This window comes from Salvia splendens, chromosome 5 (assembly GCF_004379255.2).
Source record: "Salvia splendens isolate huo1 chromosome 5, SspV2, whole genome shotgun sequence".
Classification (NCBI taxonomy): Eukaryota; Viridiplantae; Streptophyta; class Magnoliopsida; order Lamiales; family Lamiaceae; genus Salvia; species Salvia splendens.
Window position 1 is genome coordinate 36560606 of NC_056036.1, and position 143078 is coordinate 36703683.

The 143078-nt window shown below is 40.3% G+C and overlaps 11 protein-coding genes, 1 non-coding gene and 1 pseudogene across 17 annotated transcripts; 8 read left to right on the forward strand and 5 right to left on the reverse strand.

Moving 5' to 3' along the window:
- Positions 1 to 20371: 20371 nt before the first annotated feature.
- Positions 20372 to 22538, reverse strand: LOC121803346 (2-oxoglutarate-dependent dioxygenase 19-like). Its single transcript, XM_042203027.1, has 5 exons — positions 22196 to 22538; positions 21883 to 22124; positions 21179 to 21384; positions 20985 to 21106; positions 20372 to 20746 (listed from the first exon to the last, which is right to left on the reverse strand). The coding sequence occupies exons 1-5, from the start codon at positions 22433 to 22435 to the stop codon at positions 20489 to 20491; spliced, it is 1068 nt and encodes a 355-aa protein (XP_042058961.1). The 5' UTR covers positions 22436 to 22538; the 3' UTR covers positions 20372 to 20488.
- A 1818-nt stretch (positions 22539 to 24356) lies between these two features.
- On the reverse strand, positions 24357 to 27426 carry LOC121805680 (dicarboxylate transporter 2.1, chloroplastic-like). Its single transcript, XM_042205629.1, has 4 exons — positions 26425 to 27426; positions 25728 to 26041; positions 24959 to 25407; positions 24357 to 24781 (listed from the first exon to the last, which is right to left on the reverse strand). Exons 1-4 carry the CDS (start codon positions 27214 to 27216, stop codon positions 24666 to 24668), a joined length of 1671 nt encoding a protein of 556 aa, XP_042061563.1. The 5' UTR covers positions 27217 to 27426; the 3' UTR covers positions 24357 to 24665.
- A 2064-nt stretch (positions 27427 to 29490) lies between these two features.
- On the forward strand, positions 29491 to 30112 carry LOC121802192 (40S ribosomal protein S16-like). Its single transcript, XM_042201789.1, has one exon. The coding sequence runs from the start codon at positions 29551 to 29553 to the stop codon at positions 29989 to 29991; it is 441 nt and encodes a 146-aa protein (XP_042057723.1). The 5' UTR covers positions 29491 to 29550; the 3' UTR covers positions 29992 to 30112.
- Positions 30113 to 31951: 1839 nt separating this feature from the next.
- LOC121804224 lies at positions 31952 to 34568 on the forward strand (annotated as a pseudogene).
- An 11650-nt stretch (positions 34569 to 46218) lies between these two features.
- TRNAM-CAU lies at positions 46219 to 46303 on the forward strand. Its single transcript is given in 2 exon segments — positions 46219 to 46256; positions 46268 to 46303. It is a non-coding gene; the product is annotated as a tRNA-Met (tRNA).
- A 7160-nt stretch (positions 46304 to 53463) lies between these two features.
- On the forward strand, positions 53464 to 61787 carry LOC121805702 (metacaspase-3-like). Of its 4 annotated transcripts, XM_042205657.1 has the most exons (7): positions 56883 to 57091; positions 57181 to 57284; positions 59941 to 60322; positions 60554 to 60884; positions 60974 to 61094; positions 61174 to 61338; positions 61601 to 61787. In XM_042205657.1, exons 1-7 carry the CDS (start codon positions 57085 to 57087, stop codon positions 61658 to 61660), a joined length of 1170 nt encoding a protein of 389 aa, XP_042061591.1. In that variant the 5' UTR covers positions 56883 to 57084; the 3' UTR covers positions 61661 to 61787. The 4 variants fall into 4 exon arrangements, with proteins under 4 accessions (XP_042061590.1, XP_042061588.1, XP_042061589.1 ...); XM_042205656.1 differs by lacking the exons at positions 56883 to 57091; positions 57181 to 57284; positions 59941 to 60322; ... (2 more) ...; positions 61174 to 61338; positions 61601 to 61787 and adding exons at positions 53464 to 54428; positions 54680 to 54818; positions 54910 to 55890; positions 56214 to 56271; positions 56439 to 56579; XM_042205654.1 differs by lacking the exons at positions 56883 to 57091; positions 59941 to 60322; positions 60554 to 60884; ... (1 more) ...; positions 61174 to 61338; positions 61601 to 61787 and adding exons at positions 53471 to 54428; positions 54680 to 54818; positions 54910 to 55890; positions 56439 to 56862 and having other exon boundaries at positions 57181 to 57563.
- A 5178-nt stretch (positions 61788 to 66965) lies between these two features.
- Positions 66966 to 67871, forward strand: LOC121804225. Its single transcript, XM_042203747.1, has one exon. The coding sequence runs from the start codon at positions 66966 to 66968 to the stop codon at positions 67869 to 67871; it is 906 nt and encodes a 301-aa protein (XP_042059681.1).
- Positions 67872 to 82436: 14565 nt separating this feature from the next.
- Positions 82437 to 86882, forward strand: LOC121805527 (metacaspase-1-like). Its single transcript, XM_042205415.1, has 5 exons — positions 82437 to 82755; positions 82829 to 83162; positions 83317 to 83440; positions 86128 to 86292; positions 86588 to 86882. The coding sequence occupies exons 1-5, from the start codon at positions 82437 to 82439 to the stop codon at positions 86645 to 86647; spliced, it is 1002 nt and encodes a 333-aa protein (XP_042061349.1). The 3' UTR covers positions 86648 to 86882.
- Positions 86883 to 106006: 19124 nt separating this feature from the next.
- Positions 106007 to 108028, forward strand: LOC121805997 (metacaspase-1-like). 2 transcript variants are annotated; one of them, XM_042206059.1, is made up of 5 exons: positions 106007 to 106538; positions 106697 to 107027; positions 107117 to 107237; positions 107321 to 107490; positions 107794 to 108028. In XM_042206059.1, exons 1-5 carry the CDS (start codon positions 106229 to 106231, stop codon positions 107888 to 107890), a joined length of 1029 nt encoding a protein of 342 aa, XP_042061993.1. In that variant the 5' UTR covers positions 106007 to 106228; the 3' UTR covers positions 107891 to 108028. The 2 variants fall into 2 exon arrangements, with proteins under 2 accessions (XP_042061993.1, XP_042061994.1); XM_042206060.1 differs by having other exon boundaries at positions 107321 to 107485.
- A 90-nt stretch (positions 108029 to 108118) lies between these two features.
- On the forward strand, positions 108119 to 109314 carry LOC121805998 (steroid 5-alpha-reductase DET2-like). The gene has a single exon (XM_042206061.1). It carries the CDS (start codon positions 108256 to 108258, stop codon positions 109036 to 109038), a length of 783 nt encoding a protein of 260 aa, XP_042061995.1. The 5' UTR covers positions 108119 to 108255; the 3' UTR covers positions 109039 to 109314.
- Positions 109315 to 112522: 3208 nt separating this feature from the next.
- On the reverse strand, positions 112523 to 116785 carry LOC121803282 (uncharacterized hydrolase YugF-like). Its single transcript, XM_042202962.1, has 4 exons — positions 114886 to 116785; positions 114472 to 114564; positions 114294 to 114361; positions 112523 to 112773 (listed from the first exon to the last, which is right to left on the reverse strand). The coding sequence occupies exons 1-4, from the start codon at positions 115507 to 115509 to the stop codon at positions 112626 to 112628; spliced, it is 933 nt and encodes a 310-aa protein (XP_042058896.1). The 5' UTR covers positions 115510 to 116785; the 3' UTR covers positions 112523 to 112625.
- A 1225-nt stretch (positions 116786 to 118010) lies between these two features.
- LOC121802927 (outer envelope protein 64, mitochondrial-like) lies at positions 118011 to 129735 on the reverse strand. Its single transcript, XM_042202624.1, has 13 exons — positions 129159 to 129735; positions 128568 to 128720; positions 128204 to 128328; positions 127530 to 127655; positions 126984 to 127166; positions 126712 to 126853; positions 126234 to 126402; positions 125748 to 125882; positions 125402 to 125602; positions 119352 to 119479; positions 119211 to 119262; positions 118454 to 118523; positions 118011 to 118318 (listed from the first exon to the last, which is right to left on the reverse strand). The coding sequence occupies exons 1-13, from the start codon at positions 129395 to 129397 to the stop codon at positions 118236 to 118238; spliced, it is 1806 nt and encodes a 601-aa protein (XP_042058558.1). The 5' UTR covers positions 129398 to 129735; the 3' UTR covers positions 118011 to 118235.
- A 1124-nt stretch (positions 129736 to 130859) lies between these two features.
- Positions 130860 to 133775, reverse strand: LOC121805706 (probable protein phosphatase 2C 9). 2 transcript variants are annotated; one of them, XM_042205663.1, is made up of 6 exons: positions 133558 to 133775; positions 133200 to 133313; positions 132414 to 132641; positions 131700 to 131976; positions 131415 to 131569; positions 130860 to 131336 (listed from the first exon to the last, which is right to left on the reverse strand). In XM_042205663.1, the coding sequence occupies exons 2-6, from the start codon at positions 133230 to 133232 to the stop codon at positions 131202 to 131204; spliced, it is 828 nt and encodes a 275-aa protein (XP_042061597.1). In that variant the 5' UTR covers positions 133233 to 133313; positions 133558 to 133775; the 3' UTR covers positions 130860 to 131201. The 2 variants fall into 2 exon arrangements, with proteins under 2 accessions (XP_042061597.1, XP_042061596.1); XM_042205662.1 differs by having other exon boundaries at positions 133457 to 133775.
- Between the last annotated feature and the right edge of the window lie 9303 nt (positions 133776 to 143078).

The window sequence follows — 143078 nt, forward strand, 5'->3', positions numbered from 1 at the left end:
CCGAATATAAATTCTTGGATCCGCCACTGATCCCACCCAAGTCTCACATTACTCAAACTCAACTTCTTCAATGTTGGAGGAAAAGCACAACTCATTATCTTTTGCTGTTCCACAAAAGACCAATCCATTTCTATCTGGAGAATTTCAAGTTTCTGCAGATATATAAGATTGTGGAGCTCATAATCTTTCCACCTCTTGGTATACAACAGAGCTAGCTTTTTCAAGTTTGGGATAATTTTGAGGTTCTCTCTTAGACATACAAAATCTACTACTCTAGAAAGTGTTTGCAGATCTTCAAGAGCTCCTTTCGGAGTGGATAGATGTCTTAGCTGTGGCATCCTCCAAATCCCCTCTGCCAAATTGCCTATGATCATAAAGTCACTTTCCCTTGGATAAACGATCAAGGTTTGAAGATTCACAAGGCTTGAAATGGCTTCCCAAATACTGAACCCATAGTGGAAAGCAAGGTATCTAAGATGAAACAGCTCAAACACTTCCTCAGGAAAGTCATAGTGGTAAGCATTTGACAAATCCAGTATTCTCAGCAGTCTAACATTTCCTATCGACAATCTAAAATCTCTTCGACTGTCGGACGTGTATAACATTATAGTTCGAATAGTAGAGCCATTTACACCTTCAAGGAAATCATCATCAATACGGGCACTTACATGGCGGTGGCTGCACGAATTCAGTTCCAAGGGAAAACTGCCTATACGAAGAATGAAACCATCAACATGGCCTTGCTTTAGGCAAAAATCCCACAACATGTCATAACCTATTATTGTTGGATATTTGACACACAAAATATAGGAGCACTCAATAAAGATGAAATACGGAGAATAGTATTGATAGGCTTCTCACAAAAGGATTACAAAATGCAAAAACAAAAGTGCTTCAGCACTACACAAATCTTTTCTCTCTTTCTAACTATGAGATGCGAGTTACGGCTCTTTCTCTCTAACTCACTCAATTCTCTTCTTTTCTTTCTTGATTGTGTACATATTTAGCTACAAAGGCCTAGTGCCTATTTATAAGTAGTATAGGTCGGTTAGTTTGCCGACATTACAATGCTAGAGAATTCTAGTTAACTAAACTCTAGCCTATTCTAATAATATAATAATGCTAATATATAGCTTAAGTCGGTTAGTGATGATGCTAGGCAATTCTAGATAATTCTTCCTTAATTGTGAAGTAATTGAGTTTAATAAACTCAACATCTTCCCTTAAACTCAATTCTTTAAGGTCTTCATGCCGAGCATAAATTTCAATCTTCTAAAGACATCCTGCTTTAGTGGCTTCGTAAATATATCTGCAGCTTGGTCTTGTGACTTGCAATAAACCAACTCCACATCATTTTGGTTCACGTGTTCTCGAATAAAATGATAACGAGTATCAATATGCTTACTTCTTTCGTGGAACACCGGATTCTTCGCAAGTGCTATTGCAGACTTATTATCAACACATATTTATGTCGGGCCTTGTTGCGCGAATCCCAGAAAACTTAGTAAATTTCTCAACCATATGCAATGGCACGCTGTTGAACTTGCTGCAACATACTCGGCTTCACATGTTGAGAGTGTCACTATAGCTTGCTTCTTTGACGACCAAGTAAAGACAGCATCACCAATATAAAAACAGTAGCCAGTAGTGCTCTTTCTTTCATCCAAGTCTCTTCCCCAATCGCTATCCGAATAACCAACGAGCTTAACTTCTTGATTAGAGGGATAAAGTATACCTTCATTCAGCGTACCTTTAATATAGCGCAAAATCCTCTTGGCCGCATTCAAATGAGATTGCGACGGCTTTTCCATGTATCTGCTGATTAATCCAACTCCGTAGAGAATATCAGGCCTAGTGCATGTTAGATATCGTAGACTTCCAACGAGGCTTTTGAAGTAAGTTGGATCCACCTCTGCTTCACCATCATGCTTCCTCAATTCTTGACTAATCTCCACGGGAGTGTTAACAGGATTGCAGGACTCCATTTTAAATTTCTCCAAGATTTGTTTTGCAAATGAGCTTTGAGAGATAAATATCCCTTCTTCATTTTGCACTACCTCAATTCCCAAAAAATGTGCCATCAAGCCGATGTCTGTCATCTCGAACTCCTTGATCATGCTCTTCTTGAAGGTATGAAACATTGTTTCACAATTTCCAGTAAAAATAAGATCATCGACATATAGGCAAACGAATAACATGCTACCTTTAGCATCTTTCTTCAAGTATAGAGCATGTTCATAGGGACACTTCACGAAACCATTCTTCAGAAAATACTCATTAATTCTGGAATTCCATGCACGAGGTGCTTGCTTGAGCCCGTACAAAGCTTTCTTCAATCTGTAAACTTTATTCTCAGCTCCTCGTTTCACATAACCTTCAGGTTGCTCCACATAAATTTCTTCTTCAAGAAAACCATTTAGAAAAGCCGACTTCACGTCGAGCTGATAAATCTTCCAATTGTGTTGGGCTGCCAGTGAGATAAATAATCTGATCGTCTCAAGACAAGCAACAGGAGCGTAGACTTCACTATAATCAATTCCGGCCTTCTGCTTTTATCCTTTCGCCACTAACCTCGCTTTGTACCTTTGCACTTCACCATTGGCATTTTTCTTTGTTTTGAACACCCATTTCACACCAATTGCTTTTCGGCCTTCTGGCAGTGTTGTCAACGACCAAGTATCATTTTTCTCAATCGCATTGATTTCTTCATCCATTGCAATCTTCCATTTCATTTCTTGTGCAGCATATGTATAAGCAATATGATCAGCATCCATATAAAAACAAATAAGATTCACATTTTCCTCCACAGCTTCATCAACTTCTTCGGTAACTTCATATATATCGTTCAGATTGCGCATCCTTCTTGGCCTTCCGACTGGACCTTGAGATGATGTTGGTGAATCAGGTTCTTCAACTTCACGTGCATCTTCTTGCTGATCAGGTACAATTTCTGACGAGCTTGCAACTTTTTTATCCTCCCAGCTCCATGTTTGAGCTTCTTCAAACACCACATCGCGGCTTATGATCATCTTCTTTGTGAGTGGGTTATACAATTTGTAACCCATTACTCGATCTCCATATCCCACGAAGATACACTTTTCGCCTTTATCATCAAGCTTGATTCTTCGAGCTTCGGGGATTTTGGCATAGGCAATGCAGCCAAAAACTCTCAGGTGCGCAACACTGGGCTTGAACGAGCTCCATGCTTCTTCGGGCATCATGTTGCGAACACTTTTGGTGGGACACCGGTTCAGGAGATATACTGCTGTTGCGACAGCTTCAACCTAGAATTCTCGAGGTAAGTCCTTCCCTTTGATCATACTCCTCGCCATATCAAGAATTGTTCGGTTCTTCCTTTCAGTAACACCATTTAGTTGAGGAGTATATGCAGGTGTAAGTTGGTGAACGATTCCATGATCTTTGCAAAACTTTTCGAACACATCGGATGTGAACTCGCCTCCTTGGTCGGATCTGAGAACTTTAATATAGTTCCCACTCTGCCTTTCAACAAGAATTTTGAATTCTTTGAAAATATCAAACACCTCAGATTTCCTTTTCAAGAAATACACCCAAGTCTTTCTGGAATAATCATCAATGAAAGTTAGAAAATACTGATTACCTCCAGTAGAAATAGGCTTTAGGGGACCACAAACGTCTGTATGAACGATCTCCAACGGGCGTGATGCTCTCCATCTCATTTCTTTTGAGAAACTTGGCCTGTGATGTTTTCCCAGTATGCATCCTTCACAAACTTCTTCAGGATGATCGATATGTGGCAAGCCTTTCACCATATTCTTTGAGGACAGAAGCTTCAAACCACCAAAATTCAGATGTCCAAGACGCAAATGCCATAACCACGATTCATCTTTAACAATAGCATTCATGCACTTCAACATATCATGTTTCATGTTCAATGCAAATAATCTATTTTTGGACATCTTCACACAGACAACCAAACTACCTCGAGCATCATTGATAGACGGATAAGAATTCTTGATATTAACATCAAATCCTTTCTCCAGCAATTGACCAAGACTCAAAATATTGCTCTTCATGGCAGGCACATAATAGACGTCATATATAAAACCATGACTTCCATTCTTCAACTTAATCAAGATATTACCTTTTCCTTGCACCGCTACTTTGGAGGAATCTCCAAAAGTAACTTCCACATAAGATATCTCCTTTAGCTCCACGAAGAGTTCCTTGTTCCCACACATGTGGTTACTAGCTTCAGTATCCAAGTACCACGTGCTGCACTGATCACCCTCAAGTCCTTTATGAGAAAAAAGAGAGGTTGAAATTACCTGCTCATTATTGTCTCCTCCATCGGCATAATGGACTTGTTGGTTGGACCTGGTATTTCCGGCTGTTGGACATCCATAGCTGTAATGCCCGAATTCGTGACAAGTATAGCACTCAACATTTGCTTTATCAAACCCTGGTTGATTATAGGTTTGAGAATAACCGCCTCTGTATTGTCCCCTTCCTCGTCCTCGTTGTCCATAAGAATTTCGACCCCTGCCTCGATAGGTGGAATTTTGACGTCCTCCATCGTTTTGATAATTCTGGCCTCGTCCTCCTTGATTTTGGTAATTCTGACTGCGTCCTCCTTCATGGTAATTCTGGCTGCGTCTTCCTCGGCCACGATAGCCTCGGCCTCGACCTCGACCTCGGTTGTATCCACCAAGTGATGTCCCAGGCTCAAACTTTTTGTCTTCTTGTATCGACATCTTTGCTTGTAGCATATGCTCAAGTGACGGAGCGGTCTTTTTCTTCATTCGTTGCTTGTGGACTTCCAAGCTGCTATGCAACTGGTCGATGGACATAGTGCTGAGATCTTTTGATTCTTCGATAGCCGCAACGACGTGCTCAAATTTTGACGTCAAGGAACGAAGAATTTTCTCAATGACACGAACATCTTCAATTATCTCTCCTTGACGTTTCATTTGATTCACAATAACTAATGTTCTTGCGAAATAGTCTGAAATGCTCTCTGTTTCAGACATGGTCAAACTTTCGAACTCGCCACGTAGGATCTGCAGTCGAACTCGTATCGCCTTATCAATACCAGTGAAAGAATTCTTCAAAATCTCCCAGGCTTGTTTTGACGTGGTGGCTGCACTTACTTTCTCGAACGTGGTTTCATCAATACCTTGATAGATATTGAACAATGCCTTCTTGTCTCGTTTCCTTGCATCTTTGAGGGCGTTCTTCTGGTTGTTTGTCAGGGCATCTTCGGCTTCTTGGGAGACAGGTTCGGTGTAGCCGTCTTGAACAATATCCCACAACTCTTGTGATTGCAACAAGACTCGCATCTGAATACTCCAATTCCCATAATTGTGTTTCTCTAATTTGGGAATCTGGGGTTGAACCATATTCAACGTTGCCGCCATAGGTAGGATCGAGTGGCTCTAGATACCATATTTGTTGGATATTTGACACACAAAATATAGGAGTACTCAATAAAGATGAAATACAGAGAATAGTATTGATAGGCTTCTTACAAAAGGATTACAAAATGCAAAAACAAAAGTGCTTCAGCACTACACAAATCTTTTCTCTCTTTCTAACTATGAGATGCGAGTTACGGCTCTTTCTCTCTAACTCACTCAATTCTCTTCTTTTCTTTCTTGATTGTGTACATATTTAGCTACAAAGGCCTAGTGCCTATTTATAAGTAGTATAGGTCGGTTAGTTTGCCGACATTACAATGCTAGAGAATTCTAGTTAACTAAACTCTAGCCTATTCTAATAATATAATAATGCTAATATATAGCTTAAGTCGGTTAGTGATGATGCTAGGCAATTCTAGATAATTCTTCCTTAATTGTGAAGTAATTGAGTTTAATAAACTCAACAATTATAACACTCTTGATTCTGCCATTGGACTTCCTTTCTCTTACCGAAACTAGATTTCTCCAGACAAGTTCCTCCACATAATCTTCTCCTGTCTCTTCAAAACTTTTACATTCACTTTCATTAATAAACCCCTCGGCCACCCACAGTTTGATGAGTTTGGAGACATGTACACCAACACCATACTTGTTAAACATAAGCAGATACAAGAAACACGGCCTAAAATGGTGAGGCAAGTATGTGTAACCAAGGGATTGTATACGAGATTCTTTGTTATCATAGTCAGAAGAAGCAGCAAACTTGATTTTATCTGAAATATCTTCCCACGCAGCTTCAGTCTGGCCGGCAGCAGCGAGTAATCCAGAAATCACCTGAATACAATGTCGAACCCATTCGCAGCTTCTGGCAATCATCTTTTCTGCAGATACCAAGTGACTAGGACAAGGATCCCCTTTGAATATGTTTTTACGAAGCAGATTCCAAGGGTAAATTCTGCGAATGTACGTCATGGGAGATGATATCCGTCATTTGTACCCGGAAAAAAAACATTTCCAGTGATGGGAAAGACGCGTGAGCCTCTCGCGTCTTTGATAAACACGCATGACGCTCTCGCGTCTTTGATTAAACACGTGTGACGCTCTTGCGTGTTTGCCTTGGATACATGTTCCAGTCCAGGCAGCAGAAACTTCACTTCCACCTCGCTCACTCTCTCACTCTCAGCGACGCCCAACGTCTCTAGCCGGCGGAAATCGAAGTGAATCCGATATTTTGATGCTCTAATTCCTATTTTAAGTGGTGTTAGGTAATTTTTGACCATTAATTTCAATTATCATTGCTATATGTTAGTTAGGTATAGATTTAGGGTTCATGGTTTGACATTGTGTGACAAGAAAAACATTGAATTTAGGCCATTGATGTAGTTATATGTATGCATTGTAAACTAAATATATAATCGAAGCATTGAACTTGGTATTGAATTTTCGTATTTAATTTTGTGCAATATTTATTTAAGTATGTTGAATTTAGAGTATATGATGTTTTGTCGTACTTATTTTGCAGGTTTGATGGTGTTTGTGAGTTTATATTGGGATGAGAAAATTATTCAGTTCCCAGGTTTGGGTGTTGCTTATGATCCCCTCGTGCAAAATCATTTATCATATTGAATGAAAAGATATCTTATTATCAGCTAGTTTCAATGATATGTGAAAAAATTGGAATTGATTTGGATGCACATACGATTGATTTAACATGGAGGCATCCTGTGGTTTTTAGTGGAGTGGTGAATTATATAGCTACACCAGTGGTTGATAATTTGTTGGAGTATATGTTTGCTGAAAATCCACGTCAAATTGAACGTTTTATTGAATATACTCCGGTTACTACTGCGTTGCAATTTGAACCACCTATCACTCATCATGATGTTGGAACGTCTAGGAGAGATGATTATCATAGTTTTGATGTCGAGACATCTAAGAGGGATGATGAATATCATAGCTTTGAATTCAACACATTTGGGAGGGAGGTTGATGAACAACTAGATGTACCAAATGTGACATGTGGTGGTTATGATGGTTCAGATGGTTCTGATAATTGTGATGGTTCAGATGGTTCTGATAACTGTGATGGTTCAGATGGTTCTGATTGTGATGGTTCCGATGGTTCTCAACCAAGTGATCTTGATTATAGTGCAGAATCATGTGAAGATTCTACAGACGATGAGACACTTGCTATGATGGTTGAGAATTATGTACAACCATCTGTTCGTGGGGAGCAACCGTTCCCGACTATGTGCCTGAAGTTACCATTTTTTTATCATTACCATTGAAGGCAGCCGAGGTTACTTTTCAGAAGACCATGGAGTGGGTGAAGAAGATATGTGGTATTGGAATGAGGATAATCCGAGACATATAATGTGGGAACGAAATTTGATAGCAAATTGCATTGTGAAAACTGTTGTAACATTATGGCATGTGGGAACAGGTCGGATGTATGAGGTTATGGATAGTAAATCAAGAAGATGTCATGCAGTTTGTAGGGACCCATTTGGTCCGAAAAGAAAAAGGCAAGGACCTTGGGCAACGATACCCATGTAATTGGGAGGTTAAAGCAACGTTTAAGAAACACGATGGTAGCTAGTCTATCAACTCATGGGTTGATCGTCATTGTTGTATGGGAGATCACTATCCAAGTGAACTGTTAATCTTACATATCATCCATGATTGCTCTCTGTATTCGAAGTCAAATTGAAAACGATGCTGAATTCAAGCCTTCTGCGTAGGTAATATATCAAAGATAAATTTCACGTGAAAATCGACTACAAGAAAGCATGGTATGCTCAGCAAAGATATTGAGTGTATTATGTGGGGTGGAGATCATTCAGACAACTCCCCAGCTACCTGACTGAGTTGCAAAGTCAAAATCCTGGGACAATCGTTGAGTGGTTGCATGACCTTACATTGAGTCAAGGTAATTTAAAGGTGTTCCGCTACGTATTTTGGGCATTTGGGCCAGCAATAGAGGCGTTCCAACTAGCAAAGCCGGTCTTATCAGTTGATGGGACTCACCTGCGTGGAAGACTGAAAGGTAAACTACTTGCTGCAGTAGGTTACGATGCAAATAATAACTATTTGCATGTTGCTTTTGCTATTGTTGATGAAGAAACAAATGAGAGTTGGAGTTGGTTTCCGAATCTTGTCAGAGTGCATATTATAAAGCATGAACATGAAGTGTGCATAATATCAGACAGACATCAAGGCATTATAAATGCCATGCAGTCTGATGTGTGGAAAGAGGTACCAGTTGGTTATCGTCGATACTGTTTAGTTCATGTTAGATCGAATGTGTTACAAAGACACAAAGGCCACGGAGTGAAGAAATGGGTATGGATAATCGGTGAAGTAATTGAGGAGCGGAGATATTGGACTGCAAGGCGTGAATTAGAAAATGTGAGTCCAGAAGCTCTGAGGTACCTCGAAACCACCATAGATAGATCGCAGTGGACTATGGCACACGATGAATTTCGTCGATGGGGTGAGACATCTACTAACATGGCCGAGTGTTATAACAATGTGTTGTTATCTACGGGGGAACTCCCAATTAGAGCTATCATTGATATTACATTCTGGCGGACCATCAACTGGTTTGTTAACCGAACGACTCTAGCCAAACAATGTCAGACGCCCTTTGACACCGTGGGCTTGGGAGTTATTTCAGAAGAATGACCGTCGAGGGAGACGTCATCATGTTAGGACTACAAGCATAGCACGTGGAACTTATGAGGTGCTAACCTATCACAGAGGTCCGGGAAGAGGCCATAATATACATGTTGTAGATTATCGTGAAAAGAGATGCTCATGTGGAAAGTGGCAGACCTGGAGAATGCCTTGCTCTCACGCTGTTGCGGTGCTGAGAGAACGCAGTGATGACATCTTTAGTCATGTTGATTCCCGATACCATACAGATGTTTGGATTCACCAGTACGCATGTATGTTATTTAGATACTTCTTATTCTTACATTATTATCATGTCTTACGGTTGCAATTTTATGCAGCTGCGTTCCGTCCATTGAGACACCAAGATTATTGGTATGAACCTGAATGGACGTTGGAATGTTCACCAGCACGGCTACTTCCTCGTTCACGTGGGCGGTACAACAGAGGCAGGATACACAACCAAATGGATGAGCGCGAAGAAGATGCGCCAAGAGCTCCTCCTTGATGCCGCCTTTGTGGAGAGACCGGCCACAATAGAAGAAAGTGCACTTTAGGACGTGTTGTGTATTCATATTATATTTGAGAATCGTGTTTGAGGCTTGAATTTTATTATGTTTACGAACAGTATTTTAGATTTTCTAACCATGTTTAAGTCTGAAATGACATTCTTAAGTAATATTGTTACGTAAAAATCATCTTGTTACGAAAAATTTCGATAGAGTTTACCTTATTTATTGATCAATCCACCTGTAATAAGTAGACAGTACATCTCATGATCCAAATGAACTACTTAAAGAACGATGGTGTATATTTACTTGGGCCTTTTCCTCTGTTGTCACGGCTAGACCTTCTACGTGGGAACATGCCCATAATTGTCTGATACAAACTTGGCCTGGAGCGTTACTTGTCGGGTCGGGACGTGTGTGCACTACTACTAGGGCGATCAAGTTGTACACTACTCCTAGGAGGGTCTATATGTTCTCTCCTCGTGGGGCGCTCTATGTAGGCACTACTTCTGGGACGCTCAATTGTGCAGACCTCTCAAGAGCATCATCAGCATCGGCATCATCATCATCATCAGCAGCATCATCATCCAATTCCTCATTTGTTGGAGAGTGCATGATATGGACATCTGAGAAGAATGAATCCTGTGTAGTAGGCTTCAATGGTAGCCCAACTCTATCAAAGGGAGTCACCCAACTAGACTGTGGCGCGTCTGACCAGGTAAGAAACCAACTAGAGCGATCTGATGCTGGTGGATTTTGCATTTCAGGCTCAGCATCAAAATTTTCGATGAATGTATCCAAATCTATGTTGTCATTTGAATTAATATTTTCTTCATTTGCGGCTTGTGATGACCCTGGCATGTCTTGGGACATTCTGAAATGACGTGAATAACCATGCCCGCCTGTTCGGACACCTCTTTGACCAATACCGTGAGCTCTTCGGATAAAACCCCGGGACATATCCACATCAGTGCGCTGTGTGGAAGGTATGACCGTGCGTTCACTCTCACCGCAATCGTTAAGGCAGCTAATAACAAGATTGTTAATCTCATGCAACAATCCTACGATGTTTGCTGGGTCAAAACCGCTCGACAATTGAAATACATGGGCCAATGTCTCAGCCTGTAACAAATAAAACGTGAATAGTTAATAACATAAATACTTTAAATGAAACAACAACTATAAAAATACAATACTTACTTGGAGTGTTGATGATGATGCACCAGTGTTCATCCCTATTTCTGGAAGTCTACCCGGCAGTGTGATTTATGTAATAGTTATTTTAAAATACCACCCCATGAACCCTAAATCTATAACCAACTAAAATCGAAATTAAGGGTAAAAAGTTACCTAACAACACTTAAAAGAGGAATGGGAGCAGCTAGATGTCGGATTCACTTCGATTTTCATCGGCTAGATGACGAATTCGCCGTCTCGTCGCTGGGCGTGCAGAGGGAGCTGCTAGGAGTGAAGGAAGAGAGGAGAAACATTGATTTTTCATTCATTCAAACACGCATGAGCTTGATGCGTGTCTAATTAAAACACGCATGAGAGTAACGCGTGTTTTGTATACACGCAAGAGACTATCGCGTGTTTTAACCAAACACACAAGAGGCTGACGCGTCTTTCCCATCACTGGGAATGTTTTTTTTTTCGGGTACAAATGGCTGATATTATCTCCCATTACGTACATTCGTGGAATTTAGCCCAGATTCCAAGCACAATCCTCATACTCATACATAAAACCCACCCAAACAAAACAGTCTGAGAATTTAAGAAACATAAAAGATGTCGTGGTTACGATTATTCGACTTCCATTGTTTTCGTTGGGAAACATCTGATATCTTAGCTTATGAAAATCAATAAAATTGAAATCCTTAACATCACCAAGCACAATAAGATACCTAATCCCCTTCAGTTTTCCAAATAAAGTCTGAATCAGTTCATTCTCGCTATTTGAAGAACTCTCGACATTCATGGAACGCAGAAGGTCTCAAATCACTTTCGGCAGATGATATTTGCCAGATACTGTGGCCCAAGCACGGATGTCAAAATGCTCCACAACTGATGGATCAGTGTAAGCCTTTCTGGCTAGGAATGTATTCCCCAAACCTTCCTTTTCATATAATGCGATAAATCTTATCTTCGATGGCTCTTCACGAAGTATAGAAATTACTTCGATTAACTCGTCGCCGGGACCATCCATGTTCTTAATGCCCTTGACTTCTCCAATGATCGACTGGATTTCCTCTGTGACTCTATTCAGCTCATCAAAACCGTAAGGGAGTTGATATTTCCCCTGTTCAGGCTTAGATCTTGACGATCCAACAGTCGATTCCAGCAAGGAATCCGCCAATAAAAGCTCGATAATCCTTTCAGCCATATATGTGGCCTCACTGATTATTTCTTCCCATCGATTGGTTTCGTGCTGAATGTCATCGAAAAAGTTTTGCAAGAAAACGGTGTGTATGAAGGGATGTAATTGCATCTTTGAGTTGAGGGGAAATGGAATGTTGATGATAACTGAGGACGAGAATTATGGTGTGTGAAAGTGAAGCAACAACAACATACGCCATTTCTTTGTAAATTTGGAAGGAGATAAAGTGAAAATGAAGTCCTGTACTATAAAACCGAGAGAGATTTTGGAACGAAATTTAGTGTGTGGTGGAGACCAAGAGTTAATTGTTCCGGGTGGCTATCGGCCTTACCCGGTCGACGACCAAGATGCCCTCGAAGGGAAATACGGGTGGACACCCGAGCCATCTGTGCCTAGAGCGGGAGGGAGCGACCCTCTCAAACTCCTCATATTCCTACTCGCGGTGTCCGCACCATGTACACTCCGGGGGAGATGGAGCAATTATTCAAAGCGTTCTTGTCAATCTCCGAAGATCCGGAGGTTGGCACGAACCAATCCGGTGACCATTATTGGTGGCGCATCTGGTGCCGGTACAATCAAAACCGGCCGGTCGGAACAATCGAGCGCCATATACAGAGCCAACGAAGAAATTCAAAAGTTCAAGGGGTATTACCTCCAGGAAGAGCGGTCGGCGGGGAGCGGCCGGAGCGAGCTTGACATCATCAGTTCCACCTTGGCGACCTACCAACCCATGAACTACAAGCCGTTCAAGTACCTCAACATTTGGCAGGAAGCGCGGTCGCATCCGAAGTATAGGGGAGGCGTAACATCCTCCTCTAACTCCTCCTCCAAACGGTCGAGGTCGGTATCCCTATCCGACGCCGGCTCTGAAAATGTGGCTAGTCAACTTGCCGGAGCTAACTTGGGTAGCCCCGATGCCGGCCCGAGCGGTGCCCAACGCCGGCCGCAAGGAAGGAAGAATGCGGCAGCCAACCGCCATCACGCCGCGACTCCATCCGCCCCCGCTCCCTATGTGCCACCTTAACCCCCCACCAACTCGTTGTGGGGATTTTGGCCCAACTCAATTTGGCCGATAGGTCAAATATGAGTCCCGAGCAACTTCGATCGCATGTGGCGATGATACGGGGTCTCCAAAGAACATTGGGGGTAGAGCCGGATGAATAGTCATCCACGGGGGTAATTTTTATTTTTTAAGTGTTTAATTATGTAATTTTTAATTTTTAGGATTTTAATTATGTAATTTTTAATTTTTAGTATTTTAATTATGTAAATTTTAATTTTTAGTATTTTAATTATGTAATTTTTAATTTTTTTGTAATTTGTAATATTATTCCGGGTATTTTTAATGCATTTTAATTTTGTGGAAATGTTTTTATTTAAATTGAATAATAGAATGGTGGGACCTTTGAGCTTGTCCTTGCAGAAGAGCACGGATGTGAGTGTTTTGCTTTTGCCTAAAAGCAGAGAGTAAAAATGGGACCGGGCCCACATGCGTGTGGCATTGGCATTGAATTTAGTTTAGCGTTTGTCAATCAAGAAAAGTCTCATATTATTGTTGCTACTACTACTTCTGTTCATGATTAATTTGGAACCAAATTTAGTGTGGTGGAAACTAGAGAGTTAACGACATAAATTTACCAAGTTAGGTGGCTTTTAATTTATTTTTGCGTTTGTCAGTCGAGAAAAGTCTCACATTATTAGGGCATGAATAACCCCGTCCCCATTTCCGGCCCCAAGTCCCCTTCACGTCATCATTCCTCTACACTTGCGGCCCAGGCCCCAACTGCTCTAACCCTGCAGGCCGTAACTCGGGCCGCAACTAATAAATGACACTATTCACAACTTCAACATATTTAATTCGTAAACGCAATTCGTTGAACAATTGAAACCGGAAAAATGCATTGTTCATTAGAAATTAACATTACATTACTAGACGAAGCAAATTTAAAATACTAGAAACCCGGGCCACGACTACTACTTCTTCATTTGGGCGCTAAGGTAGGTGATCATGTCACGGTGCAACTCGAGCTCGTCGTCCGACATCTTCGATGTATCTCTCGATGTCAACTCCGTCAGCTGGCTCATCCGCCATGTAATACTCATCTCCGACAAAGTGTCAGACATCTTATCCAGAGACGGATTGGTCGGCGGTGGCACCATAGCGGAGTTGCTCGCAGTTGCCTTCCCCTTTGCTTTCCTCTTGGCCACCTTTGTTCCCGTCGGGCGGCTCTGAATGCTAGGAGAGGAGCCGAAGACGTCGTCATCCGTCACGTTGAGGTCGATCGTCGGACCTCCTTCGCTCGAAGAGTAGTTTCCGGAGGCGGAAACTTTGGTTCTCTTCGCCGCCCCAGTTGCTGCCGGCTCGGCACCGCTGGTGTACTTTGGGCTCTTCCCGACGAGCTTCCAAACCTCGAAGTACTTGAAGGCCTTCTTCTCGTCAGTGAAGAACGCATCCTTCGCCTTCTCGACGAGGTCCGCCTCGCTGTGCCCGCTCGGCCACATCCAGACTACGTTGGCCCACTTTCCGTTCCACTTGCTCATATCCGCCTGGACCCGACCCCAATGCTTGCGCAGCTTCACGTAGTTACGCTCGATCGACCCTTTAGGACGACCAGCGTTATACTTCTGAGCAATCCGCTCCCAGAAAGCCTTGCCGGTCTGCTGGTTACCGATGATAGGATCCTTGGCGACGTCGATGTAGTTCCTCGCAAGCCACATTGTCTCTTGCGGATCGTACTTCTTCGGCCCATCCTGCTCGCCGACCTTCTCCTTGCCCTGCTCTTGAGCGGGCTCCATCTCACTGAGCTCGAACTTCTCGGTGTTGATCGGCGATGTTACGTCGACGTTGCTACCGACTCCCGGACTAGGCTGTGGCTGCGATGGTTGCGACCCCGGTATGTACCAATTGTTCGAGTTAACGAACTCCTCCATCTCACGTTCATCGCTGTTAAACCAATCCATTGACGCTGAAATAAAGGGTATAGTAGAGATTGAAATGGAATGCACGTAAGATTGATGCACAAATGGAATGCTCGTATTTATAGACACAAAATAATAAAAAAAAATTGGACGTACGGCCCGGCCCGAGAAGCGTGAAACGTTGGGCCGGGACTCGCGGATGTTGCCCGTCCCCCGAATAACGCCGTCCCAGGCCGGGCCACGGGATTGGCCCAGGCCGTGCCGCCTCCTCCTCCAATGCGCGGGACGGGCTGGGACTCGCGATTTGCGGCCTGGCCCTCCGCGTTATTCATGCTCTTAGTACTCCTTCCCATCCGTCCCATAAAGATATCAAAACCGTGGATGACACACGATTTTAAGAGGTTTTATTTTATGTATTAGTGGAAAGAGAATATATATTATATAATATTTTATATTATTATGAGAGGACACTTTTTCTAAAATGAAAATGTCAACGGTCCCAACAGGTAGATTCCGGCTAGGGGCGTAGGGTTGCAGGCGAGGGTTGCAAAAAAACAGGCGGTTTCTAACGAAAACTGCCAGTTTTCGTCAGAAACCGCCGGTTCCGGTGCTTTTTCAGGTGGCAGAGCGTAGGGTGCAGTGTATAGGCCTGAAAACCGATCAGAAACCGCCGGTTTTCAGTCAGAAACCGGCGGTTTCCGACATAAACCGTGGACTGAACCGCCGGTTTTGGTCCGAACCGCCGGTTCAGGCGGTAAACCGGCTGAATTTGAAATTTGAATTTTTTTTATTTCTTCCAATTTTACACCTATAAATACCCCACTTCCCCCTCATTTTTACTCACCCCATTTCTGTGTTAACAAGGATTTCATTCTCAATCTCCTTTTCTCTATTCTGTCCTCATTCTCTCTAATTGCTCAAGTTGTTTACTAGTTACTACTTACTACTATATTTGTTGTTGTGTTCGTAATTTACCATTTATTCCATACTCCATACATATTACATCCATGCTACTTTCATTTATCACTATGTCTTCTTCTCGTGGTGAACCAGGACGTGGTGATCGGGGCAAAGGAAATGCCCAAGATCAAAGTAGTCGTCCTTCAAAATTAAGGCGACCTAGTTGTCGAGAAGTTATGGAAGAGGTTTCCCGAGTGGCGGCTGAACGCCTGCAAGTAAGTTTCAAAAAATAAAATTATTTTTACAATTCATAATTTCATAAGATTGAGTTTTTTAATTTTTTTGTGTTCCTAATTAAATATCAACTTATATTATATTTATAGATAGAAGAAGATCATAGGATGACCATGCTACTCGATAAAATGCATCAAGGTGGGGGCGGGGGCGGTGGTTCCCAACAAAATGACGAGTACGACGTGTCTATATCGTCGGACTCGGACAACAATGATGATAGATCTCATTCTCGTATTCCGTCTAGCACCGGCGGAAATGAGGAGATGTCTCCCCCCCTCCACCCACTAACACTACAAAAGCTTTGAAATCTGATATTTTTGTTAAACACTACAAGATGGTCCATGTGGTGATTCCAAGTCGTCATGATCAGCACTCTCAAGAAGAGACATCAGCGTTTCATGCGTATTGTAACTATTGTGATAAAGTCTATAAATTTGCGAGTGGTGGGGGATATGGTACCCTCCGTCGTCATTTGGTGACAAAGCATCCGGTAGAATGTGGCACTACCTCTACCCAAACCCAACTAAACTTCCAACCCGGTGGCTCAGGTTTGTCAGGTACACCTCTTTTTAAATATGATCAATTTTTTTTCTAACGTTATGACTAGATGGGCTGCAATGAAGCATTTTCCTTTTAATGTTTATGATGACAAAAAATTTGAGGTTACTATGCAAAGTGGTTTAAAAGAATAGGTCGAATGACCGTTCAACGATCTACCATTAGACAATGTTTAGAGAAAAATGTTGAATTATCACGTTACTTAGTTAACTTGGGCCACAAGTGAACATTTGCTCAGATGTATGGACTGATTGTTTTAACCGGCATTCATACATGGGCATTACGGTTCACTTTGTGGACAATAGTTGGACTTTGAACAAGTGTTTAATTGGTTTTAGAGAATTTGAGACATCACACACTGCACCTGAAAATGCTTCTTTAATTATTCAAGTTTTGAATGAGTTTCAATTATACAATAAGATATTTTCTATTGGTTTTGATAATGCAACTGCCAACACCGCAAGTATTAGTGATTTGATTGCGGCTTGTGCTTCGGTTATTGGAGGTAAGTATTTTCATCAAAGATGCATATGCCATATTTTAAATTTATGTGTACAAGATGCGCTTGAATTATGGCAAAAGCATGTTAGTCCTATTAGTACTGCAATTAGATTAATCCATCAAAACCAGCTATTGGCAAAACTTGGAAGAAATATTGCCATCAAAAGAATGTAAGATATACGAATTTTACTATGGATGTGTCTCATAGATGGAATTCAACATATGATTGTCTGAATTCTACTTTGACGCATAAAGATTCTTTATGTGATTTTTATAGAACCTATCCCGTTCATGATTTATATCTTTCGCATAGTTGTTGGGAACATAGCGTGACTTTATTTAAATTGTTCGAATATTTAAAAAATGCAACTGTTGAATTATCGGGTGTTTATTATTGCACTGTTGTTCGTGTTTTAGAGCATTCATGTATATATCACTTGGCTTTAAAACTGCAATGAAAAATTCTTCATCTTCACCTGAATTGATGTGTGTTTTATATTATATGATTGAAAAATGGATTAAGTATTTCAGTGAGATTCAAAATGGAAATTAGTCGGTACCTCCAAGATTTTAGATTTTTATTATAACAATTTGAGTTATATTGATCTTGGTCCACTTCAAGCAATCCAATCGGATACCAGTGACGAATTTGGAGTATACCTCTCCGAAACATTTCAAATAAACCACCCGGACCGGTCAATTATCCAACAAACATTTGAGTTTAATTTGCGTGCTCTCTATACCGAATATGAAACCAAGTATAACAATACCCACCAAGTCAGAAGACCCCTCCCCCTCCTCCACAACATAACTACGGCTTCGCATTTCAAGCTGATTATGATGACCCCGACGCGCAATCCCAATTAGCCGACCTATACAGCTACAGCACCGGCGGAAGGTCCTCAGGTATGGTAAGTGAATTAGATTTATATTTCGATTCGCTCTTTTCCTTTGGTGATGAAGGTCCTACTCCTCCCGCCCAAATCGACGTCCTCGATTGGTGGGGAACCCACGAGAAAGATTTTCTCATACTTGCTTCAATGGCCAAGCAGATCTTTTCTGTTCCGGCTTCCACTGTCGCCGTCGAGTCGCTTTTAGTGTTAGCTCGCGTGTGTTGGATGAATCAAGAAGTAAGCTCTCCGCGAAAAATATGGAAGCCGTGATGTAGACGTTAGAGAACAAGAAAATGATTGGGATGATCGTCAGGAGGGATCACAAGATGAATTCACCGGGGATGAATTGTAGGCCAACCGTCAACCGCCGCCGGCCAAGCCAAATAGGTAAGTAAGGTAAGAGAACTATGTGAGCTTTGATTCCCTAATGCAAATGAGCATTGTGGATACGTAGACACCTCAACTTAAATTTTAAATTTAAGTTAAGCTCAAGTCCTTTTTCCTTTATTTCTTTTTTTTCCATTGGTTCCTACTTTAAAAATATGCAAATACAATTAAATAATTGTATTTGTATATACTCTAGTCGATGAAGTAGATTTCTCTATAAGGCTAAATCCGGGAACTTTTGACAATTCTACTATAATTGTTGATTGTTAGACTAAACTCAACATTTAAAGTTGAATTGCTAAATGTGTCCTCAATTTAGTTATGTAGAAAGATCTCCTTCGCCGATTAAGAGTATATATACTTATAAGTTTTTTTTATAAGAACTTCTAAGTCTGTTTTGTAATTTGTAATTCGCTTCCTTGTTGACTAGTAGTCTCGTTTGTATTTAAATTTTTGTTTAAGACTTCAAGACCTCAAGAATTTTGTGATTTGTAATTGTTGTAATGTGTAACCTCAATAAAATTGCAACTGTCATCTTGATTTTTTTAATTTTATTTACGCACATTTCATACATAAACAAATAAAAAATGTAAAAAAAAAAAAATTGGACGAACCGCCGAACCGGAACCGGAACCGCCAGGACCCTTGGCAGGCCAGTTTCCGGTTCATGGGAAATGTGAACCGTGTACCGCCGGTTCATGAACCGGAACCGGCGGTTCCTGAACCGTGTGTAAGCCTAACTCCCTCCATCCCTAGAAAATAGACAATATTTGTAAAGACACGGATTTTAACGCACAATTGATAAAGTAAGAGAGATGTATAAAGAAAAGGTGACGGAGTATTATTGGTGTTAGAGAAAAAAAATTTCTTAAATAGAGTTGGTCTATTTTTAAGGGACAATCCAAAATGACAAATATGATATTATTTTTAAGCGACAGATGGAGTATAATGTACTCATGACTCATTTTAAATCCATGAAAAAAGAATGGAAAAATAAAAAATGAAATACACTATGTATGCTATCTGAGTTGGAAAAACAGAAAATAAAAGAAATAAAACAGAAAAATGAAATATCAGTAGAATAGAATAATAAAAAGATGTATGCTGTCGGATCGGGATGAGAATTACTCCCCGCTACCAGTTTTAACACCCTTAGTTGTATTACAAGATAAATTTAGTAAGAATTAATTGAGGTTTTGTATATAGCTTTTAAACAAGCTATTCCAATACAAGTATGACCTCTTGTGATGAAGATGAAGATGAAAACTTGTATTAAGGACTTTATTTTTAATTTTTTTTATAATTGTAGATTTGTTTCAATTATTATGTGTGTCAGACTCTATTCCCTTTAGGGATCAAATTTATTTGCAGTTGTTTTCAATTAAAATTAAAAGTTGAATTTCGATATAATTTTATTTCATTTAGGAATTGAATTTAACTTTTCGTTTCCAAATTTATTTGTAGTTGTTTTCAATTAAAATTAAACGTTGAATTTCGGTATAATTTTATCTCATTAATTGAATTTAACTTTTCGTTTCCAATTAGTAATAGAATTTTTTGTTGCCTATATATAGGCTTTATTTGTTAGTTTGAATGATAGATAGAGAATAATTTGATAAATGAAATTTAGAAACTTGAGTTTGTATATGGGTTGTTATTTGCTTCTCTCATATGATTGAATACCAATTGGTGCCGAATCGCTCTAGAGAAAGACCGAAAATATGAGAGATTGCAGAGATACAATGACGACCGAATGAAAACATCCGTCGATATATGAATTTTTAGAGGAATTCACGAGAATGCCAACAAGGGTGTCACTCGTGTTTGAAAATGAGGAAATGGGTGATAACGAGTTTGAGAGAGAACATGAAACTAGGTTTTTCAGATTTTTATTTTCTTTTAGTAGACATTATCTTTATCTAAAACCTATTCTATCTTATTACGATCCAGGAAAGAACCGACAAAGAAAACCCGAACATTCACTCGATTACGTAAATTAAACAAATAAAACAAGGGAAAGCACTAGGTTAAACCTAGTTTTGAATCTTATTGGCGAACAAAGGAGGCTCCTATACGGGCTCACTAGATGTCTTGGATTATGAGTTGTTGCTCGAAAAAGGATTTGCCACCGAGACGGCTTTGAGCGATGCTTGTCTCCAAGTATTGTTTATACTCCATAGAATGGTATAATGCTGAGCCATCCTTGTCGACCAGTGGCGCAGCCGGCCCAACAATGGCGTCCCATGCCGGAGTATTCAATACCACGAGTGAAATTCTCTCTCTCTCCTTATTCACCACAGCTCTATGCTTTAGAGACTTAAACCTTCCATTCGTTAATATCTGTCCAATTTACATACAAATTATCAATATGAATTAATATTTATATAAAGAGAGAGTCATATTAGATCGTAAACCCCTCCCTCCCCCCTTCTTTCTCCTTGAAAATAATTAAAATGGTACCATTTTTATAAATGTAATTGAACAAAATATGCACTTCATTCTATGAGTTATTATTCATTGGATATTCCCTTCTTTGTTTATTTTTAATAGAAATAATAGTGATAATGAATTACTCTACCTCAAAGTGGTCATCTACATTAACCAAAATGGAATTAGGAGGAGATTGAACGTTGAACCATTTGCCATCATGCTCAATTTGTAGACCCTCAACTCCATTATTTATCAGAAATGTCAGCAAACCTGATTTTTGTGTTGGTTAGTTTAATAAAAGGGAGAGAATGAAACCAGAAGAAGAAGAGGAGGAGGAGAAACCTGGATCGGTATGCGGCGGGAGGCCAATGGCTTTATCAGGTTGAGGACATGCAGGATAACAATTTCCGACAACCATTTGTGCCATGGAATCCATCTTTAAAAGTTGATCCACATAATGTTTATCCAATTCCAGATATTCAACTGCGGCTTCCATTATCTTCATATACAATTCTCGGATTTTTTTACTGTAATCCATCACAATTTCCCTACCATTCATCACAATATATAAGGATGTGTTTAGTATAATGAAATTCAATTGGTATTGTAATTGCAATTTTATGAAATTGAATTTAAGTCAATTCTAATTCTTTATTATTTAGTAAAGTTAAGGAGTATAAAATTATTTTAATTTCAAATTCTTTGTTTGATAAATTTAAAAAATAATCGATATTTACATTAATTTTTAACTTAATAAATTTTTAATTCATTTTATTTTTGTAATGTAACAATATTTTCTATATATTTTGAGTTGTATGTGCAAGTGTATATATTATGTGTGTATAGCGTAGGCAATGTAGCGATGTAGGGCATTGTGTGTATATTGTAGGTAGTGTTGTGTGGCATGTGCAGTGTGTTTTCTCTTGTATTAGTGTGTGTTTTTATAGTACTAAACCCACCAATATAATGGTAACATCTCTATAATATTATTGTTGAATTCATTATACCATATTCCATATAGAGAGAGGAGTAGATGAAGATTTAACCTGAGATGTTGAGGGTGGTGAGGGCAGTGGAAGTCGGGATGGACACGCAGCCTAAGATACTCTCTCCAAAATGTGAAGCTTTGGTTTGAAGTATTTGCAAGTGTCAAATTGCCACATTGAATCGAATCTAACACTGACTTCGATTCGTACTGCTTCTTCTCAGATTCTGGCAAATTGAAGAAGTCTCTCACAGCTGCAATCGCGTCCTTCATCAAGCTCTCAGGTATCCCATGATTCACAAGCTGCAATTTAATTATAATTATTATTAATCACATAATTAGAGGAATTGATAATGTAGTACGTATGTTCTTACGATGAAAAAGCCCCAAACTCGAGATGCTTCCGCGAGATCTTGGACGGCTTTGGTGCGTTGGTGAGGATCGGCGGAGATAAGGGAGGAGAAATCGAGGAGAGGGATTGAATCAGATGGTAGAGCAGTGTAGTCATTAGCAATATTGAATTTGGAAGGGACTGCTTCCAGATTTGAAGAATCTGCTATAGCTTTTATGCTTCTTTCAAATTCTAACGGCTGATCAACTGAATTTGATGCCATTTTTGGAAGACTAGGCTGTTCACAGATCAAATATGGCTGTTCACTGATCAAATATTTAAAATATGTATTACAGCTCAAATGTAGCCATCTCTATCCATATATTTGACCTGGAAGCAACCACGGATGTAGGTCAAATATTTAAAATATGTATGACAGATCAAATGTAGCGATCTCTATCCATACATTTGACCTGGAAGCAACCACGGATGTAGGTCAAATATGGTTGTTCACAGATCAAATATTTAAAATATGTATGACAGATCAAATGTAGCGATCTCTATCCATACATTTGACCTGGAAGCAACCACGGATGTAGGTGGGGTCCATCTGCTGAGAAACTTTATTTTTTTTAGCTCCGACCCCACACGACTGACCTCCACCCAGTAACACATCCTCACTTTTGAATAATTTTACATATTTATTATTTTTTCATTCTAGCAATGGATGGTGTAGATGTTCCACACCATCTCTTAGTAGAATGGAAAAAAATAATACAAAGCATGTAAAATTATTCAAAAGTGGGGATGTGCACGGCATCCCTCGCAACACAGCAGGGGATCCCAACTCGAGGATGAATCAGTCGGAAACTTGAATAATAAGGATAGATTGGGGATGGAGGAGAGAGACGGTAAAAATAGAACCGAAATAGAGGAACGATTCCACTTCTTTTATTTTCAATTATTTTAATAATTAAATTAGATGAAAGGGAATCACGACCAGTTATTAAAATAAAATTAGTCGGTCATATTGATGGCTAATTAATTTAATTACTTATTTTATAGATTAAGTCAACATAATCATTACAGAATATATATGTTATCAACCATACTTTTATTGTTTTTATTTCATTTATTGAGTTTTAAAATTAGTGATAAATTTATAAAATGATTATCATTTTTATAATATTTAAATATAACTTTTAAGGAAGCGTATAACATCGACTTAAAATGTATTTTCTGATTTTTTTTTTGAATAAGCTGCAAAAATACGATGGGAGGTGTATGATTGAAAAATATCTTAATACATATTGAGAGGAAACATTCAATTAATACTATTACAAGTGAAAGAATTTTTGAGTACATTTTGTTTATATATATCATTTCATAACAGAAGATATGACTACATAATTTAAATTTTTTAAAAATAACTATTTATTATATTTATTAGTAATTAAATTAATTTAAAAAACTCTTTAAATATTATTGTTATTAATTATATCTTGTATCTGACCCATGAGTTATATTTTCTGGGTCCGTCATCATCTGGAAAGGGAGTAATAAAGAAGATTATCTCTAATTACTGTTTATTAGAAATTGATCACTCACTCCCTTAAAAGGCCTTGTAAGAGGGAGGATTATCTATACTTATATAGATGAGTCTACAATCATCACCAAGTCGATGTGAGACAAGATTTAAGAGTTTTAAACATTGTTCGATATTAAGTACAGAGTTTCATTTATCTAAATAGATAATATTCTTACAATTCAATTTTATGTAATTTAGAATTACTAGTTTGCGATGCATCGTGCATATCTTTATTGTAGATTGTAGTAGTATAAGATGCGATAGAATTTAGAAGTAGCCAAAAGTCACAAATCCCATTTAACTTTAGAAGTAGTATAAGATGCAGTAGAGCTTTATGTAATTTAGAATTTAGATTATATAATTATAGTTAAAATGATTTCAAGTTGTTTTATTTTGAATTGATAAGCTATGATCGGTAATGGTAATAGTAATAGCGATAATTTCTATTTTCGCATACATTCAGGTACAAAAAATGAATCATTTGAATTAATTGGGTAACAATAATGTTAAAGTATTATTCCAATGCCTTCATCTATCTCCGTAATAATGATTAATGAATGAACGAACATATTCTTTTCTCCCACCTTTTTATGATAAATTTGGCAACGAAAGAGAATGGACCCTAATTCACTATTCCATTTCCTTCTAGGTCGAAAACCGCAAATTGTGAGACCTTGCAATGATAGTACTTTACATTGACAAAACAAAAAAAGAAAAAGGAAACCAGAAGAGCTCTTTTTTCTCTTCTTTTTTGCTCATCAACTCCATGCATTTCATGTTTGTTCGAAGAAATAAATATTTCCTTTTTGAGTTTAGACAAAGCCTAAGAAAGAGATCAAACCTAAGTTGTCAGCTGAACTTTCTCAGGTTCCATCAGAGCATGGATCAGATACCAAAAACTTGCTTACACCAATGTCTGATCAAATCAATAGAGCCCCAAGAACTTCCACCAAAATCCCCCGACGACTCCCCAGATCACCGCGTTAACAAGGGCCATGATGAACCCGTACTTGAACACATCCGGAAGATCCACATAACCGGCTGTTTACACAAGGTGCAGAAACGCTAGTCAAGTCAAAATATCTAAGAACAAGCAACACCACTCCAGAATGAGAGCTACAAGCAATTATCTCATCTGTGCATAAAATTTAGAAAGGGGAAAAGGTAGAATTCTGAGTGAGACGACGCAAAACTCGTGAAAGAGAAGAGTAGCTGTACCTCCGAAATAAACAGCAGCTTGACCACTGCTGTAATGTGTCAAAGCACCAAATAGATTGGTATTGTAAGCTAGAGCCAGTGCTGCTAGAACGCCTGGAACTCCGGATGCCAAATGCATGGCAAGAAATGCAGAGTACAGCGCTCCAACATGGCCAGTTTGACTTGCAAACAAGTAATGGATACAGAAGTACGCAGCTTGAAGCACGCCAAAAGCAGCCGGCCAACTCAACGACAATGACTGCAGTGCTTTGGCTACGCAAGTAGACATCCAGCTCACGATGCCAAGATTTGTCAATTGGCCAGCCATGCCCACCAGAACTGCAAACCATGCCAAAGTGTCCCATGCTGATTTCTCACTTAAGCAGTCATTCCAATCAAGCACTCCCAGTAACAAGAGGATCGAAAGACCAAGCATTGCAGCAACAACACTTGCAATGCCAAGTGCGTCTCTGCATGAATATCATAATCTCATATCACAATCTATGGTTAACAGGGAACGAAACCACAAAATTCAGTCTAAGGAACACATTAAAGTACGTGTACTGAGTAATCAGTTTCAAACAATGCAAATACAGAAAATTGGCACTCTCGAAGGAGGCCACGGTAATTGAAGCATATATTATGTTATGGGACTCAACTCTGGCATGGAATCAATGAAAAGTTTATACAGTCTAGTGACATACAGATTTCATATTCCAACAGAAGATGTCTCTATAACAGTAATGAATCAGTATTGTACCAATCATGACTAAAAGAAAGTAATACATACCCGAAAATCCACAAAGAAACTGCAAGAAGCATTGTACCGATCATGACCAATTCATTTTTCGTGACAGGTCCCATAAGCTCCAATCTCTTTGCAGCCATTGCAGGGGCGTCAGGTGTATCCTTGATTTCAGGAGGATAAAGCTTATACAAGATGAACGGTGTAGCCAAAAGAGAGATAAATGCAGGCAAACTTGCTGCCTTGAACCAAGAAACCCATGGACTCGAAATTACAACCCCTAGCTCCTCAGCGAGTTTGAGACACAGCAGATTTTGAGCTGCAGCAGTTAGGAAAAGACCACTAGAGTTACCAGCAGACTGTCACACAACAAAAGAGGAATGCATGAGTAACTGGGACACAAGTAAGGGACACTATCAAAAATAATATTTCCGGTGTGGAACACAGATACTCATATCTTACACAAGATTATATGATTTATTTTCACTAATTGGGCAGAAGTATAACTACCATTTTCTCACTCGGTTCGAATATAATTCAGTAGTTTCATTAGCAAATAGCCAAAATGAGGAAATGCAGTAATACAATAAGCAGCATTCTTATAGGACTAATGACAGAATCACAAACAATTGATTAAATGCAGTTACAATATGAACATGGTTCTTATCCACCCAAATGAGGAATTCCAATTCTTAAACAAAACATAAAACAATAACTAATGATGAAAATGGCAGAAACAAACCTGAAGCTGTGATTGCACTAAATATGATCCAAGCTTCTTCTTGGAGGGGTCTCCGGGATTACTCCCGGCCGACAAGGAGAGCGACTTAATGATGGGCAAGAACACGCCTCCGGCTCTGGCGGTGGTGCTAGGCATTGCCGGCGCAATCAGCGCTTCACTAAGCGTCAAGCCGTAAGACAATCCGAGAGTACTCTTCCCCAACCATTTCACGAAATAAGTGGCAATCCGGTCGCCCAATCCGGTCTTGACGAAGCCGCGGGCGAAGAAGAAGGAGATGACAATGAGCCAAATGACCTCATTAGTGAAGGCGGAGAAGGCGGAGGTGAAGGTGAGTGTTTTGGTGAGAATTGAGGCGGTGAGGCCGATGAAGGCCCAAGCGCCGACGGGTAGGGGGCTGAGGACGAGGCCGGCGATGGTGGAGAGGAAAATTGAGAGCAGTTGCCATGCCTGAGGGGTCACTTCGGGGGGTTTGGGGACGAAGAAGCGGACGACGACACCGATTGCGACTGAGATTATTAAGGGGATGAGTTTGGCGCCTTGTAGAGGAGGAGATGCGGGTGTCGATTCGGCGGCGGCGGCGGCGGAGCCGGAGAAGATGGAGAGTCTTCTGGGAATGGTTTTGTGAATGGGGTGGAAAAGGGGGGAATGGGTGGGGGTGTGGATGAAGGGGAGTTTGGGGGTAGATTTGAGGGGGCGGAGATGGGCGGAGGGGCGGAGGCGGGGGAGGGAGAAGCGGGAGAAGGAAGTGGCGGTTGTGGTGGAGGATGAAGAGTAGATGGCCATGCTCTCCATCGCGAGAGGGAGAGAGAGAGAGAATTGAGATGAAGATGGGTGAGTGCTGAGATTGCGTCTCTCTCTGTGTGTGATGGAGAGAAGGAAGGAGGGAGAGAGTGGCGGAATCTACGAAGGCAGAAGACCACAGAGTGCGAGGGAATTGATGAAGCAGCTGCTTTATGTGTCTGTTATTCTATGAGATGAAATCTAACAACACTGAAATTGCTAAATCTGCCATATTTCTCGGTAACATTTGATTTTTAATAACATAGTAAAAATATTTTAACATTATGTAATTGTAAGAAAAATAACTAAGGCGATCTACACTCAAACCCACCCCTTGTCAATCTAATCCGAAATCCGTAAGTCAGTACGAATAGCCTCATAAAGATTAGTGGGTTAGGACTCTAATTTAACAACCCGAATACAAAAACGGGCTAGCTAAATGGGTTAGCTCATTAGGGTTGGCGTATTAAGCGGGTTGGCCCGGCAGATTGTAATTTTTAATTAAAATAGTACATTTTAGATTTTTTTTATTTCAACCCCACATTTCATTAATCTTCTCTAATTTTCATTCCATACCTTTGTATATGGTTCCCTAATACCAGCTTCTAAGTTCCACTTTGCTCATTCTTCCGTCATCTGTCATTAATGGCTTACCACTGCCAAAGACAATCAAGACAAAATTGAGAATTAATCTATCAAAATTCCAATATATTTATTGTTATAACAATGAATATGAGGAATGCCTAAAATAATGATACAAATATCAGCTTTAATTCAAATTAATTACTCAAATTTTAATATATCTTTGTTTATAGGAGTATTATAATAGATCAAGATGAATAATTCATCTCCAACTTTTATCAATGAAAGTCGAAGATTTGAAGGTATTATGAAAGATTTGAAAGATTCTTAGTTCGAAGTTACATTCTTGCATTTTTAGCAAGACCTTATTCAATGCAAAATTAGTTACTATTTGATTATCAATTTATTGTAACAACTTCCTTCCACACGTAATCAGACAACTCCATGTTCGATTATGTAAATATGATCATAGAATTCACAAGGTCATGAACTTCTATTGAAGAAAAAGCAATGATGATACATAGGCAATGATAATCAACCAACTATGTATATGCATATAATATGGGCTCTCTAACTTTTCTAGCTATGTGCTGTGCGGCTCCACGAACTAAATGAAGGAACCTTGAAGAGCTTAATGGTGAACTTACCCTTGTTCAAATGTAAAGAAGAAGCAGTATTACATAAAATTAGTCTTAAATTATGAATTTTGGTCTTTGTTATAAGCTAAATTAATCTAAATAATAGTGTAGGGGTACAGCGGAAGCATGATAAATTCAACCAAAGAATTTTTTTTAATAACGATAGTAAAAATGATACCAAAATATTTAGGTGGAAAAATCCTCCGTAAATAGAGGTAAAAAACCATCGGTGAGAGAGGCAAAAATTCCACTATAATATTGACGGGAGTACAAAATATTATCTCCGGACTAACAAGATAAGTAGCCTTATGACAAATTCTCTACGAGGATAATAAAACTCAAAATAAGAAGTAGAGAATGGAGAGAAAATATAAGTGGACGATGAGCTATTAATTTGATTGGGAGTGTGGCCCTTGGTGTGTCAAAATGGAAAGTTGATGTCTATTTATAAGCAAATTTAGCCAACCACTTGAAGACTTTAGAGTAGACTTCTGAACACATTTAAGGGTTGCAACTATTATAGTTGATGGTTGATTGCAATATTTGAAGTCACTTGATTGATTTAACTGTTGCAGCCCTTAAATGTATTCCTTAAATGTATTCGTACTGAGTCTATATAAAGTTTAAATGGTACTCCATCCGTCCCATGATAGATGTCACACTTTCTTTTTTAGTTTGTCCTATAAAAGATGTCACATTTTTATTTTTGGAAAAAGTTCTCTCACATGAATATAAAAATTATATTTTTTTTCTCAATTTAACACACGAATCAAAACCTCCTAAAATCTTGTGCCGTCCCACAAGTGTGACATCTTTTGTAGGATGGAGGGAGTATTTGCTTATAAATAGGCATTAACTCTTCATTTTGTTGAAGCAAACCACACCCCACGGCTTGACTCATAGAGGAGAGCAGCACTACAAGTATTTTAAATTCAATTCTGTACCTACCAAACGCTGCTTCGTTCGATAAATCGTTACTACGGCCGTGAGGCCCAATCCAAACTGCAAAGGCCCAATCCAAATAATAACATAGTTTTCCCTTTTTTTATTAAAAACTCATCTAGGGTTCATTTGTTTAGCCATTCAGTAGCAGCCGCAGAGAGACGAAGAGAGAACTACAGCAGTCATGGCGGCACCCATCGCAAAGGAATCAGTTCAGTGCTTTGGTCGCAAGAAAACCGCAGTGGCGGTGACTCACTGCAAGCGTGGCCGTGGTTTGATCAAAATCAACGGCAAACCGATCGAGCTGGTAGAGCCGGAGATCCTCCGATACAAGGCGTTCGAGCCGATACTCCTCCTCGGCCGCCACCGCTTCGCCGGAGTGGACATGCGCATCCGCGTGAAAGGAGGAGGTCACACCTCGCAGATCTACGCCATCCGTCAGTCCATCGCCAAGGCGCTCGTTGCCTTCTACCAGAAGTACGTTGATGAGCAGTCGAAGAAGGAGATTAAGGACATCCTTGGTAGGTACGACAGGACGCTTCTCGTCGCCGATCCCAGGCGCTGCGAGCCAAAGAAATTCGGTGGTCGTGGTGCTCGTGCTAGGTTCCAGAAATCGTACCGTTAAATTCCTGGTAGTAGTTACTGCCTTTTAATATCGTTGTTTTTGGACTAAATTCAAGTTGAGCTACTGATGGTACTTGGTTTATTTTAGTCTTTATCAATGAATTCTGTTTTTTTTATGTCTATTGCTGTTGTTACTTCATCTCTTTTGTTGCATTGTCTAGTTTTGAGCTTGATACTGGTTCGGATAATATCCAATATTGTCCTGTCTTCCATACAAGTAGGAGTGTATTATATTTGAATTGTTGTCTCACTGTAAATTTTGTTCACAATTCGGTGCGATATAACTGATTGGAATTGAATTGAAATTATAATTAAAATTAGAATTCTACAATATTGAATTTAAAAGAATTTAATTATAATACAATTCCGAATCCTTTCTTTTCTTTGTTAAACAAAGAAATTTAATTATGATTCAAAGTGTGTGGATGTTTGTGTGTGTCTAGTGTGTGCGTTTAGTATGTGTAGTCCTTGTGTGCAATGTGTAGTGTGTGAAAATGTCCAATTATATACTCCCTCTCCCTGCAAAATATTGTCCATGTTTGACTAGGCACTAGTTTTTAGAAATGTGAAGAAAAGTGAGTGGAAAAAGTTAGTACAATGTATATATTAGTTTTATAGTAGTAATAGTTAGTGAGTGTAATGAGTTAGTGGAAAGTGAAGTCCATTTACCAAAAATGAAAGGAAAAAAAAAGCAAAATGGACAACCTTTCACGGACGGACCACAAAGACAAAATTGGATGACATTTCACGGACAGAGGGGGTAACTATTTGGAATTCTAATTATCTATTTTTGATATGAAATTCAAATGATTGAATTGGGAGGAATTGGAATTGTAATTCATTCCCAATTCCAAATCCAAAGATTTTGTGATGTCGAACAGATTTTGAATTGAAGGCTCAAATTTCAATTTGGCATACCCAATTCCATGATACCGAACAAAGCTTTATTGGAAATAAGTCATGCTATGAGATGAACTATTCCAACTGGTAGTGGTGTTTTTTGTACTATGTGTTGTTTTAGGGTTGACTTCAACTCTACAAGGCAAGATCATCACCCTTACGCTTTCAAACTTGTTTTAGATTCTTTGTTTAGGTAATTGAGAGGTGCATTTTGGTTTTATCATCTCTGTTTTATTCTGCTAGATTGATTATGTTAATGAAGATAGGTTGCCAATTGCTCAATCTGGCGATGTTCGGTATTATGGATTAGAGTATATTTTTTGGCCTAATACTTAATTGGTTTGATGATTTAGAGTTTAGACAAGATTGAGCCTTAGCAGTATTTTCGATTCGTGGTGTTCGGTTTCCCCAGCTGTATATTTGTAGTTTCATTTGATTGTGTTTGGATTATTCAGTCTCTTGATTATCTAATATTCTATAATAAGGGTCTACTCGGTTTGCAAAATTATATCTCGGGATTAGATATATATTGTGTTTTGTATATGAGATTCAATCTCACAACTCCATCCTAAATATATATCATTTAATAATTAATCATAGCACGTAGCCACATCCTCCGACTCAATAGTATACTACATTTCACACATGCATCAATATCGTTTGCAATCTCTAGTTTTTCGTAGCTTTCATTAAAAATGAGTAGAATAAATAGGAAAAACATAGGTGAGATAAAGAATGGTGTATAAATTATTAAATTAACTTAACTATAAAAAGTAGTATGAGGCATCTTATTTATCATGCGGAATAAAATAATTAAAAATCTAAATTGAATATATAACAATATAAAATACTCCTATAGAGTTTAGTACTCATTATAAAATAAAGTAAAATTTAGTAATTAATTTGATATAAACAGCATAACTTAATACTCCTAAAACAAAATTAATTTACGTCGATCCACGTGCACTGTAATATCGATTCATTTTTTTAAGAAAAATAAACATTACTTAGTGTCAATCCCTTGCACTGTAATTACATCGATCTGCTATTTATTAAGAAAAATGGAGAGGTTGGTGAGTGTCCAATATGGTGCAAGATTATAATAATTGCAATACTATAATTCCTCCCTGTATATTTATCTACTAAATCATGAATCATAACGCATTCATCATACAAAATTAACTAAACAATAGAAAAAAAGATGAAGCCACATGCAGTTTGCATTCCATTTCCAGCGACGGCCTCATAAACGGCCTCAACGGATCCCCTAACTGCCCCGACGTCAGCTGCATCGTCTCCGACGGCGTCATGAGCTTCACTCTCGACGCAGCGGAGCAGCTCCGGATCCCTGAGGTCGTCTTCTTCACGAGCAGCGCCTGCGGATTCATGGGCTATTGTCACTTCCCGGAGCTGGTGGCGCGTGGACTCTTCCCCCTTGCGGGTATATTATATATCTTGATTCTTCATGATATAGAGTATTGATGTTTTGATTTTATGTTTGTGGATTAGATGAGGAGCAGCTGAGTAATGGGTTTCTTGAAAAGGAGGTGGATTGGGTTGCCGGAATGAAGAACATCAGGTTGCGGGATTTTCCTAGCTTCATCCGTACCACCGATCCCAACGACATCATGGTAATGTTTGATATTTTTGTCATCATTGACGAGATAATGAAAATTACGAACAAAAATATACTAACTCGTCCCTGAAAATTTGTCCCATTTTTCCATTTCCGTCCGTCCCACAAAGTTTTTCTCATTTCACTTTTTACCATTTTTGGTAGTGGACCTCATATTCCACTAACTCCTTCCTACTCGCATTTTATTATAAAACTAATATATAAAAGTAGGACCCACAATCCACTAACTTTTTCAACTCACTTTCCATTACATTTCTTAAAACTCGTGCCGGGTCAAAGTGGGACAATATTTGAGGGACGGAGGTAGTATGAGTTTGAAGAAATTGAAGGGATTTCATAGTACTCCCCTCTGTCCCCCAAGCTTTTTGCCACATTTTTGGCACGGAATTTGAGAAATTGATGTTTAAAGATTAAATGAAAAAGAGAATAAAGGAAGAGAGAGGCTAAATTTCTTTTCTTGTAAATCAGGTTTAAATTGTGTAAAATGGTTTCTGATAGTGTAAATTAGGTTTAAAATGAGGTTTAATTGTGTAATATTAGGTTTTAGTAATGCAATATTGTTATATTAGGTTCGGGTTGTTATTGTGTCATGTCAACCTATATATATCGTGTCGTGTTGCGTAATATTAGGTTTTAGTCATATTAGATTCGGAGGAATTATGTAGTACTCCATACTTCTAGAAATGTAGTTTGTCTTGAATGAATTTTGTCATTGAATTTGGTGTGGCTTATATACATCTCTACCGATGGTTCTAGAATCAAGCATGCTATACTAAACCTAAAGGTATTTGTAACAAACTGTGCCATCTAACACTGGAGTATAATTATGGTGATTCCCGCATGTGGTCCCTCTAGATCAATTCCCGCGTTAGCATGATCAACTAACAACTTGTTCGTTTCATCCGCGCTACATACTTTAAGCTAATTTGCATCTGCTAATCAATTCGATGCACATCTTCTTCACTCAGCTTCCTAACAATATAGATCTGTATTAGTAAGTCTAACATATATTTTGCTTCTTCAACAATTAAACAATGTGGATAGAAAAACACTTAAAATTAAAAACATTATGTTTTAAGAAACTTTTTCTCTCTAACGAGACGAGAGCCACTCTCCGCTAACAATATTCAATCACTTTTTCTTTCTATATAATAGTATCTTACTTTATTAGTTGTACATTATATCGTTTCAAAATTAGCTTCTACTTTTAAAGGACGGGTGTAGTATTTTTTTATGTGAAATTAATTTATGTTCTAATATCATACTTATTTTCGTATATCTTTCAGGTAAACTATGACATCTTGCAGACGAGGAATGCAGCGAAGGCTAATGCAGTAATACTGAACACGTTCGATGATTTAGAGAGAGAAGTTCTTGATGCGATCAGAGAGAAATTCGAGACGGTAGTGACGATAGAGCCCCGAGCTCCGGGCACTCGGGTCAAGCCTGTGGAAGGAAGACGATGCTTCGATAGCCTGGCTCGAAGGCCGGGCCCGAACTCCATTCTGTACGTTAACTTCGGCAGCATAACGGTGCTGTCGCCAGAACAATTGCTGGAGTTCGCGGGGGGTCTGGCGAACAGCAACCAACATTTCCTATGGATCATCCGGCCGGATTTGGTCTCCAGCGAGGAGGCGGTGCTTCCGGAGGAGGTGAAGGTGCGGGGGGAGATGGTGTGGTGGTGCTCGCAGGAGCGGGTGCTGGCGCATCCTGCAGTTGGGGGGTTTCTGACGCACTGTGGGTGGAACTCGACTCTGGAGGCACTGTCGGAGGGGGTGCCGATGATCTGCTGGCCGTTTTTCGCGGAGCAGCGTACGAATTGTAGGTATGCTTGTAGAGAATGGGGGTGGGGATGGAGATTGAGGGGGAGGTGACGAGAGAGAAAATGGCGGAGGTGGTGAAGGTTTTGATGGAGGGGGAGAAGGGGATGAGGAAGAAGGCGTTGGAGTGGAAGAGCAAGGCGCATGCTGCCGCGGAGGCTGGCGGCTCCTCCCGCCGCAATTTGGACTTTGTTGATCAATCAGATTTCGCTGAAACACTAGATTGGAAATTTAAAAAGTTGATTTTGTGCTTGAAATTATTGTGAACGGATGTGGATTGCGATGAATATGGATTGTGTTTTTGATAGGATTTAGTTATCCTATCTAACAGAGAGCACACGAAAATTGCACAGAATTTGTATGAATTTGTATAGCGAGAACCCCAGTAGGAAACTGGAGTTTGGAACGAGAGTATTTGAGAGAAAAGATTTTTATTTATCAATTCTCAATGACTCGATCTAATGGGAATTCTATAATTTATAGAATTCCCCCTACTTGATTCGACTTACGACTTGTGAAAGAATCAAGAAGAAAACCCAAGAAGATTGACTAAAAAAACTAGGTAAATTGTTCAAAAATAAGGAAATTAAGAATAAGGCAACAAATTAAAAATAAAGAAACAATTCCAAAAGGTATCTCTTAATGAGATACGTAATCTGCATATTTGGCCGGTATATTCGAGGTCCGTTTCGGGCGGCCCAGCTCGCCCAGTCCTCTTGCATGATCGCCCTTTTCTCTTCCGGCATTGCTATCACACTAATCCGTCTTTGTACTCTATCTTGCATTGTTCCCTCCGCTGTGTCGTTGATCGTGTTGCTAGATAGGGTCTGTTGAAGGTCGGAGTACCTATCAACTCCCCCCCATAGCAGCCACCTTGTCCTCGAGGTGGATATTCGGGAAATGCTTGCGTATGTCCTCCGTTGGTTCCCAAGTCAGATCATTTGCATCATCCGAACCCCAAGACACCAGCCATTGTTCCTGCGGAATGCTGTCAACCAGCACAATTCTCACGGCTGTGGCTCTGACCGGGGTTTCCACAGGACTGCCCCTCCTGAATCGATGAGGTAACTGTGCGATCGGATTCAGGGAAAATGGTGGAACAAACGGTTTCAACAAGGACACATGAAAAACATCATGGATACGGCTGTCCAATGGGAGGTTCAAGCGATATGCTACCTTTCCAATGCGTTCCAACACCTCAAAAGGCCCAAAATAACGACGTCCCAGTTTCGTGGAGAGCGGTCTAGCGACCGAATGTTGGGAACGTGCAATTCAAGACTTTAACAATTTCAACACCTCTTCGCGTTCAACTAAAATATCGTTTACAGTTTGATTGTGGGATGGTTTGGAGTATGTGTCAAACAGGTTGGGTGGATCGCGCCCATATAGAGCCTTGAACGGTGACATTCCAATGCTGACATTAAGGCTGCTGTTTAAAGCTAACTCTGCCCACAGTTAGAGATGCCCACGGTTCGAAAACCGGCGGTTCCGGTTCGGAACCGCCGGTTCCGGTTTTGGCGGAAGCGGAACCGGAACCGGACCGTGAGGCTATTTCACGGTTCCGGTTCCGGTTCGAAAACCGGGCGGTTCCGGTTCCGGTTCGGAACCGCCGGTTTTCCGGCGGTTTTGGCGGTTCCGGTTTTTGAACCGGCGGTTTCGCCGGTTCAATTATTTATTTATTTATTTTTTTTTAAATTTGAAATTTGGCTTTATACAACAAATCGGAACAAGACAATGCATAATTCAAGCACAAATAAGACGAATAAGGAGAAAATGAAATAAATTTTATTGATTTTGAGTTGTAACGGACAACGATACATTACAATTTACAATACATAAGTATACAATACAACAACATACAACAATGTAATATAATTTACAAGTGTCGTCGGGCGTCGGCTCGTCGCCTCGTCGGACTCGGAAGGTAAATAAAAAAAACATGAAATGGGGGGGAAAAAGGAAAAATTGAAAAGGGCTTGAGATCAACTTAAACTTTCAAAGTTAAACTTTTCAAATTTAAGTTGAGTTGCCTACGTATCCACAATTTTATTGAGGAATCAAAACCCACGTAGTTCTCTTACCTTGGGATCAACCCTTTTTTCTTGCAAAATGTTGCCCATTTTCTAAGCAAACACATATCAACACGCTATATACACATTGCTGCATTTCTAATAGGGGCAATTTGATCTTCCAAAGCAATCAATGCATCTCGAACACACATAGTCAGAATATTATTCAAGCATCTAGCATGGAAAAAATTAGTACTAATAGATAGTTTGTTCTGATTTTTTCCATGCTAGATGCTTGAATAATGTTCTGACTATGTGTGTTCGAGATGCATTGATTGCTTTGGAAGATCAAATTGCCCCTATTAGAAATGCAGCAATGTGTATATAGCGTGTTGATATGTGTTTGCTTAGAAAATGGGCAACATTTTGCAAGAAAAAAAGGTTGATTCCAAGGTAAGATTTCATAGATCATTCAGGATGCGGCTAAGTTGTACTTGAAGATCATTAAAATATATTCCGCATTTGATATTTATCAAATGGGGAATATATTTTAATGATCTTCAAGTACAACATAGCCGCATCCTGAATGATCTATGAAATAGGGGGGAAAAAAAAAATTGAAAAGGGCTTGAGCTCAACTTAAACTTTCGAAGTTAAACTTTTCAAATTTAAGTTGAGGTGCCTACGTATCCACAATTTTATTGAGGAATCAAAGCCCACGTAGTTCTCTTACCTTGCTTACCTTTTTGGTCGGCAGTGCTCGCCGTTCACCGCCCCCGTCGACTCATTGCTAATGTTGAGTGCTATCGCTTCTGACCTCGTCATCGCCATCGGAAAAAATTCTTCACCATCACTCTCTACACGGAAGTCGAAATCCGGCTCTTGTGCTCTCATGTCCGCCTTTGCCCAATCGTCAAGTAACATAGTGGCTTCCATGTTCTTGGCGGAGAGATTGCTCCTTTTGTCGTCTAGGACACAACCGCCGACACTAAAAGCTTGTTCAACGGCGACGGTGGAAGCGGGAACGGCGAATATCTCCTTAGCCATGATGGAGAGTATCGGAAACTCTTTGTCATGTGTTCCCCACCAATTAAGGACGTCAATTTGTTGAGTAGGAGGACCTGCATCTTGAAAAATAGAGCGCGATTCCAAATATATATCTAATTCACTAGTCGCTCTAGTCCTATTGGTTGTAGTACCGTATAGATCTTGCAATTGTGATACTACGTCGGGATCGATCATGACATTGGAAAAATCCCCTCCACCAAAATCAAATGTAGAAGGACTAGGAGGAGCACGTACCTGGTGAGCGGTGTTATACCGCATTTCATATTCCGCGTAGAGAGAACGAAGTGCACTATCTAACCTATGTTTGATTTCATCAACATCCGGAATACTTAGTTCGAAGCATTCTCCTCTTGTCAAGCCCATTTCGCGGAGTTGAGAAAAATCCAAAGCGTGCAAACAACCATAGTACATGTCTAAAATTTTATAAACACCATGCAACTTCCACTTTGGATCCAAGCATTTTGCAATCAAAAACACATTTGGAATACGTGAAAAATATTTTAACCATTTTTCAACCATGTAAAACAAAATAGCCTTCAACTCAACGAATTGAGTATTTTTCACACAAGTTTTAAAACCAATTGCCACATACATGCAATGCTCCAAAACGCGCACAGAAGTAGGATAATAAACACCGGATAACTCAACAGTGGCATTTTTGAAAGCGCGGAATAATCGAAATAAATCCATGCTGTGGTCCCAACAAGCGGGTATCAAAATCAAATCAGAAGGAACATGAGGACAACTTCTAAAAAAATCACATAAATACTCAATGTGGTTCAAAGTCGACTCCAACATATCATATGTCGAGTTCCACCGAGTTGAAACATCCAAACGAAAGTTGGTGTACCTGCATTGCTTACCATGACAATATCTCTTCCAAGCTCTACCAATAGGAGCTTTGTTATGAATCAACTTCACAGCAGTTCTAATAGGATCAACATACTTTTGCCACAAATCGATGGCATCTTGAACACACAAATTCAAAATATGGGCAATACATCGCACATGGAAATATTTACCATCAATAACAGGAGAACATGCACTGATTAAATCATCTATGCTAGCAGTGTTAGCGCTAGCATTGTCAAAACCAATAGAAAAAATTTTATTGATCAATTGAAATTCATTCAAAACTTGAATGATCAATTGAGCAATTGCTTGTGCAGTGTGTGGTGCGGGAAATTCCCGAAATGCAATCAAACGTTTGTTTAAAGTCCAACTGTGATCAACGAAATGCACCGTGATGCCCATATACGAATTTTTACAAAAACAATCAGTCCACACATCAGAACAAATAGAAACTTTATGCCCTAAGTTAATAATAAACGTACCTAATTGCGCCTTCTTTTCCATGCATTGTCGAACAACGGCTCGCGTCATTGAAGTTCGACTCAATTTTCTTGCAGCGGCATTATATACTTGCCGCATACTCGACTCAAAAGCATCGTTATCAAAAGCATTGAATGGAAAATGTTTCATAACGGCAAATCTAGACATCACATTAAGAGCATTTTTGTGATCATATTTCAAAAGAGTATTGCTACACATACCTGATGTTTGGGATGAACCCGTCGTCCCACTTCCGACTCCATGTTGAAAGTTGAGTTGAGTTTGGGTTGGAGCGATACCAAACTCGACCGGATGCGCTTTCTCCAGGTGACGGGTAAATGTACCGTACCCTCCACCCTTTCGGAATGTGTATACGTTTTCGCAATAGTTGCAATACACATTATAAGTGTTTGGATCGTTACTATCTTGTACCCTCTTGAAATGTTTCACGAAGATGTTTGAGGTTAAAGACCTTTCAGCTGGTCTAGGAGGTTGAGGAGGTTGTCCACGTCCACGACCACGACCACGCCGACTCCTTGGTGGTGGTGGGGGTGGCATTTCTTGAACCTCTTCTACCTCCTCCCCCTCCTCCTCGTCGTCATCATCATCATCATCATCGTCTTCATCAACATTCACGGGGGTTGGACTTTGTTGGGAATAGGCACCGCGACCGGGAGCACCACTACCGGTACCAACATAAGCATCGCCTTGGTATTGAGAGCGAGAGAGAACAATAGCATGTGCCACATCTTGCTCTTCTCGAGCCTACAAAATAATATTTGTATTGTAAATACAAAATAAAATTATGAACAATAATGAAATGTAATTCAAAATTAATGAAATTAGTAGATAATAAATATTAACCTGCCACTCATCCATGTTCATTTGAGAAATTTCATCAATAACGGATCTCCGAGATGGCCTCTTGGCCTTTCCCTTTCCCTTATCAACACGACCTTCTCGGGATGAAGACATATTGGAATGGTATGTAGAAATGTAGAAATATGGAATAATATATTTTTTTTTGTTTTAGTAATTGAGAAAGAAAGACAACTTATAGAACTACGGGAACAAGTATAACTGTATAAGTGTATAACAATGCGTAATAAGAGTAGCAATTGCGTAATTAAATGGAAGCACAATAGCACAAATGAGAAATTGGAGACAAAGAGAGAGAATTGGGAGATTGAAGAGAGAAACTCTTATTAACACAAGAGTGGGGTGAATGTAAATGAGGATAGAGGGGGGTATTTATAGAAAAAAATGAGGGGGAAAATGGAAGAATTCGAATTTGAAATTTAAAAAAAAAAAAAAAATTTGAATTTTCACAAAACCGGCGGTTTTGGCGGAAAACCGGCGGAACCGCCGGTTTCCGGGCCAAAACCGCCGGTTTCCGAAATAAAACCGCCGGTTCGGTCAACGAACCGTCTGCAAAAGCTGCTCCATTGTCGCCTCGTGCTCCGCGCCGCCTCGAAAGCCACTAAACCGGCGGTTAACCGCCGGTTAACCGCCGAAAAAACCGGCGGTTTCGACCGTTTTTGAAGATCACCACCGGCCCCCATCCCCCTGCCTCGATTTAAGCGCCGGAACCGGCGGTTCCAAGGTTAACCGCCGGTTCCGAACCGTCCCGAACCGCCGGTTCGGTGACGGTTCCGGTTCGAAATATCTTGAACCTGAACCGGACCGCGAACCGAATTGCGCCGGTTCCGGTTCGGGAATATTGCGCCGGTTCCGGTTCCGGTTCCGGAACCGCCGGTTCCGGTTCGGCGGTTAACCGCCGGAACCGGAACCGGTGGGCATGTCTGCCCACAGTAATAGATGAAACCAACGATTGGGGGGATCGTAAGTAAATTCCCGTAAGTATTGCTCCAAGGCTCTATTCGTCACCTCGGACTGACCGTCCGTTTGGGGGTGGTAAACTGCAATTTGGTCCCACTAAGAGATATGAGCTCCTTCCAAAAATCACTTAAGAAAATTGCATCCCTATCTGACAATAGTTTCTTCGGGAACCCATGTAACTTGACGACGGTGTCTATAAACAAGAGAGCGACGCGCGGGGCGTCAAAGCCAGGTTTAAGCGCACCAAAATATGCATATTTCGAGAGACGATCCACCACGACTATTACTACCGTGTAGCCATTAGATGGTGGCAAGCCCACTATGAAATCCAAAGAAGCCACATCCCAGACCATCTCGGGGATTGGCAGAGATTGTATGAGCCCATTTGGTTTGTCACGGACATATTTGGTGGCTTGACAAGGTAAGCAAGCTGCTACGAAATTGGCCGCAAATCGAGCAAATGTCCGGTGTTCACCTGGGTGTCCGGCGGTCGGAGTCGAGTGAAATTCAGTTAGTATAAGTTCCCGAACCATTGACTCTCGCCCGACATAAATACGGTGTTTAAAATAAATAAGCTCATTGGCTGCTGTAATGTTTCCTGGTGGAGTGGATACTTCGACAGCCTTGTATAGGTCCACTAATTCTAGGAGTGTGATGTTCTCGTGACGGATAGACTCTACGAGTGTGGGGGTTGGACGAACAAAAATAGCAAGGTACTCCCCGTCAGACGAAAGATCAGCGTCTCAACGCGAAAGTGCATCAGCCACACGATTAGATACCCCGGTCTTATACTCGATTTTGAACTTAAAACCCATCAATTTTCGAATGTAAAACTGCTGGTCCGGGGTTTGCACGATTTAGGAAAGCAAGTTTTTCAAACTGCGTTGGTCACTGCGAATTATGAACTCGCATCCTTGAAGATACTGTCGCCATTTTTGCACTGATTCCACGATGGCGTAAAGCACCTTGTGATATGTTGAGGCGAGACGACGCTTAGGTCTGAGTTTCTTACTAAAGAATGCCAAGGGGTGGCCATTTTGTAGTAGCACCGCACCTACTCCAAAGTCCGACGCGTCAGTTTTGATAATGAATAGCTCCTCAAAGTTCGGTAATCGAAGGACATGAGCCGAGCACATGGCGGCTTTGAGTGCATCGAAAGCCTTAGAAGCGCCCTCAGACCACTTAAAAGAATCTTTCTTTAGTAAGTCAGTAAGGGGTGCGGCTACGAGGGAATAATCCTTCACAACTCGGCGGTAATATCCCGTGAGGCCTAGAAAGCCCCACAATTGCTTGATCAATTTAGGTAGCGGCCATAGGTTCATCGCCACAATCTTGGCGGGGTCTGCCCTCAATTCCCCATCCGAAATAATGTGACCCAAGTAATCAATCGTTGAGACACCGAATGAGCATTTTGAGAGTTTGACAAAGAATGTGTTATCGGCGAAAATCTTCAAAATTGTGCACAGATGGCCAAGATGATCCTCGAGGAAGTTGCTGTAGACTAAAATATCATTGAAGAAAACGATGACAAATTTTCACAGGAAAGGCTGAAATATGCTATTCATAGCCGCCTAGAAGGTGGACGGGGCGTTCGTCAGACCGAAAGGCATCACCAAAAATTCAAAGTGTCCATCGTGCGTTCGGAATGCAGCTTTATGGATGTCATCGATATGCATCCGAATCTGGTGGTAGCCTGATCTCAAATCCAGTTTGGAGAATACTCTAGGTGCGAATAATTCATCGAATAGCTCGTCCGCGGTGGGGTTAGGAAAATGATCTGGGGTGGTTGCCTCGTTTAACGCCCGATAATCCATGCAGAAATGAAAACTGTCATCCTTCTTTCCGACCAACAATACAGGGGATGAGAACGAGCTAGTGCTGCGTTGAATAATACCATGCTCCAACATGTCGCGCACCTGCGATTTGATTTTCGTCTCCTGAAAATAGGGATAACGGTAGGGTCTCACATTAACTGGTTTGGTTGATGCAGGGAGATGGATCCGGTGGTCCCATTCCCGGGCTGAGGGGAGACCCGTTGGGTTAGCAAACACAAGTGTGAAAGAATCCACTAACTCTGCAATCTTCGGATCAGAAGGGGGGCTGCACTCTGTTGTTGGTTGGACTACTGTCGGTGAGAGCGGAATAATCTCAAATATTTCCGACTCCGTCTCGTGGGCAATGAGCGAAAACAGATTGGTGTAGGAGATCGACCGGGGAGTTGTTGTTTCCCCCTGCAATAAAACTGATGTATCCCCCCAATCAAACTTCATCGTCAAGGTGCGATAATTATTGGTCACATCACCCAATTCCTGAAGCCATTGGATACCTAAAATCACCTCTGGTCCTTCAACTTGTAGTAAAAATAAGTCAATATGAAACAAGTGCCCCTGCAAATCAATAGGCGTCCTAAGACATGCATAAGAACATTTTAGAGACGCACGGTTCCCCACAAAAACACGAAAGGGTGTTACACACTGAACATGTAAACTTAGCTTTTTTGCGACGGTCGGCTTGATGAAGTTGTGTGTACTTCCGCCGTCCACCAACACAGATATGTCCTTGCCGTTTATCGTGCCTGTCAAACAGATAGAGCGAGGGCATAGCTTTGGTCCGATAACATGCACGCTCGACACGTCTCCTGTGATCACCATGTTCTCGTCATCATCCTCGGGATGATCCTCCCCATCGAACACTGGAAGTCCATCATCATCCTCGTCATCCGGGCCCATTAGGACATAGAATCTGTTTGCACAAACATGGTCCGGGCCATATTTCTCGGGGCAGTAATAGTAGAGGCCCTTGCGAGTTCGTTCGGCCCGTTCAACCACTGATATTTTGACCACCGGGAATCTGGGCTTTCTCTAGTCTGGATGAGGCGGTCGATTTTTCGGGTTTGGGCTTGTGCGGAGTGCTTGCTACTGTGGTCGCTGACGGTTGTCGCGGGAGGGCCAAGATGGCTGGGAAAACACTATCGGTGAGCCGGAAAGGGATTGGCATGCTGTCAATCGTTGTGATAGGGCAAAGGCCGCCGAGAGTAAAGGTGGTCGGCGTGTTAGCAACTCTGTTTTAATCGGGTCATTCAATCCTGCGATGAACAGAGAAATTAGTGTGTCGTCGCCCACATTAGGGGCTCGTTGCATGATATCTTCGAATTCTGACTGATAGGCGGCGACCGATGATGTCTGACGCAAAATCGCGAGGCGTGCAACATGATCGACGTAGAGGTCTGGATCAAAGCGGTGTTTAACTACGACTAGGAAGTTGTCTCAATTCTTAGTTGGGCAATTTTCCTCCCAGTAGACCAGCCAGCTAGATGCCACGGGGTCGAACAGGTATGACGTCAAAAAGAGACGATCATGGAGCGGGGTAAGGTGATAATTATAATACTTTTGAATGTTCCGAATCCAATCCACGGCGTTTTTGCCGTTGAACCGAGGGGCCTCCGGTTTGATTAGGGCTGGCAAAATATACCGTAATACCGAAATACCGCACTTATCGTACCAAAAAAATACCGAAAATACCGAATTTGCGGTATACCGCAAGTTGCGGTACCGATAGATATCGGTACGGTAAAGGTATAGATTTTCCTATACCGCGGTATACCGCAATATACCGCATTTACGATATTTGCCAAAAATTTTGATATATATGTTGTATTTAAAATTTATATAAAAAATAGTTAATATGTTAAAATCCCTAACCATACTTTCATATTTTAGTTCAACCGCCCCCAACCCCAAACATACGTATGCAAAGATGCAAATCAAGTCCACTGTATAGATTTGATTGTGGTGTAGTTTTAATCTTTTGGAAATTATTTAAATAAGTGAAATTTTATTTTAAATATTTGGCTATAATAGAATTTTTTTGGTATGAAACACAAGTATTACGGTATGTCATACCTTATTTTAGTATACCGTACTCGATATGCCATACCTTATTTCGGTATAATGTAAAAGTACGGTATACCACAATACGGTATGGTATACCGCATGGACGGTATGGTAACTGTATCGAAAATAATCATACCGAATTTTGAGGTATATCGCAATGAGGACCGAAAAATTTGGTAAGGTACAGGTATGATATTTTCTCATACCGCAATTTGCGGTACGGTATGCAGTATGATATTTTGAGTGTGGTATACCGTACCGTACCACCCCTAGGTTTGATGCGTTGCACCGTTTCTGCCGCGACGCCCTTAGGTGGGTGTACCTGCGAGGGGGGAATACACCAGCCCCTCGCTGCCGGAGCAGTTCCCGTTGGTTCCGGCTGACTGCCGTTGCGATAAAGACTGGACTCGACCTGAAGGGCGATACAGTCCTCGATTCTCTTGATGTTCACATCCTAGTGGCGTGTGAAGGCTTCAAATTCAAATTCTTGGAGATTTAGTTTCTTATCGAGGCCGGCAAAACGGATCCCCATGTCGAACACAGATTTTCCGACCTCCTCCAGGGTGTACGCCGACGGAGGAATCTCTTGCCCCGAAGTGGGTTGCGATGAAGACGACATCGGACTGGTGGGAGAAGAGTAATCAATTTGAGCACCACTTGATAGGATTTAGTTATCCTATCCAACAGAGAGCACACGAAAATTAGACAGAATTTGTATAGCAAGAACCACAGAAGGAAACTGGAGTTTGGAACAAGAGTATTTGAGAGAAAAGATTTTTATTTATCAGTTCTCAATGACTAGATCTAATGAGAATTCTATAATTTATAGAATTCCCCCTACTTGATTCGACTTACGACTTGGGAAAGAATCAAGAAGAAAACCCAAGAAGATTGACTAAAAAAACTAGGTAAATTGTTAAAAAATAAGGAAATTAAGAATAAGGCAACAAATTAAAAATAAAGAAACAATTCCAAAAGGTATCTCATAATGAGATACGTCATCTGCATATTTGGCCGGTATCTTCGAGGTCCGTTTCGGGGTGCCCAGCTAGCCCAGTCCGCTTGCATGATCTTTCTCGCTGCTGCCCTGACTTGGTGTGGTCGTCCCTTCCTCTTTCGACATCGCTATCTCACTAATCCGTCTCTGTACTCTATCTTGCATTGTTCCCTCCGTTGTGTCGTTGATCGTGTTGCTAGATAGGGTCTGTTGAAGGTCGGAGTCCCTATTAGTTTTATTTTATGTTTTATGAAAAAAGTTGTCCAATTTCTTGATGTCTAAATTAGTGATTATTTTGACCATTATGTACTGTGTCAATTTGACCAATTGTACTGAAGAATAAAGATAAACTATTAATATTCAATTCAGGTTTACAACTTATTATTTGAAGAAAAATATAATCTTCCAACACGCTATGTCACTATTCTACCGTTGAATTGAAATTCTGATGATAGAAATTGAAGACTGTAATATAAATTAAAGTAAATGATTTAATTATTATTGAAGAGAAATTGCAAAAGAATTGCGATAAAACTAATAAAATTACATGATATATTTCGCCATTAACCATTAATTAATGAGTATATTAGATGTTATTCCACTATTATAATATCTCTAATTTATCTTCACTTGAGAATAAATTAATTTAGAAACATTAAATTCTACTAATTCAGCATTAGAAGAAAAGTATACCTACAACATCTCATTAAATACACTAAACAAAAGGGCAATAAGGGGTGGTGGCGCAGTTGGCTAGCGCGTAGGTCTCATAGCTTCTGAGTAATCCTGAGGTCGAGAGTTTGAGCCTCTCTCACCCCAAATTAAATTTTTCTTATTTTTCATCATTTAATCCTCCGAGATCGAGAGTTTAATCTCTCTCACCCCAAAGTAGGTAATTACTTTTCCTAACTTAATTATATTTTTATTATTTTTCATCATTTAATCCTTCGAGATCGAGAGTCTAATCTCTCTCACCCCAAAGTAGGTAATTACTTTCCCTAAGAGCATCTCCAATGCACGGATGTCCCACTCAGACATGCACTATGACTTTCCAAAAACACCTACTGCCACGTCACTAGGACTTCCCATCTTACTGCCACGTCACTAGGACTTCCCCTGCACAATCTGCCCTTCCCATCGCCCTTCCCACTAGGACATCCCGCAATTAAAAAAAATCACAATTATTTAATTACGTAACGGAATTGTAATTTTGACACGGAATATATAGAGTTTAAAAAAAATTAAATACCGGACGTCCGACCCATGCCACAATGGCGGACGTCCGCCCGCCCGTCGCCCGGACGTCCGAGGACATGCGACGTCCATACGGGACATCCGTATCCGAGTGCCTTCGTTACAATGGCGGACGTCCCGGTCGCCCATCGCGGATGTCCGACCGGACGTCCGCCATTGGAGATGCTCTAATTTCGACTTTGACTGTTTCTTGGAATTGAATTCCAATTCCAAATCCTCCAATTCCACAATTTGAATTCAATATCAAAAGTAGTGGATTTCAAAATATTCACACACACACTACACACATACTTCACATACTACACACATTTCACACACTACTCACATTTCAATATTTCACGCACTACACACATTTCACACACTACACAAAATACACACGGTTCACACACTACACAATTTCACACACTACACAAACTTCATACACTACACACATTTCACATATTTCACACACTACACACACTTCAACACTATACACACATTTCACACACTACACACTACTCACATTTCACATATTTCACACACTACACACATTTCACACAATATACATTTCACACACTACACAATTTCACACACTACACAAAATACACATTTCACACACTACACAATTTCACACATTTCACACACTACACAATTTCACACATTTCACACACTTCATACACTACACACATTTCATATATTTCACACACTACACACACTACACATATTTCACACATTTCACACACTACACATATTTCGCACACTACACACAATACATACACTACACATATTTCACACACTTCACACACTACACAATCTCACACATTTCACACACTTCACACATTTCACATACTACACACATTACACACACTACATACACTACACATGTTTCACACATTTCATACACTACACACACTACACATATTTCACGTATTTCACACACTACACACAATACACATTAAACACACACCATACACTTCACACACTTCACTCACTAGACAATTTCACACACTACACAAATTACACACGTTCACACACTACACACATGTCATACACTACACACATGTCATACACTACACATATTTCATACATTTCATACACTACACACACAACACATATTTCACGTATTTCACATACTACACACAATACACACATTAAACACACACCACACTATACAATTTCACACACTACACACGTTCACACACTACACACATTCACACACTATACACATTCACACATTTCACATATTTCACATTTTTCACACACTACACATATTTCACACATTAAACACACATCACACATTTCACACTGATACGATTATTATTATTATTATTATTTAGTTAGTTAATTATGGATTTGCATATCTTTTGTTTGCTCATTAAGTTAGTATCCACTATTATAAATAGTGGACACTTTTAGTCATTTGATCATTCAATAAATATCAATTATCCTTCTATTTTATTTTCTCTTACTCTCTTTCCTTTCAAACGTGCAAAACGCACAAAACCCTAATTTTGACGCCGGATTGATCGACGGGCAAAAGCTCCCGCGACGTTCGACGCAAAATCTACGAGTTAAGGAACTTCTTCCTTAACAATTGGTGCTTTCATCGTGATCTCTTCCTCAGAAATCGTTGTCTACATGTCGTACAGTTACACCGGATATCAACTCCGGCAGGCGGATTACCACCCATGGCAGCAGCCCATATCTCAACCCCTACTCCATCCGATCTGAGCGTTAGATAAACAACCATCATATCCATATCCACAGGATGGGTGACTCCACCCACAACACCAGCCTTACCAAGCCCGTCAGCCCACTTCTTGGGACCCGCCATGGCTGCGCCAAACCACCGTATATTCGACTTCAGCACATCCGGAGCCGCTGTCGGGCAGAGCACACCAGTTTCCGGTCTATACGCAGATGACTAGCGTATCGCACTCGGCGATGTCCCGTCCTCTGATTAGGGATTCAACAACGGGTATCAGTCAGGGTTTCACACAACTGCCTCTACAAACGTGGGGAGATTCTTATTATGACCCTTCTAGGGCGTTGCAACAAAACCCTAACACCAACGTGGGTTTTTCATCATGGATTGGCCCAGCGGCTGGGCGTTCCTCGACGTGGGACTTGCCTAGGGCGAGAGCTGATGGGAATTTTGCTCGCCAACCAACGAGTTGGGATAATCCTGCGTCACGACAAGGCTATGGTCAGCAGTTTGAACATCTGAGGTAGTTTAAAATGCAACCGGAAGAGAATAGAATAAACGAGAAGTTGGATGTGATGGACGTACAACAACGCTTTTTCACCTACACGGCTTCATCTGCGCCGCTGAAATATTCGGAGCCAGCCTACGTCACGCCGATGCAAACAACGGCTGAGCACTACTTCCACAATCTGTCGACGCCGTCAAAAGACTACCACCACCAGCTTCCTCCTCCTAAAACCTATCAGTCGCCCCCACCGTCGGCGTTGATTCCTGGTCGTGATCGAGTTGAGGAAGGGTTTGCTGATTCTGCCAAGAAGATTCTTGTTTCTTCTGTTGTTTTTGGTGGAGTTGAAAAGGTTGAGAAGATAGAGAAGTCCAGTCCAGATTCCGCACATAAAGAGAAACCGGTTCACGGTTGCATCGAGATTCAGTGCGCGCGACAATTGAATGCTTCTCGATTCAAGATTCCCCAAGTCCAGATTGGTTTGGGTAGTTCCATTGTGGACAACGCATCGCTGAAATTATTGAGTGATGCATCTCATGTCAGGGTTGTCGCAAGTATGAATCATCGATCAACATCATTCGGCGCCGATGCCCGGTTGATTCCTCCGCAAAATGACACTCTATGCTTGAGCATTCATGGAAGCATTGATGCAGGGAGACGCTCAACTATTCGGTGTATGTTTGACCCAGGAGGATTCCTCGACACTCATCGTTGCTTCATGGTGCCCACCTTGAGGACAATGTGGATTTCAACCGTGGGGGAGTTGATTATCTAGTTAGTTAATTATGGATTTGCATATCTTTTGTTTGCTCATTAAGTTAGTATCCACTATTATAAATAGTGGACACTGTTAGTCATTTTGATCATTCAATAAATATCAATTATCCTTCTATTTTATTTTCTCTTACTCTCTTTCCTTTCAAACGTGCAAAACGCACAAAACCTTAATTTTGACGCCGGATTGATCGACGGGCAAAAGCTCCCGCGACGTTCGACACAAAATCTATGAGTTAAGGAACTTCTTCCTTAACACACACGCTACACAATTTCACACACTACACACACTACACAATTTCACACACTTCACATACTACACAATTTCACACACTTCACACATTTCACACACCACACATTTGAACTGTGTGTAGTGTGTGAAATGTGAGAACTGTGTGTAGTGTGTGAAATGTGTGAAATTGTGTAGTGTGTGAAATGTGTGTAGTGTGAAATGTATGTAGTGTATGAAATGTGCGTAGTGTGTGTGAAATGTGTGTAGTGTGTGAAATGTGTGAAATTGTGTAGTGTGTGAAATGTTTGTATTGTGTGAAGTGTGTGTAGTGTGAAATGTGTGTAGTGTGTGAAATGTGTGAAGTGTGTGTAGTGTGTGAAATGTGTATAGTGTGTGAAATGTGTGTAGTGTGTGAAGTGTGTGTAGTGTGTGAAATGTGCGTAGTGTGTGTGAAATGGGTGTAGTGTGTGAAATGTGTAAAGTGTGTGAAATGTGTGTAGTGTGTGAAATGTGTGAAGTGTGTGTAGTGTATGAAATGTGTGAAGTGTGTAATGTGTGTGTAGTGTGTGAAATATGTGAAATGTGTGTAGTGTGTGCATTGTGTGTACACACACTACACAATTTCACACACTTCACATACTACACAATTTCACACACTTCACACATTTCACACACCACACATTTGAACTGTGTGTAGTGTGTGAAATGTGAGAACTGTGTGTAGTGTGTGAAATGTGTGAAATTGTGTAGTGTGTGAAATGTGTGTAGTGTGAAATGTATGTAGTGTATGAAATGTGCGTAGTGTGTGTGAAATGTGTGAAATTGTGTAGTGTGTGAAATGTTTGTATTGTGTGAAGTGTGTGTAGTGTGAAATGTGTGTAGTGTGTGAAATGTGTGAAGTGTGTGTAGTGTGTGAAATGTGTATAGTGTGTGAAATGTGTGTAGTGTGTGAAGTGTGTGTAGTGTGTGAAATGTGCGTAGTGTGTGTGAAATGGGTGTAGTGTGTGAAATGTGTAAAGTGTGTGAAATGTGTGTAGTGTGTGTAGTGTGTGAAATGTGTGAAGTGTGTGTAGTGTATGAAATGTGTGAAGTGTGTAATGCGTGTGTAGTGTGTGAAATATGTGAAATGTGTGTAGTGTGTGCATTGTGTGTATATTTATCTAACATGTCAATTAAATTTCATATCAATTCTCATTTTACCAAACATAGAATTTGGAATTGAATTTCCTTCCAATTCAATTCCATAGAATTCCAATTCCAATTCAATTTCAATTCCGTGTACCAAATGGAGCCATAGACTTTTTTCTTGTTTCTTATTTTGTCTTTCTTATTTGGCTACATTGGACTATTTAGTGAATCTGTCACTTAAGTGCTAAGTGCAACCTAAGTTAACCAAGATAGCAAGATGGTTGTAGTGTGTTATCATTGTCTGTTTTATGGAGTATTAGGGCATCAGCAGTGGGGCGCCCTAAGGCGCGCCACGTCATCAGTTTTATCCTCATACCTCCCCACCTGCAGTGGGGCGCCCTAGGGCGTGCCACATCATCATTTTTTTAATATTTACAAAATCCATACGAATTTAAAAAACTAATAAATTATAATACGAATTTCAAAAACTTCATTTCATTTAATAAAAATTAATACATTACAATGCGAATTAAAAAAAGCGCAAACTCAGCGACGGCGGTTACGAGCCCACACTTCTTCAATCATGTCGCCCATGAGCTGCGCATGATCCTGTTGGTTGCGCATTGAGGCCTGTCTAGATAGAACCTCATTGAAGCCTAACGGTAACCCTCTATCGGGTGTCTCGATCGACGTGCCGGACGAGCTAGATGCACGGTCATTTTCATTCCAATCGGTGATGCTTCCGCCTTCATTCTCGACTATCATGTTGTGCATGATTATGCACGCATATATGACATCGGCGATGACTTCCTTGTACCAGGAACGAGCCGGCCCTTTCACAATTGTCCACCGTGATTGGAGCACACCAAATGCCCGTTCGACATCCTTCCGCGCCGACTCCTGCTTTTGCGCAAATAAAACCCTCTTCTCACCAATTGGGCAGCTGATCGTCTTTAGGAAAACTGGCCACCGTGGGTAGATGCCATCGGCCAAGTAGTACCACATATGGTATTGGCGTCTGTTGGCAGTGAACTCGATGGCCGGGCCGTTGCCGTTACATTGCTCGGTGAAGAGGGTGGACGAGTTGAGGACGTTAATGTCGTTGTTCGACCCGGCTACGCCGAAGCAAGCATGCCAGATCCAGAGTCGATGGTCAGCGACGGCTTCGAGGATCATCGTCGGGTGGCCTCTCCACGCCGTCGGACAATTCTTCCACTGCCAGTGCATACAGTCGATGCTCCCGAGCATCCCAGGAAACCCGTGCGTCGTCTCGTGCATCTGCATCAGACCCTGGCAATCAGTGGCAGTCAGCTTGCGCAAATATGTGTCGCCATAGGCCTTTACTATCCCCCGACAAAAGCGCTTCAGACACTCGCGGCCTGTAGAATCCCCGCAGTGGAGGTACTCGTCAAAAAGGTCCGCCGTGGTGTTGTATGCCAACTGACGAATAGCAGTCGTGCACTTTTGCAATGGTGTAAGGCCGGGTTTGCCGATGCCGTCCTCCCGAAACGTGAAGTATTCATCACGTGAAGACAATGTCCGAACAATGTTGAGAAAAAGGTACCGCGACATTCTAAACCGGCGGCGGAAAACAGTCGGGCCCCATCGTGGTTGATCGGCAAAATAGTCTTCAACCAGACGTCTGTGAGCTTCCGGGTGGTCGCGTCGGACATAGTCCTATGTTGAATAGGCCTATGGACTTGCTCAGCCGCCGCTGCCGCCGCCTCCTCCTCGCGCTGCATTGCCGCATTGCATGCCGCCATGGCCTCTTCAACGGCTGCATCTAATGCTTCTGACGTCGAACTACCGGACTCAGACGAACTAGAACTATTGGTGTCGTCGCCGAGATTCATTTTGGTTGGATGTTGAGAGAGAATATGTAAAGAGATAGTCGATATGTTTGTATGTACAAATGAATGAGAAACGAGATTTAAATAGAAAATAAAAAACGCGTGTCATCGTCCGCGTAGTCCACAGTGGGGCGGACAATGGTCTATCGTCCGCGGCCATCGTCCGCGTAGGCCGCAATGGGGCGGACAATGGCGTGGACATCGTCCGCGCTATACTCCGCGCCCTTAGTATAGGGCGCGACGATCGTCTGCGGCCTATGTCACGCACCCGTAATGGGGCGGACGATGGCTGGCGCGGACGATGCGCACCATCGGGCGTGCCATCGTCCGCCCCATTGCGGATGGCCTTACCTAAAAATTTATCATATATCTTAATATTTTATAAAGTTAGTGTAGGTGATATTAAGTAAATAATCCGAAAATGTTGTGTTTAATGCACTGCTTAGAGCGTAATTACCAGTATGGATTCGAGAATTCAGTAGTGTAGTGTTACACAATGTAAGCAGATTCCAAACGTACCCCTCCAACGTAAACCTGTAAGAAAAGGAAAGCATGTCCACTTCGGGCAATCCGCCTTTCCATATGTATACAGTCGCAACATATTTCACTTCTTATCCATACCAACCTTCAACGGGCCACCTCACTGTACCGGTCATCACCTCCACTCCGTTTAACACACTTTCACCTCCACTGTGTGTGCTCCGAATGTAAATGGCGAGCGTCGTTCCTCCGCCGCCTCTTTCCTCCCATGCCCCCGCCGGAATCAACGCGGAAGACTTGACTCGTATCGACATCAACCACCTGTCGCAATCGGAATTGCAAGCCCTTTCTCTCTGCTCCATCTCCGCATGCCTCAGCGACGACGTCGTTTCACCGCAGCTCGACCGATCGGTGTTCAACGAGTCCGCCGGCAACCGCCGCCAGACCTACTCCCGCCTCCACCACCGCTCCCATTCGCGGCTCCCTCGCCTCCACCCCTCCCCTCAGCCCCACAGCTTTCCCCTGCCTTCCTCCGATCCCGTCAGTAACTCAATTGTCCACTTTCTCAAACACTTTCTCAAGGGCGACCACAATCCCCCGCCCCCGCCGCAGGATTCGCCCAAAGCCGCGGCGGCAGAGCTAGGGTTTCTAGGGTTACAGGAGAATGTGAAATTTAAGCGAAAAAGGGCGAGGAGAGGGAGGAATTTGAGTAAGCCGATGGTTTTGGGGAATGGGGTTGGGATGGAGCTGCAGCGAGTGAATGGGAAAGGTGAGATGGTGGATTTTGCCGAATTGGAGAAGAAGGGGGATGAGTTGTACGGCGATGAGCTGAAGCGGAGGACGGCGGGGTTGGAGACTGAGGAGGCTATTTTGGGGGTTTTGAGGGATTTGGAGGGAGAGTGGTGTAGCAGGAGGAAGAAGAGGAAGTATGTCGACGCCAGCGCCTTCGGAGATGCACTTCCGGTTGGTTGGAAGCTCTTGCTTGGCCTCAGAAGGCGCGGTTACCGGGTTTCTGTGTATTGCCGGAGATACATAAGGTATTGTTCACTGCTGAATTCAAGTATTGCATGTGTGATTGCTGGTTCCTTACATAGTATCAATTGAAACTAATACTATTTGCTTGGCACACATGGTTGTAACGAGGTTCTATTATCTGGTGATTTTGTTTGTTTTCCCATTTCCCACACCACTATACTTTACATTGTTCTGTTGTGATTTTTTATCATTGTATATCCGGTTTTAAGGTATCATGAATTTCTGATTTGGTTTTTCAACCTCTCCTTTCCAGCCCCACTGGACAACAATTTCTGTCATGCATAGAGGCTGCATCCTTTTTGAGATCCTATTTCAGCAGTAAAGATGCCGATCAGCAAAGGGATCAAAAGACTTCTAGTCTCCAGCAAGCTTATGCCTTGTCTTCTGAAATGGTAAGTGTAGAAATATTTTGTTCTGTAACTTTTCTGGAATTCTTGCTATAAGAGAATTTTTATATAACGATACTAAATGGAGCTGCGACAGAGTGCGTGTATAGCTGGCAAGACGGATGATATGCCGCATGCCATTGTAGCCCATTCAGCACCGGCTATAAACTCATCCAGTGCACATGAGAATGAGGATTCTATGATGGGAATAGAGAATCTCCCAGAAGTTCAAGTTAGGGACATCTTTGAATGTTTCAAATGTAAACTGACGTTTGACGAGAAGAATGTTTATTTGCAGCATCTGTTTTCGTTCCACCAGAAGACCACTAAAAGATACAAACTTGGGACACCTGTTGGAGAGGGTGTGATAATCAAAGATGGAAAATATGAATGCCAGTTCTGCCACAAGGTTTTTCAGGAAAGGCGTAGCTATAATGGTCATGTAGGTAGTCATGTCAGGAACACTGGAAAAAGCTCTGGTAAACTAGGTGCTCCAGTTGATGCCCCCATAAATGCTGAATCTGCATCGCTGGATGGAGAAAGGTCATCGAAGATGGATGCTTTGGTTGAAATTGCTCATAGTTCTATTTTTGAAACTTCAACTAATGTAAATGTTGAAGAAACCACAGCAAATCAGTCTGCTGTAGTTTTGAGAGTAGAAGAAGCTCAGGCAGCCTCCAGTTATCCTGAAGGAAAATTAACTTCCGATCATGTTAAAATTCACGCAGAGGATTGCAGTGCTGACAAAACTCTTCTTGAAGACTTGGATCATGGTAGCCAATCCTTGATAAAAGACAATTGCATCCCGAATGATGGCAAATCTAATAATGTGACCATAAAGACGGATACCACTTGCATAAGTGACTCTGGGGCTGCTAGGTCATGTGAGATTCAGAAGTGTGAAAACAGTAGCTTGGAAGTGAATCATGAAAATAGATCCTTGCAGCCTAGTGAAGATCATCTACAAGATGCACCTGAGCTTACTGTTGAAGAGATTATGTTTGAAGGTGGAGTTTCTTCGGGTCCCTTGGGTCAGTCATTTCAGTTCTTCCCACCCTTTGATTCCATGTCAAATAAGGTATCATTTGGCTGCTTGTGTTAATAGTAGTTTGTTAAAACAATTTGTTTTTGTACATCTTAGCTCTGTTCAACGAGATGTTACAGTCCAAAACCAGAAAGCCTTGTATTGAAACACATATGTACAGGTTTTTTTTCTTCTTTTAGGAGATTATAGGATTTAAGTTCCTTAATTGTGAGCCTTTTTATATTTCTGGATTTGGTCAAGCCGTAGCTGCTTTAAAGACGAGTTTTAGGAAAGTGGGTTTAATCCCGCGTAGAGTGAACGCGGCTTTAGTCATTCATAGGCACAACGTGACTTTACTGTTATTAAAATCGATACAGACTCCTTCTCCCCCCATTCAGGCAGCGGCTTTTGTGGCGATTTGCGGCAATTAATCCGGTAAGGAGTATGTATCGATTTTATGGACTTGTAAAATGCTTCGACCAGCTCTAGCTTTTCATATTCTACTCGATTTTTATTTTGACCTTATTATGTTATATGAGGGCAGACATACAAATTTTATATATGATCGATCCCCTTAAATCTTCTACTATGCTTATATGCAGGGTGAACACGAATTTTCTGTGGTTGATCAAAAGCTTGAGAATGTTACTGGGTTTGAAGAGCTCGGGTTTGATGATATGGAGCCATTCAAGTATGGTTTTGAGAATGAGCAAGAGTTGTCCCTTTTGCCAGGGGGCTCCATCAATCTGGATAGTAACAACGGGATGGAAGATGAATTTAATACTTCAGTTGGATTTGGTCAAGAGGAAATTATGCTGAATACTCTGCACACAAACCAGCTAACTGTGTGTGTTTGGTGCAGAGCAGAGTTCAAACTTGAGGGTTTTGAATCAGAAACTCTATCAGATTCTATAGGTTATATGTGTCCAACGTGCAAGGCCAAAATATCTGGACACTTTGATGGCGGTCTCTCAATGGATTCTCATAATTTCTGACTTTTGGGCAACATCACAGCTGCTATTGTGGGTAAATTCTCTTACTTACCAAAGCCGAATGTTATGGTGATATTTACTTATTCCATAACAGTGTCCCTTATTCTCAGATCTATAAAAAATCAAGTTATTTAATTTCTGAAGCATGCATGATATTTCCATTATGGTTGTCTATTCTGTCCCTTGCGACAATTAAAGATAGCTATGTTCATGACTTCCCACAGAAAACATATATTCCTGCTCTGATCGAAATGTTATGATGAGTATGCTCAATCAGTTTCAGCTTTAGGCATACATGGAACTATTTGTATATGCTTGATAGTTTTCGTTTATGTCTTTTCTTGCATTTCAGTCACAGTCCTATTGAGGAGAGAAGTTCCAAATGGTATTGTTGAGGAGCTGATCTTATTCCGTTGTTGCAGTATATATGAGACTAACTCGACCATGCCACCGGAGGTAAATTCTCATTGCTAACTCTTAACTACTTTTGCTCCTACTACCCATGGATGCTTAAGTTGTTTAAACATGAAGCTGAAACCCTATCATAGCTAGTATTATGTCTATCGATCTCTCTCCACCGTACATCTATATGGTAGCCCGAGTTCCTTTAAGATATTAGGGGATACCATGCTAGTACTTGTATGTGTCTCCCATTGTAATAAACTATAAATGTGTGTGTATATGTATGTCAATAAGAAGCGGGCTATATCGTTTCTGGCCCCACCAGTTTTATTATGAGTGATTTTGTCGTATCCCTCGTTGTATCATGCCACCCACTTCTGGATTTTGGAGCAAAGAGGACTCGAAGCAAGAAAAAGAATTCCAAGAAACCATCGGTCAAAAAAAAAAGAAATCTGATGCCACATAGATAGGGATGCCGCTTGTTGAAGAACCAACACTTTGATTCTTTTCCCACTACCACAATTATTATTTTTAGGACATGACCTCATATCTCAACCTCAGAAACGATTCTTATTTCTTAAAAAAATACTCCATCCGTCCAAAAAAATAGTAGTTCTATTTTGCTATTTTGGGATATCCATAAAAAATAGTTTCATTTCTAAATATGGAAAGTTTATCTCTCATACTTTACCCAATTTTTCTCTCAATCTTTCTTTTACTTTACCAATTTTTTTATCATTCTCTCGTACTTTACTTTTTTTTTTATCTTTTTCTCCCACTTTACTAATTTCTCATTAAAATCTGTGTTATCCACAAATGAGACTATTTTTTGTGGACGGAGGGAGTATACTCCTTTTAATAGTGAAATCCTTAAGCCTTCTTTGCTATGATTGAATGGAATGAGAGTGGTAATTGAATGAAGATAGGAATAAAGTGACATTTTTTTGCATTCCTATGCATTTTCATTGCTGTTCCTTTCTTCATTCTATAGCACCACGCAAATGAAGTGAATGAGAGTAGGAATTGCATTCCTTTCCATCATACTCCTAAGAAGTTCCAATACTCTCGTAAAGACAAGCACCATCTATAAACAATTATGAAACAAGCCATAATGAACATATTAAACTTCAGACATACATACCAACTCAAAAAAAGTTTCATTAGTCTCTGCATTATTCATCTTATTTTACTTGCTCCCCACTTCAACTATTAAATACTATTGCTATTTTTCCAAAATGAGTGACAAAAAGAAGTGACTTGTTTATGATGATGTGACAGAAGAAGTATTATTTTAGACCATGTTGTCATGTGAATTGTTTCTTGTGAGTAATCCAAGCATTTGATCTTTTCCACCTTGAGATAAATTAAATACACATAGCTAGGTTAATGCATTATTAACGCCATTATGTCAAACCAAAGCACCGTATGACAATGACTATTTATAAAGTTATGCAATTCATCGAAAATAAAATGTTTAAGCATAGTTTAATTTAATCTACTCCCTATTCCTGAAAAGTATGAACATTTGGTTCGCCACGGGTTTAAATGCATAACTTATAAAGTAAAAGAGAGATAGAAAGAAAATATTTTTAAAGTATTGTTAGTGAAGAATGAGTCCTATATTGTTAGAGAGAAAAAAGTTTCCAAAATTAGAAGGTTTATACTTTTTCAGAGAAAAACTAAAAAGATTTAAAAAGGAAAAAGTTCATACTTTTTAGGACAGGAGTGATTTCGTATTTTTCTCAAAACTTCTAACTTATTATGGTTTCACATCAAAAGCCTCTAAATTCGAAAAATAATTTGAATTATGCCATAGTGATGGAATAATGAGTCACCTTAAATTCGAAAAATAGTTTGAATTATGCCTTAGTGATGGAATAATGAGTCACCTCGTTGGATTTTTTGGCATCTTCAATATCTTTATATTGACTAAAACAGAGTTTGGCATGTTGATTTAGTATTCAGTAGCCAAATGTTGTAGGACAACTTTTTTCAAAAGTTAGAAGGTTTTTTAATTGAAAATATAAATGGACTGTGATTAATCTCAAATTACTGATAACCCAGAAATCAGGAGAAACACGAATTTGTATATATTGTATACTAATGCCTTTTGAATAAAAGCATAGCTTAAAGAGATATCAGACATTATCAATTTTAGAAATACCAAGAAAAAGTTGTACTACTTTTATTGACAATGTCAAATAAAATCACAAGTATTATTGGCCATTTCTTGCAAAGCATCAATGCAAAGTATGTTACACATGCACATTTTGAAAAATCAGTCAATCATGAAATACCTGAATGAAGCTCTTTTGGCATAGAGAATCAGAATTCGACAAAATTCATTTATTTATTTAGAAAATGATATCCTGATAAGCATGGAACCCAATCAAACTTCACAAAAAGCATCATTATATTTATTTCTCAACTGGTAGCCTACTTAATCTGATTCAGTCCCAAGCAAGATAAAAACTAAGGGGGCGTCAACTTTTCGAGGATTAATCCAGATAGATAAAATAATAGTATACCCTAATTCCGGGATCGGAGTATAAAATTTCCAATTATTTACCTTATCAACCATGAAAAAAAAACGTTATCTGAGAACAATGTTTGATTCTTGGATTCTCTACCACTATCTGCATCTGCCGATAAATAAAGAGGAAAAAATGCTTTGCATTGCATGTTGGGCTAACACACACTCTTGTAAAAGCCAAGAAACTTAAGAGAGAAAATGGCGAGCAAGAGAGTAAGCTGCAGGTGGTGCCGGATGGTCTGCGTGGTGCCACTCGAGGCGCAGAGCTTCTACTGCCCTAGCTGCCGCGGCTCCACAGTGCTGGAACGAACCTACAACTTTCCATACTCGACTAACCAAGGCTATGCAGCACATGGTAGGTTGTATCAAAGTAATGCACCTCCACAGCAGCTGAGTCCTCCCTCTCATGCCTATGGGCGTAAACGAGCTGTGCTGTGCGGTATCACCTACAAGGGGCATAGACAGAGCCTTCAAGGCAGTGTCAACGACGTCATGTCCATGAAGAAGCTTCTTCTCCAGAGGTTCCGCTTTCCCCTTTCCAGTACCCTCGTCCTAACAGGTATAGTATGTACTTGCAAAATTATACTCCCCGTCCCCCCAAAAAAATAGTCTCGTTTTGTCATTTTGGTATGTCCTACTCATACTTTTATCCTCTATCTCATTCTCTCTCAACTTATCTGTTTCGCATTAAAACTCGTGGCATTCTCAAAGTCACTCATACTTTATCAATTTGGCATTAAGATATGAGAGGCATGAACAATGGATGGGTTTGAGAAAATATTTGGTGCAGAGGAGGAGGAGGACTACAGGCGTGCTCCAACGAAGACAAACATCCGTAATGCTCTGAGGTGGTTGGTTGAAGGTACCCGAGCAGGGGACTCGCTGGTGTTCCAGTACTCGGGGCACGGGTCACAGGTGAGGGACCGCGATGGGGACGAGGTGGATGGATACGACGAGGCCTTACTACCCGTTGACTATGAGACAGAGGGAAGGATACTGGATGATGAACTGAATGCAACCATTGTTAGGCCGTTGCCAAGAGGGGCAACTCTTCATGCCATCATTGACACTTGCTTCAGTGGCACCTTTTTAGATCTCCCAAATGTTTGCAGAATCAATAGGTTTTAATTTTATCTTGACTTAGATCATTCACCCCACTACCACTATACTATATATATGTCACTCACTCACTTCTCATGTGTTTGATCAGGCAAGCATACTACAAGTGGGAGGATCATCGTCTCCCGAATGCCACCTACAAAGGCACTAGCGGGGGCTTCGCCCTCTCTATCAGCGCCTGTGATGATCATCAGAGCTCAGGAGATACCACTGTATGTCATATTTTCCAATTTCATCAAGTTGTTAAGCAATACTTACTAAATAGTAAGGAATGGTGCTATATGTATGTAGGCTTTCACGGGCAATGCAACGGGGGCGCTTACTTACAGCTTTGTCCAGACATTGGAGCTAGAGAAGAAACTAAGTTATGGGAATCTGCTGCTTGCCCTGCAGAACAGAATAGGGGCAGCACAGCAGGCTCTTGGTCTCAACACAAATGACTCCAAATCAACGCAGGTAACTCACCAATGCTATATACTTACAACCTCACAACAAGATATTAAAGGACTTGAATTCATATCCAATCGAAATGGATAGAATCAAGAAATTGGGAGATGAAGATAAAGTACAGACCCATCTGTCCTGTAAAAGTTTCTCTAGTTCAAATTTAGCTATAAACTTATTCAAGTTAGATTTGATTTTGAGCAATACAGCACATCCTTTGCACATTAATTAGATATATTCATAAACTTATTGGTTGTATACTTGTACATTGTAGGAACCTCAACTGTCTTCTTCTCACAAGTTTGACATTCAGTCAAAGACTTTCACTTTATAGAGATGGATGGCCTGCATATAAAGAATTAAATAAGTAATGGATTTACTGCTTTTTGACAAGCTGAAATAAAAATATAACCTGTATGTTTTTAGCACCAGGTATATCAGTGTAATCAACTTTAATTAAATGGCTGTCAATGCTACTACTTGACTCCATAAAACTGTATAATAGCTACTACTCCATAACACTATAATATGTGCTTGAAATATGCATATCTCAATCTTATTGCATAACATAGGTCATTTTTAGATGCCACGCATGCCATATTTAGAAGTTTGTAGTAGTTTACTTTAGCAAGGATGACCTAAAATAGTCTCACAATGATCTCCATATTTTTCAAATCTAGATTTTATAAAGTGATATAAAAATGACCTAAAATGATAGTTGCAATAAGATCAATATTTGTTTTGATCATAATCCGTGCCCTATATTTATAATTTCCACTGATCCAAATTAGCAAAACCAAAAGAGTAAAGGTCAAAATTGGTCCTGAAGATATGTTCATTTTATGATTTTGGTCATTAACTTTATCTTTTGAATTTTTGCATCCCGAACATTTCAACTCGGATCACAATTGGTCCTGGACTAACTGTTCCGTTAGTTTTTAACGGTCACCAGGTTTAATCCCGATTTTGACCAAATTAAACTGTTAATTATGATTTTTTACTCCCTAATAATTTCCTTAATTATTTTAAGGAGTTATCATTTAAAATATTAAAATAAATATATTAAAAAAGAAAATGAAGAGTAAGAAATAAGTTTACCAACACCTAGGCAATTTTTTAACAAAAATCAAAAGGTCTCTCTCACCATCCCTCTCTCACTTTGACGGCACCGCTGTTCTCCGAGCGCAATCGGCCGGTGAAGTGTATGCTGGACGACGACGCACGAGAGCTAAGCTTGTTATTGATTAACCCTAGTTTATCGGCCGATCAAAGAAACCCTAGATAGAGAAGGAGAACGATAAGTCGACAGAGAAGGAGAACGAGAAGATGAAGGGGAAGAGCAAGGCAGGTCCTTCGACTGAAAATCCGCTGGTGCATGAAATGTAGTTGCATGTTGAAGAATAAACGCTTAGGTGGATATTAAATAAACACGTAGGCATGAATGCATGCATACGTGGGGAAGCATGGATCAAATCATCACGCGTATTAGGCCTCAATACTTTGCCACTCATCAATCGAAGGTCGGCTTTCCGATTTTCAGTGGAGAGGATCTAGCTGGCTGGATTTTAAGCTGCGATCATTTCTTCACGGTGGATCAATTTTGAAGGTCGTGCCCTTCAATGGTTTCAAAAACTGGTCTAAGTATCATGGTCGAGCGATGTTTACTCCATGGCCGTTGTTCATTCATGCGTTGGAGGGAAGGTTCAGCAATCAGCTGCTAGGGGATCCGATGACTAAACTTTTGGCTCTCAAATAGACAGGTTTGTTTGCCGAATATCATGATCGTTTTGAATTACTGCTTGGTCATGTTTCCCTCTCTGAATCATATGCTATTAGTCACTTCATAAACGGCTTGAAACCATTTGTTCAAAAAGCGGTGCGCATGTTTATGCCGCAAACTCTTGTACATGTGTATGCTCTAGCTCGTTTACATGATCTATCTAATCCTCCGAGGGAGGGGTATTCTCAGGGTTCTAAACGGTTTGGAACGGCTGATTCTAAGCCTCCACACGTTACTAACCCGTTGCTTCCCACACCTACTATGCCGGCTGTGAAAAACAAGAGACTATTGACTGAAGAGGAGATGGCGGATAGGAGAGCTCGGGGGTTATGTGATAAGGCCTATTTCATGCATCGGTTTAGAGGGTAAAATGTAGACTACTTGATCAGTTTCACGCGGAAATCGAGTGTTAATTGTGCAGGAATGTCGTTTGACCAAGGACAGCAAGGCCAAACTGATCATGTTGGCGCAGAAGGCGAAAAAGGCCCAAAACAGTGTGGGTTGATCAAGTTGATGTGCAAGCAGTTAGCCGGGGACCACTACAAAACAGAAAAGGGACACGTATAGCCGATGCGCTGGAAAGCGATCCTCAATCGGTTATCAAGGACCACTGCGAAACAGAAAAGGGGACACGTATAAGCTGACTCGACGGATAAGACGAACAATTCCAGCAAGGACTAAGATTCTCTGCTAAAGTTGTTATCACAGATGGAAATTGTTATGAAGAGCCTATAAATAAAGGACGCATCGCCATAGAAAAGGATCTTCCCTTTTTGAGCTTCTTCCTTTTATCTTCTTTTTAGTTTCGTTTTTAGAGTGTTAGCAATGGTTAGCTAGAGAGTAAGAAGGAGTGTAACAAAAGGGAACGCGATAGAGAAACCCAGATCTGTTCGGCGCAGCTTCAGTTTCCGACCGAGGACCTTTTGGATTTATCGCTTTCTTACATTTCAGATCTAGTCGCTTAGTTAAATTTCGTGTTTACTACGTAGTTGAAAAAAATCGTTCTTGTTTCGTAATTCTGCACTTTCCAAGTTCTGTTCTGAATACTCGTTCAAATCAAAGTTATTTGTTTTTTTCGAAGATCTCGTCGACTGTTCTAGCTCAGTTTCAGTTTTAAATTCCAGATCCAATGTTTGAACTTGCATACTGTTGAATGGCAAAGTAATTTGTAGATTCGATGCATGCTTAAGTAGTTAAGTCATTTATTTCAGTTTGTCACTTACCTGATCACTTCACTGTTTCCAGCATGATATGTCACTTGATCAAGTAGATAGTTTACATTCTGCCTAGCTTAATCCAGTAGTTTAAAAAGTAAAAAAAGAAACTCCCAACTTAAAGCGTGGCCGCAGCCAAAACCCTATTCACTAGACACACACTCAACGCACCGTTTTCTCTGTGGGATCGACCCCGTACTTGTCGTTTACTGTTTAAAGTAGGTTGCATGTTAGGGAGTTATAAATAGTTTTGGAAGAGAGAGGGGCGCCTTGATCAAGTCGCAACGACAATTGCAAACTGATCCATCCGATCGGTTATATTTGAACTTGATATTTCTGCTCTTTACCTTCTCTTCAAATGGCATCGTTGCCGGGGAAAGATGGTGTTATTACAAAGATGTGTTTAATGCATAGGTGTAAATAGTTTTATTTCTTTTTTAATCTGTTTTTCTTTCCTTACATGAGAAGGTACCACCGCGGAGGACACTGCAATCAACCTCTCATTTACAGAAATACAAACGCTCAGTGGCGAGTCCAGGAGGCCGGTGTAGTAACCACTCGCTACAGAGCCGCGTTTGCAGCAGTCGCATCATCATCTACTGTTGAGCAACTGACCAGTGAGGAGGAAGGAGAGTTGTCCACGCCACCTAAACAGGACGAACCACTACTCGAGGAAGCAGAAACACAGATGGTCTTCGTAGACAACGATTGGGGAATTGGCTCCCTACACCCCCATGACGAGAAGGAGCCCACTCATGCCATTGCAGTTACCCCAGGAATACGGGCGATCGCAATCAAATCGGGGGTGCTCGCGATGTTGTCAAATTTCTACGGACTCTCGAAGGAATGCCCTTATGCCTTTTTGGAGGAATTTTGCAGATATTGTGACATTCAACCAGTACCAGCTGGATCCACGTCAGAAGATTACAAGCTCAAGGAGATACCCTTCGTCTTGAAGGGTGCTGCAGGAATCTGGTTGTCAAGGATGCCAGAAAGCTCGATTAGAACCTGGGCAGAGTTCCGCATGATCTTCCTGGACCGCTTCTTCCCAAATCAAAGACAAGTGTCATGAAGAGAGATATTACAGAGGCGAGGCAGGAGTCTGATGAGCCTCTTGGGCAGTATTGGGACAGATTCCAGGGACTGCTGCAAGCGTGTCCTAATCACAAAATGGAGAGCGGGAGGTCTATTCAACCTTCTATGGTGGGTTGACGGTGGACATCAAGAATGATCTCAATCTAGCTGCCCAAGGGGATTTCTCCAAAACCACATTCAGCCAAGCAAAGAGTATTCTAGAGAGATTGATCGAAGCAAAGAGATAATATGAGACCTCTCGAGGCCAGTATAGAAGAGGAGCGTGCGCAGCAGAAGCACGAAGCAACGAGAAGTTAGAAGCTCGATTTGAGCAAATGGAGAAGAAGCTGCTAGAAGCAGTGGAACAGACCAGAGCACTTCCATCTCCAGCTCCTAAAGAAAAGACGTATGTGCCACCACCTCCGGAGGAGCACCATTATTACTACTGCGAGTTTCCTCCTGAACCAGAAGCTCTGAATCTAGTAAACGCTGTCGGCCATTGGAACCCAGATGACAACTGGGTCCAAGGAAAACAGAGGGATGCTCCATGGAGAGATCATCCAAATTTCAATTGGAATAATCAGAGCCCAAGACAACCACCTCAACCATCTACACAGCAGACACAATCCTCCGAAGGGCAGCCCAATTGGCCTGCTCGCATTCAAGAATGACCGAACACTGGAGGAAACAGAGGGCAGAGTGGTCAAGGGAACTGGTCAGGCGGACCCCAGGGTAACTGGTCCAGTGGAAGTCAGCCAACTGGTCGGGAAGGCAACAAGAAGGGAACTGGGGATACAGACATCAAGGCCCCCAGTCAAGCAACTCCGGGAGACAACAAAACAACCAGGTGGTGAGCTATATTCCGCCACATCAAAGAGGAAACCAACAACACCAAGGGAACCAACCATACCATCAACCCCAGTATCAATCTGAGCACTATGGGTAGTCGGACTGTCCTCAGCCCAGCCACGGTGGAGGGCCTTCAAATCTGAGATATGACAGGCACGCCAATGAAGGTCCAGGAGAGGTTATGGCTCCGCACCATCCGAAATCCAGGAGGCACGGAAGGAACAGATGGCAACTCTGGACATGCTTACAAAGCAACTTTCGCAAGTTGCCATGTCACTAGGGGAACTGAGAGGGAATGAAGGAAAGATACGTACTACGGTGCAGCCTACTGGGCGAGACAACATTAGCGAGGTCTCCCTGAGGTCAGGGAAGGTATATCAAAGCCCCCCTCCACCTGCAAGTTCCCCAGTATCTACATCTGGACAGAGCCGCGAAGAAGGGGCAGAGTCCAGTTCCCTTGATCAAGCCGCCGGAGGAAGAGATAATGGAAAAGCGAAAGTATGCGGTGAGCCCTCAGGAGAAGGTCAAGGCGAAGGAACTGAGAAGGCCAAGCCCTACCCCTACCGCGGCATGATTACAAGGAGGAGGGATGCCACGATTGATGTGGCCAGTTTATTCAAGGACGTGGAAGTTAAAGTGCCACTCTTGACGGCGTTGAAGATGCCCCTATCAGTAAATTTGTCAAAGATTACCTGGCAGGAAAGGTCACTGAAGAAGGGATGATGGTTATAGAGAAGAATGTCTCTGCAATGATCCAGCGGAGTGACCTCCCATCAAAGAAGACCGACCCAGGGATGTTCACACTCCCAATCTCAATTGGAGACATTCAAGTGGAGCACGCAATGTGTGATCTAGGGGCTTCTATCAATGTACTGCCATATTCTATATACAAGAAGCTGGGAGAGGCTAAGTTTGTCGACACTGACATCATGATACAGCTAGCCGACAGGTCTTGCATTCACTCCGAGGGAATTCTTGAAGATGTGATAGTAAAGGTGAACAACTTCCTGTACCCAGCCGACTTCTTCGTCATCAAAATGACAGAGCCAGCAGCCAAGGAGTCCAGCGGAGTCCTATTGGGAAGACCGTTCCTGTCTACAGCCAGCACAATAATCGACGTCCGCAATGGGACGATCAGTCTGGACTTCAATGGAGAACAATTCACTTTCAACATCGACGCAGCGATGAAAAATCCAAGGGACAGTGAGAACGTGCACTCGGTGGACATAACCAAGCCTCTGGTGCAAGAGTATCTAGAAGAGGAGTTCCTACAGAGACAATTCACAGACTCCGCAGCAGACGAAGAGATTGAGAAAGAAGTCGTTGATTGGTACGAGGCTATGAAGGTTGGCGAGATAGATGATCAAGCCATCACGAAAGCAGTAATGGACTTCTGTGAGCGACCGCGGCCAGCTGGGTCAAGCGGGATCGCTCAACTGTCAAGCATCGAGAAGCTGCCTGATCAAAGCACTCCACTGAGAAGAGAAGCATACGAGAATCCTCCGCCGATGGAAGTACCCACGCCCACGAAAGAATTGAAGCCCCTTACAGCGCATTTGAAGTATGCCTACCTGGGAGAGAATGAAACGCTGCCAGTAATCATCAACAAACAGTTGACCCAGAGGTAGGAAGAGCAATTGCTGGAGGTGCTGAGGCGCAATCAGAAGGCAATCGGGTGGAAATTGACGGACTTGGTGGGAATTAGCCCAGATCTATGCATGCACCACATCCGGTTTGAGGAAGGAGCAAAGCCCCACCGTGATCAGCAGCGCAAACTCAACCACAATATGAGGGAAGAAGTGCTCAAGGAGATAGTCAAGCTGGTCTCCATCGGAATTATTTACTCAATTCCGGATAGCAACTTGGTCAGTTCAGTTCACATGGTGCCAAAGAAGGGTGGAATCCAAGTGGTAAAAAATGAGAAAAATGAGTTGATTCCAATGAGGCCCGTCACTTGATGGAGAATGTGCATAGACTAGAGAAAGTTGAATGCTGCCACTAAGAAGGATCATTTCCCGCTGCCGTTCATTGACCAAATGCTCGAGAGATTAGCCGGGAAGCAATACTTCAGCTTCCTTGACGGGCATAGCGGCTACTTTCAAATTGCTGTGAACCCAGATGATCAAGAGAAGACCACATTCACATGCCCCTTCGGCACCTACGCTTATAGAAGAATGTCGTTCGGACTCTGCAATGCCCCAGGTACCTTCCAGAGATGCATGATGAAAATCTTCTCCGACTTGTTAGAAGATTGCATCGAGATCTTCATGGACAACTTTACCGTCTATGGGGACACGTTTGAGAAAGGGCTCCATAGCCTGAACAGAGTACTAGAGAGATGCCGACAGAGGGACCTGGTCTTGAATTTTGAGAAGTGTCATTTCATGGTGACTGAGGGCATCGTGCTGGGTCATATTGTGTCAAGCAGGGGGATTGAAGTTGATCAAGCCAAGGTGGCTGTTATTGCAAAGCTTCCATACCCCACCAATCAGAAAGAAATTCGGGTCTTCTTGGGCCATGCGGGCTTTTACAGACGCTTCATCAATGACTTTGCGAAGATTTCCTAGCCCTTGACGACGCTGCTCCAAAATGAAGTGGAGTTTGAGTTCGCCGACGCCTGCAAAGCTTCCTTTCAGATCTTGAAGGACAAATTGATTAGTGCGCCGATTATCCGCGCCCCCCAACTGGAGTCACCCCTTCGAGGTGATGTGTGACGCAAGCGACTACGCGGTAGGAGCGGTTCTGGGCCAAAAGATCGATGGGAAAAGCTACGTCATATTCTGCGCTTCAAAGACTCTCAACCAAGCGCAGAAAAACTATGATACTACAGAGAAGGAAATGCTATCAGTAGTTTACGCCTTCGAAAAATTCAGACCCTACTTGCTGGGGTCAAGGGTGATTGTTTACACAGATCACGCGGCTATCAAATACCTCATAGCCAAGAAAGAGTCGAAGCCACGTTTGATCAGATGGGTGCTCTTGCTGCAAGAATTTGACTGGGAGGCAGTAGACAAGAAAGGCACGGAGAATAAGGTGGCCAATCACCTGAGCCGAATTGTGCAAGAGGATAACTGAGAAGCCATCTCTGACGCATTCCCTGAAGAACATCTGTGCCTGATCAAGTCCAGCTCTAAGTCCAGCATTGAGTTGATCAACCAGGCTGAAACGATAAACTGAGCTGATCAAGGGAAGGAGATCCATCAGAAGGGTTAAACAATGAGAGTTACTGGTAGAGAGGGGAAAAGGCTGTGCATATACTCATTGATTCAGGTAGCACACATAATTTTCTAGATGTTCATCTGGCTAAGAAGGTGGGCCTCTATGTCACTCAAGTTAATCCGGTGATGGTGGATGCGGCTGATGGGAGTAGGCTGGAGTGTAATTCGATGTGTAAAGGACTGAAATGGACTATGAGAGGCACAACTTTCATCACAGATGTGCTTCTATTGGCTTTGGGGAATTGTGACGTGGTGCTTGGTGTTCAATGGCAAAAGACTCTAGGCACTATACAATGGGATTTTAAGAATCTCACAATGGACTTTCATTTGAATGGACGTAGATATGTCTTGAGAGGGGGACAGAGTGAGCACAAGGTATACACTGTTTCAGAGAAAGAGATGAATAAGCTGCTGACTCATTGTGAGGGAGTTCAGTTATGTTGCATCAAAGTAAATGATGAGGGAAATGCTGATTTGTTGGTTGTGGAGAACAAAAATGGGCAGAACACTGAGATACCTACCGATATCAGTTCATTTTATAGCTCTCAGAAATTAATTTTTGCCAAGCCCAGCTCTCTGCCTCCAATGCGTTCCCACAACCATAAAATTGATCTTATGCCTGGGGCTGCTCCAGTGAACTCTAGGCCTTATAGGCATTCAGCTCTTCAGAAGAATATAATAGAGAAACAAGTCTCTGACTTACTGCAGCAAGGTTTCATTCAACCGAGTTCTAGCCCATTTTCCTCTCCTGTTGTCTTGGTGAAGAAGAAAGATGGAGCATGGAGGATGTGCGTGGACTATAGGAGGTTGAAAAAACTGACAGTGAAGGATAAATATCCCATTCCTTTGATTGAGGAACTTCTTGAAGAGCTTAAGAGAGCAACTGTTTTTTCTAAGATTGATCTTCGGGCTGGCTACCATCAGATCAGAATGGAGCCGAGGGATATTCCTAAAACAACATTTCACACCCATGATGGTCACAATGAATTTGTTGTGATGCCCTTTAGGCTTACCAATGCACCCACAACATTTCAAGGCTTAATGAATGATGTTTTTCGGCCCTTCTTGAGGAAGTTTGTATTGGTCTTTTTTGATGATATATTGATCTATAGTGCGGATGTTGATGCTCACTTAGGCCACTTGGAGTTGGTTTTTGCAAAGCTTAAGGAGCATTCTCTCTTTGCTAAGGAGGGTAAGTGCGAGTTTGCTAAGAACAAAATCGAATATCTCGGCCATGTTATCTCTGAACAAGGGGTTTCTACTGACACAGAGAAATTGAAGGCTATGCAAGAGTGGCCAGCTCCTACTGATGTCTCAAAATTGAGAGGATTCCTTGGCCTAACCGGCTACTATAGGAAGTTTATATGAAACTATGGCATTATATGTAGACCCCTCACTGATCTACTCAAAAAAGATGTATTTGTGTGGGATGAGGCAGTTGATCAAGCCTTCACAGAGCTTAAACTTGCGATGGTATCTCCTCCAGTCTTGGCCTTGCCAGACTTCTCTCTACCATTTGTAGTAGAGACTAATGCTTCTAGCTTTGGGATATTGGCTGTGTTGATGCAGAACAGCCATCCTATAGCCTTCATCAGTAAAACACTATCCTCCAAACATAGGAGTCTCTCGGTTTATGATAAAGAATTGTTGGCTATTGTTTTCGCGGTCACCTACTGGAGCCACTACTTGAGCCACTAGCCTTTTGAGGTACGTACGGATCACAAAACTTTGAGTCATTTGCTGAATCAAAAGCTAACCACTCTGGGTCAGCTTAGTTGGCTATCAAAATTGATGGCCTTCGACTTTGAAATCACCTACAAAAAGGGTGTGGATAATGTGGTAGCAGACGCTCTTTCTAGAGTTCACTCCTCTGATATCTTTGTATGGTGATCACGTCAGTTTCCATGAACATTTATCCCTTGATCGAGGCTACTTGGACCTCGGATCCCATGCTGAAATCCACCATCTCTGCTCTGCAGCAGGACCCCTCTGCACCATACAAATTCTCATGGATGGGCAACCAGCTGAGGCGAAAGGGTCACTTAGTGGTTGGGAATGATCAAAACTTGAGGCTTAAGAACATTCACTTGTTCCACAATTCAAGCTCAGGGGGACATTCGAGCATTCTAGCTACTTATAAGCGACTATCATCTCTATTCTATTGGTCGAACATGGAGAAGCAAATCCGAAATTACATACGGGAATGTGATGTTTTCCAGCGATTCAAGTATGATCCTAGTTGATGCACTATTTATTAGCACTAAAAATACCTGCAAGTATACAGGGTAGAACTAGTATAGCTAAAGGTCAGTACCGAGATATCGAACACAGGGAAAATAATCACAAATTGGCTACCTTCTGCTAAGCCTCTTTCACTATATGGAAAACCAAAGATTTTGGAATTTTGAAATTAAAAATAATTTGAAAGCAAATAAACAACTAATTGCAAGTAATTAAAGAGATAAAATATGAGAGATAAGGGAATTCCAGGGATGTGTTTTCACAGTTATGGTTATACAAATTTCAACTACAATACCCTAGCACAGTTTATACTTCGATAGAACGATTCACATAAGTTTTGCCCATGCGGCACAAGCGTAGATTACTAACACTAGGGTTGTCAATCCTAGATCCGTAACTCCCAAAAGCTCCTAAGACCCTTATAAAGTCATCACTCTCACTTAACAGTGTCGTTTTAAGGGAAGCTAATTGTAGTGTCTACTAAGTGGACCTAACTCGCCAACCTCCCCTCACGATTATGTAGCAAGTTATATTAATTCATCACAGAATGTGTCACTCAAACGTGAAGCATTATCCAACAACTTAGGGAAGAAATGGAGTAAAAACAAAATGAATATTAAATAGAAAATGAAATTGTATAACCAAAGTCGTTACTAACACATCCATATAATCCTATGAGTTTAGTTACACATGATTGAATAAGTTAAAAATATAGATTGTAGGAAAACAAAGTGAACATAAGTGCTAAAGCAAATAAAACCCAAGGGTTGAATCCTTGTAGCTCTTTGATGATCTCTTGCTTCCTTCTTCAACCTCTTGCACTATGAAGAACTCTAAAATTTATGCTCTAGAATTAAATGGCAAAAAGAGGATCCTTAATGAAAAGGTTTGAGGGGGTATTTATAGGGGACATTTCGAGCAGCAGCAAATAAGGCAAAAAGTGGCTAAATTTGATAAATCTTGGGGAGAAAGTAGGCCAATTCTGTGCGCTGTGTTTTCCCAGCGGGCCGCTGCACCTTGGCCGGCGGTCGCTGCAGGGTGATCCGTAGCCTCTGCCTCTTGGATAGCGGTCGCTACACTTCATCCCAGCGGTCGCTGAAAATTATCATGTAGCTTCTGGATCATTTGGAGCGGTCGCTGTGCACTACCCAACGGTCGTTGAACGTCTTCTTTGTTTCAGCACATCTTTCTCCGGAGTCGACCGCTACTGGCTCAGCTGTCGTTGGGCCGCAGCGGTCGTTGGTTGTGTTGCAGCAGACCGCTGAGCGTCTCAAAAGCTCCAGATTTCCAACTTCGACTTTTTGATGTCTTTTTGGGCTCAAATATGCACATTTCTCACAAAACACGTCAAAATACCAAAATAGATAAAACATGCAAAATATGGACATGAATTGTGATTTTGACATTAAAAACAAACCAAATAAAGACCTTATAACAGTCTAAAATCCGAGCGTATCACCCATATTGTGAATTTTAGCATACAAAATACTTCATATGTCCCACTACAAGTGAGACGTTTCTTTTCAGCCATTGTTTTGCGAAGATGATAATAAATGGTTAGAGTGAAGAGAAAGTAAAATAAGAAAGAGAATAATAAAAAAAGAGAGTCGTATATACATTATTCTCTTACTTTACTTTCTCTTCATTCTAACTATTTATTATCATTTTTGCAAAACAACGTCCGAATTGAAGCGTCTCACTTGTAGTGGGACGAAGGTATAAGCATAGATAATCATGAACAAGTAATAAATATTTTTAAAATAACGTCAGATATACTACTTAGAGGTTGAACCCATAGGGCGATGGTTTGAATGAAAAGCTACTAAAAAAAGACTAAAAAGCGATAAACGAAGATAAGATGAGGATATAAATTAAAGCAAAATAAAAGCAATAAAAGTAAAATAGATAGATCACCAAAAGGATCAAGAGGTGTGCCCACTCACAACTGAACGCTAGTAAGGGAATTGTATGACTAAGATATGTTAAACACATCTTAATGTCTCTACTAACTAACCTTTTACCCTGCTAGGCAGCGTAGTAAGCTACGGATTAATTTCTAAAATATGTAAACATCCTTGATCCACCCTTAAACTATGCTACGAACAGTTTTAGTCTAGATTTTCTTAACTTAGTCTGCTACTTACTCCGAGTTAAAAAAGACATCAAAGTTAAGGCCACAATTGTATTCAAAAGTCGTGTGCTACATCAGACAGATAAAAATAATCCCCAAGGAAAAGAATTAAATTGATATAAATATGAAATTCATCTTCAGGAAAAGAATTAAATTGATATAAATATGAAATTCATCCTCTAGAGTAATTTACTCCCTCAGTCCCTCAATGTGTGTCCAAATAGGAGTAGAAAAATGAGTTGAAAAAGTTAGTGAAATGTGACTTCTATTTTTATATACTCCCTCCGTCCCGGCTAAGAGACACATTTCTTAGCTGGTGATAAGGCTCATTTCATGCATCGGTTTAAGGGTAAAATGTACGTTGCTTGATCGGTTTATTGCGTAAAACAAGTGTTAAATGTGCATGAATGCCACTTGACCAAGGCAACAAGGCCAAACTGATCAAGCAAGTACAAAAGGCGATAAAAGGCCAAGAATCGGGGGAGTTGATCAAGGGGAGTGATCAAGCAATTAGGCGGGGACCGCTGGCTTCTAGAAGAAGAACACGTGAGGAAATGAGCTGGATGTGGCGCACCATTCTGTTATCAAGGACAACGTTCTAGAAGGGGACACGTGCTAGCTTATGAGACGAAATGACGGAGCTGAGATGAATCTGTTACTCAAAAGCGTCGTCATTCTAGAAGAAAGGCACGTAGCAATCAATGAGTCGCTCATTCTCAGCATGAGCAAATATTCCCTGTCAGGATTGTTATTCAGCTGGAGGCCGAATCGAGCTTATAAATAGAGGGTGTGCCATCACAAAGAGGAGATACTTTACTTTCCGTCTAGTTTAACTTAGTCCAGTTCTCTAGAATAGCTTAGCTTAGATAAAGTAATGCGTAGTTAGAAGGGGAAATTAAAGAAGCGCTGCAGAATACTTGTTTTCTGTCGGCGTATTCCTAAATTACCCGCCGAGATTCTTCTCGGTTTTACTTGCTTTCTTATTTTCCGAAGTATTAGCTTAGTTTTAATTTCACGCTGTATTGCTCTTAGTTTAGTTTAATCAAAGTTATTTCGTTTTCATCATCGCATTTACTTTTCCGATGTTACCTGCAATTTACTTAACTCAGTAGTTAAATTTCCGTTGATCAAGCTAGCTAGTTTAATTCCGCCTAGGGTAAAAACAGTAGTTAAAAACTCCCAAGTTAAAGCGTGGCAGCAGCCAACCCCCCTGTTCACTATTCACACACTCAATACACCAACTTCTATGTGGGATCGACCCCGAACTTGCCGCTTTACTGTTAAAATTGTGCAAAATTGGGAGTTTACAAATTACTTTGGTAAGGAAGAAAGAGCGAGAGCAAGACTGCATTGATTAAGTGACAACGACATTTGCTAATTGATCCGACCGGTTCGGTTATCATTCCATATAACTTGATCCGCATTCTAATCGTGTTTTCGTTTCTTTACAAGTCCTTCCAGCTGGCACGGGATTTTATGAGTTATTGGTTAATGTATTTAATTAGAGAGAGAAAATGTGGGTGTAAATATTAAAATAGAGAGAGAAAGAAAGATGAATATTTAAATAGGAGTGAGAAAAAGTTATTGGATGTATTAATCAGAGAGAGAAAGTTACCAAAAAAAGGAAATGTGTCATCTTGGTTGGGACAAACTAAAAAAAAACATGTCATCTTAAGTTGGACAGAAAGAGTATTAGTTTTATAATAAAATATGAGTGGAAATGAGCTAGCGGAATGTGAGGTTCACTAATAAAAGTATAAAAATTAAGTGGGATAAATAATATAGGGCGGACCAAATAGAAAACTGTTCATAGCATAGTTCAAATAATTTCTACTATAAATTAGGAGTAATCTAGAAAATTAGCCATATATGGCTTGACAAAGAAAATCTAAATACTAATACCATGGTGGACGAATATTCAGCTGGATGAGATAATGACCGTCTTCAATTCTCTCTAGTGTGAATCTCTACGGTTCTCCGTTCGGCAGCAAAGAGAGAAATATAAAAGCAGAGCAAAAAGATGGAAGAGAAAATGGAATAAAAGACAGTCAATTATGAACCCAATGAACCCTTTTTATAGATATGCAGAAAGTTGAGATCTGATAGGATTGGAAGCCTTGAAGTCTATCTGAAGTAAGAAAGAAATTGGACTTCGAAAGGCATGTGTATTTTATATCCTGAATTTTTTCCCAACTTTAGTAAACGGTCATAACTTTTTCTACCGGTGTCTGATTAAGAGTGCAATGTACTCAGGCGACGTCTTTCTAGGATGAAGACATTGGTGTTTTTATGTGAGTGTTTGGCTATCAACTTGGTAGATATATTGTTGTTTATACTCTAACTACATTTCTTTATTTACTTTGTCTTGAATTACTTTAGTTGTTTACTTTTTTTTTTAACTTTAGTTGTTTACTTTGTCTTGAATTACTTTCTATAGAAACAAACTTACAACATCATGAGGTCTATAAAGTATTTAAAAGTGTACTCCCTTCGTTTCAAGATAAACGAGACATTTCTTTTCGGCACGAGATTTAAGGAATTGATATTTAAAGAGTTACAGTATAGGAGAGTAAAGTATGAGAGAGAGAAAAAAATAGAGAAGTAAAGATAGAATAAAGTATGTGGAAAATAAAGTAAGAGAATTAATTTTAGCTAAAAAGGGAAATAACTCACTTATAATAGGACACCCAAAAACAAATATGACCCGCTTATCTTATAACGGAAGAAGTATAAAATTACGGACAGAAACATAGAAATGTGATTCACATCAACTTCCTTATTCAAGAACAACTTTAAACCAACATCAAAATAAATAAAATGAAAACCTGAATCTATATCTTTTAATATCTAATAAGTTGATAGCTATCTAAAAAGAATATGGAACTTTCTATAATGGGCATCATCAAAAACAACTTTAAACCAACATCAAAATAAATAAATGAAAACCTGAATATAGTTCTTTTAATCTCTAATAAGTTGATAGCTATCTAAAGAGAATATGAAACTTTCTATAATGGGCATCATCAAAAGAAATGTCATCTAAAAAGGTTGAAAAAAAAGTGATTTTCTTTTATTCTTTTTCCACTACCAACAGCAATTCGAATAAGGCTAGTAAATGTCAGGAAATGAATTATTTCCGCACCTCAGAACGATCAAGTAACCATTTACATCAAACTCAAACTCAAACTCATTTATGAGTATATGTCATACTAAAAATTAGTTTTACTTCAATCATTTACATTATATTTAAGTTTTACACCATTTCTGAGTATTTGTTTCACAAAAATTTTGCAATAAGCACCATATTTGGTGTTATTCCTTTGAAAAATCTAAAAATTGGTTTGAATTTGGTGTATGATTGGAGAAATTGTCTACCCAAAAATGATTTTTGGTGTATGGTTGGAGATGGTTGTATTAGTACTCCCTCAATCTTATAACAGGTGTCACACTTTATTTTTGTACTTGTTTTAAAAAAATAATATTTCCTCTGTCTCATAAATATATGTGTGTTTTCTATTTTCGTTTGTCCCATAAAAATATGGTCATTTCCATTTATGGAGTTATCTCAATTTACTATCATATACATCAAATTATTTACAACTTATTCAAACACTAATAATAATGGGTCTCACTATCAACTAACACTACTTTGATTACCATTCTATTCCTTTCTTAATTTGCCATTTTTGTCTTAATTTTCATAACATATTTTATGCTCATATTTTTATAGGACGGAGGAACTAATAAATAGTTAAAATAGAAAGAATATAAAGTAAAAGAGAATGTAGCGAGGTTGTCTCTCTTTACATAAGTCAAGAAGGTTTTTGAATTGAAAATACAAATGGACTATGATTAACCCTAAATTACTGATAATTTGAAGAGAGGGAAAAAAATGAATTTGTATTTTATTGTATACATATGCATAAGCATAATTAATAGCTAGATATCACTTTTGGAAATACCCAAAACAAGTTGTTCTTCTTTGCCAAAGGTCAAATATATGATAGCATAGAAAAGCCTAGAAAATGGATATTTTCTGGTCAAACCGTGTGTTTGATACTCTAGAAAACACTTTACGTCGACCCTTGAAAAGCCGCGTGGCCCGAAGCGGCCTGTGTATCTATACATATATTTCCAGTTAACTTTTCGGAGCCTTACCCCCGCGATTCTTTTCTCCCCTTGGAATGTGGACCCAGAAAATATATTTAGTTCCACCTAGTTTTTTAAAAACTGGACAGGACCGGCCGGTTCGACCGGTTCAACCGCGAATCGGCAGGCAGTCCGGTCCGGTTCACCCCTAAAAATCACTAGCACATTGAATCGCCGCGAACCGGTGGAACCGGCCGGTCCGACCATAAACCGAAAACCGGTTTTTCACTTTTTCAAAATATTTTTTTGAAATTTGTTGCTGCTAGGACTTGAACACATGACATAATCTCTAAATACCTACTCCTTACCACATGGTCATTTTGAAATATTATGAACATTAATTATCTTTATACATTAAATCTAAAATTCTTTTTTCACCAAAACTAATAATTCATTTTAATTTTATATTCTTTTAAGAAATTGTTAATTATAATATATTTCTTATATTTTAATTATACTTTTACAATCACTAATATTTTATAATATAAGAGTTTATAATTATACATAGAGCTTAATACTAGTTTTTAATATTGTGTATTATAATTTATTATTGTATTTAAACTTAACGTCATTAAATATTCTAATATACTAGTACAAGACTTGTTTTCTATAATAATACTATTAATTGTATAATACTATAATATTTATTGATAAAACATTTAATTAAATTTTATTATTTACTAAATAAATAAATATAAACAGTATTCCGGTTCAACCGTTCGACCAGTGAACCGGTTGAACCAGTAACGACGCCGGTTCGCTTGCCGGTCCGGTTTTTAAAATATTGGTTCCACCCCTACCCTTCATTCTCTCCTCGTCCCAATGTTTTAAAAACCGGACCGGCAAGCGAACCGGCGACGTTACTGGTTCACGGTTCAACCGGTCCAACCGGTCGAACCACCGGTCTAACCGTTTTACTGTTGCAAATATATATAAAAAAATATTAAATTTAGTAAATGATTTACAATTAATAATATATCACAAAACATTAAACCTTATAGACAATTAGTGATGTATAAATATAAATAATATTAAAATTTAGTAAATATATTCAGATATATATATTTAATATTAGTTAGTCTAGATAAAAAATTTAATATTTCATGTATTAAAATAGATAATGTTTATATTAATTTAAGAAAAATTATTTCGTAAAATAATATATAATTAAATACGAATTAAGTACTTATTAATTAGTTTAGATAAGATTATTCATTAATCTCAATAGCTAGGGTATATAAATTAAGTATGTAATATAAAAAATTTATTTATAGTAAATAATGAATCTTATATGGTACTAATAATAATATAGGTGGTAAGTAGAGCATCATTAAAATATAAAGGATGATAATTATATATATTATAATTAACAATTATATTAAAGAATAATAAAATTAAAATGAATTATTAGTTTTTTTAGATAAAATTAATGGTTAATGTATAAAAATATTTAATGTTCAAATTGTTCAATGAGTCCATGTGGTGGAGTGGTAGATGTCTTCTTAACTAGAAGAGATGTCATGAGTTCAACCTCTACAAACAACAAATTTTAAAAAATTTGGAAAAAAAAATAGGAAACCGGTTTCCGAAAAATTTGGAAAAAAAAATAGGAAACCGGTTCCCGGTCCGACTGGCTGGTCCGGTCTGGTTTTTAAAACATTGCCTCGTCCCCATTTTCTCTGCCTGATGAGTTTGAAATCAAACAAGAAAAATCAAAGTGGTTATAAATTTATATCCAGATTGGAATTATTTTTGTTTTAGTTCGTCAGAATTGTTGTCATTAGATGCAGTATATTTGTTTTCTTTTGTGGAAATTTTGGCAGGTGTGAATTGATGGGTATGTTGTTGTTCTATCTCATTCTATTTGATTCTTGAAGATGCCAGATTGTGTGTAGTGTGTCGCGTACTTGAATATTGGGGATTTTTTTTTGCTCGCCCTAAATTATTATGGTGTTAGAAAATTCAATCGGAGTTATAATTGTATAAAAGTTTAGATCTTTTTTGTCTGTACATCTTCATGCTTGTGATGTTCCTGTTGTATTTTGATTTGGCACTCTGGTTTTCAATTTGTTCTTTTTATCACCCAATTTTTTAGGATCTCCGACATTCAACCAAAGCTCTTCTGAGTTAAATTGCAGATGCGTATTGAATGTTGTGCTCATGTTTGCAATTTGAGTTGCTTGTATAAAAATCATCTGCATCTCTCCATCTGTATTCAGTTCTCATTGGATAAAACCATGTTATGCAGTGAATTTAGTTTCTGAAATTGCCGTGTATATACCCAGAAGTCCAGAACACCAATATGTTATTTGGGTAACCATGGTTGACAATAGAGCGTGATTAATTTAACAAATCTCAATTCAGATTGTGGGATTGGGAGAGTTAAATTATTAACTCAATATTTAATTGATAACTATAATTAAATAATAGTCACTAGATAGTCACGATGAAAATTACAATTTTATTGAGATTACATGTTACAACAATTACAATTCACAAAAAACTTGAAGTTTTAAACAAAAAATTTTAATACAACAAGACTACTAGTCAACAACGAAGCTAATTACAAATTACAAAAAAGACTTGAAGTTCTGAACAATAAATTTATAAGTATATATACTCTGTGTCGGCGAATGAGATGTTTCTACATAACTAAATTGAGGTTGAGGGGAAGTAGGCTATTTATAGGAGTAAAATTGGAAAAAATAAAAAAAAATAAATAAAAGGTTCAAATTTCAAATTTCGGCCGGTTTACCGCCTGAACCGGCGGTTTCGGACTGAACTGGCGGTTCAATCCAAGGTTTCTGACGGAAACCGCCGGTTTCTGACCGGTTTTCAGGCCTACACACTGTCACCTATACGCTGCCACCTGAAAAAGGTAAACTGCTGGTTTTTCTGCACACCTAGCCTGAAAACTTATGCCCTAGCCGGAATCTTACTGTTGGAACCGCTGAACTGCCGGTTACTGTTCACGATTTTTTTGAACCTGAACCTGCCCGCTTGAACCGCCGAAACGCCATCCGGTTCGAACTGCCGGCGCCGGTTCCGGTTTGTGAAACGGTGGTTCCGAACCGCCGGTTAATCGGCGGTCTGGTTCGGTTTGTGCATGCCTAACTGCACCAATGAATCAAACATAAGAAAGCTTTAAAATTTCTTTTAGTTTCTTAGTCAAAATATTGATTAGTTTCTTGCGGGCTTTATTCCATGTGAAAGTATCAAACAATCAGACACATTCACCTTTTGAACAGAATCAGACAATCATGAAACACATGCAGCTACACAAGAATGAAGCTTTTTTGGCATAATTAAGAGAACCAGCTATTGACAAAGTTCATTTACTGTTTCTCTCGAAGAATATAATGTTGCAATCACAGAAAGCTTATAGTAGACGATTTCATTTTTCAACTGGCAACCTTCTTTTTTCTGATTTGATGCCGAACAAGATACTCCATACGTCTCAACTTACAGCTTAAGAGTCCTAATTAGTTAGTACACGAGTTTTAAGAAATGTAAAGAAAAGTGGGTTGAATAATTTAGTGGAATGAGTCTCATTTATATATATTACTTTTATAATAAAATATGAGTGGAATAAGTTGATGTAATATGAGACCTACTTATCATGGTAAAAATGAAATAAGACTCTTAAGTTGGGACGGACGAAAATGGCAAAACAAGACTCTTAAGTTGGACGAAGGGAGTACTAAAACAATAAGTAGACTATAGGATAATATCATGTTTACTTAGAGCATCTGCAATAGCGGGCGAACGCACGCCCTAGCGACAGGCTAGCGGCTCGGGCGGCGTTCGTCCGCTATTGGAGCCGGCTAGCGGGTGTCGGACGAGAGCGGTCGTCTGCAGTGCATCGGCGTTAGCAGATCGCTCGTCTGCTATTGTGCTGACGCGATCGGCGAGCGACCGGCGAACACTAATTTTTTATTATTTTTTCAACTCTATATATACGACTCGTTGCTCTTCATTTCATTTTGCACACTGTATTTTTTTAATTGAAATATGTATGTTTTTTTATGAAATAAAATGATTGCATTTTCTCCGTATTTGTGTCGAATTTTTAATTCCGTATTTGTAATTTTGTGCATTTGTTTATTGGTTAGGGCGTCGGCTAGTCCTAGTGCTAGGCTATTATTGGGCTGTGGTTGGTCCTAGTGATGTGGCAGGTTGTGCCTAGTGATGCAGCAGAAGGGGTTATTGGTTAGTCCTAGTGCTAGGCTATTGGTTAGTCCGCCTTATTGCGGATGCTCTTAGATGGATTGAAATTTTTACTTGTTGGGACTTGGGATTGGAGAAATTTTAATAGTATATGTAGAAAAATAGGCAATTATCAATTATGAAAGGTAAAAACATGCAATGTTGGATTCTTAGATTCTGTACCACTATCTACTTGTCTTGTTCCAATTATATAAAGAGGAAAGAAATCATAAAGTCTTAGAGAGAAAATGGCGAGCAAGAGAGTAAGCTGCAGGTGGTGCCGAATGGAATGTGTGGTGCCACTCGAGGCTCAGAGCCTCTACTGCCTCAACTGCCGCGGCTCCACGGTGCTGGAACAAAGATACAACTATCCAGCAAATGGTATTGTACCACAGCAGCTTAGTGCTCCCTCTCATGCCTACGGACGTAAACGAGCCGTGCTGTGTGGCATCACCTACAATGGGGATTCGCGGCCTCTTCAGGGATGTGTCAACGACGTCCTGTCCATGAAGAGGCTTCTTATCCAGAGGTTCCGCTTTCCCATCTCCAGCATCCTCGTCCTAACAGGTATAGTAATAGTCTCGTTTTGCCATTTTTGTCCTATTTAGTTGTAAAATTTAAAAGAAAAAATGCGGTGCAGAGGAGGAAGTGGACTACATGAGGTGTTTTCCTACGAAGAGGAACATCCGTAACGCGCTGAGATGGCTGGTTGAAGGCAGCCGGGCAGGGGATTCACTTGTGTTCCACTACTCAGGGCACGGGACACAAGTGAGGGACAGCGATGGGGACGAGGTAGATGGATATGATGAAGCCCTAATGCCGGTTGACTACAACAGAGAGGGATATATAGTGGATGATGAACTGAATGCAACCATTGTTAGGCCGTTGCCGAGAGGGGCAACCCTTCATGCCATCACTGACGCTTGCTCCAGTGGCACCCTTTTAGATCTCCCAAATGTTTGCAAAATCAAAAGGTAGCTCTTAATTTTTTGTCGTCCACATAATGTTTTAGATGTCAACACGAAGACATTTGTATGTCAATTAAATTTTGTTGTAAGTTATAAATTTAAAATAGTTATCAACAGCCCTATATAAATATACATTCACTCTTCATGTTTTGATGAACAGACAAAAGTACTACGAATGGAGGTATCATGATCCCCCTAATGGCGTCGCCTACAGAGGCACGAGTGGTGGTTTGGCCATTGCTTTCAGCGCCTGTAATGATAATCAGAGCTCCTTAGATACAACTGTATGTCCTATTTGTTGAAAAGTAAATTGCGGAAAATAAAACTCAAGAACTCTTGAAGACTACATTTTGATTGATTTGGATTGTTGTTGTTGATACATAGAACATTGGAATTTATAGGACTCTAGATATAAATATACCTAGGAACTATACTTATTGAAACTCCACATTATAAATGTTATTCTCTTCCCAACATACTTGGGACTCCACACATTCTTTTCCCAACATACTTGGGACACTTCAAGTTATCTTTCCAACACTCCGCCTCAAGTTAAGTATCGAGTTTTTTCGACACTTAACTTGCACGATCTTCACTTTGATAAATAGTTTATACTCGTATTCAGGAGTTTCTTCAATTCATCATTGATAGTTTATGCTCGTATCATAGAGCTTCTTTTCATTGAAAGTTTAGACTCGTTTCATGAAGTTTCTTCGTTTTTTTCATTGAAAGTTTAGGCTCTTATCAAGGAGCTCTTCATCATTGAAAGTTTAGACTCATTTCAAGGAGTTTCTTCAATTTTCTGTTGACAGTTTTAACTCGTGTCATAGAGCTCTTCAATTTTTGATTGACATTTTTAACTCGTGTCAAGGAGCTATCTTAGATAGTTTTTGCTCGTATCTAGGAGCCAAATCATTTTTTTTTCTGACTGACAGTTTTCACTCGTGTCGAGGAGCTCTCTTTCTGACTGACAGTTTTTTTTACTCGTGTCGAGGAGCTTTTTTTCTGACTGACAGTTTTTACTCTTGTCGAGGAGCTCATTCGGACAGTTTCGACTCGTGTCAAGGAGCTTTCTTTCAGACTGTTCTCGGCCCATTCCAGCTCAAACTATGAGCCCATTTTTCATTTCTATTTTTTTTCTTGAGCCCAATAACACTAGCCCAAAATTGCCCATGTTTCTTCTTTACGTGATAACCCTATATTGAGGGACGGTCAAACAGTGCCTCGTTTTCCTTTCTGTTTCTCTTTTCGTTCTGCGGCGGCAACTCCGACAAGTAATCGCCAGACACTTCTGGTTGGCTCCACCCTTTGCATGAAAGACATCTCGACGAGCTTCTGCTCTCGCCCTTTCGACTTTTCTTCTTCTCATTCCTCCGAATTTCTGCTGCCATCGATCGTTTGCTTATTCACTTCTCTGGTAAAGCAGGTGAGCCAAATGAAAAAATGATGCCTCAACGCAAGCAGCTATTATGGTTCTGATGATTTCTGTCAAGAGTGCTTGTCAGAATGGATGGTTTCCTGATCAAGTCTCTGAAGAGCTCCACAATCTGGCAAGAAAGGTAGTAAGCAATTTTTGTAGTATATCTGATTTCAGCACTGACCCACACCCTTCTCACCCAGTTATCTCAACAGTCATGTCAAGATTCTATCCAAGATTGAGAAAGGGACATATATTTGCTTTTCTTGCCGTGAAGCCACGATCTCCATCAGCGGTAACTCATGATGCCGGATGCTATGAATCGTGAGGCAGTTGCTGCTATCTCCCCCTCGGCCGGATGCTATTATATATGTTCGCAGCCTCTCCTGGCAGTAGCTTCTCCTCTCTCATCAGGGCTGGCCAGCTTTCTCCATTTTCGGCACGGCTTTCTTGACGGCATCTGCTCGATCACTACCTCGCTCTTCCAGGCGGTCCATATTCTACGGGCAGCTTTCACTGCTCTCTTTTCAGCATTCTTCCAGGCGCCCTTATGTCTACCCCATGCCATTCACTCGCCTTCTCCGGCGGTCTTTTTTGTCTTCTCGGGCAACATAAATTTGGAGACGGGTTGTTCGGTCGGATACTTATTCTCCCCCTCGGTCGGACAAACTGAGGATTCTTCCGCTGATTTCTTCTCTTGACGGCGGCAGGGCGGCGACGCTCAATCAGTGACCAGCAATGAACTCTTTTCCTTTTGGCGTCTCCATCTCGGAAACTCTTGATTCCTTGGTTGGGGTGCTACCTTCTCGACAGCCTCAAGCTCTTCTTTCGGTGGTATACACTCTCGTGCTCTCTTCTCGGCATTCTTCTACGCGCGATGAATCGTTTGGCAGTGGCTGTCGCCTCCCCCTCGCCAGACGATTCCTCGAATTCTCTTCTTCCGTTGATTGTGTTTAAAAGGATCTAGACTATCCTCTGTAACACCAGAGTTACAAAATCTTGTCTTTCTGTTTCGAGTACCAGATTCCTATCTTGTTTGAGGGAGGTTTGGCTCATGCTATGGCTTTGGAGTTGAGTAGAGAGTGGCTGAAAAATTAATTTCTTCGGTCGATAGAAGGCTTGAATTTGTTTTTTTTTTTTTGAGATTTTGGGGTTTAGGATGAACACAGATTCAACTACACATTTTTTTTCATAGAGACAGATCGATCCATGCAAGGATCGAACCTGCTCTGATACCATGTTGAAAAGTAAATTGCGGAAAATAAAACTCAAGAACTCTTGAAGACTACATTTTGATTGATTTGGATTGTTGTTGTTGATACATAGAACATTGGAATTTATAGGACTCTAGATATAAATATACCTAGGAACTATACTTATTGAAACTCCACATTATAAATGTTATTCTCTTCCCAACATACTTGGGACTCCACACATTCTTTTCCCAACATACTTGGGACACTTCAAGTTATCTTTCCAACAATTCCAGGTTGATCAAATTTGGCAACATATATACCCGAATTCATAGTGATAGTTATACATATATATATACAGGCTTTCGCCAGATATGCAACGGGGGTGCTTACTCACAGCTTTGTCCAGACACTGGAGCAAGAGGAGAGGCTAAGCTATGGGCAGCTGCTGCTTGCCCTGCACAACACAATAGGGGCTGCACGACAGGCTACTGGTGCCAACTCATATGACCCCGAATCAACACAGGTATGTTTATTTATATTCTTACTAACTTTATTGCATAAACCTAAGCAACAGATTATTTACTAATAAATTAAGGAGACGGGGCCCAAAATTAGACTTTCTTTTTGAGAATTTTGCTTCAATTGAAATGGTTTGAATTGAAGGCCATCCGGTACGGACAGACCCATCTATCTATCCTAGAGTTCAAATTTAGCTATAAACTTATTCAAGTTAAATTTTATTTTGAGCAATTCATCACATTCTTTGCACATTACTACGGAGTAGTAATACATATTGATTGTTTATTTGTGCATTGTAGGAACCTCGACTCTCTTCTTCCCACGAGTTTGACATTCAGACATGGACTTTCACTTTATAGAGATGGATGGCCTGCATATAAAGAACTAAATAAGTTACTGCTTTTTTTGACAAGCTGAAATAAAAGTACTCCCCAGCAAGCCTGTTATCACTGTAATCAGGGACGAAGCCAATTCATTATAATATATTACTATACATTTTTATTAATAACAATCATTTAATCTAGCGGAGGATTTGCTCATCTGTATCATTGCACGAGATCGTGTGTTGGAATATACTTATGTCACTATTGTAAACTAGGGCTGGCAATTTTTGACACGACACGATAATCCGACACGAATCCGCACGAAATAATTGGGTTTGGATCAAGTCTTATTGGATACGGGTCATTATTGGGTTGACCCAATAAGAACACGAAAAATTCGGGTCGGGTGCGGGTCGGGTGCGGGTCGGATGCGGGTAACCTGTTAAAAATTAATATTTTATTATTTTATTATTTTTATTTTTTATTAGATTTAATTTAGTAACTTTTACTTAGGAAAATAATAAAAAAATAGATTAGGGTTTAGAAATTAGAATTACCTCCCAAAGCGGTTCGTGTCGCTATCGTGTTGTTATCGTGTCGGGTCGCTATCGTGTTGCTATTGTGTCGCTATCGTGTCGCTATCGTGTTGCCATCGTGTTCAGGTCGATATCGTGTTGCTATCGTGTCGGGTCAACCCAAAGCGGTTCGTGTCGCTATCGTGTTTGGGTCGTGTCCGGGTCGTGTCCGGGTTTGGAGGTGGCGGGTCGGATTCGTGTTCGGGTTTGGGGTTTCCTTAACAGGTTGGGTTCGGGTTTGGCCTTATTGGGTTGGGTCGTTATCGGGTTGACCCGATAACGACCCAATCCGCACGATTTGCCACCCCTATTGTAAACTCTATTTTTAAAATTTTATTCCTGTTGCATGCAGAGTGAATATTAATTTTTAAATACCTTTGCTTTATACTCCCTTCGTTCCGGCTAAGATGACACATTTCTTAGTCGGCACCAGATTTTAAGAGTTGTTGGTTAATGTATTTAATTGGAGAGATAAAATATGAGTGTAAATATTAAATGGAGAGAGAAAGAGAATTGAATATTTTAATTGGAGTGAGAAAAAGTTGTTGGACGTATTGATTGGAGAGAGAAGGTTACCAAAAAATAGAAAGGTGTCATCTTATATGAGATAAATTAAAAAGAAAAGTGTGACATTTTAGCTGGGGCGGAGAAAAACCAATTATTCATACACTTTTTATATCAATTAATGTATACTCCCTCCGTCCCTAATCATTCGTCACTATTTGACCCGACACGGGTTTAAAGAAATGTAATAGAAAGTGGGTTGAAAAAGTTAATGGCATGTGAGTCTGGCGAGGATTAGGTGAACGACAAGCGCGAATTCGGACCAAGTTATATGGAAAGATAACTGAACCGGTTGGATCAGTTAGCAAATGTTGTTGCCACTTGATCAAGTCGATCTCGCTTTCGCTCGTTTACCCACCAAAGTAATTTATAACTCCCAATTTTGCACTACTTTAACAGTAAAGCGGCAAGTTCGGGGTCGATCCCACAGAGAAATTGGTGTATCAAGTGTTTGAATAGTGAACAGGGGGTTGGCTGCTGCCACGCTTTAACTTGGGAGTTTTTAACTACTGATTTTACTCTAGACAGAATTAAACTGACTAATTTGAACAAGGTAAATTTAACTACTGGATCAAGTGCGTCATAACGAAACTGAAACTAAAGCAGTAAATGCGAGGATGAAAACGAAAACAACTTCGATTAAACTAGAACAGTACAGCGTGAATTTTAAACTAAGCTAACACTCTGGAAATTACGAAAGCAAGTAAAACCGAGAAGAGTCTCGGCGGGAAACTTAAGACTTTGCCTACAGATAACAAGTATTCTGCAGCGCTTCTTCAGTCGCCCTTTCTAGCTAAACATTACTTTATCTAAGCTAAGCTAAGCTATTCTAGAGAACTGAACTAAGCTAGAGAACTAAGCTAAACTAGGCGGAAAGTAAATGATCGGATCTCTTTCATGTGGTGGCACATTCTCTATTTATAGGCTCGGCACAACCTCCAGCTGGATAACGATCTTGGCAGGGAATATTCGGTCATGCTGAGAGTGAGCGACTCATTGATTGTTACGTGCTCTTCTTCTAGAACGACGACGCTTTTCAGTAACAAATTCGTGACTCAGCTCCGTCCTTGCGTCTCATATATCAGCACGTGTCCCCTTCTAGAACGTTGTCCTTGATAACAGAATGTTGCGCACCATCCAGCTCATAGCCTCGCGTGTCCTTCTTTTGACATCCAGTGGTCCCCTCCTTAACTGCTTGATTACTCCCCTTGATCAACTTCCCCCGAAATCTGGCCTTTTTCGCCTATTGTACTCACTTGATCAGTTTGATCTTGTTGCTTTAGCCAAGCGGCATTCCTGCACATTTAACACTTGCTTTGCGCGATAAACCGATCAAGTAGAGTACATTTTACCCTTAAACCGATGCATGAAATGAGCCTTATCAAACTGCTCACACTTAAAACATACTTGTCCTCAAGTATAAAGAAAAAGAAAAGAAAAAGATAAGACAAATTTCAGGCATGGTTTACTCATTTCAAGAAAGTAAAAGAAAACGAAAAAGGAAAAACAAGACTCGAAACAAAAACACATATTCACATGTATGCATTAGACCGAATAAATTTCCAACAATCATACCCGAGGTCGAGGTCAATCCATTTGTCAGTAGCTTATGTTTCTTCTTTTTCGTGTTTGCTTGATCAAGGTGTCAGTTTGTCAAGATTGCTCAATTTAAACCACTGTTGGAGTCACTCAGTCACTAATTTTCACCAGAGATGTTAGGACTGTTCACTCAGTATTGCCATAATTTCAATACCTCGAATCGGACTGCACAAGATAGTTCCTTAAGGTCTTTGTCTTGGGTGTAATGGGGCTTAAGGGTAGTGGTGCATCAAGGTAGGGTCCTAGGGGTTCTAAGTTTAAAAATATAAACTGTAAAAAGGAAAAACACATGAGTCAAGAGCCCAAAGAATTGAACTATTTATTTCGCCTTTAGATATCTTACGTGGTCAAGTGGCGACTTCTAGCCTTGAATTTTTGGCTTAATTTTCTAACTTCCGACTTGCTGGGTCAGGTTACAAATTTTTCCTGCCCTCCTTTTCTCAAACTTTTCTCAATATATATATATATATATATATATATATATATATATATATGGTGTTGTTAGGTTGAGATTATTTAGCTAAATTGAGAAATGAGATGCAATCTCAGCCACTAATCCACAAGATTAACGAAATGTCAACAACTATCACATTATGTCAACACGGGGGTATAAGTCTCATTTCATTAATCAAATGGTGGAAAAAAATAAAATTAGATTTGAAATCATTTTCTAAAACCCTCTCTAATATATATCGCCACCATCAACCGTCTTCGCCGATCATCAATCAAGCCAGAGACGACGACGCCTCCAGACACCTTCTCTCTCTCTCGCGCGCGGTTTAACGTCGCCGTTGTTCATCGCGCTTCGCCGCTCCTGCTGCACGAAGCTCCGAACAGCCTTCGCTTCTCACGTCGTCGCTTCGTCGAAAGCTTAATTGTTGATTCGAGTATGGATTTGGAGGTATTAGGCTTTGTATTATCAATTGTGTTGGATGTGAACTGATTTTTAGTGAGAGAAATCGCTACCTATGTTTTCGCTGCTGTTGTTCGCGTTTGTCGCCGGAGCTCTGTGTAGAATCCAGAAAGTCGAGGAATCAGCTATTTTGAGGTTCAACTTCGCTTTGCTGTTTTTATCAAAATGCTTGAACATTTGGGGAAAAATCTGAAAATACTGATTTCTGCTCATTTCAATGCTGAATTTTGCTTTTATCTCGCGATTTCAGCAGAGATCTGCCAGTTTTTTATTTAATTCAATTTCTGTTGTTTTTTTTGTTGATTAACGATGGTAGAATCGGAAGAGATGGAAATGAATAATGCTGCTGGAAAAAACGGAAGAGAACAAACATCTTCTTCCAGTTAAGGATTTGTTTAAATTTTTAAGATTATTGACATTTCATACAATAGCTATTGACATAGTTATGATAATATACTTGTGTTTTCTATAAACGGCATATACTTGTCATTGAGATGATATTGTATACTGTCGACATAGTGTATGCTTGTTTGGATTGTTGTTGACATTATAAACTTTAACAATTGATATAATAGTAATAAGATAATTGTGCTTGCTTTAACAGGATATACTTGTTATTGACATAGTGTATACTTATTAGAATCGTTGTTGACATAATCAAATTGACATTCAGTCTCTGCTGATAGGGAGGTGCTGGTTTTGGGGCTGGCGCCGTCTTCCGAGTACACATTTTTGGTGTATGCTTCTCCAGTTGGAAACTATTTCAAGGTTGTGTTTATGTTTTCAATTTTAATTCGATTGAATCATGGGGATATTAATGAGTTTGTGGATAAGGTTTAATTGTTGTAATTTGCAGGAAGAGACTGTGCCGATCAGCTTGTACGTTGAGGATGAGTTCCATCGCGCTGGCCGCGGTGGTTCTGGAGGTGTGAAGAGCGTCACGAATTATGCGCCGGTATGTAAATGTTGCATCTTTCTGCCAACTGTTTGATGAAAGTTCTAAATGAAGTTGGCTACTGAAAGTTCGTCAAAGTGTTTTTATTTTTTATTTTTATGATTTTGATATCAATTAATTTCGTCCTTCTTGTAAAAACATGTTTCTTAGTATGAATTATCGGAATAATATTTTTGATGCACGACTAAATTTAACAAATTTACAAAGTTCATTTGATATTTAATAGTAGTAAATAAATTATAGGTGAGGTCATGAACTGCTAGTAATCATGGAGAGCAAGAACTACCAAGCAAGCCACTATGCCACTCAGGGCGATGAGCAGACGTTGCTCCAGCGCCTGCATCAAGAGCTTTACAATCTCAAGTTTCTAATCGTGGATCGCGCACGCTTTGCCGGATAAGGAGAACGACAGTCGGATTCTTCTCACCACTAGGCTTCGGGAGGTCTCTGATAAAATTTCTGAAAAATCTAGTTTACTTCATGAGATGCAGCCGCTCGGGCTGGAGCTCAGCTGGCAGTTGCTCTGTTATCTTACCTTCGGTGATATGCTGAAAAATGATAATGATGATGTTACATTGCCCTGCCCTCCTCACTTGAAGGAAATTGGAAGATCGATCGCCGAGAAATGTAAAGGTCTTCCTCTGTCACTAGTTGTGGTTGGTGGTCTTCTTATTCAGGAGACAGAAAAGATACTGCTGATGCTGCTGCAATGGGGGAGGGTTCCTACTTGGAGATCTTGGCTATAGAGCTACCTTTACTTGCCCGCTAGACTTCAAGGTTGTTTCCTTTACCTGGGTGCATTCCCGGAAGATTGTGAGATACGTGCCTCTAAATTCATCGAACTTTGGGTTGGTGAAGGCTTCTTCTTAAAACCTGCACTACTCACACAAACCATGGACAACTATTGTGGTTTCTGACTTTTGAACTTAGCAGTATGTAATATATATGAAATGTCAATCAGTTCTACAACTTGTATTGAAATGTCAACAACGCAAAAAAAATTCTTATAATTAAAAAAGAACAACTATTTTCTCTTAATTTTTTTATTTGAAACCAGTTCTGGTGTCATGATCATGCAATACATGTCAATAGCTTTCGTATCAAATGTCAACAGCTTGTATATCAAATGTCAACAACTTGTATATCAAATGTCAACAGCTTGTCAACAACTTGTATATAGCGTCAACAACTCAAAAACAATTCTTGTAATTAAAAAATAACAACTATTTTATCTTAATTTTTTTATTTGTCCCAATTTCTGGCATCATGATCATATAACACATGTCAATAGCCTGCATATCAAATGTCAATAACTTATAGCAAAATGTCAACAGCTTGTCAACAGCTTGTCAACAGCTTGTCAACAACTTGTATATAGTGTCAACAACTCAAAAACAATTCTTGTAATTAAAAAATAACAACTATTTTATCTTAATTTTTTTATTTGACACAAGTTCTGGCATTATGATCATACAACACATGTGATTAGCCTCCACCTCCAACACCGTCGGCACACTGTGCCTCAGATACTTGGACGATTTTGTCACCTCCACGAGCTCGCGAGATCTGAAGCAGAAGAGTTCTGAATCGGAACCATTGTCACTGAGCTCCATTGTCAAGTCACTGATCTCCATCCCAGATAATCGAACGGCAGCCATGGTGTCCGGCAGCTCTTTCCTCGTGACATCCATTAGCTTATCCAGTGATTCTGAAGCTCTCTTGAAGGCCTTCAATGGAGAAAAATAGAGGATAGTATATCATGTCACCACATCCAATCAAAGAAACAAAATCATTGCATATCAATATCTAGAATACCAAATGTCAACAACTCGTATTAAAATGTCAATAACTAAAAAATAACACTTATAATTCACATATCAATATCGAGAATATCAATGTCAACAACTCGTATTAAAATGTCAACAACTAAAAAATAACACTTATAATTCGCATTTCAATATCGAGAATATCAAATGTCAAGAACTCGTATTAAAATGTCAACAACTAAAAAATAACACTTATAATTCACATATCAATATCGAGAATATCAAATGTCAACAACTCGTATTAAAATGTCAACAACTAAAAAAAACACTTATAATTCACATATCAATAGCGAGAATATCAAATGTCAACAGCTCGTATTAAAATGTCAACAACTAAAAAATAACACTTGTAATTCACATATCAATAGCGAGAATATCAAATGTCAACAACTCGTATTAAAATGTCAATAACTAAAAAATAACACATCAAACGCATCTCTCAAATCTCCATCCCTTCCATCCGCTGCCGCGGTGTCTCCCGTCACCGCCACCATCCACGTCTGAAATCAATTTCGGCTGGAGATCGACGGAGTTCATGAATGAATCGGTAAAATCGGGGAATGCTAACCTGAAAATTGGAAGAGAAATATTGACGTCAGGCTCCGCGCTCACCACGAATAGCTCCATCTCGTCGCCGACATACACCGGCAGGTGCCCCTCCGGAACGCCGCCGGAGGAGGAGCGCTTCCGCAGCAACTACGATCTGAGCAGCCACTACTGCGACGAGTCGCCTACTTTGGATAATCTTCTCATGAGCTTCCTCGGTAGACGATGGCGGAAACGCCTTCCATTGGCTAATTGGTTGGAGATTTGGTGCAGGCGTTGCTTTAATGGAGGAAATTTGGGAATGGAATTGGAGGAAAATTGGGAATGGAATTGGAGTGCTGGAAACCACGCTTGTTTCATTTGTTTCTAACTTAAATTACCATTATACCCTTTCATAATAAATTAATTTAAAAATATTTTTTGTGTGGCCAAATCTGGACCACTCATTTAATAAAAATGAGTGGCTGAGATTGCATCTCATTTCTCAATTAGCTTAAAAAATCTCAATTGATCATGGACATATATATATATATATATATATATATATGGATGTATTCATTTCCTTTTTGTATCTTTTGTTCTTTGTTCTTTTTAATCTCAGCCCCACGATTTTGTCATCCGACGGTTAGATTGGTGTCACGTGTCATTTAATAATGCAAATTTTCAGTTGAATAATGCACACCGACTAATAATGCACTATTATAGTGTAATAATGCAGATCATCTGGACCGTTGATGAATGAGATCTAACGGCCCATATTAAGAAGAATAAAGGATCTAAGGGATGAATAGGAGAATAACGCTCCTATATATATATATATATATATATATATATATATATATATATATATATATATATATATATATATATATATATATTGCTTGATCAACCCGGCTACCCTTTATTTCGACTATTTATTGATATCCCCCTTTTCCTTTGAAATTGACTCATCTTTCTGACCCATTTTCCTCACGTGTTTATAAAAAGTATATGGATTTAGGTCTTGGTTATCAAAGAAAGGGTAAAAGTGTATGGGCTCAACTTGGCTAACTAAGGGGTGCATTGCTTGACGAGGCAGGTTCGTGGAACGAAGGAAGAGAAAACGGCTCAAATGGCTAGGTCCTAGTGCCTTTAGTCCTTACTACTTGTGCAATTTTCATCTCAATATTAAAAGTCAGCCTCTCGTAAAATTTTTTCTTTTGTAAAAATAGTTGCAAGTGTGCTACTTTGCCTTATAACTCACATATAGAGAGGCTTCACAGTAAGTTAAAATTTGAGCATTTCCATGATACTTACGTCGTTCAAACTGATCAAGTTTTTTGCAATCAAGTTTCTACATGTAAGCATACTGAGTCTTTTTTCTAACTCTTCCCAAAGTAATCAAGGCTTCCATTTATCCAATTTCATGCATATTGCCTATTTATTACTAACTGATATTTTGTATTTTCAAAACTTTTGACATGTATGATTTTTATTTTCTGGAACTAACTCTCCCCCCTCCCACTGCATATGAACTCGTCCTCGAGGGACTGGATGCAGTGGAAAAAGGGTTAGGCGCAAGCAGCGGCATAACAACAAACAAGAAAAACTTCTTACACTTAGACCGGACACTGGGCTAAGTGTGAGAAGTGCCAACAATCAATCATGCCAACAAAAAAAGAAACAACAAAAACTAAAATAGGTATAGGCAAACAACAAGGAAAGCAAAACAGGCATGCATACTTCTCACACTTAGACCCAACACAGGTCTAAGTGTGATGTGGAGTGGAGTATCAGTTATACATACCATAAACAAATTAAAAAGTTTTGAGATTAACAAAAAAAAGTTGAGATCGGGGGGGTTGTACTTAGGATTTCCTGGGGGGTTGACTTGGAGATGCGGAAGGTGGCCTGGAGGATGATGGACGCCGGGTTGGAGGAGAGCTTGTAGAGGGAGGTGGTGGTCGCATAGCAAGGGTCAGTTGGCGGATAGCCTCCAGAATCCTAGCTTGAACAACCAGCTGGGCGTGTGAGTTCTCCACCAGCTGCGTGAGTATCTGCTCCATGCAGAGCCTCCATTCGTTGTTCGTTTGCAGCCTCCTCTAGGTCTGTTACTGGCATCATTTTCAACCTTTGCCTCTCCGGCCTTGCTGGGCTCGCCGGGCGATCAGCCGGCCTCCTCCTTTTCTCGCTTCTGGCCTCTTGCAGTTCTTCCTGCCTGGTCTCCTGCTGCTCTATCTGCCTCTTCTTTCGAGCCTTTGAGTTGAAGCGAAGTCTCCCGTCGCGCAGCCGTTCAAGTACCTGAATTCTTACAAAGAAATCAATGTTAAACAATTCTAGCTTTGGGCAGCGACTAGAAAGCTCCACACCCTCCTGGAATTCCAGGGTCCAATTTTGCCTTAGGTAGGCTCCGAGAATGTGGCAGATGTTGAGGTGGCGGGCAGGGCGATTGGCAATCTGACTTATCGAGTGAGCAATCCAGTAGCCCAGGTACACCCTCCTTGGCTCCTTCATGCTCCACATAAAGTAGAGCTCGGCCAGAGTAATGATCGCCAATGTATTGGCTTGGCCAAGGAGATTGCAGGCTAGGTAGACTTGGGCAAGGCGGAGGGCCGGATCAGCAATATGGTCCCCTCTGGACTCAGAAGCTTTAAACTCGGGGGCACGTCCGTTGCACAAGGCCAGCCAGACCGCCTGCTGATCAAAATCCGGCCTCCTCTGAGGAAGGCCATGTCCCACCCGAACCATTCTCCACTAGCGACCTCTGTATAGAGTCTCATCTTTACAGAAAACTCATTCAGGCTCATCTCCTACTGACGGCCGAACACTCGGAATGAGACGCTCCTGGCCTCCAAGTTTGTACTCCCGGTAAACCGAAAGGACGTGAAAAATTCCTTAGCCAGGTTCTTTGGCACGAAGGTCTCCTCAATCTCCATCACCCAGTCAAAACCAATTCCAGTAATGTACTGGGTAAACTTCTTCTCAACCCGGATAGTCGCCAGGGCTGGGTGGTGGAGTTTCTTGCCGGCTTTCAGTCGTTTTGTGGGCGTCTCCCTCTGGTGGATCTCTTCGTTCCACTTGGGGTTGTCAAATATCAGCATCTGATTGAGGAGATCCGTGGTCAATACCACAGTTTGTTTGAAATAGTCGGCGGCGGGGGGTGGTGCAGGCCTTCCTTGTTGCCTGCGGGATGTCCGAGCCCACCTGATCTCTCTCCCCTCTGTATCACTGCCCTCATCTCCTTCCTGCGGAGGGGCAGGTTGGTCTGCATTAGAAATTTCAATGCCCCGGGTTGCGGGGCGCATCCTTTTTGGGGAAGGCAAAACAGTCCCCTTCCCTTTCCTCTTCCTTTCAGCCTTCTGACGGCTGTCCTCAATTGCCTCGGCCTCTTGGTTTATCGCCCCAACGGCTCCTTGGTTTTCCGGCTCCTCCGGCTCATCCAATATCGACCGCACTACGCGGGGTCTCTCCACCTGCTCCTCCCCCACCCTCTGTATACTAGCCACCCCGGCCTTCACCTGCTCTATCAACCGGTTGATCTCCATTCTGCGTGTCTGACGGCGCAACGGCTCCTCCTCCTTATCCGGGACTGATTCATCTTCTGCATGTGTAATGAAGTTCCATTACGCCTTCCTTTGTTGAAGTATTTCGTTGGGAGCAGGCAGAAGGTCCTCTGTAGAATCGTCATCAATATTTACAACCTCGATCGGTTGTGTCTGTCCTAGGAGAGTAGGGGAGTTGGAGCCTCCGCCACTTGGTGGTGTCGGAGTGTTGGGAGTAGTCGTACCCTTTGCATGCGGTTGTGCCGGCACGGCCTCTGTTTCGGCGACTGGAGTGGCGGTCGGCTGCGCCTCTTCTTCATCAGAATCGTCTCTACTATACTGTACTAGTACAAACCAAGGTGTAGGCGTAGGGGTGTGACGGAGGGTCGGTGTTTGGGAAGAGGATGGAGGGTTTTGGAGAGGATTTTGGGGTGTGGAAGTTGTGGCTCGGCCCCTTGACAGGGAAATCCCCAGTCAGGCTTTAATGGTGGCGTAAACGGTCGGAATATCCGTATCGGAGGGCATGCTCCGAAGGATCCTATCTAGGCGCCTGATAGCTTCTTCGTCCACCTCGGGAGGCGGAGCGGCGCTTGTTTGTGGTGGAGACGGGGAGGATGGGCTAGGGTTTTCTATTTGGGCTTGGGAGGAGGCTTCTTAGTTATCACTGTCGGCACGGGCACTGGAAGACGAGGATTAAGTTGGGATTTGTTCAATCAGCATTTTTATTTATAATGTGGGTAGGTCTGGGTAGAGAAGACGATGTTTTGGAGAGAGAGTTTTGAACTTTGGGAGAATTCTTGACGCGAGCAAAAAGAATGTACTGTAGACGGCTTGGGTGAAAGTGGCATACGGATCTGAAATCTTCCTTTTATAATGATATCGCGACTGCTGGGATTCTCTACTGTTGAGATCCCTGTGGGTCTTCACGTACAGGAACGCCTTTTCAGAGTGCCAGCTGGCTTACCTTCCTCGATACGCTTCGTCCCTCTCTCTAGGGCGTCCCTTCATGTGGTAGTTGGCGCCGTCTGACACCCTTCCAATGACTGCACACATCCTTTCATCACCAGCCCCTGATCAACTCAATCACTGTACTACCCATTAAATTCAAATTGCACTGATCAAGTGGACAAGTAATTTTGGATAAAAACCTAAATAGTTCCACTTGATCAGTTTCCTTCCTTCCGCCTAACTTTTAGTTAACTAAGAAAATAAAACTATCACAAGAAAAACTATTTACACTAACTACTAAGGACTTGATCGGGTTCTTTTAGGATGTCACTTGATCACTTTAATTGATTAGAATTTGTTGCTTGATCAAGCAGACTACCCATGAGTAACCGATCATTCCTTCTACCTAGTCACTGGTTGAGATTGGGCAGGATCAGTGGAATTTCTTCCACCATACCCGCTTTGGCCTTGCCTTTGTAGGGATCAACCCTATTACTCTTTAACACGAAGGAGAACGAATTGGGAGGGTCTCCTTGGATGTTCGCCTCCTGTGTGTGCACTGCCATGGTGGTACGAGGGTCTGCCCATCTCGAACTCCGCCTTCTGGATACCAGTTTGAGTTGACAGTGGAAGAGTAGCTCTTCCTACCCCGCTATGAGCTCTTCCTTTCTTAAAGCGGGGTCCAGTCTGCGTTGTCTATCAAGGTGGGGTGACATTCCTTCTTCTAACATGGGATGCATGCACGGTCCTGGGTCAATCTCTGATGTTTTCCACTTGACCACCCCCTGTCCCATCCTCTGTTCTTTCATCATTTGTCCTCCCTGTCCTTGCAGATTTGGTTTGACTGGTTCTTGGTACATCTGGTTGGACAGTCTTTCGAGGGTAACTGGCGATGTAGGTAGAGATAATGGTTGCTTCGTAGGCAAGGGATTTTCCTTCAGCATTCCTTTCAACGGGGCGGCTTGGTCAGGTGGTTTTTCGACCCCTTCCGGTCGAGTGATCTCTTCTGACTCAGCTGGTCATGGCGGTTTACAGAAATCCATAATTGTCTTTTCGATGGCTTGTTCATCCATTTCCCCAGTCATCGTTACATCAAACCATTCAGCTGCTTCCTTCTTAAGCTGTTCATCTTCAGTGGAACCAGAGGGTGGTTCGTTGAAGGGTTCATTTTCTAGATACTTTTGTTCCCGAGGACTGATAGCGTATACTGATTGAATGCTCTCGCTGTCCTGTGGCTTCCTCACAGCTTTATCAATTTCGAATGTAAGTTGTTCTCCATTAAAACCCAGCTTCCTCGTCCCATGGCGGACGTCGATGACTGTGCTGGCTGTGGATAGGAATGGCCTTCCCAAAAGGATGCCAACAGGCTCTTCCGCTCCTGGCTCTGTCGTCTTTATGACGAAGAAGTCGGCAGGGTACATGAATTTGTTCACCTTGACGATTTCTTCTTCCAGAACTCCCTCGGGGTAAATGCAAGACCCGTTTGCTAGCTGTATCACCATATCGATTTTGACAAGCTCAGCATCTTCCAGCTTCTCGTATATAGAATATGACATAATATTGATGGAAGCCCCTAGGTCGCACATTGCGTGCTCCATTTGAACGTCTCTGATGGAAATTGGGAGCGTGAATACCCCTGGGTCAGTCTTCTTGGGAGGAAGATCACTAGGTTGGATTGCCACGGCTTCATTTTCTACTTCGATCATCCTTCCCTTCTCAGTGACTTTTTCAAGGGCGTTAGGCTATCCTTCTTTTGTGACTTGATCAAGGGTGCTGGACTCAAAGCTTTCTTTATGACTGGGTTCGTCTTCGGGTGCTGGAGAAGTCGCAGATGGGCTTTGATAAACTCCTTCTAATTTCAGAGAGACTGCATTGACATTCTCTCGCTCAGGTGGTGGTTGTACTGTAGCCGGAATCCTTCTTCATTTCCCCTCAGTTCGTCCAGTGACATGGCGACTTGAGATAACTGCTTTGTGAGCATATCGAGTGCAGCCCTCTGTTCCTTCTGGGCTTCTTGTATTTCTCGCATTGCATCATGGGGTTGATGCGGGGTCATCACATCCCCTGGACTTTCATTTTGTTGCTTGTTATATCTTTGATTGAAACGTCCTCCTCCATGGCCTTGCTGGTAGTAGCCGGAAGATCCATACTGCTCTGGTTGGTTTTGGGGAAAGTGATTCTGTTGGTTTCCTTGGAAGTACTGTGGGTTCCCTTGGGTTTGCTGGTTTCCTCTTTGGTACTAGGGAACATAACTCACCATTTGATTATTCGGCTGTCTTCCCTGGTTGCTAAACTGAGGGACTTGGTATTGGTACCCACATTCTCCTTCCTGTTGTCGGCTTGACCAGTTAGACTGTCCTCCACTTGACCAGTTCCCTTGAGGTCCACTTGACCACCCTGTCTGACCTCCATGCATTCTGTTTCTTCCATTGTTTGGCCTATCCTGGATTCGAGCAGGCCAGTTGGGCTGCCCGTCAGAGGGTTGTATCTGCTGTGTCGAGGGTGGTTGGCTTTGATTTGGATCACTCCATCTGAAGTTAGGGTGGTCTCTCCATGGAGCGTATCTCTGTTTACCCTGGATCCAGTTGCCATTCGCATTCCAGTGGCCGACAGCATTCACTTGGGCTTGCGGCTCCGCCTCGGGGGGAAACTCGCAATAGTAATAATGATGCTCTTCTGGCGGAGGTGGTGGCGGCGCATACTGCATCTCTTTCGGTGCAGGTGGTGGAAGCGGTCTGGCTTTCTCCACTGCCTCAAGCAGCTTCTTCTCCATTTGCTCAAATTGAGCCTCCAACTTTTCATCATTGCACGCCTCTGCTACATGCACTGCTCCTCTTCTATACTGTCCTCGAGACGTCTCGTATGAGCGTTTGGCCTCGATTAGCCTTTCCAGTATATTTTTGGCTTGGATAAATGGGGTTTTCGAGAAATCTCCTTGAGCTGCGAGGTTTAGGTCGTTCTTGCTGTCGACTGTCATTCTACCATAGAAGATCGAATAGATCTCCCGTTCCCCTAGCTTGTGGCTGGGGCATGCTTGAAGCAGCCTTGGAATCTATCCCAATACTGGCTGAGGGGCTCATCGTACTCCTGTCTGGCTCCTGTGATTTCCCTTTTCAGGGCACTCATTTTTTACGCGGGGAAGAAATGATCTAGGAAGATCATTCGAAACTCGGCCCATGTTTTGATGGACCCTTCTGGCGGTCTCGACAGCCATACTCCAGCTTCGCCCTTCAAAACAAAAGGGATTGCCTTCAGCCTATGATCTTCAGACGTAGATCCAGCCGGTACAGGCTGGATATCACAATATCGGCAAAATTCCTCCAGGAAAGCGTACGGACACTCCTTTGAAAGGCCGTAAAAGTGGGATAGAACGGCCAGTACTCCTGACTTGATTGCAATGGTCCGCATTCCAGGAGTAACGACAATGGAATGTGTGGGCTCCTTCTCATCATGAGCGTGCAGAGAGCCGATTCCCGAGTCATTATCGACGAAGGCCATCTCTGCTTGTTCAGGTGTTGGTGGTTTGGGCTGTGTGTTCTTATCTTCTTCTTCTTCGTTGGTCAGTTGTTCAGCGGCTGCGGGTGCGGCTGCTTGTGCGGCTCTGTAACGAGTGGTAACGACGTCGACTTCCTGGACTCTCCAATGCGCGTAAGTCTCTCTGTGTAAAAAGGGATGATTCCAGTGTCCACCGCATTGGTACCTTCCCATCAACAGTAAGAAAAACAAAATGAGAAAAGAAAGAAATAAGATTATGTACTCCTACGCACTACGCACAAACATAAAATAACACCATGCTTCCCCGGCAACGTCGCCATTTTGGCGAGGATTAGGTGAACGACAAGCGTGAATTCGGACCAAGTTATATGGAAAGATAACTGAACCGGTTGGATCAGTTAGCAAATGTCGTTGCCACTTGATCAAGTCGATCTCGCTTTCGCTCGTTTACCCACCAAAGTAATTTATAACTCCCAATTTTGCACTACTTTAACAGTAAAGCGGAAAGTTCCCACAGAGAAGTTGGTGTATCAAGTGTGTGAATAATGAACAGGGGGTTGACTGCTGTCACGCTTTAACTTGGGAGTTTTTAACTACTGATTTTACTCTAGACAGAATTAAACTGACTAATTTGAACAAGGTAAATTTAAATACGGGATCAAGTGCATCATAACGAAACTGAAACTAAAGCAGTAAATGCGAGGATGAAAACGAAAACAACTTCGATTAAACTAGAATAGTACAGCGTGAATTTTAAACTAAGCTAACACTCTGGAAATTACGAAAGCAAGTAAAACCGAGAAGAGCCTCGGCGGGAAACTTAAGACTTCGCCGACAGATAAAATGTATTCTGCAGCGCTTCTTCAGTCGCCCTTTCTAGCTAAACATTACTTTATCTAAGCTAAGCTAAGCTATTCTAGAGAACTGAACTAAGTTAAACTAGGCGGAAAGTAAATGATCGGATCTCTTTCATGTGGTGGCACATTCTCTATTTATAGGCTCGGCACGACCTCCAGCTGGATAACGATCTTGGCAGGGAATATTCGCCCATGCTGAGAGTGAACTACTCATTGATTGCTACGTGCTCTTCTTCTAGAACGACGACTCTTTTTAGTAACAAATTCGTGACTCAGCTCCGTCCTTGCGTCTCATATATCAGAACGTGTCTCCTTCTAGAACGTTGTCCTTGATAACAGAATGTTGCGCACCATCCAGCTCATAGCCTCGCGTGTCCTTCTTATGACATCCAGTGGTCCCTTCCTTAACTGCTTGATTACTCCCCTTGATCAACTTCCCCCGAAATCTGGCCTTTTTCGCCTATTGTACTTGCTTGATCAGTTTGGTCTTGTTGCTTTGGTCAAGCGGCATTCCTGCACATTTAACACTTGCTTTGCACGATAAACCGATCAAGTAGAGTACATTTTACCCTTAAACCGATGTATGAAATGAGCCTTATCGGAGTCCTACATTTATATATTAGTTTTATAATAAAATATGAGTGGGAATGAGTTAGTGGAATATGATAAAAGTGAAAGGTGATAAATTTTTAAGGACATAAGAAAATGGAAATAAGTGACAAATTTTCAAGGACAATGGGAGTATTATGAAAATACATAAATATTTAATGCAAAAAATTAATCCAAGACAAGTTTAACCAAAAGAATGAAACAATTCATATCTTTTTTTTTAATCAAAAATCTCCCTTTGTGGGCGGGGGGTTACAGGCAGACCCCCAACCCCGTAAATGAGATCAAAATAAAATGTTCCAACAACATGATCTTAGCCCAAAAGTGACTAAGATCGAAACTGAGAACATGAAAATGTAAACCAGAGGTCCCACAAGCTGGGATCCTCCATGCTATCAAGACGACAAGAAATGCTAAAAAAACCATCATGAGCTCACGCTCAATCCACATCTCTACGTCGGAAGCGGAAGTTAGGATATCCCAACTGGTCAATCCTAACGAGCGCCTCAGATACCGAGGCGCAGAGATTGGATCAAAGTATGTAAGGGCAGGGGTCTGGACCCCCCTACCTGCCAGAAAGTCGGCAGCCCGGTTCCCTTCTCTGTAGATGTGTGAGAAGCGAACGTGCCGCTGGGATGTCATGCTCCGGATCAAAGCCATATGATGTCTAAAATCTGCGGCGCCAAGATGTCCAGATGACAACAAGCTAACCAGAGCCGCTGAGTCCAACTCTATCCAAATGTGAGTAGAAAGCTCCATAGCCATCGCCAAACCCCGAATCAGAGCCAAAAGCTCCACCTCAAAGCTCGATGATGTAGCAACCGGAGCACAGAAGGTCCGCATAAGGCCTCCATCAGAGCCACGAACCAATCCTCCCTCCCCCGCCTCCAGTGTAGATGTAGAGAAGGCACCGTCTGTGTTCAGCTTCACCCAAGGTGCATCAGGGGGATGCCATAGTACCATGAGCGACCGCAGAACACGTTGTCTGGGGGAGAAAGGCATGAAATCAACCGACGGCGCGCATCCCCTCCAATGATTCGGGGCGAGCTTGCCGGCCAGAACAAGTACATGCAGGTGATGAGTGACCTGCCAAATAACATGTGAATGACGAAAAGGACGACCGCCATGCTTGCAGCCATTCCTCTCCGTCCAAAGAAACCAAGCAATCAAACAGGGAACCAGGAAACTAATATGCATGGTGGGAGCCCTCTGGAAGGAAGACCTCCGCCAGTGACCTAGTCTAAGTGCAATATCAGTGCTCGTGTGAATCGGTGTGTGCGAGGAAGGAAACCAGGCATCGAAATACTCCCATGCAGAAACCACCGACTGACTCGAGGACATGACCGAGAGACTCAACCGAAGGAGACCTACAACACTGACACCTAGACGCTAACTCAATCCCCCTCCTCTGCAACTTCTCATCCACCGGCAGCCTACCAAAAAGTAACCTCCAAATTAACACCGAGATGGTAGGGGTCAACCCCTGATTCCAAATAAGGCCAAAAATCTCCCTCTTCGGCAAATCTAGTCCGGATGCTCTCTCAGGCTGAGGTCACAGAGAACTCGCTATGGCTAGTCAGACTCCACCGTCTCACATCCTTCGCCCCCAACTCGATCGGCGTGGCTCTGATCTGGTCTATCACATCGAGAGGTACACCAAACCTGAAAGATAAACTATGCAGCATATCCTAGTTATGTTTGTTTTGCTAAAACGGCGGCAACGGAACTCTACGTGTTCTCATCGATTGAAAATGTCACAAGATCGTTCGTTATCAATCATCGAAAAATGTAATGCCCCAGTGCATACAAATACGATATATACTTCCCAGCATTCCAGGAAATCCGTATACCCTCTCGTGCATATCCGGCAGGAACTGGCAATCGTCAGTGTTTGGCTTCCGCGAATAAGTGTCGTCGAAAGCTTCCACAACTCTCCGATGAAAATTATTTAGTCGACCAGTGGTATCGGCGACGTAGAGATACTCGTCGAATATATTTGTCGCCCCTCCATTAGCTAACTGCCCCATTACAGTCGTGCACTTCTGCAGCGTCGATAGTTCAGATTTTCCGTTGGCATCAGGACGCTGCTGGAAGTAATCATCATGTGCCGCCAACGTGTTAGCAATGCACAACAAAAGATCTCGACGCATTCTAAAATGCCGGCGGAAAACCATCAGACCTCACTGGGCTCTTCGGCAAAATAGTCCAAGTACAGTCGTTGGGCAGCCACAGTGTGCTTACGGAAGACCCGCTTGCCAATGCTGGATTGGCCTAGGGACCGACGGCTTTAACTGTTCTTGCCGTCGTCATTCCTCTACGCGCACTGCGTAATCTAACATGGCTTGTTCTAAGATCATTTGTATCTCGTCTTCATCGTTGTCACGGGGTTCCATTTCGAGTACAAAGATTTGGAAAAAGAGAGAGGAGTGTGAGAAGACTAGTGGGTGTGGCCGTGTGGGTGTGGGTGAAATGAAATACTAGGAGAAAGGATATTTATAGTGTGAGTTTTGGAATTAAAAATAAATAAATAAAAAAATACGCGATAGGCGGTCGGCGCTGCAATTGGCGCCGATTGTGGTCGGCGCCGACGACATGTAGGGCATTGGGGAGGGACCATTGATCGGCGGTTCACCCATAATAGGGGACGATCTCACCGCCGATCGATCGGCTGGCTGTGAGATCGTGCCCCTATTGTCAATGCTCTTAGAAGGTTTTTGAATTGAAAATATAAATGGATTGATTAACCCTAAAGTTGTTGATTTTTTGGTAATGTGAAACAAAATCATAAGTATTATGCATTCTAGCAAAGCTACCACCAAGTATGTTACACGTGCACCTTTATAAAAATCAGTGAATCGTGAAACACATGAATGAAGCTTTTATGGCATAAGAGAATCAGCATTCGAGAGATTTTATTTGTTTATCTAGAAAATGATATCCTGATAAGCATGGAACCCAATCGACTTATTGCAATCACAAAAAAAAGCTTCATTATATTCATTTCTCAACTGGTAGCCTACTTATTCTGATTCAGTCCCAAACAATTTTTCCAAGGATTAGTCTAGATAGATAAAAATAATACTATAGGCTAATCCTTTGTTTATTTCGATGGACTGAAAGTATCTCCATATATATCTTCCTATAAATAAAGAGGAAAGAACCCTCAGCATTAACATAAACTCTTGTCCAAGCCAAGAAACTAAGAGAGAATGGCGAGCAACAGAATGTACTGCAGGTGGTGCCGGATGGTATATGCGGTGCCACTCAACGCGCAGAGCCACACCTGTCCTAGCTGCTGCGCCTATGCAGCAGATGGTAGGGTGTATCAAAGCAATGCACCACCACAGCAGCTGAGTCCCCCCTCTCATGCTTATGGACGCAAACGAGCCTTGCTGTGTGGCATCACCTACAAGGGGCATAGACAGAGCCTTCGGGGCAGTGTCAACGACATCATGTCCATGAAGAGACTTCTGCTCCAGAAGTTCCGCTTTCCCCTCTCCAGCATCCTCGTCCTAACAGGTATAGTATATATTCTTGTTTTGTCATTTTGGTCCGTAAACAAAATTAGTCTACTTGTATTTTGTGGTAGTAAATTTTTTTAAAAAAACTGACATGACACGTAAATAGGAGTATAAGTCTTGTAGTATGATTTTGTTGAGAAAATATATGTGGCGCAGAGGAGGAAGAGGACTACAGGCGTGTACCGACAAAGAGAAACATCCGTAGGGCGCTGGGGTGGCTGGTTGAAGGCAGCCGGGCAGGGGACTCGCTGGTGTTCCACTACTCGGGGCATGGGTCGCAGGTGAGGGACCGCGATGGGGACGAGGTGGATGGATATGACGAGTCCCTAATGCCGGTTGACTACGAGACAGAGGGAAGGATACTGGATGATGAACTGAATGCGATAATTGTTAGGCCGTTGCCGAGAGGGGCAACCCTTCATGCCATCGTCGACACTTGCTCTAGTGGCACCTTTTTAGATCTCACAAATGTTTGCAGAGTCAATAGGTCTTAATTTTCTCTTGACTTAGAGCGTTCACCCCACTATAGTATATATGTGTGTCACTCACTCACTCACTCCTCATGTGTTTGATCAGGCAAGCGTACTACAAGTGGGAGGATCATCGCCCCCCGAATGGCGCCTACAAAGGCACCAGCGGGGGCTTGGCCATCTCTATCAGCGCATGCGATGATCATCAGAGCTCCGGAGATACCACTGTATGTCATATTTTCCGATTTCATCAAACTTGCTAACGTACCCGATTTCATTGTTAAGGAATGGTGCTACTATATCTATACAGGCTTTCACTGGCATTGCAATGGGGGCACTTACTTACAGCTTTGTCCAGACATTGGATCAAGCCAAGAGTGTGAGTTATGGGCATCTGATGCTTGCCCTGCGCAACAGAATAGGGGCAGTACAACAGGCTCTTGGTCTCAACAGATATGACTACAAACCAATACAGGTACGGTATGTATGCTTACATATACATTTTTCTTCTTCTTGTGTTTGCATAAACCTAAGCAAGATATTTTCTAATTGAGTTAGCAAACTTAGATTTTGGCAAAGGTAAGAAGGTGCCTGTGTTCCTACAAAAGGGCTGTTTGTTTTCTCATGCTTTTGGCTGAAAATGTCATCTTAATAATCTTGTTCAAGTTAAGTTTGATTTTGGGCCATTCAACACATCCTTTGCACATTAGATATATACTCCTCCTATATTATGCATGCAGTAATATGGAGTAATACTTATTGATTGTTTACTTTTGCATGTAGGAACCTCAACTGTCTTCTTCTCACAAGTTTGAGATTCACTCGAAGACTTTTACTATATAGAGATGGATGGGCTGCAGATAAAGAACTAAATAAGTAATGAATTTACTACAAAGTGATGTAAAAGTGTATAAATATTCCTGTATTTGACTCACAAAACTGCTATGTGCCCTATATTAGTAATTTGCACTATAACTATTCTCAATATCTATATTATTATAAAATCATTCAGTCTGTATAATAGTATGTGCCCTGTAACATAAAGAATGAATAAGAAGTCATAAAACATAACCAAGTCCCCACACAAATTAACTGATTCCCTAAAAATAGAAACTCTTTTATTTTGATATAGAGTAATTGAGAAGATTAAAGAATCATAAATTCATTCAGCGTTTCTTTTGAGTTGACTAGAATAGTCCACAAATCCATTTCCTCTGATTCGAAATCACAGAAACCAAAAACAGAATGTCTCTGTTTCTGGATCAACAATTCTACAATTACTGCCTCCTTTCCCTCTTCGCTATCACCTTACCCACCATCATCTCCCTCCTCTTCCTCACCGCCCCCTACGGCAAGCACCACCGCCCCGGGTGGGGCCCTTCCCTCCCCCCTCCCCTCGCCTGGTTCCTCATGGAATCCCCCACCCTCTGGCTCACCCTCCTCCTCTTCCCCCTCGGTAAAAACTCCCCCTCTCCTCGCGCCGCCGCCCTCATCTCCCCCTTCCTCCTCCACTACCTCCACCGCACCCTCCTCTACCCCCTCCGCCTCCTCCGCGGCCGCAAAACCACCACCGCCCCCGGATTTCCGGCCAGCGTCGCCGCCATGGCCTTCGCCTTCAACCTCCTCAACGCCTACCTGCAGGCGCGCTGGGTCTCCGAGTACGCCGATCTCAGCGAAGATCGGTGGTTCTGGTGGCGGATGGGAGCCGGTGCCGCCGTGTTCGCCGGCGGGGCGGCGGCGAATATTTCGTCGGATTATGCTTTGTTGGCGCTAAAGGAGAAGGGGGGTGGGTATAGGGTGCCTAAAGGTGGGCTTTTTGAGTGGGTGAGTTGCCCTAATTATTTGGGGGAGATTTTGGAGTGGGCGGGCTGGGCCTTCATGACGTGGTCGTGGGCCGGGCTGGCCTTTTTTGTCTACACTTGTGCCAATTTGGTGCCGAGAGCGATGGCAAATCATAGATGGTATTTGAAGAAATTTGCTGGCGATTATCCAACCAACAGGAAAGCTATTATCCCATTTTTCTGTTGACTTTTTATTATTTATCGAATGTTCTTCTTTTTGCCTCTGGATTCTAATTTATGATATGTGAGTTTCTACTACAATTTCGTACATGCAATCACAAATGTTTCATATTCCGATTTTGTAACATGTGAATCATCTTATATAAATGTATGAAAACCTTTCATATTTGTTTGTAGCCTCGATTTAGAAAGTTACTTGTTAGTTGTGATGTGAAAAGGGGTTTTTTAATTGTGGGATTAGTTTATTTGAATAATTTTCCACTGCAAGAGAATTCAAAAATATTTATATAATATTGCCACATTATTTAATATGCTAACAATGTTATTAAATTATTCTCGTTATTCCTAACAAATAAAACAAGATTAATGTAGAAGTTTAATTTTTAAATAACGTAATCTAGTCTAGCCTCTTCGAATCAATATTGGAAAAATTATGAAGAGAGTGAAGGAAAAGAGAAAACAGGGGTATATAGTTATGTGAGGATTCTGGTAATGTCGAATTAATGTTTTATTTCTTAAAGAAATTAATTAAATTAAAATGACATCATTTTGACTGTCACATATATTCTACTTTGTCATAGTAGTATCAGTTATGATTTTTTTGTTTATGGAAAAAAGTTGAAAACTCCAAAGTCCATGCATTTGTATTCATTAAATATTGTTTGAAGGAAAAACTAAAAATATCAACATTTTATATATTTGTATGCAAATAACCTTTATTTATACCATAAAAATCATTTTGAAATATTATATAATTATTCTCTTGATTATTTTATTCTGCCCCCATTTTCTAGTCCACAATTTATAGCTATGGGAGTAGAGATTTATTTTTCTCTTGACCAGAATAATTCATTTTGAAACTAGTAGCATCCACATCGGTGAGCATGCAGCCGTTCGTCCGTCCGTGCCAGCGAGCAGGCGACGTGGCGCGTTCTGATTGGCCAACGACATATCAGTTGGTAAATCATTTTTTTAAAAAAAATCAAAAATAATACCAAAAATAAAAAAATATATTTTCACAATCCCAAAAAAATGGCCATTTTTTGCCCGTTTTTCTGTATTTTTTTGAATTTTTTCCCCCCAAAATCATCTATAAATACACACATTCATCATTCATTTTTCACATCAAATCATCTCTCATTCATATTTTTCATACAACTTATCTACACATTCATCTCACACTTAAAACCTCAAATGGATTTTACCCATCTCATTGCGGAAGCGGAGCGCGAAGAACAAGAATATTACGAACAACATCGTGCCTCTTATGAAGCATATGTCGCAGCGAATACCCCCGCTCCTCCTCCTCAACCAACTAGATCAACTCGTCGCTATTTTTCCGACCGGGAGGGAGCCCACGAAAGGCTCGTTGCCGACTATTTTTCCGACCAGCCGCGGTTTCCGGAAGATTACTTTAGGCGCCGTTTTCGCATGTCAAAGCGCTTGTTCATGCGTATTGTCAACACATTGTCCGCCCGTGTTGAATACTTACAAACAGGTCCAGATGCAGCCGGTCGGCAAAGTCTCTCGGTGTTGCAGTAGTGTACGTGTGTCATCCGACAACTCGCTACTAGGCAAACGGCCGACCTCTTCGACGAGTATTTGCATGTCGGTGAGTCCACTGGAATCCTTTGTCTTAAAAATTTTTGCGATGGCATTCGTTCAGTTTTCGGTGATGAATTCTTTCGGACACCCACCACCGATGATTGTCAACGGTTGCTTCGTCTTCACGAAACCGTCCATGGCTTTCCCGGTATGCTTGGCAGCATTGACTGCATGCATTGGAGGTGGAAGAATTGCCCGACTGCTTGGAGGGGGCAACACTTAAGCGGCCACAAAGGCGGCGGCCCAACGGATGTGGATGCTCTAAATACTACTACTTCCAGTCACAAAAATATCTGAATTAGTTTCAATCTATTTATTACTACTATAAATTTTACTTATTGTAGATAGGGGTGGTGAAACGGGTAGCGGGTAACAGGTAATTCCTATCCCGACCCGATACTCATCGGGTATCAGGTACCCGCTACCCGATGATTGCGGGAAACGGGGCGGGGCGGGTAGTGTATTTTAGAGTTTTGCGGGTATCGGGTATACCAGATAAACTCGAAAATATCCGATTTTTTTACAGTTAAGGTTTTTAAAATTTTAATTTAAGTTAATTAGTTTCAAATGTTTAATATCCAATAAATTATACTCTGTATCCTCTAAATTCGAATCTCATATGACCTCTCTTCCAATTTCACTTCCAATTTTATTTCGTCTACTCGCCGCACATTTCACCCGCTACCTCCATTGCTCCACGCATAGTATATTAAACTATGTATGTAACAACACACACATTGACACATATATAATATATTTATATATATTATTGTTACTACTGTTGATGATGAATACCAGTACACACGTATACAGGTACACACACACGTGTATATTATACTACAATACTCAGTATCAGTACTCACATAGATATATTATATACGTATAAGAGTGACACACATATATTAAAAAAATGCAGTTTCGGGTACAGTTTCGGGTCGGGTACCCGCACTATCGGGTACGGGAAACCCGACTCGAGTATCGGGATTACCCGATAAAATTCAGGACGGGTATCGGGAGTGATATTCTGGCTGAAATTGGGTGCGGGTACTCATACCGCTGGTATACCCGATAAACCCGAAAATTCCCGATTTTTTCATAGTTAAGGTTTTCAAATTTTTAATTTTAGTTAATTAGTTTCAAATGTGTAATATCCAATAAATTATACTCCGTATCCTCTAAATTCTAATCCCCGCTGACCTCTCTTCCAATTTCACTTCTAATTTTATTTCGTCTACTCACCGCACATTTCACGCGCTACCTCCATTGCTCCACGCGTAGTATATTAAACTAAGTATGCAACAGCACACACATTGACACATATATAATATATTTATATGTGTTAATGTTACTTATGTTGATGATGAATACCAGTACACACGTATACAGGTACACACACGTATATATTATACTACAATACTCAGTATCAGTACTCACATAGATATATTATATACGTATAAGAGTGACACACATATATTAAAAAATGCAGTTTCGAGTACCGTTTCGGGTCTGGTACCTGCAGTGTCGGGTACGGGTTACCCTACTCAGGTATCGGGATAACCCGATAAAATGCGGGACGGGTATCGGGACTGATATTCTGGCTGAAATCGGGTGCGGGTACCCGCGGGTACCTGTTTCACCACCCCTAATTGTAGATATGTCTCATTTTGTACTTACAAATTTTTATTTATATTTCTATTTTTCACTTTATAAATTTTGTATTAAATCTTATATCTATGATAAGCAAAACTTTTTGTAGACGAATAGTAATGGATTCACACTGTAATCATGATCATGTAGCAAAAATATTATGCATACATGATCAATAAAATTAATTAACAAATTTGTCAAATATTTTAGAGAGAACTAATATCAAGGGCTACTAGCCCTAAAGAAATTTTTTTGTCGCAACGATGAAAGGGAGTAAGGGTTGGTATTCGAATATGTACTTGAACTCGAACTTGAATTTGAATATGAACTCAAGTTAGAGCTTTAACTCCAATTCCAATTTGATCTTGGGCTAGAACTATCTTCAATTAAAAATGCTTTCAAATGCTTAGCAAACTCCCTTGGTTTTTCAATGTTCAAAGCATGTCCAGCATTCTTTATCACTTTAATTCTTGCATTGTCACCTATGTGCCTGCAATTATTCTATTACAATCTAGCAATTTCACAAGTGAAGATTTAAATAAAAGAAGAAGAAATATAAAATAATACATCAAACACCATTTAGTAGCATTGTTTTTGTTCGACTCTTTATCAATATTAGTATATGTTGGGAGAGGATCCTCTGCGGTGTCTATTGACACAACATCTCGTGCAGTGATGTTATTTACACCAACTAAAGTCTAAATTTTGTCTCTTACATTTGCTTTAAAAAACTTTGAAGTCATATACATTGAGTTATATTTTTTGTCCCAAACAATATGTTTTGATCCATAACTAACATTTTCCGTTAAATTTAATGGTCAAACATGTTTTGACCAAATTAATGACTTAATTATGAATCTAATTAGTCAAATTAACCTAACTAATTTAATATAAAAATTATAAAATACTTCTTACCTATAATTAATATTAAATTAAAATATATTAAATTTAAATTGATAAAACATTTTTCCTATGAATTTCACCTATAATAAAAACAAAATTTGTGAATATTTTATAAATTATAATTGAGTTTTATATTATAGGTAAAAATTTTATAAATTTTAATATTTTATATTATATGTAAAAACTATTTCATGACTTTTAATACTTTTATTATAGGTAAAAACATATTAATATAAATAATAATATTGAATTTGTTAGGTTAACCTGATTAACTAGATTTATAATCAAGTCACTAATTTGATCAATACATGTTTGATTGTTAAATTTAAAGGAAAATGTTAATTGTGGACCGAAATATATTGTTTGGGACCAAAAAGTAACATACTTGATGTATAGGACCAAAAAGTTTTTTAGAATAAATATAAAGGACCAAATTTGGACTTTAGTCTTTTGCATCCACACTGTTTTTTTTTAATCTTTTCTATTCTTTTAGATTTTCGTTTGATATTTAAGTTAATCAATTTCAAGCATAGTTTTTTCTCACGTATTACATTTTTCAATTTTTATCTAATCATATGTGAATCTGTAAATACACTTAATAAAACGCGCAACACTCGTTGTGGTGTCTTTATACCAAACTATGTCATTTTTTATTCAATTTTTCTCTTTTTTCAAATTTTTTACATTTTCCTTGTGCTATTTAAAAGTACAAAAAAAATTATTTGGATCTGTATCGTGTTCTTTTTATTTTTATGATTAGGTAAAAACTGAAATTTTGAAATAATGCAATATGTGAAAAAATATGTCTTTGAAAAATTTGGTTAATCAAAAATAGGAATAAAAATGTTATGATAAATTAGTTTTTTAAATCAATACCAATAACATAAGTATATAATTATGAGCAGTAGATAGAAAAAGAATACTATTTTATTTTTAATAAGAATCAGGATATTTAATTAAGATATTAGAGCTAAGTTAATTAAGTATTTTCTTATTATACTTAAATTACTAATTTAATTACACTAATTACTTTGTCTTTAATTTACAACTTAACAAGAAAAGTGTGAATGGTATTATGGATGAAGTACTATGTTGGTGGTCTCTAACCTTTGGAGTCTGAATCCCAACTCCAGTGGGAATATTTTGTCCTGCTCTCCCCATATGATCAACGTTGGCTGTTATATATATATATATATATATGGACAAAACAAATAATTAAGCAATAGTTTAAATTGTGATATACTCGTATTCTATAAGAAAAAGCAGTTGAAATAATTTACATAACCTGTTCGATCTTGGGTATTCTGTCGAGCTTTCTGTCGGCAGTTAAAGCATGAATTAGTTCTTTTTTCTGAGCAAGAAATTCTGTACAGAAAACCTGCACTCCACCAAACAATTTGTCACCAAAATAAATAAGTACGTAAGATATCTCTTTGAGAAACTACATATATCTTCCTCATCAAAATGTTATGTCTTCTTTATACATAGACAATTTTGTTTAATTCATTGGCCCATTTTGAAGATAAAATTTTACCACTAAACTTAATCAAATTTTCAGCATTTTGTTTGATTATTATGTTAAAGTCTCAATGATCCTAATGAATCATATATTGTCTTAGAGTTCTGAATTCGAAATTTAGAATATATAGTCCCTACCAAAACAAATATGATAATACGAGAATAAAAGACGACGACGTACGTGGATATAATCGGAGAGGAAGCAAGAAGGGACGCCCTTGACCGGCTTGGCAAAGGCGAACTTGATCAACTCCCTGAGCTTCTGCGGCGTCTGCGGCATGAGAATGCTGGCCACCTCCTCCAGATCCGCCACCTCGAACAGCCCCTCCTTGAGATCCTTCTCCTCCAGGCACACCCCGGAGCAGCACACCACCACCTTCTCCACCATCTCCGGGAACTGCGCCGCCATGCTGTAGCTGACGAAGCCGCCGTAGCTGATCCCCACCACGCTCAGCCTAGCCACCCCGTGCGCCTCCATCAGGCGCATCAGGCACTGCGCTTGAAAGTCTTCAGAGCGGTCAGGGCGTCGCGTCCACGACTCCCCGAAGAAGAGGAGGTCGGGGACGTAGACGTTGTAGCGCGGCATCAGGTGGTGGAGGAGGTCGCCGTACTGCCACATGGCGTTGGCGCCGAAGCCGTGGACCAGCATCAGGTTCGGCTTCGACGCCTTATGGCTCTTCGGCACCCAGCAGTGCATCACCGTACCCTCTTGCAGATCCGTTTTCGTCGACCGGAGCCCCGAGTATGAGAAGAAGCTCCGGTACAGAAAGTCCGCCGATCCGGTCAGGCTCAGGCTACGGGCCATTTTTTTTTTTGTTCCTTTCTTTCTGTGTGTGTGTATGTGCGTTTTTATATTTATAACACGTATGAATATATATGTATGTAAGGATTTTTGTTTTGATTTAATGGGGCATTGTTACATACACGCACATACACATGCACAAATATGCATGGCAGAATTGGGATTCTCTCTCTCTTCTTTTTTTTGTTTTTTTTTTTTGTGTGTAATGGAAATGGAATGGGGGATTTGGATATGTAGTTTGGATGGATGGACTGCAGCAAGGTGTGGAGATTTGGTGGAGGGAGGGAGGAGAGAGGGCTATTGTTAGGGTTACTTGAGTTTCGGTCAATTTATGTAGTACTCCTTCCGTCCACGATTTAAAGAACCTTTTTGCCATTTTGGCTTGTCCACGATTTATAGAACCATTTGCTTTATTCCACTTTTAGTATAAGATCCCACGTCCCACCAACATTTTACATTCACAATCCAATATAAAACTAATACTTTAAATTGGTCTCACATTCCACTCACTTTCTCCCTTTACTTTTCTTCACAAAGTCAAATAATTTGTTAAAACTCGTGCCGAGTCAAAATGGCTCTTTAAATGGTGGACGGAGGGAGTACATCTATAATGATAGGTGTTGATTTTAATCTGTTGATTATTTACCAATATTAATATTAATATACATAAATGTAATGTGTATGTACACGAATTGATATTGTGGTTGAGGATGGAGATTTTTTATAAAGTGCTTTCATTTCCATGGCATCATTTTATTACTCCATCTTCACTTTGGAACAAGTTTGCAGTTTATTCAAATGGCAATCCTTAACGCTGATTTCCCAATAAATATTGTGCATCTGGGGAGAAGATTTTATGTAGAATGTTATTGTACACGGCTTGTTTGAGACATAGGCAAACATTGTTCGGTCATATTAATATTATTTGTTTTATTTTAATAATGTTCTATACAATAAGTTTCGATTCTTGAACTTTTTTTAATTCATTATTTATGTCGAAATTATATAGTCTTTACTATCACAATGAATATTGCCCACCGTTTATTAAAAAACCATGAGCATGAGCAGTTGTGAGAACATGTGTTCTCTGCAGGAGTCAGGAAAGTAACTGTGGATAAAGGTGATACTATTATATAGATTAGATAGAGTCATGGCCAGAATTGATCCTAAATATATTTTAATTCGGGCCAGATTCAGTCTAAACATATTTTAGTTATAGATATTATGTTTTAAATTATTGCATCCCACACATTTTAATACGGGTCAGATTCAGTCCAAAATGGACAGAGCCGTCAAATAGTAATAGTCAACGTGTGATAAACCAATTTTGACCCAATTAAATTCTTAATTTTGATTATTGGCTCCATTGAATATCATTGCTTTCAAGCTAATTTGTTGGCCATTAACAATTTCTTCAAATTTTCATTACAAATCTGAAAATGGAGATGAAAGCAATCTAAGATATCGGCTTAGGCGAAGACCTCACTCCACCCCTTCGCCCTCTCGCCGCCGTCCTCCACGACTCTGCGCTCAGCTTCCATTGCTCAGCCTGCTTCTCCACCCTTCCTCGGCATCCCTTATCCCCTTTCAGCGATATTCCCACTTTGTCCCAACTCCTCTCTATTGTTCCCTCAGCTGCTCGGTCACTTATTCTGCCACCCATTCCTCCTCTGGTGAACACCACATTGTCTCCAACTCTCCTCATTTCTTGTGGGACTCCTCCTCCGACCTCCGCCTCACCCTCCACTTTGCTCGCGTTTTCAAAATCCTTCCTCAAGAATGCACCTTTTCGCCTCAATTAGGAGTAAAAAATGAATCCATTTGTCAAGATGGGGAATCCCAAGTAGATGATTGTTTGGAGAGAATTGCCGGTTAGATGACCACAGATGTAAATTTGGAGGGCTTTGCGTTCGATAATCACCAATGCAGTGGAGATTCAAGAAATAAACGGTAGTTGCTTAGGAATTGCGGTTTACAGTGCTGCATTTTCTTGGATCAATCACATGGATCAATCACAGTTGTTCTCCAAATTCTTGCTACCAGTTCTTGGTGGGGCAGCAAACGATGAGTTGTTGCCTCTCAAAGTAGAAGGGCATATAATTTTGGGTTGCTGCAAGAATTAGGAGTCTTCAAAGTAGAAGAATCAGAAGAGGGCCAAAATTGGGGATTTGAGAGTGGTGAGGAGAGCGATGAACAAGAAGAGGAAATTGGGGGTTTGTTGTTGGGAAGGAAATTGGGGGTTTGAGAGTGATTATTATTTGCAAAATAATTAAAAATTTATCATCAAAACGATTTTAATTGGGTCAAAATAGGGTTAACACACGTTGACTGTTACTATTTACTATTTGACAGTTCCGTCCATTTTGGACTAAGTCTGACCCGAATTGAAATGTGTAGGATGCAATAATTTAAAACGTAATGTCTACTACCAAAATTGTAAAATGGCTATATGTTTAGGACTAATTTTGGCTTTTTACTCCTATTATTTATTAACAAATCAATAATCAGAAGAAAAACCGATACCTTTTGAGTGTTCCACAACTACGACCTGGAATCATTTAAGAAGTTTTGTTATCTGTAGTTATATAGCTGAACTGATTTATCCATTCTTTTCGTGGAGAAATTAATCACCTTGAAATCATAATTTTTTTCCTAATTAAAGAATCAGTGCATGAAACAACAGCTTGGGTATGTCCAACCTTAAATTACCAGAAGAAGCAGCAGAAGATTTAACTGATTAATTTCCTTAGCCTCTTTTCCGCTTGACCGGCGACTTTATTTTGTGGTTCCAGAACGAGTGCATGCTTGAAGTCTGTAGGTCACCACAACAGATTATGATATTAGATACAGACAAGTCGAAAACCATTAGCATCGATACTATGAACATGTATGCTACAAATACAATCATGCACTAATGAACTGCAAGTGTTCACAAGTCCTGCCTAACCTTCAATAGCTTCTTTGTAGAAAAGCAGTGATTCTTTAGCTGTCCCTCGTCTCAAATAGGCCTTCACGTACTGCAGGGGGTGAGAGTGAGGGGGAATTTTATTCAGAATTCCTTTTTAAGTGAAGATTCATTAGCATGCACTTGTCAGCAAATCACATTTCTTTCACTGCTTTGACTAAAACAGATAGGACTTATAACCAGAACCATGAAGACATGTGACTGAACAATGAGGGCTGCAGTTTGCTTGACTTAAGGTGAAGCTTGTAGTCAGGTTTATATGCTAGAAAAATATCCGAGGAATACGGACAATGAAGAGAACTCCAAGTACCATACAGGAACGCATCCAAAATGGAATAATTAGTTATTACAGTTTATTGGCAGCACATACAATGTACGAAAGTGCACTCAGTCAAGATCTATTTGAACATTGGAAAATTTTGTCAGGTTCGGGATATAAAATCAACTAAATATTCATCTTTTAAAGAGCATGCTATAATAATAAGGCTCATCTTTAATGAATGTTCAGGTAGAGATTTATTCAAGCAAGAAAATAGATGTGAATCAAGCAGATCATTACAAATCGCCAATTTGAATGCAAAGAACTGGAAAGACATCCACTACCAAGATAACACCCAACATCGAAGGAGGTATGCAATGGGACTATCAACATGTCAATTTAGTGAGGGGAAATAACTAGATTCAAAACAGTAACACAACATCACTTTCATTAGGTAATGCAATAGCAAGCTCCACTGACCTTTTTATCCAGAGATATTGCCTTGCTACAATCTTCTTCAGCTTGCTGATAGCTGCATGAAAAGCACATGTAAGGGCAGAAGTTTGGCAAATGACATAAGAAAGAAAATGCTGCTGTAAATAATGGTGGAATGTGTCCAACCATCCCAACTCCAAATAAGCAGCTGCCCGATTGGAATAGTAGGTAGCATTTGCATCATTCAATTTTATTGCCTCTGTATAAAAACTGACCGCCTTATTCCACTGTTTTCCTTTGTATGCAGCGTTACCCTGCAGGAATATTATGTAAAAAATTACATTGGCAACCATCAGAAGAAAGGACAAATATCTAGAACAAGAATATAGATGGCAATGGTGTATGACTACTCCAAGGACTAAAAATGTAAAAGAATGAAAACAAAGATTGCAATTAAGGAACAGAAATATTACTGTGCCTAGAATCCATACCAGATTACCAGTAGCAAATTGAGATTGCGGGTTTAAAAACTCCAAAATAATACTCCATCCGTCCCCAAAGAATATGCACTTTGGGTTCGGCACGGGTTTTAATGAAAATTTGATAAAGTAAGAGAGAGGTAGAGAGAAAAAGTAATTAAAGTATTTGTAAGAAGTAGAGTGCTCACTCAGTTGCAAGAAGAGAAGAAAGAAGAGAATCTAAAGGCTGATCAAGGAAAGAAGCAGCCTAGAAGAAACTAGCCGTTGGTGCAGCAGTTAGTTAGTTAAGATGTAGCAGTTATTCTTCTTGCTTTCTTGATTCTTGTTGTAGTTAGTTAGTAGCAGTTGCTACCTGATTGTAGAGCTTTAAATCGCTCAGATTCGTTTGTATGTAGTTAGAGTGTATTCATTCAATAAAAGAGATTCCAAGAATTCTCCAAGAAATCGCCTACTTTCATTGTTAAAGTGTTAGTGTGTGTTTCTGCATAAAGTGTGTGAGTATTTCATATTGCTGTGAGTGTGTGTGATCTACTCAAGTGTGTGTAAGTCTTGTGTTGTAATTCTAACAAGTGGCGCCGTCCGGTGGGAAGATTGAAGCTGGTTTGCAGAAGATCAAACGGTTTCAGAGATGGCAGCAAGGCTTGATGCAGAAAAATTCACAGGCAAGAATGATTATAGCCTGTGGAAGATGAAGATGAAGGCGGTTTTGATTCAACAAGGTTTGGCTGCAGTCCTTTCAAAACCTAAAGAAAAGGGAAAGGCTCCAGTGCTTGATGATAAAGCACAGATAAAGATGGAGGAAATGCAGCTCAAGGCACACTCCGCAGTGATCTTGTGCCTTGGAGACAAAGTCTTGAGGGATGTTCAAGAAGCCAAGACTGCAGTAGAGATCTTGGACAAGTTGGATGAAGTTTACTTGGCCAAATCTTCGGCTAACCGGCTCTATCTCAAGAAGAGGCTCTATGCCTATAGCTTTTCTGGTGATAAATCTATCATAGAGCAGTTAGAGGAATTCAACAAGATCATTGATGATCTGGGCTCAGTGGATGTCAAGATTTCAGATGAAGACAAGGCTATTCTCACATTGAATGCCTTGCCTAGCTCCTATGACCAGTTAAGTGATGCAATTATCTATGGAAGAGATAAACCTATCACCTATGCAGAAGTCTACTCAGCCTTGATGGCCAAAGAACTCCAGAAGACTACCAGCAGAGGCTCTGCAGGCTCCAATGTTCAAGCTGCAGAGGCCTTGAATGTGAAGAAGTTCAAGAAGCAGAACTTCAAGAAGAAGTTTGAGGGCTCAAACCCCTCAAGCACTGATGCTCAGAAGGAAACCAGGGCATGCTATTGGTGCAAGAAACCTGGGCACTTGAAAGATTGTCATGCATGGAAGAGAAAGCTAGCCTCTGAGGGCCACAACCAATCTGATTGTGTGGAGAGTACTGATCCCCCAGCCCAACTCATGAATATCAGTGACAATGGGGTCAGTCACAGGTGGATTATGGACTCGGGGTGCAGCTTCCATATGTGCCCCAATAGAAGCTGGTTTCATGATCTTCAAGAAGCATCAGGTACTGTGGTGCTGGGTAACAACCATGTTTGTCAGATAAGAGGGATAGGGAAGGTGAAGCTAAGCCTACAAGATGGCTCTATAAAGATCCTAACTGGAGTGAGGTATATTCCAGAAGTGAAGAGGAACCTCATTTCATTGGGAATGCTGGAGCAAAGGGGGTTCACCATACTGATGAGTAAGGGAAAGTTGTTTGTAAAATCTGGAGATGCAGTAATGATGGAGGCTGAAAGAGAGCACATTCTCTACTATCTAAATGCTAAGGCTGTAAATGGGGAGAGCAATGCAGTGTCAGAGGACTCCCTAATGCTATGGCATACGAGGCTGGGCCATCCAGCAGAAGGAAGCATGAAAGAACTCATCAAAAAGGCCTAGGCCTAATCTCTGGAGATTTCAACAAGATGGACCCCTGTGAGCAGTGTATACTTGGAAAAGCAAAGAAGGCACCCTATCCTACAGGTATTCACTCATCTACAGCCCCTTTAGACTATATACACAGTGATCTTTGGGGGCCTTCACCTGTGTGTTCAATTGGTGGAGGAAAGTATTATCTGGCTATCATTGATGATTATACTAGAAAGTTGTGGGTGTATATCCTTAAAGAAAAGTCAGAAACACTCACTAAGTTCAAGATATGGTGTAAGGAGGTGGAGCTAGAGAAGGGAAGGAGTGTTAAATGCTTGAGAACTGACAATGGCTTAGAATTCTTATCTGCTGAATTTGATATGTTTTGCAAAGAGAAGGGTATGAAGAGGCACAGGACTGTTCCTTGTAATCCTCAGCAAAATGGAGTTGTGGAGAGGATGAATAGGACTATCCTAGAAAGGGTAAGGTGCTTACTACTCGGGTCTGGTCTGAGCAGCAGATTTTGGGGTGAGGCTGTGTATACAGCAGCCTATCTCATCAATAAATGTCCATCTACTGCCCTTAAATCTGAGACTCCTGATTACATGTGGTATGGAGCCCATAGTGACTACTCAAAATACAAGGTGTTTGGGTGTGCAGCCTATGCTCATGCTAGGCAAAGTAAGCTTGAAGCTAGGGCTCTGAAATGTATATTGTTGGGATATCAGAAGGGAGTAAAGGGGTATAGGCTCTGGTGTATTGAGCCTGGTAGGCAGAAGGTGGTGGTGAGCAAGGATGTGGTGTTCTTGGAGGATCATATGCCCTACTTGAAAGAGAAGCTGGACTCCAGTGAAGTTGAGAGTGATCTCTTCAAGGTGGAGCCTATGGGGGTTGGCCTAGGAGCAGGTGGAGCTACTGACTCAGGAAGTGAGTTTGATTCAGAAAAAGATGAGGCTCCAGCTCAGGGCAGGAAGGATGGTGAGTCTACATCAGATTCTACCAGAGAGTATCAAATTGCAAGGGATAGAGGCAGAAGAAATGCAAGGCCACCTGAAAAGTTCTCTGATATGGTCTATTATGCCCTATGTGCTGCAGAAAGTATTGATGGTGCAGACCCTCTCACTTATAAAGAAGCCATGAAGAGTAAAGACAGAGAAAGGTGGATTGAAGCCATGAATGAGGAAATAGAGTCTTTACTCAAAAACAAAACATGGATTTTTGTGGACAAATCCAAGCTGATTACAGATGGTAAGGAAAGAAGGCTGGTAAGTTGTAAGTGGTTATTTAAAAAGAAGATTGAGACCACTGACAAGGACAGAATCAGATTCAAGGCAAGGCTGGTGGCTAGGGGCTTTACACAACAAGAAGGAATTGATTTTAATGAAGTGTTTGCTCCAGTTGTTAAGCACACTTCAATTAGGATCTTGTTGGCAGTAGTGAACCAGCTAAATTGGGAACTACAGCAGCTTGATGTGAAGACTGCTTTCCTAAATGGAGACCTAGAAGAGACTATCTTCATGGAACAGCCAGAGGGCTATGTGAAGATTGAAGAAGAAGGTAAGGTGTGTTTGTTACGGAAAAGTCTTTATGGGCTTAAGCAAAGCCCCAAACAGTGGAATAAAAAATTTGATGCACAGATGAAGAGGATTGGCTTCACCAAGTCAGAGTATGATGATTGCATTTACATAAAGAAGGCAGGCAAGACTCCTATTGCCTACCTATTACTCTATGTGGATGATATGCTACTTGCAGGGCCTTCTATGACAGAAATTCAGAAAGTTAAGGAAGATCTGAATTAATGAAGGATCTAGAAGAAGCAAGGAAGATCCTAGGCATAAATATTCTGAGACAGAGGCTGCAAGAAGCTGTGGATGCTGCAAACTGATTATATTGAAAAAGTTTTGCAGAAATTCATGATGGAGAATGCCAAGTCTGCATCAACTCCATTGTCTCAAAGCTTTAGGCTATCTAAGGAGCAGGCTCCTAAAACTAAACAAGAGGCTGAGGAGATGGAGTCTATCCCTTATGCTAGTGTGGTTGGAAGTGTTATGTACACTATGATCTGTACCAGACCAGATCTTGCATATGCTATATCAGTAACTAGCAGATACATGGCTGACCCGGGGAAGGAGCATTGGAATGCTCTGAGGTGGATTCTGAGGTATATGAAACACACCAGTGACTGGGGGTTGGTTTTCACTAGCTGGGAAGGTAAATCTGAGGAGGTTGTGCAGGGTTATTGTGATGCAGACTATGCTGCAAACCTGGACAACTGGAAGTCCCAAATAGGCTATTTGTTTACAATGTTTGGAACTGTGATCAGCTGGAAGTCAGGTCTACAAAGTGTTGTTGCTCTTTCAACAACAGAATCTAAATATATAGCTCTCACTGCAGCAATACAGGAGAGTTTTTGGATACAAGGTGTGATTTCAGATTTTGGTTTTGACCAAAGGACAATGGTGATTCATTGTGACAGCAGCTCAGCTATGTGCTTGGCTAAACATCAGTTTTTCCATGAAAGGAGCAAGCACATAGACATAAGGCTGCATTTATTAGAGATGAGATTGAAAGGGGGAGAGTGAAGGTGATAAAGATTAACACCTTGCACAATCCAGCAGATATGCTCACTAAATCTCTGAGTAGAGATAAGTTTGATTATTGTAAGAATTTGATCAATGTTTGCTGTAAGAACTGAGGTGAGCCCTCAGGTGGAGAATTGTAAGAAGTAGAGTGCTCACTCAGTTGCAAGAAGAGAAGAAAGAAGAGAATCTAAAGGCTGATCAAGGAAAGAAGCAGCCTAGAAGAAACTAGCCGTTGGTGCAGCAGTTAGTTAGTAAAAAGATGTAGCAGTTATTCTTCTTGCTTTCTTGATTCTTGTTGTAGTTAGTTAGTAGCAGTTGCTACCTGATTGTAGAGCTTTAAATAGCTCAGATTCGTTTGTATGTAGTTAGAGTGTATTCATTCAATAAAAGAGATTCCAAGAATTCTCCAAGAAATCGCCTACTTTCATTGCTAAAGTGTTAGTGTGTGTTTCTGCATAAAGTGTGTGAGTATTTCATATTGCTGTGAGTGTGTGTGATCTACTCAAGTGTGTGTAAGTCTTGTGTTGTAATTCTAACAGTATTGTTAGTGGGGAATGGGTCCCACCTCATTAGAGAGAAAAGAGTTTCCAAAATTGGAAAGTGCATATTCTTGTGGGAGATTAAAAAGGAAAGAGTGCATATTCTTGTGGGACAGAGGGAGTATTCGCCAAAGAAACAAGAATTGTAAGACATTAATACAGTGTAGCACTTATCGCTCTTCAAATGGCAAGCTGATCAGCCTCTATCAGTTAATCCAAAAGAAAGGTCACTCGCTAAAATTATTGTGGCAATCTTAAAAATCCAAATATGCATACTGTCCACCCTGTTGCAGTTTAGATTGTTCCAATGGCATCTATGCCACACTCTGACAAAGACAGGCTGAAAAATTTCAAAGTTGCAATCATTTCTTTTTAACTTTTATTTATAATTGGTCTTCCCTCTCTTTTTCAAGTGTCAACTGGTTTTCGCCCAGGGTTGTGTGTTGTCATACAAAGATTAAAGACATGCTTCTAATTTTGTCTGACAGGACAAAAATAACCCAGCAGCCAAAATCTTCACTCATACTTTGACAAGCATAGTCACAAGACTTGACATACTACCAATTCCATCAACAGAAGTAGCTCATCCAAACAAATAGCATTTGGGTGATGTGCATATTATAGTAAAATAACACATCATCTCTAAAAATATCACTAGAACAAATTGAGCTACAAAGTTGAGAAGCTCATGAGAATTTAGTATATGAGTAGAGATATGAACCTTTTCTTTAAGAAGTTCGGCAGTATCCATGTTACTGTTGGTATCACACAATGAAGAGGAACTGGATATGATGCTGACTTCTTGTAGAAGAGAGGGATACATATCCAAGACAGTATCAAGTAGAAATTTATCAGCCCCATGTGACGCAACAAGTGATATAGAAACCGGAGAGTCATCATGTATCCCAAGTGGAACCGCTGCCTGAATATCCAAAATAATGAAATGAAAGATAACCTTATGGGCTTATTCATGTATGGAAGGTGTTCGAGAGTCCTAGAGAAATGGTTAATTGCAAGGGTGAAGATTGTGGCTGCCAAAACCTTGTATAATACATATTATAGATTACCTGACAACCTCCGGACATACTTGTTATTCCCAACAAAGCATATGTTCTGTCATGGAACTCAGCAAGGAGACTTTTTTTGGAATTTAGCTTGAGTGGGGGATCACACACTGTGGGAATTATTAATATCCCATCATCCTTCAAAAAATCAGCATACATAATTAAGAAACAAAAGCTACAATGGATTGCAACTACCAAAAGTTTGACAGAAAGCCTCAATGTTTCTTCAACATTCTCTACTCAATACATACTCCCATTTTCTTTACAGAATAATTTCCATTTAACTAAAACGCTTAGAAGTAAAGATTCTTGCATCACTTCCGGAATCCATAATTTTCAGTGAAAGGTAAGTTATGATTGTGAAGACCAAACAAAAAAGAACCTAATATCCAAAAACGTCCAACAACCTGCCCCGAACCTCAGTCAATCTTCCCAGTTCCCACACATTATAGGACAAATTTACACTTTGTTGAAAATACCACAACATACCTTCAAGAGGCTCCGTAGAGCTGCACGCATTTCTACTTTAACTTTATACAGACTTTTGACATTCTCTTGGGTTGTGTTTATTGCTGCCCAAACACGATTAGAGATATCAGGGCCTAGTTTTGGTTTGATGGACTTAACCCACTCTTCGTGATTGATTTTGAACTCATGTCTGAAAAGCAAAACTGCTGATCAGAGATAAATAAACTAGTTAATTGAAAATATATGGTCAACTTTAATCGTGGCGTGAAAATTAAATTCTCTTCCATTATCTTATCTTCGTAAAAAGGGGAAATTAATAAAAATTTAAGAAGCTCCCACAGCCCCACTGCAATTCTTTACCTGAGAACTAAAGAAAATTACTTATATATGTAGCTAAATATACTAAACGATAAAGTTTGGCAATGATATGTACTATCTCAAATGCTTAATACAAGACCGATAACAACTGCTTAATACATGATCGATTTAGGAAAAAAACCTTTGCAGCAGTAGCATTGCTGAAGACAATGCTCTTAAAGTAGCTGCAGTTTGCTTGTTTGTTGATTCTTCACAGAATAGTTCCAGGCTGGGGACATTTGAAGCAATGTACTGACCAAATTTAATATGTTTAGGTTTCCCGTCTGCAAAATAAAGAGCAAATATTAGGAGATCTGTGTATGTTTTGAAACCTTTTTTACCCAACATTTGTAGATATTATTATAAACAAAGTATAAAGGAAAGCATTTGTATATGAATGGTGTGAAAACTTACAGCCAGATAACTTCTCCATTGCTTTGCTCACGACAGAGACAGTCTTCTGAAAGGGAACCTTTGACAACTGGAAAAGGTCATCAGCTATAATTATGTGCCGGGTCCTTTTAGGTTCAACTGGACTTCTATGTAGAAGAGCATGTCCCACGTGATGCAATAAGGATGGATCAGATGCAAAAAATCCTACAGTGATTTTGTTAAGAAATGCAATATCAAAAATGGACAACAAAGAATATTTTACAGTTACAGAATAATAATCTTGAGCAAGAAATCAGGTATGGGCACCGCATGTAAAATAAGTTAAATAACTAATGATCAGATGATTAAAACCATGACAAGTGGCAATCAACTTTTCTAAAAAATAATCTTTTTAGCCTATTGCACATCTGCTGATTCTTCTCAGATCTAAGATACATAAGAAAAGAATGCCACTTCAGTGCAGACAATTATCATAGATTATAAATGTTGGTGTACATATAAAAACAAGTCTTGGCAATCTAACAAAATTTGAAACTTTTGAAACTGCAATGTACACATACAACATACCAATGGCATCCAAACTCTGGGAATTTGGCAAGACACCAACTGTAGGCACAAGTCCATGAGATAGCTTGAATCCAAAGATACCACAAAATGATGCTGGTACTCTTATACAGCCAACTGAATCAATACCTACAATACCGGTCCCAATTCATGCAAACCATGAAACAGCAAAGCTTTTCTAGGAACACCAACATTTTAACGAAATTTGAAATGAATAGGGATGGCAGTAACCATCATACACAACAGTCAGAAAATGACTAGCACAAATCCATGTAGCAAAACAACATTGAACACTTCAATGGTTCAACCACAAGATAAGACAATATTATGGCATCAACAAATGTTTTAAACCGACTAGAAGTGAACTATGATCGAACATCAAATATACATAAGGTTTTATTTCTTTTCAACGATAAGGGATAAAAAAAAGTAATCAGTTTTTATCTATTATGCTATAGAGGATTAAGGTAGAAAGAGCTGTGAGAGTGTTTATATCAAAGGTGGAGGCGTGATGTTGAGGTAAATTTTACTATGTTCATCTATTGATCAAAGCACCTATATATACACAAGAGTCCTAATGTATCTGGGAAAGAGCCATCTTGCCCTATAATTTATGCACCCTATTGAACATGTGAAAAGAGTGGAAATCTAATAATACAGAAGCAAAAAAATCACACCCAGAGCAAAATCTACAATTTGGCCAGCAACAGCCACAGCAGATCCGCTAGATGATCCACCAGGAACATAAGATGGTTTTTGAGGGTTGATTGGAGTCCCATAGTTTTTGTTTTCCCCTAATATCCTGCAATCATAGTCAAGAATGACAATCAGTATCCTTCCACAACCTCCACACCCTTCCTTATCCGAAAGATCCTTTACAAACCAAATAGCAGTTTATCCCAAGACTAGCATGGTAACACTGATACCTCAATCTAGCAGAACTGATTTTGTGCATTAGCATTTCATTTCATGACTCATCTCTGTTATCTATAGTCAGAATAGGCTGTTTAAGAAAAGCAAATGTCAGGTAAGAAGTAATACCCAAAACCAAGCTGATCCATGACTGTCTTTCCTACACAGGTCGCCCCACTTCTTAGCATTGTCTTCACCGCTTCAGCAGTATCTGATGTTGCCTCATGTGTCCTCTTCCAATCCGCACTTCCATAACCAGTTATGTATCCCTTCACATCAAAGCTACAGGACAAACACATGATGAGAGTAATGAGCAACTAGATTTGTACTAATCTCATTAAACCTCACATCCAAATATCATAAATCTCAGCCTAATCAAGCACACCCGTAACCTTGTAACAAAGAAAAAGTGACATGAGCAATGAGCAATGAGCATGTCGCATGCAAGAAGCTAAATTATGATTTCCCGGAAACTAAAACAATAAAGCTTTCACCGCGTACATAATCTTTTAGCATTCCAAGGTTCGCAAATGGCAGTCTTATTAGAACTATTTCACTAAAATCAAGGAAATATGTACTATCACTTGTACATTTACTAGGATCATCAAACCTCACTGAAGCAAAATACAAGTCAACCAAGAAATTTCAATATCGATCATCACCATTTCAGAATCAAGAAAAACAAGTAAATATAGAAGAATAAAAGTAATCATTACATACTTATCACTGACAGCGAAGGTGAGACCAGAGAGCGGAAGGCGAGCAGCGGGCGGAGGAGGCTGAGGATATGGGAGGAGCTCGAAGCGCTCAACAAAAGCTCCGAAATCTTCATTCAAGCGGTTCTTGGCGTTGAGGCGGCGGCGATGTACCTCGGCGAGGATCAAAACTCCGGCAAGGCCCACACCGCTCACCACCCACACCTTCGGGTTCGATACATTTAGCTTCGAAAGTTTAGACATTTCTAGCGATCACACAAAATGATGATCGAAAATCGAATAGTCGGCGAATTTACAAAGAGATTTGCTCCGGCCACATCACCGCCGTCAGGATTTTGAAGGAATTACTCCGATAGGGTTTTAGGGAGAGATAGGGTTTAAGGAAGAAAAAAATATCAAATGTAAAATAAATTAAACTATTTAAATGAAGGCTGTTCTTTCTTTTTTTGTTTTCCTAGTAGCAGGAGTATTTGTTTTTCTACTTATCCTTAATAATTAAACTAATTAATGCCTCGTATGATTGTTTGGAAAAGAAGATTATTTGGAAATATGAATGTAAATTTCAGTAAATTGGATACTCGGATTTTGTATTCACTATTTGAAATTGATGTTTTCGATAGTACTTAACATATGAATAGATTAATCTCATCAGTTTAAATTCTAAATTATACTTTTAAGTTTTAACAGCTCTTTAGAACGACGCAAACATATGATTTAAATGAGAATATGGTCATATATAAATGATCAAAAATGGACTTTACTAACAACTTTACGGTCAAAAAACAGTCATATTGCTTAAGACTAAAATCAGAAAAACATTTATAACCGAAATCTTCTCAGTATATGAGAAAAATTTATTTAAGGTTCAATTATCAATTATGATTTGTCTTGAAAAAAAAAACTATGATCAATTTCCGTAGATGGGGTGAGGACGAGTTTATCTTCAATAGTCCAAAATCCTTTATGGCACTCAAAAACACAAGCCACAAATCCAAGTTAAGTTTATACCATCCACAAATCACATTAACGTTTTTGGGTGAGAACCCACAAGCCATAAATTTGGCCAAGTCACAAAAGTACTAAATCATGAAAAAGTTTAAATAATACTCCATTTGCCCTACGATATCCATCTTTCCTTTTTAATTTGTCCTACTTAAGATGTCCACTTTTTATAGAAAATAAATCACTATCTACTTACTCCACCTAACAACTTTTAAAATCTTGTGTCACTCAAGAATATGGACATCTTGACTGGGATAGAGGGAGTACACCATTAGGAGTCTCATTTATGTGCGGCACGAATTTTAAGAAATATTAAGAAAAAGTGAGTGGAAAAAAAATTAATGGAATAAGAGTCTCACTTGTATATATTAGTTTTAAATGAAATGTGAGTGGAATGAGTTAGTAGAAGGTGAGACTCTATTACCATTAATGATAAAAGTGAATCGGGACTCCTATTCACGAACGGACTAAAATGAAAAAACGGGACTCCTATTCGCGGACAGAGGGAGTAGTATACAAAAAGGGAACAAAAATCAAAATTCAAATTATTGGTTGATCTACTCACTGTATATAGGCAGCGCAATCCGTGGTCGGCAGCCCACCCACCGCATTGGTTGATCCACGCCCGTGCCTCAGGCAGGCCAAAACCGTAGATGCAAATGCCCTTTAGAAGATCTTAACAATAAGTGGAAATATGCATACGTTTTACATACTTACAAATTATTACATAATCATTAATGTCGATGGTGATTAGAAGTATTACATGAATCCTATTTAGGATTATTACACAAAGGAACTGTATAAAACAATCCAACTTGAATGTCTTCAACCAAATTGCAAATAAAAAATGGTGGGAAATCTACACCAAGAAAAGAAGAAATCAAGCAAATATTACAGAGGGCCGTGATAATAGCAGGCTTTCTCAGACCGATAGTCGAGCTGGATTTCTGCAGAGATTCGTGTGGTCTACCGTATATTGCGTCTGCTAGAGGCATAATGTACAAAAGCTTCACAGCAGCAATAGCTTTGCATCCCGACACGAAACCTAGAACCGAACAACAATGCATGAAATGTCGTCCTTACTCTCTCTGTTCAATGCTTCCGCAGCTAGTTGCTTCGCTGCTTTCTGTGGGTCTTTGATTTTCTTAGCGATATCTACAGATTCTTGGTTCGACATTACCTGGAGGAGTGGCACGGATGTTTGTTGGCATGTAAATGTTAGGAAATAACTATATACGAATAGAGTTAGATACGGGACCTTCCATAGACCATCGCTAGCAAGGATGAGGAGTTCAGTTTCAGCATCAATCTCAGCACTTCTAATATCCGGGTCTGATCGCAAGTGGGTCTTCAAGTTCTTGTCTCCAAAAGCACGTGAAACGGCCAATTGGCCATTGACTCTTGCAACGTCTCCTGCACGGATCAGAGTCAGTTATTCGACCATCCCACATTATTAGTAGTATCGCATTTAGTGTATAAAAGCAGTTCAGAATTTATTCAAACAAAGAGCACAAGGTATGCAATGATAATCAGTTGGAATTACCAGGCATATTTGAGACGAATCCACCCCTGTCTTCAATGCTTCCCCTCTCAGTGTTGGGCTCGTGATCAACGGTCATCTGTATAGCCTGACCCATCCTGGAAAGTACTCCTCGTGAATCACCGACATTGGCTACCCACAGACGTCGGCCATCTATAAGAATTGCAGTGACAGCGGTAGACCCACCTCTGCCCAGGTCAGGATTGTGCGATAGAATAGCATGATCTGTTCTCTCGTAGGCTTTAGCAATAGACCTGTTTGGATCGGTCCAAAAGTCCTCCTGAAATCATTTAACAGATCCATAGAATGCAAACAACCGTTTCAAAAGCAATAATAGACTCGGTTGACATTAGAAGCCGTTGAAGGAACCGGACATATCAGTTGGTAAGCATACTAAGTCCACCCAGAAAACCCCTTTACGTGCAGGTTAAGTGATCAACTTGGCAATGATCCAATAAGTTCTGGTTAGCTGTAACTGCTAGCAAATGCTTTAGCTACACTCCAAATGTAGGCATGATACTTGACATAGCCACGGGAAAGAAACTCCATTTAGAACACAGTCGTATGTAACTAGAAGAGTGATATCAATGTAGGAATTCTAGTAGATCAAACAGGTAGGCCAGTATAGCTAGTTCAGATATTAATAGAATTGAGGACACACTACTACACAGATACATACATACACTGCATGATAAATCACATCATGGAATAGCTAACCTCCTTTAAGATGTTGGAAAACAAATGCTTCTGTAAGTAAGCAGGCACACTGTCTCCCAGATGCCCATCATATATTGCAAATAGCCCCAGTTCCCGACCTCGGACCTGTACAAATTTTGCGACATGGTAATCCTCCATAGGATGATTTGCCTTCCCTTTTACCAAACTGAAACCATACTTGGCAGTCCCCTGATGGCTCCTTCCCTTGCCAGAGCCACCCGACGAACGCTGGAGAAAACAAGATAGTCAAAATAAATAAAAAAATGGGAACAAACTTTAGAAGTTGCAGGTAACCTAATACGAGCAGATCTAACGGTTGACCCAATACTATTTTGTTCAGCCTGCCACATGCAAACTAAGTACAGTAATCCAAATTGTTTACAACCAAATGCAGCAGAAATATACACGAAGTACCAACACATTATATCACCAAACCACATGTATGGAATGCCAAACTCAAGAATATCATCCAAACCCACACGCGAGCGCGCGCACACACACACACATGCACAAACACATAGTCAATAATATAGCTCATAAGCATAAAACCCTTATGTATGCCAGCCAAGATACAAAAACACATGTGATATCTACACCCTATACATATGCAACAAAAAAGGTATACTCCAGTGACAAGCCAAAAACCCTAACATAAATTGTACATTTACATATGATATGATCCTACAAAATTTTCACCAAAAGATCAAAAATAAAATTCTAACAATAAAAAAGATTTAAAGAAAAACAAAGGCCACTATAACTTGCACAAGATAAAATAGACCTCACCGGAGGGTAATTGAAACAGCAAAGACTATCCATTTATCTCACAACACCTCAAACTCCTCCACTGTAAATCAACATCTACCTTCCAACAAAAACCAAAAATGGAAAATCCTCAACCTGTAACACACAAAATAGAAATTATGATCATGACTACTGACAGGCCCAGCAACACAACATAATCAAGATTGATTATTTCCATAAGAATAAGAAAATAGCTCCAAATCACCACATGGGAATCCCAAAAATATTTCCAAACTTACCGATCCACCACTTAAGAAATCAAAAAGGGGCAAATTTTTATCAAGACTATATAATATGAATTCTGCTGCTAAATCAAAAATCCTCTATATGAAAAAATTACCAAACCATCAAACACATGTGCAGGTTGAAACAAGGGAGAGAAAAAATCAAATTGAATGATGAGAGGCTTAATTAAGGAAAGGGGTGATAGATTCGGTGGTGGTGCAGGCAACAATGGCAGCCAAAAAGGTCAAGACTTTGGCGGTTTGGCTTCCCCTATATTGACTTTGTTGTCTAGAGTGATTCTTTATCATTTGTTTTTAAAAGTAGAAAATGCTTCCCAAGTAGTCAAGGCACTGTTTGTTTGATTGCTTTTATACAGCTGTTTTCATTTTTCCTTTATTAGGTTTCCGAGGTTGAGAGGAAAAAAAAAATAAGGGGGCTTTTTGTAATTAATTTAATATTTATTAAAACACACAAATTTCTTCTGACTTGGTCATCTGGTGTGGGCCCTACTTTGGCACAGCTCTTGTACTCTTTTTCAACTCAGAACCTTTGAACTTTTTAACTGCTGGTAGTTTACCAGTTACCACCATTCTTCTCTCTGATCTTTTTATAGTACTAGTATTTCAAAGCTTTATTCCCAATGAGCTGTGGAATATCTTTATTTTTTGTTTTATTCTTGCTTTTATCTTCATTTTATATGTTCTTGTCTTTCTCCAATATTTTGGTGTTAACAGCGGAGGAGCATTAGGATTAAGGGGAGCTTTCCGGAGAAGAAAATTAGAAAACAGTTAACAAAAGCAAAAAGCAGCCCAAGAGAGAGAGCCTCTTTTTCACAAGAAACCGACTTAGTCAAAGTTCAAATGTAGCAAGTGCCCTTTTTAATAGGGATAGACAAAGGGCAAGACAATGTTAATTCTAATCTTGGAAGACAGAAATATTTTTCTTACCTCAATTGTCACGACCCAATTCTCGTTAAGGATAACAAGATTGAGTAATTCGCGACTAATGGGGATTAAAGAAGCGGGGATAGAAATGGGGTAGAATCTGAAGGACTTACCGAAGGCCAAATGTGATATTACAAAATAACAGTCAAGTATTTGATACAATCTCAGAATAGAATAATTTGACATGTCAACTGAATCAGAGTTCAATGATGAGACATTACTATTCTCATTTAACAAAACACAAGGGAATAGGTCCCTACTGAACAACTTCGTGTATGGAGACACGAATCGTCGAGAAATCCACACGATTATTTAATAGCATCGACTCCGATCAATTCTTCTCCATCTTGACGTTCAACCTGCACATTTATAAATACATGCACGGCTGAGTACAAGAGTACTCAGTGGACACGTGCCGAAAACAAAACATACAAATATAGGTTGTCATCCATCAATAGTATCACTCGGGGGCAGGGGCGGAGGGAGGGTGGGGCCAGGGGGGCCCATGGTCCCCCCACTAATTCTTAAAAAACTTAGGGGTATTTTAGTAATTTCACAATAATTATAATTTATAATAAATATAATATTAGAGATAGGTTTCAGCAAAATATATATGAATCGTGCCTCTTAATTTAGCGTATTCATTCTGCCGTTCCAATCCAAGTCTGAATTTAGCGTATTCATTCTGTCGTTCCAAGTCTGAAATCTGGTAAACTAGAACTAGGTATATTCAAAACTCAAATATAATTCAATTAATTTTTCTACATAGGTTGTTTTTTTGTTTGGCTGCAATAATAATTCAAAGGGGGAGAAAGAAGATAGCTTATGTAATTCAATGGCTACGGACTACGGTGGTTCTGTAGTTGGAATTTTATAACTCCAATTATTTATTTGATGTGTGTGTTAATAGTTTTGCATACAGAAAATATCAAATATTTTGAACTTAATCAGTATAGACTATTTTTGTAGGTATATGGATCTTTATTTCAAGAAACTTTCTTCCGTTGATTCTTCATCAGTTGAACCTTCACTTCTTCAACCTCAAGAATTATCGAATGAAGATAAAAGTAAGGTTGATTTAAAGAATCTTCCAAGTGATCCAGGAGAACGACCTGATATAATGAGTTATCCACCAAATTTAATAGAACAAGTTCGCAGAGCTTACTTACTTAAAGGTCCGTGTCAACCACGTAATCATGATTTTCGTCCTACTATAGATGGAAATCGAAAACGTAAATTTGTCTCACATTGGTTTGATGAATTTAAGGATTGGTTGGAGAAGTTGCTTCATCTTGCACGGTATTATCCTTCTGAATTTTCTGAAGTTGCTTTGTCCGAGCTTAAAAGTCAACTTGAGAACTTTATTTTCGATGTGCGCATAGATGAAAAGTTTTCACAAATATCAGGAATCAGTGGTCTTGCTCAAAAGATGGTTTCTACAAGGAAACATGAAGTTTTTCCAATGGTTTATTCATTAGTTAAGTTGTCATTGATCTTACCAGTTGCCACTGCATCAGTAGAAAGAGCCTTTTCAGCAATGAAGATCATCAAGACTTCTCTACGTAATAGCATGGGAGACCAACTATTGAATGATTGCTTAGTTCCTTACATCGAAAAGGATATGTTTGTTAAAGTTACCAATGAAACTATTATGCAGCGGTTTCAGAAGATGAAGAATAGAAGACAAATGTTATGATGTGATTGCATTTGACTTTTACATTTTGAACCTTATAATTTAATTTATGTAATTTTTTTTGAAGTTTAATTTTGGACCCCCCATTATGAAATCTCTGGCTCCGCCATTGCTCGGGGGTTTTCTTAAAAGGCCCGAGCATACTAAATTCTTTTGTGATTTTAAAAGTCCGACTGATCAGTCTAAGTTCTTGATATACCCACCATGTCTGAGAATCCAGTGTGCCCTGAAGGTGGCCACCTTCAACGAACACCCTCGCCGGCCAACCTCTCTCTAGGATGGCTCACAGCGCTCGCGCACGAAATTCCGAATAGGATTTGCGGTCCTATTGGGAACCGAATTCTTTATCAAATTTTTGGCATCGCCAAACTTTCGGCATATAGCCCTCACAGACAGGTCTCGAAAACAAACATTTTATGGCATGACAACAACTTTAAAAGAAATGATCACATATCCATTTTTGAGAAAAAGATATTTCATAACTTCAAAACATTTGCTTTATATCCACACTATAGTGCTGGATATTAAAAGAAAGCCCACTTGTTATGCTTATCTCCAATTAACAATTCCTCGTTCGACCTCTCTTGCCTCTTGAACAAATTCCTTTACAAATAAATAGCGTAAAACGCTAATTAATACTCGAACTATTTTTTTCTCTGAGAAAAGAATGCATGCATCCTATCTCTTAGTCTCGGCTTGTAGGATTTTTCTTAAATCCTAACTCGGCTTTGTTGTACAACCACACTTAAATTATCCCGCTCACTAAATTGAAGAAATTCTATTTTCTCTTAATTAAATATGGATTCTTAAAATCCGTCTTAAATCCTTTCTGTCGGATTTTCTTAAGATTTCTTAAGGCTTCTTAAGGCCTCTTAGGCCGCCCATGGCGTCGCGAGGCGACGCCGGTCTGCCCTTCGCTTCTCCATTTCAATAATTTCCCACTCAAGAACTCGACACGCTATTCGAGAAAAATTAATTAGTCGAGCTCCAACTCAATATTTTCCATCTTCGGAAACTTTAAAAAATTTTGAAAATTAATTTGATTAAGCTTCAAGCTTAATTCCTTAAATTAATTCCTTTCCAACAATATTTATCTTCCAAGTCCACTAATTTCTTTCATTTAAATTCCAGGCCAAAGTCCTCTTAATTAATTTAAAGTGGCCCAGCTACCAATTAAATCTAGTGGCCCAAATTCCTTTTCCACATAACCCCATTCTTTAATTGGCCCAAAAAGAAAAAGGGTCAATACTCAATATACTCCCTCCATCGTCACTCCTCTATCCTCACATTCCTATTTCCCCAATTCAATTTAGGGATCCTCCACCAATTTGAGTAGCAGCGTCTCCCTCTCCTCCGTCTCCACGCGTCGCCGTTTTCGGCCGGCTCCACCGCGGTTCCTCCGGCGAGTGTGCCCCCTCTCGGCGAGTCAGTAGTGGAGAGGAGGCATCGCCTCCCTCCCTCTTCCTCAGCCGCGGCCTGAAATATCTCCGCGGGAGTTTCCGGAGCTTCGCCGTCGCCGGCAGCCTTCCTCTTAAGCTAAGTCACATTCCTCTTTCCCTTTAATCGCTCTATTCTGAGCTAAAGCAGCAGCTTGCTATTGTTTTGTTACATCAAATCCTTGCTCCTGTGATTTTTGTGCTTTGATGGAAAGTTGGGCAGTAGCTTTGTTGTCTATCTCAAGTTGTGATCTTGGGGAGAGCTTACTCTAAATTGATTTTCAATGGGTGTTTATTGCTATTGGACTGCTTGGTGGTGCTAATTTATTCCACTGATTTTTTAGGCTAGTCTAAGTCCTCTTGAGTCCTTGTTTAAAGGTTGCCTACTGTTTTATCTCCATACTTGTGTGATGATCCTATGGAAAAGTTCTAAGTTCTTGGCTACTACTTGTTCTATATGATGCAAGAGTGGTGATGAGGTTGAGGGAATTACCTTGCTCGGTGCACCCTCTCGGTCTGCCCTTCTCACTGCCGCTGCTCCGCACCGCCGCTCCTTACTCCGCTGCACTCCCTTGCCTTGCGAGATTTTTGCAGAAAATGTGTGTGGAGTGGGGAGGGGAGGGCGGTATTTATAAGACATTCCTTTGGCTTCTTGTGGCAGAGATTTGGGGCATTGTGATCCCAATTTTGGTTACAAACTCAGCCTCCTTTTGAGTTTAATGTTTAAGGGAATCCTACCTATTCGATGAAAACCTTGGGGCTGCCCTTTTGACTATTTTCTTGAGAGATGGAATGGCAGGCTGATTGCCTAAATGGAGCTGCCTAGTGAGCTCGTCCCACAGTGTCCATTTGTTCACTTTCTCCCTTTGATGAAACGTGTGGAGGTGGTAAAAGGAGCTGATCTTGATTCTAGTTTGCAGCCTAATGGCTGACCTATGTAGCTCTACTGTTCCTCATCTTCTAATTGTGCATGTGCTTCCTTTCCCTTTACTTGTGAGTTCCAAAATGACCCCTTTTTGGGTGTATTCTTTGCAGGTAAGTAGGCAGCCTTCTTGGGGCTTGGTGGAGGGGATTTTCGAGAGAGATGGAGGGGAAGATTTGCTTACACTCATTTTGACCTACTCTCTTACTCATCATATAGTTTTGAGTAGAGAGAAATTGTATATCCATTATTGTAAAATTCATGGATTTGGAGCTCAAGAAGTGGTGTAGTATTTTCTTCATTAAATTTTCGGATGTAAAGTAAATTGTATGCACCCACTTTTCCTTAATAAAAGTATCCAAATTACTTTTATTCTTGCACCTTTTCTTTTGCACTCAAATTCTCCCAATAGGCTTAATTTGATTCAACGTCGGAGGTTACAACAGAATCACATGTCTGCACGTTTTCTAATTGTAATTAATCGAGCTAATAAATCCGACTTAATCGAAAAAAAAGAATTAAAAAAATGGGGCGTCACATTCCACCCTCCTTAAACGAAATTTCGTCCCAAAATTTATACGGCTTTACTCGAACAACTCGGGATATCGCTCCCTCATCATATCTTCCAAATCCCACGTGGCCTCTTCCTGCCCGTGGTGCTCCCAAAGCACTTTCACCGAAGGAATGGATTTGTTTCTTAACTGTTGTACCTTCCTGTCCAGAATTGCCTTCGGTTTTTCCTCATAACTCATATCCGGATTTAATATCATCTCTTCCTGATGAACCACGTGCTTCGGATCAAACACATACTTCCTGAGCTGGGATACATGGAATACGTTGTGAACGTTTCCAAAGCTCGGCGGTAACGCCAATCGATAAGCCACTGGTCCGACTGCTTCTAGGATCTCGTACGGTCCTATATATCGGGGTCGGAGTTTTCCCTTGACTCCAAATCTGGCTATCCCTTTTGAGGGCGATACTTTCAAGAAGACTTTATCTCCCACTGAAAATTGCAAATCAGTCCGTCGGACATCCGCATAGGACTTCTGTCTATCCTGAGCCTCCTTGATTCTTTCCCGAATTTTTCTAACAACTTCTATCATTTCTTCGATCGCATCCGGACCCAGAATCTTCCTCTCACCGACCTCGTCCCAATAGAGGGGTGATCTACACTTCTTCCCGTACAGCGCCTCGCACGGAGCCATATCAATCGTGGCCTGGTAGCTGTTGTTATAAGCAAATTCTATCAATGGCAGCACTTGCTCACAATTGCTCCCTCTATCGAGCACTACTGCTCTCAGCATGTCCTCGAGCGTCTGAATTGTTCTCTCTGATTGTCCATCGGTTTGTGGGTGAAATGTCGTGCTAAAATTCAGTCGCGTCCCCAGCTCTTTCTGTAGGCTCTTCCAAAATTTGGACTTGAATTTGGCATCTCTATTCGACGTGATCCTCGCTGGTATGCCATGCAGGCGAATGATTTCCTTCACGTACAACTGGGCTAGCTTCTCTGATCCGTACGTGATAGGGATCGGTATAAAATGAGCGCTCTTAGTGAGACGATCGACTATTACCCAAATCGCGGTGTTTCCTCTTTGGGATCTAGGTAATCCCGTGACAAAATCCATGGCTATGTGTTCCCATTTCTACTCGGGAATCTCTAACGGCTGCAACTTTTCGTATGGTCGTTGGTGCAGTGCCTTCACTTGCTAACAGGCAAGACACCTCTCGACGTAGGATGCTATATCTCTCTTCATTCCGTCCCACCAGAACTTCTTCTTTAAGTCCTGATACATCTTTGTACTCCCTGGGTGGGCGGTGTATGGGGTATCGTGAGCCTCGCTCATTATCTCATTTCTGAGCTCCTCTTGGTTGGGTACACATAACCTCCCTTCAAATGTGAGCGCATTGTCTGCCTCCTCCCGGTAGTTCTCTTGTTTACCCGTCCTCAATCTCAGACGCAATTTCTCTAGAGTCTCGTCCCGCCTCTGGGCTTCCACGATCTTGGCCCTCAAATCGGGAACAACTACTAGAGTCGAAATTATACTTTCCACCGTCTCAGGTGCTTGCACCATCCCCAAACTCATTCTGCCGAATTCTCTAAGCAATGATTCCTCCAGGGTGAACAGGACTGCTAGTTAGTGTTGACTCTTACGGCTCAACGCGTCTGCCACAACGTTGGCCTTCCCTGGGTGGTAGTTTATTCCACAGTCGTAATCTTTCACTAGCTCGAGCCATCTTCTCTGTCTCATGTTCAAGTCCTTCTGCTCGAAGAAGTACTTGAGGCTCTTGTGGTCCGTGAAAATCTCGCACCTAACTCCATATAGGTGGTGTCTCCAAATTTTCAACGCGTGAACCACTTCCGCTAGTTCTAGGTCGTGTGTTGGGTAGTTGAGCTCGTGTGGTCTGAGCTGTCGTGACGCATAAGCAATAACCTTTCCATTCTACATTAACACACATCCAAGTCCGCTCTTGGAAGCATCTGTATAGATAACGTAGTCCGCCCTTGATTCTGGGACTGCTAATACGGGTGCACTAACTTTCCATTCTGCATTAACTTTAAAATGCATATAACTTTCTAGATTTAAATTATTTTTTTACACAATATATATCAAATTAAAGATAATTTCATAAGGATTCTAATAAGATCTCACTTGCATGTGTTCCGATGTCAAAATTTGAAAAAAATTTCAAAAATTTTCAATTTTTTCGTACAGCAACAAATGTCAACATGATATATAAAATATGTCAATATAATACATGTAGAATGTCAATATAAGCAATGTGTTAACATTCTCAAAGCATTGTGTTGACATTCTCAAAGTATTGTGTTTATTTTCGAAACACTATATTGACATTTACATCCAAAACCGTAATTTGATAGTTTTTTTATTTTTTTGATTTAATTAATAAAAATAAAAATTACACGTGGCAAATTATAGACCACAAGTTTTCTAAAATCCTAAGGTCTTAAATTAGTTGTAGTTAGCAATTAAATGATGAGTTAGCAATTTATCACTCCTCTAGCCATTAGATATTCAAATTAAGGGCCTAGATCATTAGCCACGGAATGTCAATACGATCAACAAAAAACGTCAATAAGGGTATTAAGGTCAATTTACAACAAACTAGTTGTAACTAACTTTTGAAAAATATCTTATAACTTTAAAACGCATATAACTGTCTCGATCTAAATTATTTTTTCACACAACATATATCAAATTAAAGATAATTCCATAAGGATTCTAACGAGATCTCACTTGCATATGTTCCGATGTTAAAATTTGAAAAAAAAATTTGAAAATTTTCAATTTTTTTCGTACAACAACAAATGTCAACATGATATATAAAAGAGGGAACATCTTTTTTGGTCCACAAACTTTATCAAAGTATCATTTTAGGTCCGTGAACTTTGAAAATATCATTTTAGGTCCGTCAACTATGAGTTAATATCATTCTAAGTACATTTTTACTATTTCCAAGTTTTTCTAGATGAAAATACCCTCAATACCTTGAAGGATATATATTTTTAATAAACTCATATACTCATATTTTTTTATGAATATCTTTACTATATATTTTTTTATAAATTTCTAAATATAATTTAACCTTCAATATTATCACTTAATTTTGTGACATGCAAGAAATGTTCCTTATTCAACTTTTTATAATTAAAGAATTTCAAAATATTTTTAAGATATGTATACTTGTAAAATTAATGTCCCAATCAATAGACGATACTTGAATACTAATATATTGATATTATTTTTAAATAATATATTAATATTCAAGTATCGTCTATTGACTATGATTGTGACATTAGTTTTACGAGTATACATATCTTAAAAATATTTTGAAATTCTTTAATTATAAAAGGTTGAATAAGGAACATTCCTTGCATGTCACAAAATTAAGTGATAATATTGAAGGCCAAATTATATTTAGAAAATTCGTTAAAAAATATGAGTATATGATAAATTAATTAAAAATATATATCCTTCAAGGCATTGAGGATATTTTCGTCCATAAAAACTTTGAAATAGTAAAAAAGTACTTCGAATGATATTAACTCATAGTTGACGGACCTCAAATGATATTTTCAAAGTTCACGGACCTAAAATGATACTTTGATAAAGTTCGTGGACCAAAAAAGATGTTCCCTCTATATAAAATATGTCAATATAATACATGTAGAATGTCAATATAAGCAATGTGTTAACATTCTCAAAGCATTGTGTTGACATGCTCACAGCATTGTGTTGATATTTTCAAAACACTATATTGACATTTTCATCTAAACCCCTAATTTGGTATTTTTTTTACTTTTTCGATTTAATTAATAAAAACAAAAATTACACATGGCAAATTGTAGATCACAAGTTTTTTAAAATCCTATGGTCTTAGAGTAGTTGTCGTTAGCAATTAAATGATGAGTTAGCAATTGATCACTCCCCATATGATAGTAGTAATATATATATATATATATATATATATATATATATATATATATATAGAGAGCGAGAGCGAGAGAGTAGTGTATGGCAAACACCCCTTAACCAAATAACTAGAGAACAAATAATAGCCACAAGATCAAAAAAATCAAGGGCTAATATTAATTTTTGAATTTAATGAGATTTTAGCTCC

Excerpts from the sequence above, each read along its gene's own strand:
- LOC121803282 (XM_042202962.1), bottom strand. The coding sequence starts at position 115,509 with ATGGCCCGTAGCCTGAGCCTGACCGGATCGGCGGACTTTCTGTACCGG. Across the intron at positions 114,565-114,885 it reads TCCTCTCCGATTATATCCAC|GTTTTCTGTACAGAATTTCT; the intron begins GTACGTCGTCGT and ends GGTGGAGTGCAG. Across the intron at positions 114,362-114,471 it reads GAATACCCAAGATCGAACAG|CCAACGTTGATCATATGGGG; the intron begins GTTATGTAAATT and ends TATATATAACAG.
- LOC121805702 (XM_042205654.1), top strand. The coding sequence starts at position 53,623 with ATGGCGAGCGTCGTTCCTCCGCCGCCTCTTTCCTCCCATGCCCCCGCC. Across the intron at positions 54,429-54,679 it reads TATTGCCGGAGATACATAAG|CCCCACTGGACAACAATTTC; the intron begins GTATTGTTCACT and ends TCTCCTTTCCAG. Across the intron at positions 54,819-54,909 it reads ATGCCTTGTCTTCTGAAATG|AGTGCGTGTATAGCTGGCAA; the intron begins GTAAGTGTAGAA and ends GAGCTGCGACAG.
- LOC121805706 (XM_042205663.1), bottom strand. The coding sequence starts at position 133,232 with ATGGATAGTCTTTGCTGTTTCAATTACCCTCCG. Across the intron at positions 131,570-131,699 it reads ATTCGTCTCAAATATGCCTG|GAGACGTTGCAAGAGTCAAT; the intron begins GTAATTCCAACT and ends TGATCCGTGCAG. Across the intron at positions 131,337-131,414 it reads CTAGCGATGGTCTATGGAAG|GTAATGTCGAACCAAGAATC; the intron begins GTCCCGTATCTA and ends CCACTCCTCCAG.
- LOC121802192 (XM_042201789.1), top strand. The coding sequence starts at position 29,551 with ATGGCGGCACCCATCGCAAAGGAATCAGTTCAGTGCTTTGGTCGCAAG.
- LOC121805997 (XM_042206059.1), top strand. The coding sequence starts at position 106,229 with ATGGCGAGCAACAGAATGTACTGCAGGTGGTGCCGGATGGTATATGCG. Across the intron at positions 107,028-107,116 it reads AATGTTTGCAGAGTCAATAG|GCAAGCGTACTACAAGTGGG; the intron begins GTCTTAATTTTC and ends GTGTTTGATCAG. Across the intron at positions 107,491-107,793 it reads TACAAACCAATACAGGTACG|GAACCTCAACTGTCTTCTTC; the intron begins GTATGTATGCTT and ends TTTTGCATGTAG.
- LOC121805998 (XM_042206061.1), top strand. The coding sequence starts at position 108,256 with ATGTCTCTGTTTCTGGATCAACAATTCTACAATTACTGCCTCCTTTCC.
- LOC121803346 (XM_042203027.1), bottom strand. The coding sequence starts at position 22,435 with ATGGCATCAAATTCAGTTGATCAGCCGTTAGAATTTGAAAGAAGCATA. Across the intron at positions 22,125-22,195 it reads GAGTTTGGGGCTTTTTCATC|CTTGTGAATCATGGGATACC; the intron begins GTAAGAACATAC and ends ATTAAATTGCAG. Across the intron at positions 21,107-21,178 it reads CCCGCCGCATACCGATCCAG|GTTTGCTGACATTTCTGATA; the intron begins GTTTCTCCTCCT and ends CACAAAAATCAG.
- LOC121805527 (XM_042205415.1), top strand. The coding sequence starts at position 82,437 with ATGGCGAGCAAGAGAGTAAGCTGCAGGTGGTGCCGAATGGAATGTGTG. Across the intron at positions 83,163-83,316 it reads AATGTTTGCAAAATCAAAAG|ACAAAAGTACTACGAATGGA; the intron begins GTAGCTCTTAAT and ends TTTGATGAACAG. Across the intron at positions 83,441-86,127 it reads AGAGCTCCTTAGATACAACT|GCTTTCGCCAGATATGCAAC; the intron begins GTATGTCCTATT and ends ATATATATACAG.
- LOC121802927 (XM_042202624.1), bottom strand. The coding sequence starts at position 129,397 with ATGTCTAAACTTTCGAAGCTAAATGTATCGAACCCGAAGGTGTGGGTG. Across the intron at positions 125,603-125,747 it reads GTATGTCCGGAGGTTGTCAG|GCAGCGGTTCCACTTGGGAT; the intron begins GTAATCTATAAT and ends TTGGATATTCAG. Across the intron at positions 119,480-125,401 it reads CCGAACTTCTTAAAGAAAAG|GGTAACGCTGCATACAAAGG; the intron begins GTTCATATCTCT and ends ATATTCCTGCAG.
- LOC121804225 (XM_042203747.1), top strand. The coding sequence starts at position 66,966 with ATGGTTATAGAGAAGAATGTCTCTGCAATGATCCAGCGGAGTGACCTC.
- LOC121805680 (XM_042205629.1), bottom strand. The coding sequence starts at position 27,216 with ATGGAGAGCATGGCCATCTACTCTTCATCCTCCACCACAACCGCCACT. Across the intron at positions 26,042-26,424 it reads TAGTGCAATCACAGCTTCAG|TCTGCTGGTAACTCTAGTGG; the intron begins GTTTGTTTCTGC and ends GTTGTGTGACAG. Across the intron at positions 24,782-24,958 it reads AGCTGCTGTTTATTTCGGAG|CCGGTTATGTGGATCTTCCG; the intron begins GTACAGCTACTC and ends TTGTGTAAACAG.